This window comes from Fringilla coelebs (assembly GCF_963513975.1).
Source record: "Fringilla coelebs genome assembly, chromosome: 16".
NCBI classification, from domain to species: Eukaryota; Metazoa; Chordata; class Aves; order Passeriformes; family Fringillidae; genus Fringilla; species Fringilla coelebs.
Genome location: NC_140042.1, coordinates 11083725 through 11221588, shown reverse-complemented (window position 1 = coordinate 11221588; position 137864 = coordinate 11083725). Strand labels below are relative to the sequence as shown.

At 43.3% G+C, this 137864-nt stretch overlaps 3 protein-coding genes across 4 annotated transcripts; 2 read left to right on the top strand and 1 right to left on the bottom strand.

Moving 5' to 3' along the window:
* Nucleotides 1–20064: 20064 nt before the first annotated feature.
* Nucleotides 20065–24037, top strand: LITAFD (LITAF domain containing; the record flags this gene model as incomplete). The annotated part of the gene is made up of 4 exons (XM_084216222.1): nucleotides 20065–20164; nucleotides 22197–22262; nucleotides 23298–23457; nucleotides 23929–24037. 4 exons carry the CDS (start codon nucleotides 20065–20067, stop codon nucleotides 24035–24037), a joined length of 435 nt encoding a protein of 144 aa, XP_084072348.1.
* Nucleotides 24038–28817: 4780 nt separating this feature from the next.
* On the bottom strand, nucleotides 28818–96599 carry USP7 (ubiquitin specific peptidase 7). Of its 2 annotated transcripts, XM_084216876.1 has the most exons (32): nucleotides 96465–96599; nucleotides 66387–66491; nucleotides 65963–65995; nucleotides 60492–60690; nucleotides 59478–59616; nucleotides 58692–58780; nucleotides 57887–57995; nucleotides 53521–53651; nucleotides 51074–51128; nucleotides 50451–50531; nucleotides 50267–50357; nucleotides 49397–49479; nucleotides 48354–48463; nucleotides 47328–47484; nucleotides 46325–46469; nucleotides 45213–45343; nucleotides 43995–44129; nucleotides 43691–43792; nucleotides 42908–43013; nucleotides 42480–42572; nucleotides 41606–41673; nucleotides 40570–40670; nucleotides 39077–39230; nucleotides 38656–38723; nucleotides 37501–37609; nucleotides 37330–37407; nucleotides 36887–36987; nucleotides 36214–36313; nucleotides 35246–35365; nucleotides 33929–34000; nucleotides 32905–32995; nucleotides 28818–30201 (listed from the first exon to the last, which is right to left on the bottom strand). In XM_084216876.1, the coding sequence occupies exons 1-32, from the start codon at nucleotides 96544–96546 to the stop codon at nucleotides 30095–30097; spliced, it is 3345 nt and encodes a 1114-aa protein (XP_084073002.1). In that variant the 5' UTR covers nucleotides 96547–96599; the 3' UTR covers nucleotides 28818–30094. The 2 variants fall into 2 exon arrangements, with proteins under 2 accessions (XP_084073002.1, XP_084073001.1); XM_084216875.1 differs by lacking the exon at nucleotides 65963–65995.
* Nucleotides 96545–101682, top strand: LOC311160250 (uncharacterized protein; the record flags this gene model as incomplete). The annotated part of the gene is made up of 2 exons (XM_084216877.1): nucleotides 96545–97129; nucleotides 101554–101682. The coding sequence occupies 2 exons, from the start codon at nucleotides 96545–96547 to the stop codon at nucleotides 101608–101610; spliced, it is 642 nt and encodes a 213-aa protein (XP_084073003.1). The 3' UTR covers nucleotides 101611–101682.
* Nucleotides 101683–137864: the final 36182 nt, after the last annotated feature.

The following is a 137864-nucleotide window of genomic DNA, read 5'->3' as shown; positions in this document are numbered from 1 at the left end:
CACAACTGATGGCATCTTACAAACTGATGGATAGGATGAGCTGATAAAGGTAAGCATGTTTAAATATCATTGTAACATTCTCAGAGAGTACTTTTCTAGATCAGATGAGTGGTAAGAAAATAGTCCTTAGTGTATTGGGTTGGAAATGCATGGGATTATTTTCACTCATCCTCTTGCAGAGCTGCACACTTCTCCATTTAAACTGCTGCATTCCACCTCAGAGGAAATCCCTCCAAACATATAAAGGGGGTTCCAGTACAATGAACCATTTGATCCTGTAAATCAACATTTAGCTGAATGCACAGAAACTGCACAGAGTGGGTAGAGATGTATCACTCTGTATTTTATATTGACAGAAACATTCACCTGTGGTACAGGCAAACATAAACAACCCTTGATGCAAGGAGTTCAATGTACTTTCTGCAAGTCTGTGTGCAAGGAAGGACTAAACGCTGACAATTAAGAAAATGACCAAACACTGACAAAGAAACTGACAATTAAGAAAATGAATAGAAATAGTTCATCTAATTTTGAGTCTTCCTCAGGAGCTCAAATATCAGAACAAGCTGCTCAAAATGTGTGCATGTGGAGGGAGTCAAGGACAGGTCAAACAATCTGTACAAATTTGATGGAGTAAGGGAGTAAATGTATTAAGTCAACAAGTAAATAAGATTTAAAATCTCCAGGCAGCGCCATGTCCATTAGATGGATGAGTATCGAGGCTCCCTGCAGCCATTCTGGGGGAAGGATCTGGAACAAGGGTGCTGCAGCTCCTGCAGGAAACCCCTCTGTGTCCCTGTGACCTTGTTTGTGCAGCCTCCAGAACATTCTGCAGCACAGAGGGTGGTGAGGTGTCCTCAGCTCGGGCTGGCCATGGCTCTGGAGATGTCACACACACACATTTCCCACACTGACCCTGCTCCCATCACCCAGAGGAAACACTTCCCAGCCCTTTTGTTTCAGATAAAGCAAACAGGAAATACTCTGCTACCTCGCTCCCAGTCTTTTGCCATCCCCTTCAGTGCTTCCTGCCTCTATCTGTTTTGGGAGAGAAGTGCTTAAGAAAATTCCTTCTTCCACAGTCCAGGTTTCTCTTGTGGAGGCAGATTGAGCCTTCATTGAGCCTGGGGTTCTCCCTCCCCTGCCCTCAGGGTGGGAAAGGGCAGGAGCAAAAGGAGGATGAATCCAGGAGGGCTCACAACATCTGCTTTTAGTTTTATCCTTCCCTTCCTTTCAGCTGAGGGCTGTTCTCATAGCATGGAGAAATTGTGCACAAAAATTTTCTCTGTAGTGACAGGCTGGGTTCCTTTGGCAGTGGGAACTGGCCACACTGGGGTTTTTTAACTCTTTAAACTGAGAGTTCCAGGTGTTTGATTTCGTCAGTTATTTCAGCAGAGTCAACCACTGGCTCTATATTCTTGAAAAAACAAAAGAAAAACAACGAAAGAATTTAATGCAGCCTAACAATTTCTTGTTATTTTCAGAAAATTCTGAGGCATTAATGCAACATTAAAAAAATGAATTCCTCTTTGTATGGTAAATACAAAGATAGAAGGATTTTATGTTTGCATCACACAAGAGTACCAAGCAGGGGAAGATTGGAAACATAAGAGAGGTGTTTGCACAGAGATGACAGCTTAAAGTGGCTGTCCTTTCAGCTTATGAAGAGCTTCAGTTGTGCAGAAATGTCCCATCTTTGTTGGTTTTTAGGGAATACTGAAGATTATTTTATGCCAACATTATGGCAGCTGACAAGGAGAAAGCCAAAATAAGAGTAGTCTGATCAGGGAATTATTTATATCTACTCTCTTTCCATCAGCTGTATTTCCTGAAGATGCAACAAGTCATTGGAAAATACTAAAATTCCTAGAGACATTGCTTGAATTAAATTATACCTTTAAGAAGAAATCAATATAACACTTCCTACTACTCCATCAGGTCAGTCTGCACCTCATCCTTCTCTCCAGATTTGCAGCTGCAGCGCTCTGTGTGGGTTTCATTCCTTTCTGCTGATCTCTAATTATCTTCTGACCCTAGGAAAGGTTTCCCAGGCAGCCTGTAGAAAGTCACTCCTGTACAGTGCTGTTCAGGAACAATAACCCCAATACATGCTCAGTTTTATATGGGTTAGTGACAGCTTGGGGATGTGTCTCACATCCTTGAACCTTTGGGAAAACAGAGCACACATGAGGCAGAAGCCCTTACCAGCTCTGATTTTTTCAGGATGACATTGAATCAGTATTTGGTTCAATTAAACATTCAGATGATGCCATGACTACCTCCAGTTTCTGCTGAAGTAAGGAGCAGTAAATAGGAATAAAGAGGAATCAACATCCCAGATCATAAACACCAAAGAAAGAAGAGGGCTCCTGTTCTTTAGGGTTTCTCCAGGTATAAACTGTACCCAGTATTGCAGCACTGCTCTTTGTTTCTTTTTACAATTTTCTCCTGTAACCTTGTGCTTTTCCATTAATCCTCCACCTGCACTCTCAAATTCTGGACCAATGCACCAGAATTTCCTGTATAAAGGTTGATTTTATTAATCATATAAATTTTTGTACGTGGTGCAATACTTAACCTGGGCACATAAATGTTTCAGTGAACATGAGAGGAATAAAATCTCCTGACTGACTTGGAAAGAAGTGCTCACTAAATTAATTCTGTGAGCAATGAGGTGATTCCCCATTCTGAGGTTAAATCAGCTGCAAGTCCACCAATGCTATCACTCTACAGCCTCTGGAAATACCACCTCAGTAATAGGTTTAGACAGGGGTTTTTTTGTTTGTTTGTTTGTTTTTTTAATGTCTTAAATGCTGCATCATGGCTGAGATGCTTTATGCCAAATACAATGATCCATTTAGTGCAACATGTATTTTCCAATTCAGCCCATGTTTTGTTTTGAGCTGATTCAGAGTGAAATTGCTTTCAATTTTTCACTTCAGCCAGGCAATCGAAGAAGCAGCCCTGCATCCTCACCACTGTGCTGCCACCAGGTACCCAATTGTTCAGGGATGACTTGCTTTTCTTTTGAAAAAATTGGTCAGCCCCAGATCTCCCTTTTGTCTGAGACATTCGCAATCTATGCATGTGCAAAAGAAAAGAAAAGAAACAAACAAAACAAAACCCAAACAAACAAACCCCCCATTAAAACAAAAATAAAAACCAAATAAAACAAAACAAACAAAAAACCCCAACAAAACAAAACCAAACTGGATATTATCTATATTTTCAAGTTCCTAATGATGTACTCAGGCACTTTCATAACAAAGGAAAATGTACAGATAAAACAGACTTGAAAACAGAGAGATGTAATCTTGTTGAAGTTCAAATACCCCAGCAACACCTGGTTTTTCAAACTAGGGGTCAGCAGGAGCACTCCCTGCTCATGGGTTGCAGCATTCACTCTCTGAATTTTCCATAATTTGATGAAGCATCTGCAGCCCAGCTTTTCAGAGCATCAGGAGCAGGGTCTGAGCAGCAGCCTGCTGAACACACAGCACCCCCTCCCCTCCCATCCCAGGCCACAGCCTGGTGCAGTTTTTCCATCTTCTCAAGCTACCCACATTTCTCAGCTCTTTAAACACTGTGCTATCTCTCAGGCATAAAATCTGGGGGCAGCCACTTGTTTGGCACAGAGGGGAAAAGTGTCAGAGGAAAAAGCACAGAAGCAATGGCCCTTGGACAAAGCAGCCTCACAGCTTTGATGTTTCCTCTCTCTCCTTTTCCCTAATTAACCCCGTGGCTGCTCTCTGCACAGAACCCCAAAAATGCTCTTGCACTGGAGCAATCTTGGTATTATTTTTGGCTTCTCATCCTGCCATATGTGTCCAGTCCATAGCAGTGTTTCACAGCCTGTGGTCTGCAGGGGTAATATGGACTATGTCTCAATTTGGGTGTTGGAATAGGGACTGTTTGAGATACTATGGGCTATTTCTAACACAGATAAGTGCACTATTGTCAGTTATTCCAAATCCATTGTCCCAGGGCCATAAAATCAGCTATTTCCTAGTCACAGGAAGCTGCCAAACCAGGATGTCTCCATTTCTGCCAGTGCTGACACAATTGTCAAGTCTTTAGTAGTCAGCATCACCCTAACAGGCAAATATTTACCCTGCAACTATTGTTCCACCTTCCAAAAATTTAAAACTCCCTAGCAGGCAGTGGATTTTATTTTAAACAATGTGCCTGCCTTGTGGCTCCATTCTTGACTGAGAAATTGCTTGTATTGGTTTTCCCTCAAGGGCCTCACTTACAGTAAACACAATTAGGGCTAAAGATATTATCTATTATAAATCATCATTAGAAACTGCCTGTTGCTTTTAGCTTTGCTTTGGGTGTAGTCTGCTCTAGACACAAGCCATCCCTCAGTGATTAGGATGCTGCAGCTCCACATCTTAAAACCCTTCTTAACTTTAAGGGCTGGGCAGCCTTAGATGCTGCAGTCTCTAAGTAACAGGATAATGATTTTAATAAAAAAAATGCTGCAAAATGTTTTTAAAGCTGGTTATAAATTTAAGCTGGAAAAGCTGTGCTACTGCTGGCTGGAGCACCAAGCTGGCTAAGGAAGGGGAACAGGGTCCAGGGCTCCCAGGAATGTGGAAACACATCTTGGCATTGTCCTTGAGCATCAGCTTTGGTTTTGTGTGAGTGACTGATGAGTGACTCTGTCAGGAGTGTAAGAGGCTTAAATCAACATTTCCTGCCTTTGTCCTGGAAGTGACTTTATTCCCAGAGGATGCCACTGGACAGGGTACTGATAACCAATCCTTCCAGATCAGCTGGGAGGGGCAGAATTTTTCACACTTTTTGTGTGTTTGAGCGTGTGCTGCTTTAGTTCCAGCAATTCCTCTGCAGGAAGCACATCACAGCCAGGCACAGGCCAGGGACACTCCTGCAGCAGATCCTGCTACACCCCTCTCCCTGAGACACTGAGAGCCCAAACCTGAGCTCCCTGACTCTCTGCTGCCCAGGGAATGCCCAGGAGTGTTTCAGAGCAGAGCAGGAAGCTGACAGATCAGGCAGAATGTGACTGCTCAGCCCCTAAAAAGCATTGGTGAGGCAGCTCTGGGTCTTTCTCTGTCATTTGGGTTTTGTCAACTCTGCTGATTAATGCTGTTACAACAATCCAGAGACTTGCAAAGGCAGATGGGAAAGTGTCACAGCTGACAGACAAAAAATGGGAAAAAAAAAGGTATTTCTGAGCTTCTTAATGCACTGGTCTCTCTGACTGCTCCAGGAAACTCAGAGTCCTTTTACCATGAGAGCAACACTCGACCAACAGCACAGCAAGAGAAATATTCCACTTGCTCTGCAGAAAAATTTCTGTATTTCACAGCAGTGCTACTGGCTGATCAATTAGTCAGTGATTTGACCATTTTCTGAGAAATGAAATGAAATGGATGCCAGGAGAAAAGGGGTCAAGGAAAAAGTCTAGGTTCAGCCATGAAAGGTTTTATCATCTTTTAATTTCTTGCTTAATGTCATTGCTCCTAATTGATAGAGGCACCATGAAACAGATGAGTTATAATATATTTCTCTGACCAGTAATTTTGCAAGAGTTAATGAGAGACAGAGCAGTGCAAAGCATATCAAGAGGTACACAATCTAACTCACTCTTGTTTAATTATTATTTTTTTGAGAAGAAACACTTCCCCTCCAAGCAGGGCTGCTCAAGAGAAGCACACTGTGTTCAAATTAATCTGCTCTCTGACCTGTCACTTCCATGAGTTCCTCATGCTCTGAAAGTGAAATGATTTGGTTAGGAGCACCAGTGTGTCTCTTGATCTTTCAGTACATAATCACTGGGCATCTTGCCTGGCAAAATATCTGAGAAGCAAATAGAGCACCTCATGTGCAGCACTGGAATCCTTCTGAAACCAGTGTCCAGTAAAAACCAGCTGACCCAGGTCAGAGTTTTGTGCTGAAGGAGTTCTCTGTGTCTTCTCTTTCAGCCTAACATACTCAAAACCACTTAAAAATTAAAAGTGGCATTACAGAGCTTCAGACACTTTAAAACTAAGCTAAACTCACAACTGAAGCACTCAGCTGGTGCTCAAGGTACCCTGTGCTGGCACAAAGTCATCTTCTCCCTCCCACAGCACCTCCTGACAACACTCACACAAATTAGCTCTGGATGTGCTCTGCTGGAGTTATCTCCATCTTCCTGGGTCAGGATTTAAGAACCTTCCACAAGAACAACCCAAGGAGTTTAGAGCACAATAACTCTGACATATTCTTTTGTCTTACTCTTTTTTCTTTCTGTGCACATAGCTCACACACATAGCCAGGACAATTCCCAGTTCCTGCACTTTTTGGATTTCCCAGCCTGGTCAGCTCCTCAGTGTGCCTAACTTCTGGTCCTTGGAGGGGTTTAATGGTTTTGCTGGCACCAAATCCAGGGATGTTTCATGGCTCACCCAGCAGCTGGAACAGCTGCCATCCAAGTGCAGGACACAGCAGCCCAGGGTGCTGGTACCCACCAGAGTGAACGGGGACAGAGCTTGTCTCCTCAGGCCACAGAAAATGAAGCTGGATCAGTGTGGTTTTCACCTGCCCATGGTGATCACAGCTACCAACATCTGCAGGGCACCTGGCTGCCTTTTCACAGGGCTTGCAGAACAAGGACTGCATTAAAAAGGGTGGGATTTCAGCAGGTTTTTGGGACTGAAACCTGAAATAGCAGAAAATTACTTTAAACCCAGCAGAAGTGACTTGTAAATTAGAAGGGACATACCCCAAGATAAAGATGTGGTTTCACAGCCTGACAGGAGAGCATTAGCAAATTCTACAGTACAGTAAGTACCTTAACAACCATCCTGCTTACAGCTGATTTCAGGATAATTCCCTCCCTGATCTCCTGGACTACTTTTGCACACCTTTAACTCTCTACAAGTCCCTCTTGACATAGTTTCAAGACAGACAAACACAGTGATAAACATTTGGACATTGCTGGACAAGTTTCAGAGAATTGTTCCAGCCACCAGACTAACTTCCTGCTGTGACTTTTGTTTCCACCAAGAAAAGCACTGCACATAAAGTAGAAGGGATCATTTTAATTAGTATGGTTTGATACCTCAGCTGCTGCTCAAGGCTCAGCAGCAGGGTCACTCAGATATGAGAGGACACCTGGAGCAAGTCCAAAAATAACTTTAAAGGTACCTAAACTGTGAGGAAGGGATTATGGAGGACTGCAGGTTCTGGCCCTAACTTCAGCTACAGAAGAAAATCCCATTATCCTGTCCCCCCACAGATCTTTGAGTGGCCTACTTTGAACTCAGTGATGGAAAGGATTCATTGCTTTTAAACTGTAATCTTCATGTAAGAGACGAGATCCTGGGCTACAGACCTTGTGAATGACCATTAATAGGCAATACTATTTTCTTATTTTGTTTTTGATGGAATAGATGATAAAAGATCTAAAGTGGATGGCTCTGGGTTTTTCATTACTTCTGTTTGGTTTTGTAATTCCCTAATTTTCTTAGCTATTCTGTAAAACTACTTGGAAGCAGATATTTTGGGATATCAAATCCGAGTATATCCTCACCTGAGGCTGGTAAAAGCAAGAAGCAGATGGGACAGAGGTGTCCTGGCTGTGTCAGTGCCACAGCCCCGAGCTCGGGAGCTCTGCAGGCTGCAGAGGGCAGCAGGCTCTCACCAACCCAGCAGGGTGAGCTGCACCCCGGACACAGGGCTGGAACCCCCTCCTGCACACCCACTGCCGGGCTGGCCGTGCCATTCCAGCCAGAGCTTTCCATCTTAGTACAATTTGCTAATTGAACAATAATGTGCATTTTAATTTTTGATTTTATGGCATTGCTTTCTATATATCACAGTCACAACCTCACAACTGAAGTTGTGTACAGTTAAATGTGACTTGTGTAAATTGCTCTTCCACCAGCACCATCTTCATCAAGACACCAGGCACACAGAAAAGCTGCTTTGTTCTTTGTGCAGGAGCACAGGGAACGCTGCTCTCCCTAAGTGGAACCTCCTTTCTGGCAGATTGTTTTGTTAAGTGCTCTAGAAGTTCAATCAAGGGAAAGAGGCAAGAAAAGAAATGAGTGTGAACTATAAAAGGGGAATATATGTTCTCTTATAAAATGTCATTCTCTACCTACCAGGCAGGTGAAGCAATCTTCCAAGAAACTCTCAGCATAGAAATTCCAAGAACACTTTGCATTTCCAGGGATTTACTGGCTGGGATTTGTATGGCAGTAATTCAGCCATTAACCTGCCACAACTACCAGCAGCTGTGCTGAGCTCTTTCCATCCTTTCTCTTACAGGAATGATGCTCTAACCAGCTGCTCCTTTCAAATGAGGAAATTGAAGGAAGGTCCAGGTGCTCAAAATTTAAATTTAATTCTTTTGGAAAGAAAAAAAAAAAAAAAAGCATCATTTTCAGATAATTTTGTTTGCTTCCAGAAGCTGACACAGAATAGTGCAGGTTGGAAGTGAACTATGAGGATCATCAAATCCAGCTCTCTGCTCTTCACAGGACTACCTAAAATTAAACTCAGGAATCACAGACCTAAAAAAACCAAATTAAAAAAGTCCATCTAAACTCATAAACTGGATGCTCAAAATAAACAAAAGGGTGCATTTGCCAGTGCAGGGCCCCATGCTGGGACTAAGGTTAATTACTGCCCCAGTTAATTAGAGTAGCTCAGGAGCCTCCCCGGGCTGAGCCTGCCCAGCTCCCTTGGCTCAGCTCCTCCTGGTGCAGGAATTGCAGCCCCTCTGATGAGGGGATCAGGCACTGGATGTCTGGGGTTTTGTGCCTTTTGCATCCTTTGGCCTGGTGGGAGGCAGGAGTGCACTCACCCCTCTGTGCATGGCAGGATTCCCTGGGGGAAGCAGCTTTTAAAACATTTGGATTGCACTTGCAACAAGTCTTTGCAAAGCCTGTGCAAAGTCAGCACAGCCCTATCTTATCTTGGCCTGTTTGAACTGTGCTCAATCTCCTTTCCACTTGTGTAATTAAAATAAAATAGAATTCTAGGGGCAGCTGGGATCCTGAGATACTTATTCCTGTGGTGCACCAAAGTGTGCAATTAGACAATAATTCAGGCCTCTGACCACGCTCTGTTTCTTACATCAGAAACATCCCAGACTTGCAAGCCAGCTCTGCTGATCAGCTCTTTCCAGCATCTCAGTCCTCACCACTGCAGTTAATTAGCTGGATGTGGATAACAAACTTCCCAAATGTCCCTGAGGCTTAAGGGTCCACTGCTCTTCCTTCCCAGATCAGCATGATGATCTACAAGGTGTTTTTGTCATGTGCATCATGTGAGTGGCAATCCTGTTGATTCCCATTGCTAGAAAAATCTGAAATCCCTTTAATTCAAGCAGAAAATGTGGCACCTCCTGGACATGCCAAGCACAGCCCAGCTGTATAATCAGCACTGTCAGCACCACAGTCACGTCAGCAGAGCAGGCTTTGTTCTCCCTGCATGAAATTTCACAATTCCCTTTTTTTTTTTCCAGTCTGTGAGTCTAATCCTTCATGGTTCTGGCTCTAGCAGTTGTTAAGGTGTGATAATAACCAGGAGATGCAATTCCACTGCTGTGGCAGGGTGGCTGCTGGGGCTTTCACACTCCATCACTGCAGGGCTCAGCAGTGACCTCCAGCTCCCACTGCTTCCCTGCAGCTCTGCCTGCCCTGCCCAAACCAAACTGCTCCGGGCTGAAAGCACGGGAATTTCTGTCGGTGGCAGGGGTGGATTTGCAGGAAATTAGAATTTGTTGTGAGTGCAAGGGCTTCTCACCTAACAGAGCAGTCTCCACTTGAAAACCTTTAACAGCCACGGTGGTTAAAACAAGCAAAAATTTTTAGAAATGAATAAATTTTGAAATGTTCTCACTGACTTTTCCCATGTATTGTTTCAAAACTTTTCAAATACCAAGTTAGGGTTGTGGATTTTTTTCAAAATCCAAAATAAAAATAAGAAAACAATAAAATACTTTTCATTAAGGTATTCCTTGCAAATCAAGAGGGGCATTCATTCATTTTCCTTTGATTAAATTATTGATTTTGAATTAAACTGTTAAGTGTTTTCTGCCTCACATAATCAATGAGTAAGACTACATGGATGTATAACCATTTTTCTGACACCAAGCTCAGAGCTTTTAAAACTCTTATTTTAAAAGGAACAAAAAGAAAAGGGAAAACCCAGGACTGTTGTGCTGTTAATAAAAGTGGCTAATGGCTCAGATCAGATAAGTTGCAGGGGGTACAGTGATTTTTCAGATTCCTGCATGATGTGCTGTTGATGCTCTTTCTACATCTTATTTCAGTAAGCAAATTACCAGAAAAAAAACAGTGTCCAATTTGTCATGCTGGAGATCATTTTTCATGTGGAAAGCATTGCACAGCAGTGGTTTCTGCTTTAAGCTGTGTGCCACGTGTCACCCAAATATTTACTTTGCACATTAGAGTGACTCATCTCCAGATCTTATCAGAGGAGAATGGTGGTTCACATCTGAGTCACTCTTACCCTTCTTGTGTAACCAGTGCTCCAAGAAAATGCTGCATTCAGATCCTGGACAGGACAGGTGAGTTTCAGCCAGGGGGAGCTGGGTTCACCTGCAGTGACCTGGCATTTTACCTGCAAAGGAATCCTCTCTCCCTGCACTGTGTTTATGGCAGACAATAGCAGGGATATTCACAGACAGTGAATTTCTTGAATTACAAAACACAGCTCCAGATGCCACTGGCTGCACACAAATACCTGCTGGTGTAAGCAGGGGGAGAATTGCACCATGGCTCTGCTTTCTGTAACTGGAAAAATGGTTCTGATCTTTCTCCAAGCTTTATTAGCCAAGGACCTGTGCCCATTGTTAGTTTTCCAGTAGCAGAGAAGCCATATAAAAATATGAGTTATCTCGAATAAGATCTCAACTCAACTTTATTTTTGTCATGCTTTAACAGAGGTTGCAGTCAGCTGGGCTAGACCTGAACACAAAACAGCAAGAAAGAGGCAATCTCACTTCAAAGAACATCTGAACTATCTAATGGGCTCAAAGAGAGAATGAAATCTCAGTTTCACCCACCTACAAGTCAGGGGCACAGCATGAGCCACTTGTCTGAGGCTCCCCTAAAGTCAATGGAGAGCCACAAAAATCTCCTTTGTGCCCTGTTCCACCTGCACAGGTGGGTGAACAAGCCCTGTCCTCACTGCTCTGATGGGTGCTCTGTCCTGTCCTGGGCCAGGTTCCAAACCTCCCAGAGCTTCCCCAGGGGCACCTTCCCCCACCTGGGTCAGGTAGGGCTTGATATCCAGCAGTGCTCAGCAGAAATGCCAGGTGAGAATGGGCAGTCTTTATCTCACACAAAGATCTTTCTGATCTTAACTGCACAGCTACAACATCCACAGTCAGAAACAGGGCTACCAACTTCATGCAGGAAAAACAAACAAACAAACATAAAAAATCTTGAGTCCAGTTTTCCCATCCTATGAGAAACTGTAAGCAAAAATGGGAACGAAACCACCAATAATGGTGAACAGCTCCTAGATGCAGCAGAGGGGTTTTTTTACAAGGACAGGAAAAGCAGTCATCACTTGATGGACTAATTTATAGTGGTTATTGCACCTTGTTGTCCCTGATAGCATACATGATATTCAGGGGGCTGATAGCATCTCTCTCCTCCCAAGCCTCACGCTGTTTCTCCTAGAGCAAGCACTGTAATTAAGATTGGGAAACAAAGCCAGTGATACACATGTAAAGCAAAGTTTAAAACCACCAACTTCCCCCACGGGCTGGGGGATCACTGGCAGGGCAGCACAGAGGTACAAAAGCAGCTTGGCAGGGGGCAGGAGGATCTTTGCACCCCTCCAGCTCAGCTGCAGCAAGGCTGGAGGTGACAGAGCACCCAGGAGCAGGGACACAGAGCTGGCACTGCCCCTGCACCCAGCACACAGCCCAGGGAGCTGCAGCCACAGCAGGGCCTTGCCCAGGTGCCAGCTGGGCAGCACACCGAGTGAAAAAGCTGCTGGAAGCACTTAAACCATCCTACATCACAGCCAGAATTTCTTGTGCATGAGTACTTCTGGATGCACTCGTGGTTTCATCACTTCTTTTCCTCTGCTGTTCAAGGACAAGGAAAGACAGCCATCCCCTAAGAAATGGCCCCTTTACCCACACTGATTTCCTGATAAATAAATATATAAAAGGACTCTTCTCAAATCCATTTTCTCCTACAGATATTACTTTTGACACTTCTCCCTTTTTTTTTTCCTTCCAGAGTGTTTTTCCTAGACCTTAAGACACCTCTTTAAGAAATAGTACATTGCAGTATGAACATGCAGTGACTTTCCTAAGAAAATAAGAAAATATTGTCAAAATAAAGCCTCTCCACAAAGAGTTTGAGTTTCAATAAAGCAGCATAACATTTCTATTGAAACTGATTTATTACAATCAGTCTATTGTTTTTCTTTATATGAAGACAACACAGAGGGGTGAATCACTTGTCCAATATCACATAAGAAACCTGTGAGAGAGCAAAGATTTGAAAGGCAGAAATGGGATCAGCCACAGTTACTGTCAGCCATCCTTTCATATTCTTAATTTAGCCTGGAGATGTGACTCTTGGGAGGTGAGTCTGCAGCTGCTCTGATGATGTGTGGAGTGCACTGAGTGCTGAGCCTCCACCTTGGCAGAGAAGCAAATCTGAGTAAGTGCCTGTACCTGTCCTTCGTGTCTGGGGGAGAGGCAGGTGATGTGCTGTCACCATCAACGGCATCCAAACCCACCAAAACATCCATTAACAACAACAAAATCATCTGTTTCCAGAGCTTCCAAGTTGTGGTGACAAAAGGGGCAAGAAAACTTGGAGTGCACAGCAGTCCCCTCCCTTCTTCCTTTTCCCGTGGCAGTTTCCCAGCTGTGTTGGGAAATATAAAATTCTATTTTGCTAATTCTTGTGCAATCCTGCCTTTCCAAGCTCAGGGCTTCCTGCACTGCTGAGCCCTTTCTTCAACAAGATTTTGCCCAGGAGCTGAGCCAGCAGCACGTGCTGTGCTGGGGATGTGAGTCTGCCAGACAAACCCAGGGCATCGTGCTCCATCCTTGCAGGGAGCTCTGGGGATGGGCTCCAGGCTGTGCAGGAAGATCTTTGTGCAAAACAGCTTTGCAGGAGGTTCAGATGAAAAAAAACAATTCTTACTGAGAGAGTCACACAGCCTTGTTATACTTAGAGGTGACAGATGTGTGGCGTGTGAGGGAGGTGGTTTTGTCGCTGTTTCTTGCCTTTGAAATGTATTTTAATTAGTAATAAATTGAATTTGTTTTCCCCAAGTCAAGTCTGGTTTGCCTGGGATGGTGATTGGTATGTGACTTCATCTCACCTGAAGAGCAGTTCCATCTTATTTTCACTGTTGAAGAGGAGAACAAGAGCATCTGGGTGGGCATCTGGCAACCCACCACAAGGCATCAATTTAACAAAAACCCAGTTCAGCCACAGACCTGGTTACAGAGAAACCTGGTTACCTGGTTATCCCAGCTAAAATATCAATAGTTACCAGCCTGCACGGAGATCCTTGCTGATCTAAGCACACTTAATTGGTCAGAAATTTAAAGTGATCACTGATCTCAGTAATAAAATATCAGAGCCCCAGATACACCTGTACCTGTGGGTTTCCATCCTACTTTTCTCTTGGAGAAGTTCACACTTGGGTGGGACACACACTTTTCTCTCCCTTCCCTCAAGTTATTTCTGTGCCGCTTCTCATCCCTCCATTAGCTTTCAGCTCAGCACAAAGGAGACTTTCTGGGATATTGGGAATAAACCAAACCAACAAAAACAACCTCTGGCGGAAGCCAGTCCCGCAGCATTCCTGGTGTGACAGAGCAGGTGTGAGCAGAGGCTGGGGCCGTGACAAACCGGGCTAATTACAGCCTGAGCAGGGCTGGCTGTCACGGGCAGGAGCTGGGCCATGTCCCTGCCCAGCTGTGCCCCTGTCCCCACGCACAGCCAGGGCACAGACATGGCTCAGTGAGCACCCTCTGAAGCTCTCCTGCTGCCCGGATCTGCCAGAGCTGCAGCAAGGTAAGAGCTGCCAGGTGGGCTGGGAGCATCGCTGAGAGCGCTCTGGGGAGGAGAGAAGGGAGGGACAGGGATGGGGAGGCACTGGGATCAGGGAGTGGGGCACTTCTGGCTCTCTGCTGTCAGTCCTAGCTTCTCCTGATTAAACTGGCAAGCTCTGAAAATCTGCAAGGCTCTCTCTTGTTCCCAAAATCTGGAGGCAAAGATTTTTCTCAGCATATTGTCTCTTTCTCCTAGAAGAGATCAGAGATGGAAGAGAGGAAAAGGAGATTTCTAAAAGGTGGAAATGAGAGCAGTAATAAGGATAGAAATTCAAACTAATGCACCATAGGAAAGGTCTGAGCTCACACCTAAAAGCAGGGCACACACCTGCTTGCTTTAAGTGGATTTATTCATAATAACTTTGTAAGGGTTGCTAAACCAGCTCCAGATGCTGTAGGACACATTACTTGAGCTGCTCTATCAGCTTTCGTTTGAAGGACAAGATTTTTTAAAGGGTGTAAATGAAATGCTGGCTACCCATGAGTCAATGCTCTTGGTGAGGGAATGTTCATCTAGAAAGGAATTAAATTAAAAGTTGGCAAACATCAATTTTTAAAGTAATGATTAAGTGCTGGAAACAACTGTGTAAGGCTGCCCTCTGTTTTGAAAGCTAAAAGGGAACGTGTGAGACAAAATTGTGTCCATAGAGGACAAAGGCTGGACCTGAACTCAGCATTTCCCATCTTCTGTTTGGTCCAGCTTTAAGGCATAACCAAATGTGACCATGTCACAGCAGAACTGATGTCATATCTCCCCAAAACAGCATTTCTGTCCACAGCAGAGCTGAGGAAAACCAAGATTAATTAACTGTTAAACGTCACTGTGGCAGAACAGGAACTGAGCCCATTTTTTTTCCCCCAGTCCAGGTTAATGCACAAACCACTGGACAATACTTCCCTTTGGTGGTTATTACTTTATTTTTGGAATGGTAATTAGGGAGGGACCAGTTCTAATGCAATCCCAGGGCTCAGCTGTGCTCACCTTTCACAGCAGGTGCCCTTTAAATGTAAATAAAGTTGGTCATCTCAAGGGAACAAGGAATTATACTTCAAATAGTAAACTGGGGAGCAAGGTTTAATAGATAAACCTGGTTTGCATCAAAGGTTAGCAGTGGTGGATCTTATTCAGTATTTTAATTAACAACCTTGGCAGAAATATAGGAGTGGCTAATAAAATGTATGACTTAAGAGACAAATAATGGAAGCAGAAAATCTATTACACGGAATAAGAAAAGTTAGAGACCTGCTGTGGCAGTATTTGTGTGCATTATAATGCAACAAAGCAGCCCACTTAAAAAAACTACACAAAATTTCAGCTGCAAGCTGGGAGTTCATTAGTGCAGAATGACATTGGAGGAGAAAGACCTGCTGCTGGTTAATGACAACTTAAATACAAACCACCAGCGTGAGGTGGCTGGGAAAAGGAAATAAGTGCTGCTGGATTATTCTGCAGACAACTTTTGCATTAAATACAAGATGACATTCATACCATTCCACAGGCTGAGGACAGAGGTCACTGACCATTCATGGATGAGAAGGATGAATTCACTGCACAGAAATGAAAAGGACTCAAAGCTTGCTTAGTCCTGTGGAGGGAAGGCTGCAAGGGACAGGAAGGGTTTTCTGAAGAAGGTTTTCTGTAAAAGCATGATGCTGGCACACAGCAAGAAACTACTATTAATAATTCCAGACTAGAAGGTTTGTGAAAGTTTACAATGGTTTGAATTGCTTTAAGGTGAGAGCAACAGGAGCAGTAAATGTGCTGAATTACAGACCAGGGCTCCTTTCATGAAGGGCTAAGCTAACACAAACATCTGATGTGGGACAGGGCTGGAAAACCCAGGCAGGGCCTGCCTTTCCAGAGCCTTGGGAGTGCACATGGCAGGGAGTGAGCCAAGGCAGTCAGCAGGCAAGAAAAGGGAGCCAGGTGAAGAGTTTGCCACAGGAAATATGGTGCATTTCCACTCAGTCCCCCTCAGCTACATCCTCTCCCTTTGAAGAGCCTGGTAACCTGATTCAGGCTTAAAAGCCAGAATAACTGTGATATTAAAAAATTAATTTCATGAGTAAAGAATGGGGAATTGGCAGAGTGTTCTTCATCTCCTTGAAAAGCTTGTCTACTCCAGATAGAATGAATGCTTTCTAAAGTCCAAATTCTCATTTGCTGCCAGCAGTCCTCTCTTTCAGCTTCTATTTAAGAATGAGAATAGGAAAATACCTGAATCCTGCTCCCCAATTATGTTTGTCTGTATTAGAGCTGGAACTATTCCTTTTTGAACATCTGAAAACCCTCAGCACATTGTGAATGTTACCTGAAATGACCAACTTTGGACTAAAGGGAAAAGATCTCTCCACTGAGGAATTCAGTGTTTCATTGCCAGCCAAAACCTGGAATTAACTGCTTCAATCAAGTGAAACAGGCTCTTGATATTGTTCAAGCCCCGGATGTAACTGCGTGCCAGCAATGGCATTTTATGGCCACTCTTCAAAATATCAGAAATTTAAATTGCCTCATAAACACAGCTGGAAGGGTGAAATACCCAGGAAAATGTTAAACTAATGGTGACAGGAGAACCAGAACACACTGCAGCAAACTGAAAACCTTTGGGCCAGTGTCCTAGAAGCCAAGAGGCCACTGGAGAAAACTGCTATTCCTCCACATGTGCATGAGTGTGGAGATCATTTACTATAATGTTTTAATACTAATCTTCCAAAATACCAAACTCTGGAACGCAGTACCTTATGTTCTTCAAACTACCCAGATCTTAGAGTTTCCTCCCAAATTCCATGTTCCCTTTTTTCTGTCTCTGAGCATTGAAAATCCCACACTGACAGCAGATGAAGCTGGAATGGAGATCAAACACTTGAGATGCCATCCTTGAGAGCCAGGTATGAACCTGGCAGATGTGTGAGTACTGCAGGGAACTTTGGTTTTCAAATGAAATCCCTTTCCAAGCAGAGATGACGTTGAGGGAATCCCACCTGTGGGGTTACTCAGCCAATAGGGGCATTCAGGAGGGATGCAGGTGGGAGCGGGGCTGTGCCCTGGAATTTCGCAGCTCATCAGCTTTGCCTGCCTGCACCAGGCTGCCCTTCACTCCCAAACACGAGATCCTGGAGCAAATCAGAGGAAGATGATGGGAACTGCCTGCCCATCCTTCCCTGGGGTCTCTCCTTCCTGGAGCAGTAAGGAGAGATCGGTGCTTACTGAATTGGCTCTTTGTGCTTATCCCTCGGGGCGTGATTTAAGTCTTGTTTTAAATACTGATTTTCACGGGACTTAAAGTCTTTATTTTCCGGTGCAAACCGGTTTATATCCACGCGTAGACAAGAGTAAAACTTGAGAGAAGACAGGGAACTGTTTCGGTGCCCCTGGACTATGCAGTTCTGCCTGCAAATCAAGCAGTTTGCAGAATTTTGAGTCAATCTGCTTGGACAACCCAGTTCTGCCTGCAAATCAAGCAGTTTGCAGAATTTTGAGTCAATCTGCTTGGACAAACCCAGGCCCAGCCCAGGAGAGCCCCAGGGGCTGCTCTGCCCTTGCTCTGAGGCTGCAGAGAGGGCAGCTCTCATCGCTCCTGGCTGTCCCTGCAGGCCGGTTTGTGGGGCATTTTCCTGCTCTTCCTGATATTTCTCCTTACGAGCTTTTCCTCCGGGGCTCCTCACACTGTTCTCTCCCGAATCTTGCTCTCCAACACCTGGGAAAGAGGGAAATGCCTTGCTCTAATTTATGGCAACAGCAGCTGCAGGTTTGGGAGTCACAGCCCTGGGGCTCTCGGGCACCTCGCACACGGCTGGGACCAGGAGCTGAGTGAGCCGAGTTAAAGGGTCTGCAGAGCTGCATAAAGAGCCCCAGAAAACGCCTTTCCTGGACCCCTGGGCGCTCAGCATTCGTGCCCAGAGGGTACCCGAGCCCCTGGTGCTGTCTCCCCCCCAGGCTGAGGAGCTGAGCCCCCCCAGCCCCGGGGCAGCTCCCTCCCGTTCCGGCTGCTGCAGGCGGGACAAGGCACCGAAAGGAGAGGAGAGAACTCAGGGCTTCATCAGCCACAGCCCCTGTGCTCGGCAGCTCCAAAAGATCCAACACAAACCCGGCATCCCACACCATTCCCCGCTCTGCTGCTGATCCCTTCTGCACCTCGTGTCCCACACATTCTGCCGGGGATGTTATCCCGTCCCTCGCCGGGCGGAGCCAGCGTTAGTCAGCGTGTGCTTGCGCTCAGCAGGATCCCTGACAAGTTCTCACCGTGTTAGCCGTCATTATTCCCTCCCAGCCCTGCCTCTTGCAGGCGCCTGCCTGAGCTTACAGGCGCTGGATGCAATTCAGAAGCTCTTCCCTCTTTTTCCTGTTTCGCAGCGAGATGAATTCCGCAGAAGTGTCACCCAAATGGACACCGCCCAGTATTTAGTGCGCCAAGATAGGAATAAGACAAAAACTTGGAGACTCCCTGTAATTTTCCCCACTAATCCCTGTCCCAGGGGAGCAGCTCTTGGCCAACACCGGCCAATGTAACTTTATCTATCACCGCGCTCCTGAGCCCACGGCACTGCTGACAAACTCCTTTTCTTCTCCCTCGCTTCTCACAGCTTCATCCCACCCAAATTCTCTTGACTCACCTTTTTCCTTCTCGGTGGGATCCTCATGAAGCTTCATCAATAGCCTGTTAACACCTCTGCCATTGCCAATCCCCAGGTTTAGCTCCTTTATAACAATTACACTGAGATGTACCTTTCTCCAGCCATCCTCTCCAATCCATGGATTTGCAATTTCCTTCGGCATCTTTGGCCTTAACGTGGCCAGTGCTGTATTTCTGATTTTTTCTCCACACCATCCTACCTATTCCCCCAATGATTCATTCTGCTACCATTTTTTATTCCACTTGCCGTTCATGCAGGTTTGTGAAAATTGCAGCACATCTTCCCTGGTGATATTTTCAAATCCCTTTTTATTTTTTCTCGCTGAGGGGCTGTTGCTTTAACTCAGCACTACTGCTCTTCCCTCTTTTGTCCTCCCCCTCCAACACCCCTTGCGAACAGACCTGTTGGGACCATCCTGCCTTGCCCAGCCATTCCTCTGCTGCTTTTCTTTGACCTCGCACATCAGGGCAGTTTGTGCATCTGTGCTCCTTTTGCTTCCCCAAAACCTTCCCTTTTCCCCCAGAACACGCTGACCTGTGCAACAAGGCTGTCCCTTTCTTCTGCAAAGGACGATTCCCGTAAATGTTAGTAGGAAATCAACCAGCTTTAACTGCTTGAAGGGGCAGCTAGGAATAATTCTCGCCTTTCCGCTGGCAGGGATACAAGCGCACATCTCTATCCCTGTCCTCTTCCTCCCACCCGGAGGATCAGCCCCTGCTAACACCTGCAAAACACACATTTTGTGGCCTCATCTTGCTCAGAGCCTCAGGCAGCGCAGTCACCCACAATAAGGATGTTTCCCAACAAAAGCCTGTCACCTACCGATGAGACAATAGTTTCACAGGACAAAACTGGTCACGATAACAACGCTGATAAATTTGCACAATAACCCGGAGAAAGACGGGTCCGAATTGCCGCTGATTGCGCGGACTGAATCACACCTGAAGGTTTTTCACGGGGGCTCCAAGTGTGCTCTTCCCTTTTTTTGATTGCTTTGACAACGCATAGAAAAAAACAGGTTAACTTTCCTGCACAGGTAACTCTTTCAGTCCCGAGTTTGAATGGTGTTTTCTGGGGGAACATCTTTAGCTTCCCAGCACAAAGAAACACTGGTATTTCTTTTATTAAGATGGTATTTTCTGCCCCCCACCTTCCTCATCACAAAAGCGTTACGGGAGCTGACTGCTCTCCATCCTACAAAAACCCAGCGTGAGAACTGCTGATATCCTCTAAGCACCCCCGAGTGTGAGAAGCGGGAGCTACAGAAGCACTGGCAAGCCCAGGGCAGGGAGAGCCAGGCAGGGGAGGTTTTATTTTGCCCTTCTTTCGGCAGGTGAGCCGCAGGGATGGCGGCGGAGAAGCAGCGGCCGCAGGTGCCCGTGGTGATGTACGAGCCGCACCCCGAGCGCTACCGGGAGCCCTCGGCCCCGGAGCTGGGCCAGGACGGTGAGCGGGGCTGGGAAGGGCTCCGGGGGCTCCGGGGGCTCGCTGGGCTCGGTTTCATCACTGAGCACATCTGGGGCCCAGCCTTGCCAGGACGTGATGGGTTTAGAAAGCGTCCGTGCCAGCATATAAACCCTGGGGTAGGGATAGGATCCTAACCCCGGGGTTAGGATCTCCTAACAGAAACATCAGTAAAATGTTTCTGTGCCTTTAAAGTTCAAAATTCTCAGCATCAACAGTTCCAACTAATGGCAATAAATATTTTTGTTGGTTTAGTTAATAGCTTTTTTAAACCACGTGCTTTATTGCAGCTTTATCACTACAATAATTTCATATTCTTAACACGCAAATGTTCAGCCAGCAAACTCTGTACGTGGATGGGCCGTGTCCTGCTTAAATTGTCATCTCGTTTTCGGGTTCTGGCCTTTTCCCCGGGGTCCCTGCTGGCCAAGCTGCCCTCCCCAGGCTCCTGCAGGGGTGAAGTGCTGACAATTCAGCTCCAGGGCTGCAGGAGGGCGCCGGGAGCTGCTGCTCTCCTGGGAGAGCTTTTCCTTCCCAACCCAGGCTCTGCTCTCACACCTCCACGAGCACCTCACAACACTCCCCATCCGCAGGGGCTGTACCTGCGTTATCTTCCTGCTGCTGAGGAAATTGCCCTTTACTGGACAGGGCTGGAGGAAAAAATCCGAATGGGAGCTCAGGCAGTAGCTAATAATGCTGGATGTGTCAGCCCTGGGCCTCTAAACCTGACTCATTTTCAGAGCATTTCACTCTGACCAGCTCTCTCTGTAAATATTTTTGTCCTCAAAGATCTCTCTGGCCTCTTTCTAAGCTCAGCAGAGCTTGCAAGAGGCTGTGGAGAAGAAGTTTCACTTGGGGCCACTCAGGCAAGGCACAGGCACTGCCCGCTCCCAGCACTGAGCTGCAGATCCTCCACTAACAACATCAAGTGGGAGCTCACCTGTACTAAGCACATTCCTTTTCTAAATCAGAAGGAAATGATTTCGTTTTAAAATTTTTTACAATTTTTTCCCCTATAAATAACACCCCCTAAAAACCAAACAAAAAAACAAACAGGACTAAAAACTAAACCCCAGCCCACCACCACGAAAGCCAAATGCCATTGCAAATCTCTACCACCTCTGGCAAGACATTCAAGAAAATACTGCTAACATTTTTTTCACCTTTGCCACCATATTTTCTCCCACTCTGGAAAATCCTGGTTTTATTTTCCATTTGTATCCCTGTGAGCTCATTCCCTGGTTGCACCCACATCATTTGTGAAAAGCTTGAGCACAGGCTGGACTCAGGGCTGCTCTGCCTGGGGGTGAGGGTTTCTCCAATGCTGCCCAGGCTTGACCAACCAAGATTTCTCTTAGGGACTGTCCTCCTGTCCCAGAGCAGCCCTGTGGTTGGTACCACATCCATGCCAGCTGGCTGTAAAGCTTTTGACATGGATTTATTTTGAATGTATTCATGAATGTATTTTTAATACAGTCATTTATTTCACCTCAGGTAGGCTGATTGCATTCTTAATTTGAAAGATTAGCAAAAGAACTGAAAAACTTGAGGTGTCTTAGTCACCAGCTTCCCTTCTCCCAAAGCAAAAAGATATTTTCACTTTTTTTTTTTCTTTCTAGAGCAGAGTGTGATGAAATATCTTTGTTGAAAGCTGATAAAGTTTAAACTAGTAAAAAGGCTCTAAACACTGAATAGTAAGGGTAGTTACCACTGAAGTACTGTGGGTCCTTTGTCTGTGAAGTCCTTAAATTGAGTATCATGACAATGTTATGCTGGAATGATGGAGTTGCTGCCTTTCCTAAGAAATTATTTTTTTTTCTCAGCTTTTATAAAAGCAAGGCCAGCCAGCCACTGCAGCTCTTGCGGCTTTGAAACCCCCTGGATCAGTTCTGTGGCTGCTTCTCCCTGGGCTGGGTTTGGCACTCCCTGCAGGCCTCCCTTGTCTCGCCCCACGGGGATTTTGGGAGCCAGGAGCTGTTGGCACTTACACATTTTGCTGTTTTTCCTTGCACAGGGGGCTATGAGTATCCTTCTCCCCCACCCTACTCCTACCGAGAAACCACCATCGTGGAGGAGCCGGGTAAGCCCAGGGGCTGTGCCCTGCCAGCAGGAGTGAAATGGGTTTGGTTTCAACATCCACACAGGGTGGGAGTTTGCTGACCCAACCACAACCTCATAGGCTGGAAAATTTCCACAGAAATGTCAGTAGAAAAACCAATACAAGGAACTCAGACTTGATTGTCCAGCATTAGTCAATCTACACAAGTACCCATTAAAAAAACAAAACAAAAACAAACAAACCAAAAGGGCCAGAAGCCAGGGCTTTCAGAACAAATCATTTTAAGGCCAATGTTCCTGTTCTAGTCACCCTTATGAAGTGGAGAAGCTCAAAGGATTTGCTGAGGAAAGGCTTTGAAGAGCAGTCAGTAACACCTCATGGAGGAGGAAAGGAGACATACACTTTTAAATATCCTAAAACCAGAAGGCACTTGAACTCAGACATGCTCTATCCTATCTGTCTAACACATACCTTCCCACTCCTCAAGTTTTGCCTCAGGCTACAGTGTGAAGTTGTACCCCAAACATGTTTGGGATCCTTAAAATGGTATTTTTTTACTGAAAACATTTCTGAAAAAAATATCTTTCATGTACCTACAAGGGGTGTGCCCCTCAGGGAATATGATAGTCAAGTCTAGACTGCAAAAACATGAGCTAGAGACTAACTGAGGACAGCACCAGTAGCTGTAGCTACAAACACCTACAGCTGTTTTGTAGGTGTAAGAGTAACTGCTTTGATGAATTTCTCATAACTACTGAAAAGTTGATCCAGAAAGTTCCCCAACCTCCTTCCAATCTCTTCTTCAGGGAGAACAAGGCTTTTCATATAATTTTAAATAGCAGAAGACAAACCAGTCAGAGTACATCCAGCAGAGGGTGGTGGGGACTGCCTTGGGACACACAGAATCAGCACAGTTGATACAGATACACCTGAAATCAACAATAATAACATGGATGCCACTTTAAGAGCCCACATTCTCCCACTTTAGGCTTTATAACTTGCAAAATATTTCCTGTGCTTCTAATTTGGCTGCTTCTCCTCTCCTCCTGAACTCAGTTTATTTGGTGCCCCAGCCTCCCATCATCGTGGCAGGGATCTTCTCCAGCAAACCAACATCCACAATCTGTCCTTCCTGCCGCCAGCACATCACCACCCAGGTCACCTACAGACTGGGCAAGCTGTCCTACCTCCTGTGCACCAGCCTGTGCATGGTTGGGTAAGTTTTCATGGGAACTGTGCAGATTCAGCACAGCAGAAGGTTAAAAATGAGTAATTAAAAATCAAAGTTGTAGTTAGTGCCTGTACAGACAGTTTGCCCTTCTCCACTTGATGAGAAGCCATCCTGTCCTTTCTAGATACACTCATCGTGGCTACAGGGGATGCAAACTTGCTAAATTTAACCCAGTATGTTTCACTTTTCATAAGACAAGCAGAAATTAGTACAACACTGTCTACTTCCCAACTGTAATTTAGGATCAGGCTCAGGAACAGACTCATGCATAAGACGTCAGAAGCGAAGAAGATAAATTCCTTGGAAGATACTTTAAACATTAATAGGCTTGGGAAAGAAGTGGATTCACAGAGGGAAAAGGCAGAGAGAACAAGGCAGGGGGAAATCACAGCTGTGGCTAGCAGAAAAGGGAAGGCAGTAATCATTCTGTGCACATCCATCTCCCTTTGGCTCTAGGTGCTGCTTCGGATGCTGCTTCGTCCCTCTCTTCATCAAGATCTTCAAGGATGCAGATCATTACTGCCCATACTGCCAATTTCACATTTATAGATATAAAAGACTATAGAAACAAACTTTATGCAACCAGATGCTGTAAAGCCTCTATTTCCCAATGGCATAAGATTCTGCACATAAAACTACTGCTAGGAAATTCACTGGACTCTGCTTAGGTTCTGCAGCTCCCTTGCTGGTGAACCCACCTGGTAAACTCCAGTTTCCCACCACATGGTTGGACTGGCCATAAAACAAAAAACACTTCAAGACTAATTTGCACTATCAGTTAATTTATGCTCTATTTGATTCACTGCCCTGTGCTGTGAAGCTTCCAGCTGGTGAGTTCTTCAGCTTCTCCCAGATCTCCCACCCAGCTGGGACACAGACTCCTCTGGACCTCTCAGCCCACCACTAACCAAGGTTTGGACATGGATGTTTCAGAGAAGCTCTTACCTTCTCTGCACTGGAACTGACTGGCTGGGATTTCATTTCTCTCTGCTCTTCTCCCTGCAGGATCTACCCCTGCAGGGCTGTGGGTGGTACAGTGTAGCTGATTATTTATTAACAAAGCACTAAGTTATGAGACTGCATTTACTCTGTTATGTATGAGGTAAGAAAATAAACCTGTTATTGTTCACAATACTCGCAAAACGTCTCTGCAGGTCACTGGGACACCCCCTTTACATTAACAAGCTGCAATGCAAAAGGCAAACACACAAAGAAGACAAATCAGCAAACACGGCTTGAAAAAAGTCACCACAACACAAGGCCTTTATTTTACCTCTCAGCCTTCTCACTGCAGTGCATCCTCTCCCAAAGCAAGACTTATTAGACTTTACCTTCACACAGAACTTTACAGTCACTTGTGCAATCAAATATCTGCAATTACAATGCCCAGGAGGTGCCCAGACCCTTCTCAGCACTGACAGCAGCAGCAGCTGCCGCAGGGTATTGCTGGCTGGAAAAGTAAACAGAGGAAGAGAAGAAGCTCATGTGTCTCCATGCTACAACATCATCAGTGCTTCCACACGGGCACATGGATTGCTGAGGGCAGGGGCATGCGGGGCAGCTGCACCGGGGCTGCACTACCGGGCACTTAGAGAGCTGAAAGAGATCCTTATCCAAACCTGGGCTGGTGTGCCACCACGCTCCTGTCCCTGCAGTGACCGGTGTGCTGTGACCAGTGTCCCTGTCCCTGTGCAGTGACCGCTGTCCCTGTTCGGTCACTCACTGACCGGGGCCGCAGCCGCCGTCCCGGGGCACCGCCCGCCACCGCCCCCTGCCGGGCACGGGGCGCACTGCGCGCTCCGCCCGCGGGGACACCGGGACAGCGGAAAGGGACATGGGCAGGGACACCGGGACAGGGACACCGGGAAAGGGTTAGGGACAGGGACACCGGGAAAGGGACAGGGGCAGGGATACTGGGACAGGGACACCGGGAAAGGGACAGGGGCAGGGAAACCGGGACAGGGATACCGGGGAAGGGTCAGGGGCAGGGAACTGGGACAGGGACACCGGGGAAGGGTCAGGGGCAGGGACACCGGAAAGGGTCAGGGACAGGGACAGCGGGAAAGGGTCAGGGACACCGGGTCAGGTCAGAGCGCAGGTCAGAGTCCCCAGCAGCCCCTCCAGCGGCTGGCACAGCGACACAGCAAAGGCAATCCTGGCTTTGGACTCCGCAAAGTTGAAGGCAGCTGTTAGAAACAAACCTCAGGAACGGCGCTGCCACCAGCCCTGTCACCCTAAGCCAGCTGTCACAGTCTGCACCACAAGCTGCCCCTACTGAGCTGATCCCAGTTCAGTTAAGCTAGGCTGGGCATATGCACTGATTTTACTTCAACACCGGCACCACTGCAGCCTTTAGACCACAGAAACCCCAGTCTTCAGGGAGTGGGGCGTGAAAAACCATGATAAATACATGTAAAAACTGTTAACCAACCATTTCCCTAGGCCTACATGAAATGCAGAGCCAACACTCCACAGCCCCCTCAACAGCCAGCCATCCCCAGAGCAGCTGCCCCAGCCTTCACTCTTCTGTACCAAGGTCAGGGACTGTCCCCCCCAGTCACCCAACCTGCTGTGACCTGATGGAACACAAACCCTCAAGGATGAAAGGCACACAGATGGCAGCACAACAGGCTTTACCAATTCACACATTTTTTTAGTATGTTAAGATTTTTCTCTATTTTAAAATCTGGCTGTGAAACCACAAGTGTTGCTGTTAATTAGTGGTAAATAATGCACCAAGTCAGTGACATTAATCAGGAAAGGTGCAAAACCCAAATCCACATGAATATGCACACAGCAAAGAAATGATATAAATATATGACTCGAGATGTGCAAGAGGTATTTAACAGAAGTAGTCAGGACATTTTTACACCACTTTTTATAGGTACAATAGTTTTACACAACTATTTAACAAAAAATAAAGGCTTCCAGCCACAGCAAATTTAATTTCCTGCTGTGCTTGGTATACAGCTAACTTCAACATCACCTGGGACAGAAATTAAATGGAACACAGATTTGGACCCAGATTAGGACATATCACACGTGAACATTTCCCCCTTTTTCTGACCCCAAAGACCAGGCAGGTTTAACAGCCAACAATAAATGACACTTGCTGCTCTCACATCAAACAGCGACACTCTGCACCTCAGTGTTTCAGGAAAAACAAGAGCTCAAAACGCGGAAGCTGACATACAAGTCAAAATTTACATTCTGGTCAGCACACCTTACATTAATAATGCCATTCCTACCACACAATTTAGCCGCAGTTTGTAAACTTCATCTACTCAATCTAGCCAAGATCTCCCTGAGTTCTGAGCGACCCAAGAGCCGTAACTCCCACTCCTCTCCAAAACGAAGAGCCGAGACACCAATGCAGTGCTTACCCTGGGCTATTTTATTTACAGTATGTACAGTTCCTACAGAAAACGATTGCTCACAGAGGATATCACACAGCAACCCCCCGGCGTGGCTCCGATGGGCGCTGCCGCCTGCAGCCAGCGCAGCCCCGCGGCCGGGCGCTCCGAGCTCCGGGGCCGGGCGGGGACGGTGGCACCGGGACGGGACGCTGCACGGGGACGCTGGCACCAGACTGCCGCACCGGGATGCTGCACGGGGACGCTGGCACCGGGACGGGACGCTGGCACGGGGACGCCGGCGGAGCTCGAGGGCAGCAGCTGAGGTAGATCCGGGATGCGGGAGGCACTCGCTCTGCTCGTCCTGCCCGGGTGGCTGTGCCAGCCTGTGCCAGCCTGGGCGGGTGAAGGGGCTGGGGCTGGCTGGCACTCTCTAGTCAGCAACTATCACTGGTGTGATCTGCTCAGATTTCACAGAATGCTTTGGACTCCTTTAGGATAAAAGGCACTATGTAAATCTACAGGAACCACGCTCTGTTTTGGTAGGGGGAATCCAGATGGGTTGTTAACATGTTGCTCTGATGCTGTGTACCATGAAATTACATCCTTATTGCTTAACACTTATATTACCATTACCTTAATTTAATGCATTCACTGTCTAGTATCCAGATAATTCCAAAATCTAAATAAAGAAATGGAAAGCATGGCAGTTTTGAAGATTGTATTCTTGTAAATTTTTTAGTGAACTAAACAAACATATTGCACCTGAGAAACCCTCCTGTCCTCCTCTTCATAGGTGTTTCCACATTTCAGTAACAAGTTATTTGTGCTCCAAAACTTTTTTTTTTTTGAAAATCATTCAGTAATTGAAAACTGCATATGGAATGCCTCAAAGTATGGACATCACCAATCTAGTGTGGGAATAGCATGAATACTGAAGCACATAAAATCCAGTCATCTAAAACCCAGAAGGCACCCAAAATCTACTGTTAGTGGCATTTTCTTCTGAAATAGGAAGGATTGTGTTTCTTAAGATAGCCCCTAAAAGCTGCCACCATCTCATAAATGAATGCGAAAACTTAGTGACATTCAGATACAAGCTCAATTTCATATCAGTCTAAACAACACTAAATATAATTAGGGCTTGCTACTGCTGACCAGAGCCTCTGATTCACAGGAACAGTTTGGAAACAAATCCTGACATTTACTGAAAGCCTGTAGAGACAATCCAAGTATCAGTAAAAGCAGCCCTGGGATGGTGCAGTTCTCACCAGCCTGGTGGAAATGCAAAGCAAAGGAAAGCTTTCTCACTTAAGGCATGCCAGTTAAGCACTTCCCTCTATGCTAACCTACACACACAGACAGCAAAACAAAAGTAAACAACTAGTTTGCCTTGACTGGAACTAAGAGACAGCTAAAAGCACTGCAAGATACAAACTAAAAAGAGAATCAAACATTCCTAGAACTTGCACCTTCTGTTTTGGTTATGAATACAGGGAACACATTACAGAGGGAATCTATTACTCTATGAAGAGACCTTACCTTTAGAGACTCCAGATTTCACTTTACACCATTTATAATATTAAACTTGAGAATCTGGACCACAAAATTTTTTACAGGCAGGCAGAGTCCAGTCTACCACAAAGACTCTTCTACAAGCTTTACAAACAAACTAGTAAAATAATTTTTCCATTTGTCTTTTTTGTACATGGCTCCTTTCCTGGAAAACCTTTTATTTGTTAAGCTCAAATGTGACTAGTTAGGATGTAAAAAAACCAAACCCCGCAAAAACCTCTAAACCCCAAAACTATTAAACAGAAACCCCCACAAAGTTTCCCCAAAACAACAAATGAGGATTATACAATTGTCAACACTTAAGGAAAAAGAAAACCACACCTTTAGCAAAATCTCATGAATGAAAACATTTCCTAAAACTCTATTTCCAAGGAGAGGAGAAATCTTCTTCAATGTCCATGTCATCACTCATCAAAAAAAATTTTATAGAAAATTTTATTCAACATACAACATTTTCCAGCAAAAAAAGGCAATATACAGGAAGAGGAGTTGTACACTGCGGCTACAGAAACAAAATAAAGTACTGGAAAAGAATGTAAAATTAAGTGTGAATTGCTGATTCTATCTTTACTGCACTCAAAACTAGACACGCGGCTGGCATTAGCTCCAAAGAAAAGGAAGCAGTCTGGGGACTGAAATAAAACTACACACAATGAATATCAACATCAGTGAAATTCACTTGCAGACTCACCCAATAAAATTAACCTCCAAGTGTTAAATTGTACATGTTCATTCATTAAATATACAATTGCTTTTTTCAGTTTTTTTTCTTCTTTTTTCGTTTTTTTTTCCTCCTTTTTTATACAAAGTCAACAGCTTACTAAACACTAGTGAGCATGCCCTCTGTGCTAAAAGGCTAGTTCTTGTGTTTTCCCCATCTCTTCCCATGGTAACTAAATTAATGATATTTATAATCTTTTCACTTGCTTTTGCCAACTTTTGAGTGTCATTCTATTTGCCAGAAGATGGCATAATCAATCACAACGGTATTTCTCAGTGGTTGGAAATTTCATAAAAAGACCCAAATATCTCTTTTTAGGACTCGGGGCATCCACTTGGTAAAACGGGATGCAAAGTATTGACTAAATTAAATGAAAACTAGTTTATTAAAAAAGATTCTATGAAGCTGGAGGAGACAAAAATCCCGAATAAGTGCCAACAATGTACACAATAAAGTAGAGATTGCTATTTATTGATGATGTGAGTTTTTCTTTTGCATTTACAAATGCACAAAAATGTCATTTAAAGTATAACTGAAGGAAATAAATCTGATGTGAGTCTAAACATAAGACTTACTAGCTGCAGTGATGGTGAACACCACACGGGAAGGGCAGCCAGTCAGCTTATGCCATCTATAAACGTACTACAGACAAATAATTTTGCCAATGTCAACTGTTCTACTAAACTCTTCCCTCATTATGCTGACAATTGCCTTGCATTACGTTTACCATAAAATAACTCTCATTGGCATCCAAGCTTTTATAAAAACACCTTCATTTTGCTCAAAAAGGGCAGTCAATAGATACAGAGAAGCCAAACTGAACAGCCTCAACAAAATAAAATTAACATCAGCAGCAAATCCTCTTGCTGAAGACTTCAGATATAGTGCACGTGTACCAAAGTTCTACAGTTGTTAAAAAGGTGCACACACACACTTATTTTTGTCCCTTGCCTTGACAATCTGGTTAAGTAAGTCAGTTATGGATTTTAATAGCTTTTTCAAGGTAAGTGTAGCGACTTCTCTTTGGGGCTTTATTGAAATGGTCAAGCCCTAGCCATGGCCTTGGATGAGACATGTTGCCTAGAAAAGAAAAGAGAAAAAAAATAATGAAGTTTTAAGACTAAATTGGAAAAATGTTTCCATTACACAAACTAGTCCTGCGTGCCCTGCCCACAGAGAATCACAGGGAGGGCAGAGGAGGGCAGAGCAGCCCCACAGCCGGAGGGGCAGGGCTTTCCTTCCAGCAGCACATCCCACAGCTCCTTCTGCAGCAGGGACCTGCTTTTCCTCTTCTTCATTCACCTACAGGACTTTGTGAAGGCTGTGCTAAAGCAAGATAAGCACTGTTATGGCCAGAGGCACATCACAGTACCAGCTTTCACCAAAGTGCTGAGCCTGTTCCAAACAGGGAGGATCTGCCATTGAAACATGACAACCAACAGTATTTGCTATAATCTCTGCTACCCCTATCATCTGGTTTAAGTGGAAATATCCGTTTACTTAATGTAAAATACAAATAATGCTTATTAAGAAATCATGACCCTCCTCTTTATTTTATGAAAAAAAGCCCTAGTCACTTAGATTGCAAAGAAAAGATACTTTTTTTTCATTTGTTCAACCCAATATTATTTATTCTACTGCTTGTTTTAATGAAAAAACACAGTCCACATACTTTTTGCAAATGGAAGAAAATCTCTTTTAAGATGTTCACAATGCAGAGCATCCAATGTTCTTTGAAGTGAAATGATAAAGGCAGAAACTAAAGAGGCCCCCAGCAAGGAAAGTACATTCTACATTCAAAGCCATCAGCTGCAACCACTAAAGCATAAAATATGTGACCTTGTTGGTTGCCTGCATCTGCATTTTGTGATATATTTTCTTCAATCAAAATTATTTTAGACTTTTTTTTTCTTGTTTACATAATGGTCAATATCAAACTAAAAGAGAACTGCCAATCTTAGTGGAAGAATTTGAATGTTTCTGAAGAAAGAAATGAGATCCTACATGGTTGGTGCCAGCACAGTCACAGCTATAGTTAGTGTACCTTGGCAACAGCAGAGGGACACTACTGACATCAGCTGTGCCAATCAAACTGTGCAATGCCCCAGCTTTGCTTCCATCAGTCCAGTGTGTGCTAAAATTTGGCATTTGTAGAAATTCACTCTATCAGAGTGTATTTTCTCACAGGGGTGAATTCCATGAACTCTCAAATTAAAACCTTTTGCTGTCACATTCCTTACAGTTCAAGTAAAAACAGTTCAAGTTCTCCCTCCTTCACATCCTGACATGTTCTGTGCCTTTGACCTGGTCACCTGGTTCGTTATTCAAGCTGCTTTGGCACCACTGGCTCTGCTGTGCTCACCAAGCCCAGCAGCTCATTCCAGACTATTGCCTTTCCCTCCCTGGCCCAAGGGGGATGACTCTCTGAATAAAATCAGGACTCTGCCTGCTCTGACCACAGCAGAGAGAGTTTATCTGTCTGTGGAGAAATGTCCACCTCCAAGCTGACCATCCAGAAACCCTCCACAGCAGTGCACAGAGGTCCTGCAGTGACAGGTCCTGGGCTCTGGGGTGACTTGTGCACTCACAGCTCTGGCAAGCAAAAGCCTGCCTGTGCTACACACACAACAAAAGGACTGTTTGCTAGGCTCCTGCAAGTGATAACACAGGTCTAACTCTCTGCAGGTTTTTAAATGAATGGACAATTACAGGATTTCTTTACAGCTGTTACATCAATCCAGAGCACAGCTGGGAAAAACTGGAGAAAGCTCAACCCTAGAAAAACCTACCAATAAAAACCAGAATTACTAATTGTCAGAAAAACAGAACTGCAGAGAGTCAGTGCAACTCACAGAGAGGAACACTCAGCTAAGCAGGGTGAAGAAACCCCAATGAATTCAAGGGTTTCAATGGATCCCTGACTGTGATGCAAAGGTGCCATTCCCAAACAGAACTCTCCAAAAAAAAAAAAAAGGAGAGATTTGGATTTAGAAGCACTGCTGCAGGTTGCCCAGAGGAGCTGCAGCTGTCCCACCCCTGGAAGTGTCCAAGGCCAGGTTTGATGGTGACTGCTCTGGTGTGTAGCATCTGGCAGCAGGGTGGAATGGGATGATCTTTAAGGCACCTCCCAGCCCAACCCATGCTATGGCTATGAAAACACTCCTGTGGTGGAACTCCTGAAGGATTAACCTGGTTTCTCCTATGTGTAAATGTCTAAGACAACAGAGGTTTAAATGTCAGTCAAGTAAACATGGCAGCCCATTCAGAGACAGATTTAGAATGGAGCTGAATTTGTGCCTTGGTGACTCACTTCTTATGGAAAGAATAATCTAAACAGCATCTAACTGACATATTTAATGTTCTTGTTAGAATCTTCAGATTCATTGAGGATATCAAGAATAAACAAGAATTATCTTATCACAAGAATCAAATATGCAAGGGGGTAGAAGGACAATAAAGACAATGTGCAACTGATGCTGTAAAGTGTGTTATACTGACACTGGACCCATTTGGTCATTCACATGCAATCTTTTAACTCAAAAGGAAACAGATTATTTATCTATATGCCTATAAAACACATACTCTTGGACTAACATATTCATATAACACTGCTCAGTGTGCACACTGAGGTATATAAATACTTGCTTGGTCACTACATCTAATGTATGTCACGTAAAAAGAACAAACTCTTTCTGCATCCTCAGTTAGGGATGAACTCATTATAACAACTGGCAGAGCAGCTTCAGCAGGCCAAAAGACAAGGGAGGTTGTCTAAGAACTTACCAGGTTGGGACTCAAAATCTTTCAAGTTCACTTCATATTCATCTTCGTTGAGATACTGGTGTCGGCCCATCATTACAATGGCAAATTTAAACTATGCAAAGAAAAAAAAACCTCAAAAACCAAGTGGTAGGATATGACACTAATATTAAGTCTTCCAGCCTAAGTTCACAGTCTAACTTGCAGCTGGTTGTAAGTAGAAAACTTTTAACTTCAACTCATAACTTTCAACTTCAGGAATTGAAAAAGGCCAATCCTGGTTAAAACCCTCATCAACAACCTGGATAATGGGACAAAATAAATGCTCAGGAAATCATGAACCCACATCTTGGAATACTGTGTCCAGCTTCAAGCCCTCCAGGGAAAAAGGGTAACAAACTGCAGCAAGTGCAGCAACAGTCCAGTGAGACTGTGAGAGGACTGGGGGGAACCTGGCATGCAGGAACCTGTGGGAAAGGGGTTCTGCTCAGCTCAGCAAAGAAGAGGCTGACAGGATATCTATAGTTTTCCACCACCTGAAGGATGGTACAGAGGAGCAGGCTCTTCTCAAAAAACTGCACAGAGGTGACCTCCACAAGTTGCAAAATGAAACATTCTGATTATGTGTAAGGAAAGCAAAGGCTTCCCAGTGATAGTGGAAATACTCTAAAACACAGTGTCCAGAACAGGGCAGAATTCCCACCCTTGGGAGTTTACAAATTGCAACTGAAAAACCCTGCACAACCTGACTGAGTCACGTTCTGCTCTGAAAAGGAATGTGATGTGGGGGTGGCTTCTAAAGGTCCCACACCAGCTACACTTTTCTGGGTTACTTTAATGTTCTGCAGAATATCTCTCTTGATGCAGTACAGAAATACTGATCCTACCCATTCTAACTAATTAGTCCTAGAAAAAGCATTATTTCAGTCAAGCAGCTGTTGTATCATACAAAATCTACACATCCCAAGTCTGGGGTGTTCCAACCTACTACAATAAACTCATGTAAGGTTTACAGTAAGCAATAAAAACTCTCCCAGTTTGAAATTACCTTCTCAAATTCTTTCTCTTGTATGTCCAGCATTGTCTGAATCCGCTTCATAACCTCTCTGAAGTGTTCACCCTAACAATTACAATAAGATTTTTAATGTCAAAAAAATCTAGGAAAAAGAAGGGAAGCTGTTAGTATTTCCTGCTTGAAGCTTCATTGAAATAGATTGCATCAAGTCTCTGTTATTTACAAAATTACACAAGTGTCAACATCATTCTCTACAATATGGAACAACTGCAGGCAACTTGCTCTACATTCAGGAACTTTAAAGTCTTATTGATTTATCATTATGCAAACTGCCCCATAAATTGCCCAGGCACTGCCACTGATATGTGCAAGTTAAGTTAAAGTTAAGCAACAAAATAAAAAAATTAGCAGCAAAATAGGAACTTGTAAAAAAAACCCCATCTTCTTGCTAAGCTTGTTGCTACTTTTTGTAGTATGTTTCTGCTCCCTGTCTATGTAAAGTGCCCAAAAAAGTGACAGATACTGTCAACCTCAAGATGACTAATATATATTAACTGTCGTAACAGGGAAATGCAGAACAAATGGTTTTCACCAAAAATCACCAAATAAGTGTTGTTACTCTTTGATCAAAAATATGGAAACTAGTAAAATTATAATTTTAGAGGTAGAGAAATATGGACACATTTCTCATTCCCAAATTTTTAAAGTAGGTAATTTTCATACAAAGTAACACACATGAACCAGAAAAAGCTTAGAAGGAAATGGCAAACTGCTCCCAGAAATACACTTTGATATTAAGAGAATCAGGGTGACATTCAGCTGGAGCAGCACTACAGGAAAAACTTGAGAATTTAAATTAAGCTTTCAAAATTAGCTTTTGTTCTTGTACCAACTTTCAGCCCTAGAAGATAAAGCACATCAAATTACAGGAGGGATGAAATGCAAAGTCATCTCCGAAAGTGATGGAGAAAGCAACCCCATTTCCATGATCCTGTCTCAGTGAGAGCAACCATGGCAGGGCCACTTCTGCCAACAATTCTGCACTGCAGGTACTCAAGTGCTGTTGGAAAGAGGGTTCTGGTTTGTTGGGGGATTCTGCAGGGGGCAGGGGATGGCAGCTGCTGCCAAGTGACAGCTTTCTAGGTGCTGCACAGGCTCACTGAAACACCGAACAAGCTGGATATGCAAAGGGAAATCACCGAACCATAAAAAGGCAGAGATTGGGCAGAACCTTTGATACAAGAGCTGTATTTTCCTACACACTTCTTACATTAATGCATTTCTTCAACAGTACTTAAAGAAAACATCATCAGTATAATCCCACAGGAGAAAAAGGGAGGCATACTGCACCTGGTGTATCCTCAGCAAGAATGGAATTCCAAATGTCCCGAAAACCTCTTTGTGGAAATGTGCCACTGTGATTAGCATCTCATTTTCTTTATCTATATCTACCTGGTCCAGAGGAATTTCCTAGATCCAGACAGAGAATTGTGACTCCAATCAGCTAAACTGGCACAAAAAGAAACTAATGCTTTGAAGTTATTTTTCTAGTTAAGAAACTGAAAGCATTATTGATGTACTGTTACTGATTTCAAACAATTCTATTCAAAAACAATTAAAAGAGCCATGTTGTTTGACAGAGTCTTTTACCAGAGTCCCTCATCCCTGGCATGACAGCACTTCAGCTTCCCCTACTCAGGAAATATTCTCCTGGCTTCCCTGAATGGCTTTTTTGACAAGAAATCTTCTATCAGTGCAGAACTAGCTGACAGTAACACAGGCCTCTTGCCAGCTCCTCATTACAGTTTACACAGGAAACTTTTTTTTTCATTTCTGATCTTTGAAGCAAGTTAGTAGATCTATATGATGAGATGTTTAGAAAAAAAAAATCACATGTTAAGTATGAAATATGCTTCAAGAACCTCTAGTGTAACAGAAAAGGAAACAAAACCTTCTAGAATATTACAGTACAAAAGTGGGTTCTAAGCATAAACATTTCCATCATGAACTCTCAAACAAACCTTGGAATTACTGCCAAGACATTAAATGTCCTTTGGACAGGCTCTTGCGAAGTCTTCATGTATTGTTATAAAACCATATGTATAAATGAAATAATGAAACCATTGTAGGGAGATGGAACAATGATGGATCTTTTTTAAAGCATTATCTTTAAAAATACATATAATATTATCATGTAATCTTGATACAAACATCACAGAACTTGAAGATCAGCACCCAGAAAAAGATCATTACCAGATGAAAGAGTTTTCTCTCTCCAGGTCAGGTTTTAAAGCTTCTCTAAGACAAGCACAACTTACCTCTATTCGAAACGTTCGACTTGTTGCAGGTGACAAACACTCTAACAGCTCATCCTCCTGATGGACACCAATTATTTTGTAACTTACAATTTCTAGCAGCCTTAAAGATAAACAGGAAAAGCATTTTTAACAAGTGAATAAAAAAAAATTCAATGCAACATTTCTTTCTCAAATCTTGAGAGAGATTAGTGTAGAATGTACACTGATGCTGCTATTGTATTTCTAAATTCAATCTTAAGAAAAAATTAAACAGTAAAGCCATAAGAGGCAACTTATCTCTAGCTCATGCAAAAAGCCAAGCAGCTCCATTACAGAATATAGGTTTTTTGTGATTATTTTACACATCCTCTTTAAATGACCTCACTTTTAGACCCTGTAACTCCTGAGAAGTGAATAGCATGAAATGCTTGGATTTGAAACAATTAATAAGTCATGACTAACAAATGCAATTGATGAAACTCGAGGATGAAACTTTATTAAATACAAAATAAATGTGTAAAAATTATATTTATAGTTACGAAGAACACTTAACAGTGTCAATCTGAAAGATTTTAACACAATATTATATTTCAACTGTTAATAATGGTATCTACAGTATTTTAAATTCTACAGATACTTTGCTACATTAAATTTACATGATCACATAGAAGAAATCAGAGTCTTCCACCTTTACCTTAATTTCCCTGAACCTTTTTCAGAGAGTTCTACAACTTTTTTACATTCTTCTAACAGGTCCCGCACACACCCATGCTTATCTGGATATACTGTTATTTCCTGTGGAATTTGAAACACAAAAATAATTAGAAAATCTGAAAAAGTAAACAACCACATCAAAGCACAGAACACACTGGATTCTTCCCCTCAACCACCCATCTTGAAAAGATAAGTCAACACCTATGTCACCTTCAACATTTTTGTTAAGAGATCTGATTTTTTTTTTTTTTTTTTACATTTTTTGTGCTCTGGGGTTTTTTTGCTGTTGTTTTGTTAGGTTTTTTTTTACATCATGTACAGCTTTGTTCTAATTCTCAGGGGTTATTCAGGGGGAGATCCATAACCACAGCCATACCAGCTCTGACACAGAAACAACAGCAAGTGTGTAATGGCTTCACTCACCTCTTCCCTAAACTGGCTATTTAGCCATATGCATTTAAAACTTCTTCTGTTTTCAAAATCAGTTATCTTCATTTTGAGCTTAAGAAAGAAAAGAAAAACACTTTAGGCATACTTTGAATAGGGCAGAATTATTTTTTAAAACTCACCCCAATAAAAAGAAAAGACTCTTACCTGTTGATAGTAGAGTTTTTTTGGTTGCCTAGGCTTGAAGAACTGCAGAAGATCTCTTAAAGTACCTTCATAATTATGTCTAAGAGGATTACCAGGGCCATCCCTATAACTACAGAAGGAAAGAAAACATGTTCTTAAAATCAATCTCTTCAAAATCCATTACTGCTCAGCAAACTGAAGCACCAAGAACATTTTTATTACTGGCTTCGAGTTTCACATAATTGTTAACACAGCCTAAGCAGCACAAGACACAGAACTTTAGTGATTTTTACACACAGCTGGGCTGTGGGAACAGAAAACCATTCAGGGTGTGTGTTAACTCTCCTGGATGTTTACAGGCTCACTGATGTCAGTGCTGCAGGCTGGCAGACCTACATTCCGCTGAAATTACTGGCATAGCAGCACATGCTTTAGATTGTGAAAGGCTAATTTGTGCAGCCATATGACACAGCAAATTCCACAGTCACCACAGCACTGCAAACTACAAAGAGCTACTCAAATTCTCACTGATGATGAAGGGAGATAGCCTCAGGTAACTAAAGAGTATCTACACTTCCATGAATACAGAGAGCTGTAAGTTTTGTGCGTGCATTATTCCTGAAGCACATACACAGAGCTATAATACACTACTTTCTGCTCTAGTTTTATACAGATTCAAGTCTAGTTTTACACAAACATGTGTAAAACCACCACTTTAACCAGAAATATCCCTTTGAGCACATGAGAACTTGTTAGATTGTTGTCATCTTCATAAAACCTCATTTGAGGGAGGAGGGGAGAATTCAGTGAAGTAACTCCTGCATTTAAACTTGTAAAATCAGCAAAATGCTTTTATGTGCATTTGTTTCTGCTCTCCTCCATTCTAGAAGTCTCCATTCACTGAAACAGCACTTGAACTAACCTAGCAATTTATCCCACAGCATCAGGCTTTGAAGTAATTAATGATTTTTTAAATGACATTTACTAGAACTCTTCTAAAACATGCAATTCTTTGAGGCTCTAGAGACAGACATTGCAATACTTCAACTGTCAAAGCAACCTGCTGTGCTTGCGAGAAAGGTAACATCTTACTGGTAGAGAATTAGTTAATGACCTGGAAAAGGCTAATTTTTTGAGGAGCAGCTTAGACACAGAATACTAAGGAATTCGTCTTACCCTTGGGACTTGAAAAATTGTAATAGCATTGGATCCGTGTTAAGTCTCTGAGCGACTGTCTTTGCAACCTGAAAATAAATTTTTGGTAAGTTCTGAATTGTTTCACTGAGTTATGACATTGCTCTACAATCATACAGTCATTATTTCCTGAGAATATAATTTCCCTGACAGAGCAGAATGGTCTACAAAGAAAGAATCCAATTATCAAATAACTCCTTATTAATAAGGGGGATTTATGGTATTTTTTTCTCACAAGACTTAGTGGCTTCTTTAAATTTTTCATTTAAAATGAAATCTACACAATGCAAAAAATATACAGGGACAGTTTAAGAACTTTGCTAAAAGTATGTATAATGCATTTGTGAGCTAGTGCAAAAGTTACTTTCCAGACAGGGAAACAAAAGAGAAGCAGAACACATGCCTGAAAGTAATTCATCCTATTGGATAAAGTAACAACAAAGCCTGGGTCATTTGGGATGGTTTTGTCACAGAAAATGACATCCACACGGTGATAGAGGTCTCGGAAGTATTCCTTAGCTGTGGGGAGCTCGCTGTTATCATTTTCTGGGTCATCCCTACAAGAGCAAACAAACGGTGGTACCATTACACATCACATTGTTACACTCACAGGCAGGTGGGGCTTTAAAAACATGTTCTACAGTGAGTCAGCAACAGTGGAGAGATACAGAGATGAAGTTTAGAAACCTTTGGCAAGAGCCACCACTGGCACACAGTAGGACTGGTGCAGTCAGCAGGGACCCAGAGCCCACCGTGGCTGTGTGCTGCAGCCCTCGCCTGCTCTGCTGCTCCCCTGGCAGCCTGGCCCTGCTGGGCTCCTGGGGGCTCACAGCACCACTGCAGCAGGAGCTGTCCCTCCCTCCCACCCTGGCACATCCCTGTGTGTCTGTACTAATGCTGCACAGCTTTCCATGAGCCCCTGGATCAATCACTTTGCACAGAGGACAGATGGACGGCATTCCTTGGCACAGAGAAGCAGAACAGTGGGCACAGGGGCTGGTTTGGGTCACTCCTGACTGGTACCCCAACTTCTCTGCAGAGAAATAGCACCAGGGTACAAGCTGTGCACTTACCCAGGAGTCAGCAGCCAGCCAAGGGTGCATAACACCAACTGGGTCAACTGGGAATGCGAGTTCCAAGGCATGACATGAGAAATACATTCATCTCACATAATCTGGGGTAAGAGTGCTGAAGATAGACTAGCTGGCTTCCACCCACTGTCAGCCCATGGAGAGAAACAGAGCAACACAGTTGGGTGTGACCATCAGGAGTGAGAGCATAGAAATGCTGATTTATAGCCCTGCCAAGCTTATGAAAGATCCCTTCATTGGATACAAGATGCAGGAGCTCCCCTTTTGCCTTGGAGAAATCTCCAGCTGAAGCACCAGTGGCACGAGTGGCACGTGCTCAGGCAAACTAGGAGCATCCCATCACTGCAGACCAGTAAGGACCTGACTGTGAGCACAAGGGAGAGGCAAAAAGGGAAAGCAGTTCAGTGTAATTCTGGGCTGAAAGAGCTCCAAGAGCCTTGTCCAGTGGCCAGGGTATCTGAAATGCTGCAAGGCTCTTCGGTGTCTGTGTTACAGTGGCTCCAGTACAAAGCTGCACAAATCAGATGCATTGCTGAACACACTCTGGTAATATTATGAGCAATTTTAGGTTATTGGTTTTCTAAACTAGGAGAACACCTTTTCCTTAAGTAATGTGGCACATGATACTCAAATAGCACTAATATTTGTTCATTTCCCCTTTGAATAAACAAATAAGAACTGCAGAGAACACATCTACTATTGGAATGCAATACTTAGCTATTGATAAAAAAGCTTAAAGGAAGTTCAGCTTTCAAAGTGAACCAGGTGATATTATTGCAATAGGGTGCCCCCTTAAAATACATACTTCTGAAACACTATGATGTCACCATCCATGAGTTCATCGAGAGCTTTATCAAGAGACACATCATAGTCTTGAATCCTTTCTGTTAAATTGGGTTTAACTTCCTGCAACAAAACCCAAAAATTATTGATCACAAAATAAAAGACAAAAATAAAGATCACAAATAAGTGATCTAGGGAAGAAATCACCAGATAAGGTAACCTGTACAATCCTGCAACTGAAACAAAGGGATAGATTTGTATCTATTCCAATCCAATGCATTAAATATTATTAAAATGTATATTAAATTTATTATTGAATATATATATACATATTACATATTTATAATTGTAGGCTGACCTCTGGGCTGACCCAGGGATAAAAGCACCTGTGTAAACAAACTGGAATGGCACTGTAACCCAGGCCAGAGCAAGGAATACAGCTTTGTTTTTTAGGATGGCAGTGTGTGTGCTGCCCTGGAACCACCAGAGAGAGCAGCAGGACTGCTACCAGAAATTGCAACAAAAACCCAATTCCTTCTTCTACTCTAGCAAGGACTTGGCCTTGGCAAGATCTGCATCATCAGCACTCAATAAATGTAGCAGTTATGAAGATTCACTGCTTGTGTATTTGGGCAGAAACAGCCTAGCAGATTTTGTTTGCTGACTTTGGCCTGGGGAAGGAAGGAAAAGATGCAACATTTTCTCAAGTTTACCAAGGTAGACACTGAAAACACAATGGCAAATAATATCAGCAGCATCAGCTCCTCTAACTCAGCCACACAGGTTTAGCACAACAAAGCTGGTCATATAGGACCCTCATGGAGACAGTTTTTTGGTTTTAAAGCTTTACACTTTTATCTGTTTAATATAAAATCTGTTTTGAAGTTAATTCTCTTCTCCTACTCTTTTGCAGAACTGTAGACTTCAAAGTCACAGATTACAGTGCTGATAATTTATAAATTACCATTGTTATGAACAACTTTTTAAATTAATAAATATTTTTTCCTTTACAGCATGCAAAAGACAAAAAAATTACAAAAAAGTCTATCAATCCAAACCTCATAGAGGATAAGGTTAGTTTCTTGTGGAAATCCTGCTCTCTCACACATAACTGGAAGCAAGTCACCTGTTGGAGAAAAAAGAAGGAATGTGAAATGTGTTGCACTGATTGCTAGTGAGACCAACCACAGAAAGGAGAGAATCCCTTTCTTTACCCTAGGTAGATGGTTCTACAATGCCTAAGAAAGAGCCTTCCTTAAGTTTCCCTTGTTTTAAGTTTCCCTTGTTGACATTCAACCAGACACACATTTATGCTTCCTTTCCACTTCATCTGAACAACAATATGTGCAAGTTCACTGAAAATCCAAGAGATTAAATAGCACTGCTACTTCCCCAGAAAAAAGGTTTAGTATCTTAAAAAAAAAAATAAAGACAGCTAAAATACAAAAGTAGAAAATATGTATAAGCTAACAAAATGAGACATTCAAAACAAGAAACTAAAATATTTTTAGTCACTGGGTATTTGCTGAATTCCTTAAATGGACCCCATATGAAAATCAAGGCTCACAGGTAATTCAGGCTGAGCAGCTGCTCAGGCTGCTATAGTGGAAGGTTGTAGAAGAGTTACATGAAAAGCTATTGTGAGGGAAGTATCACATCCCAAAGCTTTACAACATGTCTGAATCAGCTGCAACACCTGGTGAGTACAGCAACAATGAAGTGACCACCTGTGGGGATTTGAGGCTCAGACCCACAGAAAATGTCACTGACACCACATGGGGAAGAAAACTCAGGTGCTGGGTGAAATAAGAAATTTGCTTCTGTGGTGTAACTTTGGTTTCAGTGATGGAATTATTTTTATTAAAGGAAAAGTATGTGCAATCTATTTCAAAAACTTCAACGATTACAAAGAAATTGAAATTCAGAACTCACGTATTTTACAGGATATAGGGGTGTAGATATGTCCACAATAATTCAAACTCCGAGTTTTCGGATCATACATTTTCAAAAACAACATTACATCATCTACAAAGTAAAGAACAAGATTTAATTTTAAGTAAGGCTTGGGGAGGGGTGCTAGATGTTTTTATTTATATAATAAGAAATATGTGTCTCTCTTAACTCAGTGTCCTTAAAATATAGAGAGAAATTTATTCAGTGAATCTAAAAACATGCAAAGCATGCCTTCCACTTCAAGAGAAATGAAGGAGAAACTGCATAAGAAAAACTAATCTCAGCACTGTAGTAGTTTGATGGATACATCAACAACATCATTGAAAAAAGGAGTGCACAGTGTTTTTGGAGATACACCCAACATGAAAGCAGTTTGTCCTTCAGAAATGTTTAGCCCATATGCTTACGATCTTTATCAAATTTGGGTAATGTTGCTCCAGTAGCAGCCATCTCTGGATCTACTGTTTCCAAAAATATTGTCCATGGATTCTCATTGTCACTGAGCTCAATCATCTATGTAGAAAGATGTAAGAAAAGAAAAAAAAAGTCTCTGAAGAAAAGAACTTAATACAACTTGGTAGCAGCATTTTAATCAGATACAAGAACTTATGACATTGTACAAATGGGAGAGTTTTTTTTTTTAATTGTGTTAAAGGAAGTTTATGAAATCTATTAAAACAAACAAATACGGATATAAAACCACCAAAAACTTTGATGAAGCAGTAACAGGTTTTACTTAAAATGAACCCACTTCTTTATCTTTCACAAGTTTACCTACAGCTATCTTTATATTGGCAAGGACATGACTTAATTTTAGAATAAAAGGAGGGTGAAAGCATCCTATGGTATTTAGACATATTTTACATTTTAAGCAACAGAATTCCTTAAATCCAGAGGGTTTGCCCCTTTTGTCAAAGGGACATTTCTGTTTTAATCAAACATAAGAAATCATGATTACACCTTTTTTCCACAGCAAAAAAATCATGCACCAATCACACTCCTGCTTCCTATCCAAACTAATCCACTAAACACCAAGTCTTCCCCAAGTATCAAACATCACCAGATACAATGAAATTAATTTTAAATTAAAAGCCTGGAAAATCTTATGTCTCGAAGTTAGATATTCTTCAAGAGAACTAAGAATCACAGGAGATGTACAGAAGTAATATCATCTCTCAGTGACTGCTTACCGTTTTATTGCCATCTGCTTCATTATCTAACATTGCAGGTCTTTTTGTTCCATTACTTCTAGCTTGCATTGGCCATAATCTGATTTGATCCTGGGGAAATCCCTAAAATAAATAAAAATTGTGTCAGGAAACTAAATCAAATCGAGGGAAAAAACAGGCTAAGATCTTTTCAGTAAACTCAGATATTTTGTGTTAAAAGTTCTAAATTATGATTGCTGTCAATATGTGGAGAAGGTAAGGGCTGTAAAACAGCCATAATGTAACAAAATAAATACATGCAGGTATTCAGCTACAGAAAACTCACCATTGTTTGAGAGAGGTTTTGAACAAATTCTGTAAGTGTGGAGTTTTTTAATACTTTGAAAACAGTGTATTTCACTTTTTCTTCATCATACATATCATTGCCTTGGTGACCACAGAACTGATCCTCTGCCACTATCTGAAAAATGACATTTAAAGGTTACTTTTCAGATTAGCTCAGGTAACACCTTCTCAGGATGCTTTACTATGCAACCTCACTGGCCCTCTGGCACAGTGCTAACACTATTCATGTTCTCAGGGAGCAAATTTGCAAGAACACAGATTACAATGAAATTAAAAAATCGTGATTGATAATCTCATCAGTGCAAGTAATTAAAATATATTAATTCTTACAAATCCCGAGCAATTAAAAACCAGTTGTGCTTAGATCCCAAGTCTTGGAACGTGCTCTAACAATCTTGGCACTTGGAGAAAATAAAAAGGCTACATAATTCTGTGACTGGTGCAATGCAAGGAGGCCACTGAACCCTTTCCCTGTATTTCCCACAGCTCCCCTGCACTCTTTGGTAACAGAAGCACAAACAGTGCATTGCTGCCAGTGTCCCACTGAAAACTCAGTGCAGAACAAGCTGGACTTGACCAGTATCTCTGCTTATCAACACCAGAGAGAACAGGCAAGGAAACATGGAGGCACATGGAAAATGGGTTCTATTTCCCTGTGCCAGATGGGCTCTGGAAAGAGCCATAAACAGGGTTCCTTAAGGCAATTCATAACAATCTAGTCCATCTGGCTTTTCCAAAAAGATAATTGCAAATATAAGCACTCTCTCCTTCTGCTCCTACTTGATGAGCTCTGTTTGGCAATAGTCCAGACCTGCAGCCTATGGCTAGATACATTCTAATTTTAGAAAATAATTCCTGAAGGAGATAAAAGTACAGTGGCAGGGCAGCCATTTGAAATAACCTGGTCCTTTTCCCTTTCACCTGAACTTACTATTTTTACTCACAAGCACAATAAATTCTAAAAAAACCATAAATGTTTATAAGATACAGTACTGTATGTTTTATTAAATTCGTTGCATATGTAAATATACCTGAAAACACTAAAATTATAATTTCTCTTCAAACACTACTTCAGAAGAAAAATTAAAAAAAAAAAAAAAAAAGAAAAAAAGAAAATCAAGGTTTGCCTCCAAGGTGGTTCAATATTCTAAATTTTCATGGTAAAGTAGCTGTAAGTTAATCTGTTTCAAAAGCTGACCTGCACTTGCATATAGAGGTGAGCTTCCTGCCTCTCCTTCCTCTTCTGAGCTTCTATCCTCTTCTCTTCTTGTAGCCTTTCTACAAGTTGTTGAGGAATATCATGGTCGGTGACAGGCTGCAAAACTTCACCTATAAACCAGATTTTATGATGTTATTTCAAGATTTACATCAAACAGTTTCTTTTTCATACACACTTGACTTCCCTCTGATTTGAAGTCAAAACCAACTTTCTTCATCTTTCACTTAAAAACATGGTTTGATACCATCATGCTTTGGCAAAAGAAGCACTTCCACGACAAGGCAAAATGCACTACTCCCATGAAATATGTATCATAGACTTTTGAATGAAATATTCAGTTCAGAATTAAAAAAATATTTGCCACCCCTCCCTTTTTAAAGCATATATGTATCTACACGTTTACATTCCATTTGATTTAATTCCATTATTGCAAATCAAAGGCGACTCTGACAAAGGGGGGAGAATGATGCATCTGACTCCATCATCAGAAGGCTTATTTATTACTTTATTATACTATACTATATACATTTCATCTAAACTGCCAATCATTCTCTCTGCACACAACTCCTCACACTGCACAGAATCTCGTGACTGTCAGCCGACAGTCCCAACACACACACAGTTGGCCCTGATAGGCCAAGGAAACAGAACATCCTCACTTTGGATAAACCATCTCCATATTGCATTCTACTTTTGGCACAACACAGGCACAGCAAATGAGGTAAGAATTGTGTTTCCTTTTCTCTGAGGTTCGGAGAACGTGAATCTCAGAAATCTTTGGGAAGAATTGTGCCTTACTTTTCTCTGTGAAGAGAAATGTGGCAACATTCCATTACCCAGGTCAGTTCACTACGCCTTCCATCCTATAAAGCAGCCAAGGTTGAAGCACTTTGCAGGTGCCTTACTGAGCTCAAAGGCGGCCCAGAGCAGCACACACTCTCCAGAAGTGAGAGAACGGCTGGTTGATCCTGTGGGATCGCTACCTTCCCACTGTAAATAAGGCAGCCCTGTTGTGCAGGAGCACAGCCATCAATTCAGAGGTTAAAGCAGCCCTGCCTGCCAGGCCCTTTGAGCACAGGGAGGACACGTACTGAGCTTGGACTCCCTGATGTACACCAGCATGTAGGCGTTGGTGCAGTGCCGCACGGACAGGTCGTCGTCGTGCCCGCCGTAGTTGTGCTCGATGGCCTCCTCCTTCGTGCACCTCGACACAACGTCGTCATCGAATTTACACCACTGGGGAGGAAATTTTACAGAGAGGTTATTTTACACGTAAAAACATGCTCCTGAATCATAAATTAATCCTATTTCTGGCATGTCTTTCAGCTCTTTGAAGTAACTAAAATTACCTTCAAGCGGCACGACTTTTAAAAGGAAATCTAGTTCAGTATAATTTGTGCTACCTGCTACTTGTGCTCAGCATAAGGAAGCCCATAAATACCAAGTCTTTACTGAACATACTGCAGTGAGTACCAAGCACAATAATTATTTCAATAAGCTTTTCTTAAGACTTAAAATATCTAATATTTCTGTAGGAAACAGAAAATTAACTTTATTTGTTGTAAAATGAAATAAAAAGCAGTGATGCACAAGACGCCTAGTATTTCTTTGTACATTTAGAGCAATATACATCAAATTTTAAATTAAAACAATAAAGCCAATTAAGAATAAATTACAAATAGCAACAAATTCACAGTAAAATTCGATTTCTACTCTTACTGTGAACAATCATGTACACACAAACTCAAGGGAAGAGGCACCTGACCTATAAATGTCTGATCCAATCAAGTCACCTAAACCTGGACCAGTGGGACATACACAAACATGCTGAACTTCTGAGTCACAGAAACACTGGTAGTGCTCATATTTGCTTCAGCAAAGTCAGCCTCAAAAAAATGCTGGATAAAATCTGATTCCAGACCTTTAATACATACAAGAGAAGGGATTTCCTCAGTTAAAAAGTCTTTTGTTAAAAGCCAAGTGTGTATGCACTCTTCTTTTAGGGAAAGAAAATTCTGAAGATTTGCCCATTATAAAAACTGCAAGTATGCACTTACAACACACAAATACTTTTAGGTGCTTTTCAATACTCACTTTGCCATCGCCCTTTGGATTTAAGTAAACAACATAATGTCCACCATGGTTATCTCCACTGTGTACTAGAACTGCATGGAGAATGTAATTCGCAGGATCTTTAGGATCTGTTTTTTGCAAAAATTCATCTAGTGGCAACTGTTCAGGAAATTCAAACCTAGTTTCAAAAAGAATGAAGACAATTGTATTTGTAGTTAAGATAGACACAGATTCTTAGGCACTTTTATGGAACACTATGTGTACTCCTAAAGCAAAGAACAAAAATTGAACATGTTACTGTTACAATGCCACTTCTAACCAGGACGTGCTGCATACAGTGGCAGAATTTATACTGTTTAAATATGGAATAAAAATAAACTTTTCAAGCAGCTCAGGAAATCATGCCCTCAGTAACAAGGGCAAGAGCACTTCAACTGAATTAGGGCTGGTTTGGATTCACTGCATCAAGGCAAAAGCTTTAAAATCTGTTATTTTCTAGCAGACAAATGCAGCTTCCCTAGCACAGGTACCACTGGACTGGAACATTACTCTGAAATATCTCACCCTGGTGAGAATGAGATAATTGCAATAAACATTTAGTTTACAACCAACCATGTATCTCCTAGAGAAATTATCAGCCTCTGCTTACAGTGAGTGGGCAAATGGCTCTCCCTCCATCCATGGAAACAGATGGAGGGCAAGCAGGTAACTCCTTACTCATCCTGCTTACTCTGGTGGCAGCCTCGCCACACACTGCACAAAGGATGCTACACAAGCCATTAAAAGATGCAGGCACCTGTCCATGGTCAAAACAATCACTATGGATTAGCAAACATTCAATTTGTCATTCTGAACTTCAACATTCAACCTGTGCAACTTGTGCACCTTTAGGGGACCTCCACTGTGAGTGACTGCACATGCCTGCCTCAGAGCTTAGTCAAAACCAGGATTTTGGGAAGCTATTTTTTGCTAAAACACATCTAAATTCTACAGATCTAAATTCTACAAAGAACCCAACCCACACACTAAACCAACCAACTCACTTACCTATCATTTATCTTGATGTTTTGGTCAGTCTGAGGATCATACATAAACCTCATGAGCTGTAGGTGTAATACTGGTGGCAGTGTTAGGAACTTCACACCTTTCTCTGCCTCCTAGACATTTTAAAGGAAATAGAGGGTTGAAATTGCAGGATTTTTAGCAACTCAAAATACTTGTTGGTTGTAGATACTCTTCACATGGACTTTTATAGAGTTGACAACACAATGTGCAACAGAATGGTTCAAAATTTGGGTGTAATTTGAGTATCCTAATGCTGCACTAACCTCCCATGAGCTACTCCAGTAACACAAAAACTCAAATTAAATTTAGGCCACTCCTACAAGGACATGTGGACACCTCACTGCATTAAGAGCAAGTCACCTCCATAAATAAAACTGGGAGAATATGGAGGCAAAAGCTCATTTTTGATTAATTAAGAATTTCATGTTCGTTGCATCCTGCCAACAAGGTTTTGGCTACTGTGCTATACCTTCCTAAGAACAGCTAAAGAATATGTAGAACATTACTGACAAAACCTGGTATGTCAAAGCTGCAGAAATAAGCTTTAGTAAAACATTATTTATAAAGGACTTCAGTTTACTCCAGTGGGCGCAGCAAAGTGCAACTGAAGAGCTCAGAAACACGTGCACACACATAAAAGTTTAATTTCCATGGGTTCACTTGGTGTTCTTCCTGAGAATACAAACATGAGCTGTCCAAAGTTACTTTTAGAGCTATGCTGCGTTTTTACTTGACACATGGAAAAACAGACTACTCATAGAGGAAGAACTTCTCAGTCTTGAGATTGGTGGAAAAGCAAACCATTCTAGCAATGGAAGACTCAGACCTATAAAACTCACTACAAATTAAATTGCTATAAAATCTGAGCTCCATTTTAAGAAACCTAACACCAAATAAGAAGAGCTTGTCTAAGAAGAAACATCACCAAAAATCACTTGATAAAATCTAGAATGGGTTTTGCAACACTGTTATTCTATCAAAGATAAAGAAATAAGACTTAAAACCTGGTTAAAAAAAAATAATACCTGCAAGCCATGTTCTCCTGCATCATACTTGTTATCACCATCCAACTGCTCCACTGCAACGTAGTCAATGAAGGACTCAAAAACTGAATGAAAAAAGATTGGGAAATTGTACAGAAGAAGGAAAAAATGTAAGTTTACTCTAGCCTGCAACACATTAATCAAATGGAATATTAGGACAGGGGAGTCTGTGTTTTGAGTACTTCTCTCCTTACTTTAAGTATAATTTTACATTGCTTAAGAATATCAAGAAATGCACCATATTGCAGAGGCATAGCTAAGAATACCAGCAGATTTTTAAATCACACAGTTACAGCTGTCTGCCACAACTCCTCAGTTCACAACTGTTAAGCATCAAGCCAGTGCCTCTGTTTGCTGGACTCTTACATGTCCTTTCCAGTGCCTTGTACCCCAGGTGCTCAAGAGATGTAAAGAGATGACAAGGGACCTCTGTTATGCTGCTCTGAGTAGTTCATTCTTTTTTTTTCTTATTACTATGTCCAGGTCTAAATAAGAATCTATTTCATCCAAGTTCATTTTATATATAAATTATAACTACTGTGACAACCATGTGGTCACCATGTCACAGTTTAATCACACCAGAAAACTCCTGAAGTTCTTAGAGTTTTATGAAGATACCAGTGAGAGACTTAGGGGGGAAGGAGCAGGGAAAGGAAATGGAATAAGGAAAAAAAAATAAATGTAATGCATGCAAAAGCATACTCTGCATTGAAAATGTTTTCAATAAGGTGTCCTAAAGCACAGCTTTCTAATCACTGTGCACCAACAAACCCATTTGAAAACAACAGGCACTGAATTTGTCCAACATGCTGAAGTACTGGATGGGTGCATATCACAATGTATCTTACTTACTATTTTTCTTTCCCTTTATACTTAGCTGGATGTCATAATAATCTTCTATTCGTTCAGATCGATAGTCTACGTGCTTGCATTGGATATAAGACTGGAAACAAAACCAAAACAACACAGAAGTTCAGTTTTACAAAAGTAACAAGACTAATTTAAGTTATTTTTGAGAAAGGTATAAAATACATACCACCATCTTCCCTCTGAACAATTTAGGGATAGTGCCTTCTACACATGTGCCTTTCATTTTATTTTCCACATTATCAAGCAGCTGTAAGAAACATCAGTTTTTACACAAGATAAACTTGCAGTTTTTAAATTTATTCATCACACACATATGACTACTTAACTGATTAGATGCTAAGTCACTTGGATAAAAATGAAATGTTGGTCTATTTGTACTGGTATCTCCTTTGTAGTCCTTTAAATCCTCCTCTTTCCCCTAAACTGAGGGCTACTCCAGCTACTCCATTCCTTTGAGTCTAGAAGCCCCCACAGATATAACAATGCATTTCATCTTCAAAACTGCACTTCTCTCCATGGCTACAAAAGTAACACTGGCACGTGTTCCAGCAACTTTCAAGCTTCACTACTCTTTAAAAATTCCTCACCCACAAAAGGCCACAAGCAATCCCATTCTTAAAGAGAAACCAAGGCAAAAACTCTGCCTTTGAGACCTAATTTAAATTAATCAGGGCCACTATTACTCTAGTAGTTCGTGAATTATATTTTATATACATTATATATACACACACACAGAATATCAAGAGAAATTTATACATCACAGACCAGCAAGAAATAGTATAAACATACCACTCGACATAATTCCTGGACATCATGTTGCATGAAGCTGTCTAAAGTTTCCCACCTTTGTAAGGCAAATGAATAAAAAATTACTAATTAGGAAAAAAAACACTTCAGAGGACACTTTTTGATTTCTTTGCAGATCAAGAATGTAATACACAGCAAGCTGTATAGACTAAGATTTAGGACTGGCTGATGCACAGATTCTCTAGCTGTGTAGGAAGAAGGGGCAGTGAACTTGTGGGAGATTGTGCAGTTGTTCTGAGCCCACCCCACTTCCCCTGTGTGGGACTGGAGGAGGGACAGCAAAGGCTCTGGCTGAGGAGGCCACAGCCAGGCTGTTACTCTTCCAGTCTACAACCCAGTCTCAGTTCATGCCAAAAAACCTCTTAAATAAAGCCTTTGGAGCAATTCAATGCCATCAGTTTCCACAGCAGGTTTCCAGCTGCCTCTCTTCTGAGAGCCCTTCAGGTGCAGTCAAGTGGTGTTCAGGGATTATTTCAGCACAGGAAAGGAAGCAAATGGATTTATAGGAAAGACTGGCTCCTTTGTGCTCATCTAAACAGTTAATCCTGGGCATGCAGTAACTCCAAGGAAGCATTCAGCTTTCTGAGCTGTCCATGTGCAAACACACGGTGTGAAAGCAGGGGTGAGGGCAGCAGGATCTAAATGCCTCAAAGCCAGCATGGCACACTACGAGGGCGTTCAGCACTCCTGCCTTCAATAAAACAAGAAGCACAAAGTGTTTCTAGTTCCAGTACTAAATACACCTGTAAGAACTGTAACTTCAACTCAAGAAAGCTTTTTAAGTTCTAAGTCTCTGACATCTTTTTTTGCAGCAGTCACCACTCCCAACTGTATAAAGTAAACTCTGCTGACTGTAGGCTCCAGGTTCAGTGTGATGCTTCACCCCGGCCCTGGAACCAGCAGCAGGGTGATCAGGAGCAGTGCTGACTTTATCCTCCCTCCCACTCTCTTCTCAGTGACTCACCCCCACTGTCACATGGCAGCAAACTAATCTCCAAAGTGTGCCAACAACTGTGTGGGGTCCACATTAAATAAGCTGAATCAAGTGGCCTGTCAGATAATTAAGAATAGAAAATAATGCCCTGACTCTCTAGGCTTTAAACACTAGCCAGCTCATAGGACAAACCAAAGAAAAAGGTCACACACTAAAATTAGGATAAAGAAGGCATGGCATCATGTTCTACTTAAAGAAGTCAAACCTAGAAATTCACAACACTCAGTAAAAAGTAATACCCTAGTAATGCCTGAGCACCTAGGGCTCACAAGGCCAAAAACCCCTCTCTGATTCAATGATGAGGGAAGGGGGAAACCTAAATCTTCAAACACATTCTAAAATTCTTTTCCAAGAACAAAAGCAGGCGTGAACACATTTTTAAACCCCTGCTGTTGGATACAAAATTAAGCATCTGCAACACCCTTGGGAAAGGCCTCTTCAAGCTACTGAATATGACACAGTTGGGATCTTAACTGGAGATGAAATATTTACTCTATCACCAACTCCTGTCCTGTGACAGGACAGCAGGAGCACTTATAAACCAAATATACAGTGTGCTATATGGCCAGAGGTTATGGCCAGATAAACAGACAACACTGAGGCTACTGATTTCCTCCTAAGATTCCACTAAAGGGGAAGGGTCAAGATTGCCAAGACACAAGTTTGCAAAGAGGTTGTTTTAGGACAGAGCATGACTGCAGGCTGTAGAAGCAGATGCAGGATGAACACGAGGACAACCGTATGAAAAAGATGATATAAAGTGTGCTTTGATATAAGATGTGCTCCTAATGTGTTTTGAAATAAAACAGTGCTTGTCAGTATTACCACAAGACTAGCTTATAAATACAGTGAGACAAAGTAATACTAAAGAAAGTATTTTAGAATGGATTTTAATCAAATCCTACCCCACACTTAGAAGACATGCAAAGAGAAGACTTGTACAGGTTATACTCATGTTAATCTTTCTGTTCTAACTCGTGTCTTCAGTATGTTGTAGGAAAACGTTACAGCAGCCATCAATGTTCAACAACATGGACATGCAAATTACTGCTATTGCACTAAATCTAAAACAGATTCCATTTTTTAAAGACATTAACAACACATGAACTGCAGTTTCAATGACTATTTTCTTCTGAATTTTACTTAAGTCAAATGCATCACACAATGTTCAGGTAAATTATAACCCTGCTTTTAACAGCTCTGTTTCTGTACCATCCCCCTTCCCAAAAAATCTGACTTTTGGATCAGCTGTCTTTAGTACTGGCTACAAATAAAAACCTATGCAAGTAGACTACATAAAGTTAACAATTAACACCATATTGCATTAACACTTCTCTGCACCTCTCTAAAAGTAACCTTATTAAAATAGTATCTTTTTAAAGAAAAGCTTTATGAAGCCTGAGTGCAATGAACAGTCCAAGTTTCTGAAACTTACCCAAATGATTTTGTTAACTTTTTTGTTCCAACTGGTTTGTCACTATGTTGCAGCTCATAAAACACTCTTTGCAATGCTAAAGGAACACTTTTGGATGAATCATCTCCTTCTGTGGGCATCATGTACACAGCCTGAAAAAGCATTTAGTTCAATTAGTATCAGAAAAGTTTATTGCTCATCCTGTTTAATGCATTCTTTCCTCTTCAGTGACTTCCTTCATAGAACTCAATTTAATCAACACTTCAAAAAAAGTCTGAAAAAAATCTTGTAGTGTAGTGTAAAAACGTTAATTGTCTGGAACAACTCTTCTTAGAGCACAGTGGTTAGAAAAATGTTAACAACAGATTCCATTCATAGTTATTTTATCTAAGTAGCTCCCTTATTCCAGCCCAGAACAGTAAATGCACTAAAGCATTTAACACCTTCAAATACCTTCTCATGCCCAGTATGTCTCTGCAATCATCACAGTAGGACCAGATACAGCAGTCAATACTACAGACTTGAAAATAACTGGTTTTGTGAAAAAGCAACCACATGAAACCTAAAAGGGCAACAAGTGAACAAAACCAGAAATGGTCCACATGGAGAAAGACATCAGAGGAAGCTCTGAGGGTGCCTGATTCATTCATTCCTACTTAACATCATCACTGTCCAGCAAATAAACAGCTTAACAATTCAATTCAGTGATTATACTGATCTGGGAAGGATTGGGAACAAAGAAATTACACAAACAGACCAAACAGGGATTAGGAGAGTTCAATAGTCACTGAGATGAGATTTACTTTTTAAAAAGTGTACATCAATACACCTAGGGGAAAGGAAGAGCAAACAAAAGGGAGATGTTCATTTGAGAAGCGTAAATATAAAAAGGAACAGACAGCCCTGGAAGGAGATTAGGCAACAAATGAAACTAAAAAAGACTCCAATATTAAGCAGCATATGAGAAAATAACCTGCTAAAAACAGAGAAATTGCCATCTGAATTTCTGCCTGTGACCAGACCAAGTCATCACCTTGAAGAGTCAACTTTAAACTTCTTCCTGTACCTGGTTGTGAACCTTTTTAAGAGTGGGTGTCACTGGCTAAAGGTAGAAACAGAAGTAGTTGAATGACCAAGTCTCAGATCTTCCAAAACTCTACCATCAATCCCTATTAAATTTTTTGAACATTTTATAAATGCTTCTTAAAAAACAAATATATAGATACTTGCTATGTTTAAACAAATAGAAAAAAGGTATAAAAATCAAGTAATGAAAAAGTCCAAATATAGTCAGTGTGGATATATTCAAAAATAAATACTAATATGCTAAACCTACAGCAGGCTAAAAACCAATCTTGTGATTGACTCTTCCTTCAAAAATGCATAAACTGGAGTTCAGAATACCTTGATAATTAATCAAAATCAAATCCTTTGCCTTTAGTTCCCATTGTTTAAAATGTTTTTCTCATACACCATCTGGGCAATTAATTCTCTTCCTATATCTCTCAAGTAATACTCAAATAATAATTTACAATTTACTTATAATTACTACATTCCAGCTGTCATTGAATAAAAACACCAGTTTTATTTCTTTGGAAATTCTACATGTGTTATGACAAAGCAGAGATTTAACACAGCCTTTCTTGGCTCTTCATTCTGTTTCTGTATTTAGGTAATATTGGGGCTCATTTCTCTAAGTTCAAGTGTTGCTCCACGCTACCACTTTTTAAATATTACCCTCTTCAAACCTTTATTTTTTTGTCTTACCCTCCCAGATTCTGAAAGCTTGACCTCATGATAAAGGAGTGAGGCATTCTGATCCATGTAAAAAAGCAGGGTCTCTTATTTAACACCTGAGAGATTCCCTCAGGAAATGAACACTAAAGAGGGATAGGGACATGTACAGGCATACTGAGAGGTATGAGAAAAATTTTAGATATTTATATAATAATAGAATGCTACAGGTAACTTTGAACACATTGCTTAAAAACAGGAATTACTTAAAGAAGGGAAATAAATACTGTGCATGGAATTCCAAGGTTAGGTAAAATATATTGGATTAACTTGAGAAGAGCCAGATCAGGGAGAAATGGACCAGCATTTATTATTTTAAAGTATTTATATAAACATTCTGTAATGCTGCAGGGACTTTTACAAGGAACCAGCAGAAAGTTCCAGAATGGACTGAATGCAGCCACAGGCACTAAAGAGTCCAGGTAACAGAGCCCAGGGTCAGACCTGGAGCCCTCTGGGAAGTCACCCCTGCCCCTTGCCTACTGGACTGTGGTTAAGCACACATTTATCACTCCCAAAGAACAAATAACAATATGCTCTAATGTCAAAGTTCCTTTCTTTATTCCCTACCACTGAAGCCACCTCTTGTTGCTTAAAAGGGAGGTCTCATTTCAACCAGAGCCTCCCATGTGCTATGTGGAAGCAGAGCAGAGAAGAAAGGACCTCTCCATCAATCCTCACCCACGCTTCCCCAGGGCCTGACTTGCCACAGGTATGTGCCTGCCTTTGCTATTGTTCATTGCTTCCCCAGCTCTGCTCCTGACAGCAGCTTCTCTGTGAACAAAGCTCCAAGTAACAGCAACAGAAAGAATTGTTTCTTCCAAGAAAGGAGGATTCACTGAAATTATGGAAATGGTGAAAAGCAAACCAAGGATACTGCACGTTTTGTTTTATTTTACTTTGGTTTACGAAGAACAAGTTTGGTCAAAGTGAAAACAAAAGTGCATCCTGATCTGTACCAATGGCAGGTAAGTGCTAAAGCTGTCTAAAACTGCCACTGTTTTTTTTCATCTGTTCTGTTTGGAGGGGCTCTGAAAGCCTGGGGAATGACCAATGAATTGAACATTCCAGCTGATGCCCAGGAACACTTCCATAAAGGAAGCTGCAGCTACCAACTCTATAAATTAAGTTCTCTCACATGGTCACTAACCAGATATTAAGAGATGCTAAAAGTTGCTTTTATTTTGGGGCAGGGGAATGCCTGGTAAGATTAGTTCAGTTGAAACCAATCTGTACTTCAAAAAGAATTTCTTTACATACTGATTTAGTGGCTACAAGACAGCCTTGAACAAACTACTCAATTGCATTAGATGGAGCTATTACAAAACCACTTTTTTTCTCTCCAAAGCAAAGTGAGCTATCCAAAAGAATAAAATGCACAAACACTGAGTGCTGAGCAAAAAGAACAGGCATTACAATGAGTGATAAACTGAATGAGTAAATTATACCTCCTGCAAAAAAGGAACAGGTGCATCAAGTAAAACAAGTCAAGTTGTCCATGGCATTAGGAAGATCTCAGTTACATTCCTATTGGAGTTTGAGGTGTTTTTTGGGTTTTTTTGCAGTGCTTCAGAGTAAACAGCATTGCAAAGAGAAAAAAGAAATGCCAACTGGGACACTTACCACAGGGATATAAAAAGTAAGATGGTGGAAAATTACAAACAGTGGAAAGCAGGTACATCAAAAAGGGAAAAGAAAGCTTAACTGAACTGCAAGTAGTCTACATAAGAGAAAGTTCAAGTTAGAAGAGTTAATTTTCCCTAAGAGACAGACAGCAAGTGCAGAAATGCACAGAAGGATGAATGAGGATCAATACACTGAATAGTGCCAAGTGTTTTTTTTATCCAAGTACATCCCCCCTTCTAAATAGCCACCTCCAATATCTAGTCATTACTTCTGTTTTCAATCCCAGTAAGGGTACTTCACCATTTTAAAATTATACATTTTCTAGTATATTTTATCCTGGATTTAGATGAGATATTTATTAAAAAGGTATTTAAAGATGTTCTTTCCGGCAAAGAAATAACATCTACAGTAAACAAAAAATACTACTGAAGTAAATATATAATTATGTTGTTCAAACTATGAAAACACAATGTTTTCTATCACTACAGAATGGCAACCATAATAGCAAAAAAAATTCTTCTGCATAATAGCAATTTCAAGATGGAGCAAATGTGTATCTTTGTGCATTGTTTATGGGCTGAGAAGCCATAATTCCCTATTTTAACTATTTCAGAAAAGGGAAATTGCTTTCATCTCTTATCTGCAAGAATAAACTGCTTTCCCTGCCTCTAGCAATTCCCAGCAATATTAACATATAATACAGAATACAAAAACACCCCCCAAGCTCAGGTGTTCTTCTCCAGGTGCTCTGCCTGCTTCCACAGAAGACAAAAGCTTGTGTTCCACAAACTACAAAAGGGAGCTTCCTGTACTCTGCCTGCAGTAAGACAGGCATCACCATGTAAGTCACAACTCCTCTGAAAGGATAAAGGAGGCAAAGGATCACATAGGTCTGTTTTGAAGCATTTATAAATGCTAATTAAAACAGCCAATGTTATAATCTCATGTTCTTTCATGTATTACTTACCTTTCGTAGCTGATTTGTGAAAAATAAAGTCTGTAACAAGCTGTTCATGTAACAAGTTGCTCCCTGGTTCTTTAAGCCAACATATCCTGTGTGCTTCTTTGAATCCCACCTAGAAAATAGTTTGTGGTTAAAAACAAGGAAGTTCTGCATTCCAGTAATAAAGAGTGTTTGTTGTAAGGTAGTGCTGCTGGTAGGTATCAGCTGCTCTCCACTGCTACTGAAGGTTCAAATAAACTCCACTCCACTGCTGCCTGCCAGTAACAACAGCCTTTGCAATTAGATGCTTAGTGGTTTTATTAACTTTTTTTAAAAAATATGTTCTGTATGGCAGAAAAATTATGTCCTGAAGCTCAGAGCTGTACTTTTAAGGGCAAGTCTGCACCTCTGTACAACCCCATTGTTTACAAGTGCCATGAAGGAGAACAACTGAGATGAAGCAGTTTTACAATTGTAAATCAAGGCACGTTAGCCAGCACTTGGCTGCACCTGAAACCCCATCAGCTCTCACACCACAGATGCTCAGGCCAGAACTGCAGAGGTGTCCAATCACAAACCAACTCAGAAGCTGAGGCTCCACAGCATTTTGCTGACTGATGCAAACAGAAATTTAGGCTATACAAAATCTCTATGTGACTATGAAAATACTGCCATGGGAGAATTCATCAACTAGTAGTGACAAAGTGAGAATGCCTGATGGGAGCTAGAAATGACAATAACACAGAATACCTGAATGATCACAAGCAACATAAAAATACTAGAATTAAGAATTTTTAAGACTGCTTTGTTTTTGATCAAAGATACTTACGCTACTCCGTGTGGAGCATCTGCTTGAACATAGACTTCAAAAGTAACTTTGTCCTCTTCTATAAAGCCTTTTTCAGGATCAGTAACTTCCTGTAAAACACCAATGACATAGGAACATGAAAAGTGGAATATGCAACATGACTGCAGTGAAGCATCCTGTTGGACACTGCTTTCTAATTTCCACACCTGAGCTATCAGTAGTAGTAAACTGAAGAAGAAAAACAGAAGAACACCAAAGCAGTTGTTTTTCAGCTTACTAGATTTTAATTATTTTTTTTGTGTCTCAGTGCAGGAAATTTGTTCCTGCCTTTTAAGATTTTGCAGTAGTTTTTTGGTTTTCAATGATGTAAGAGTTGGTAATCAAATGGTCTGCTTTTTCTGGACAATATTCCAAAACCTTTGCAAATGCTTAAAAAGCTCTCACAATTCAAGAGAAACCTTAGTAGTATCATTAGGGCATTAAATATACATGTACATATACACAAAGAACATATGGAAATGCAACCAAATTTATGGTGCTTCGGAATGTCAGTGACTATCACTCAGTGATACCAAAACACAAGCAGTCGGGCAGAAAACAGTAATGAGGGAATATTTAAATTGCAACATAAGTAAAGGCACTCTAAAAAAATCAAATTAACAGAGTAAGAAATTGAAAAGAAATCTACAGCGATGACAGAAAAAAACCCAACAGCTTGGGGAAATAAACCCCTTTCCTATCAGCATCTAGGACAGGTACAAAACTGCTCCTACCTAGCAATAGATTAATACATGTCCAATTACTTACACTCCAGGCCATGAAGTTAGAAAAGCCCCAGTCATTCTCCTTATGAAAGAACAAGTGACTAATACGACGACTGAATGATTTTTCATCATCCTTGTAGTTTATTATCTTGAGAACTGCTTGTGCATGACAGGACCATGACCTATAAATACAGAAGAAACACTTGAAACACTTTCAAAACCAAGCTTTTTATAGTCGTTACATAATTTTTTTTGTTAGGGATTTTTGGTACATTACTTTCACACGTTCGATTTTTTTTTCCTTATTAGATGTTAATTATTATTGAGGGCATGAACTTCTGGGGCTTTCTGAAGCCACATTATGAACCTGGAATGGAGATTTTCTTATGGCAACAGTGTTGACAAGAAAGCGCGTCAGTGGCTTGCAGGTTGTTTAAGAAGCTGACGGCTCCCCCAGGTGAGTTAGTTCTGGAGATTTGTAGTTATCTTTTACTTTGTATGCTCCAGAAATTTGTAGTTATCTTTTAAAATTTTTCTATTATTTACAAAAGGGGTCAAAGGTAGTCAATGTTGATTAGCATGCAGGATCCCAAGAACACACACATGTTCAGATCTTTCTGGATGAGTGATGGACTCCACTTAGGGAGAGCACTCATGCCCTGCTCTGCCTGCACTGGTAGCAGTTACCTGCTCACACGCTTCACAGGGCAGCATTTATAGCTTGGCATGGTTAGAGAAGCTCCATTTTCATTTGAAATAAACCCAGAACTTTTTCCATGCCAAGAAAACTGTCAGTCAAGGGCTTCTCCTTCAGCAAGCATATATCTAAATTCTACCACACACTTCTAGTCACACAAGCTGATTTTAGTTCATCCTGAAGAGGGGATTATTCTTATGCTTTAAGATTTTGAAAGGTGGGGGGTAAAGGGCACTCAAACCCTCGCAAGAATTCTCTCCTCTTGCAGAAAGCAAGGGTTTTTTTGTAGATGTTTGTATTTCTTGCAATAGATTAACCAGTATCAAGTGAGGACCTGTACAATAATTAAAAGGCTCTTACGTGGAATCAGACTCAGCATTGCACTGAAGGAAGAATCCTACACTCTTTTGGTGTGGTCTGTCCGGGTAGAGCCGAGGCATCACCATGATCTTCCATGGCAAATTCCGAACGAAGCACGGAGGGCTGAGCACTGACTCACTCAACCTGTTGAAGCGTTCCACTGTAAACTGAAATGTTGCTTCTGATCGCCAACTTGTATCTGTAACACACACACACACACACCATTGCTTGAAACACCTCACCTTCTTCACTCCAAAATGACCAACATCATGTAACACGAGCATGTTTCATGTAGCGGAATATTGGCAGCATCAAAAACATCCCCATCCCAGAGAGACAGTGAACTACTTAATTACTGACATCTCACTTTTTTCATTTTGAATAACACTGCAACTCCATTGAGGCAAACGTGGCACTGCAAGACACATTCCTTCTGTACACTATTTCCTTAAATGCTTCTTTAGGATTTGTTACCACTCCAGCTTCTTCTAAAGCAGCTGGTGCAGTAAGACAGAGATATCAAATGCTCTACAACTAAATCCCAGCCCACTCTAACTCTTCTTGTTGTGTAGCATCTCCACAGCCCAGTTTAAGTCACTTCTCTGTGTGAACCCATATGCACAATGGAGTTTCACAATCTGTTCAAATGCCCTGTTGATATCATGTCACCATTTAGTTGGTTTTGGCTTGCAATAGTAGATTTTAAAACAGATGAATGCCAGAGGATGGTCGTTGGATTTCTGTAAAATTGTATCAGTTTGCTGAAAATCAGCTCAAGAGTAGGGTCCTGCTTTCTTTGTGCTACGCAAAGACTTTAGAGATTTTTAGTGGTCTAGCACTAAATTAAATGAGACTATTTTTTTTCAAAGAGCTTATTTTGACACACACAATTAAAGTAAGTTTGCCTTCTTCCCACATACCCAGTTCTTCACCTACCACAATCTGTTCTACTTCTGTCGTACACAGCTATAACAGGGTGCTGGAGACTGTGACAGCTTCAGCAAGGCGCAAGGCCAGGCTCTATTTACTGTGACACGCCTCATATTGCGCTCAGAGAAAAAACCTGCAACTTATCCCAACAACTTGACAGGCCAGAGATGCACAAGACACTCCCAGGGATGCACAAGACACTCCCATGGTTCCAGTCTGACACTGGTGTAACACAGAATCCTCCTGGCTCTAAGGAGGTTGGATGAGCACACAGGGCAGCAGGCAGCACCCATGGTCACCCTGCTGCTCTCACTGCACCCACAGGGGATGCACAATCAAAGTGTGTCACACATGCAGTGACACTGAAATCAAAGAGCACTGAGGGACAGCACCACAGAGGCAGAAGTCAGAGTGTGAATTGTGACAAGGCACACACTACAACAAAGGTGTCCCTGCCATACAGGGACATCAGTGGTTTACTCAGCTTGGCACAGCATCAGACACAGCGCTGAATCATTCTTCCAAAACACAGGTGAGTCCTGATTACTACTTTACTTTAAAAATGGAACACTCTTGATTACAACATGCAACAGGGTAAAGATTATACATTTCATACAGAAAATTACCAAGTTTTAGCCACAACTGCCAGGGAACTATGACAGATTTCATTCTTCTCCCTTTGAAGCAGTTTTCAAGCAGTTGTCCTACTCCTGAACTGCAACACAGAATATTTTTTTTGTGTATGGTCTGACAGCCCTAAGCATTCCATTTATCTCTTGGAGGTACTACAGCCCAAATCTGCTTCCTGTCCCCTCCACTCCTGCAAAGACCTTCGTGTTGCCCTGTGCTGTCAGCTTCCTCAGTAACACAAGAGTTCAAAGGCTTACTTTCTCCTTTTTCCCTGCCTGGAAGTGCAGCTAACTAGCAGTCTGTCACCTACTTAAAAAATGCTCTTCCCAGTTTCACTACTCATTGCCCATTGACAGAGTGAAGAACTAATCTTCTACACCTAAGAACCTGACAGGCTGCAGACAGAGGAGCTCTAACTGAATTTGCAGCCAGGATAAAACAAAACTGTAACCCACTTAACAATTTAGAATCAGTCTTGTATCACACGTGTATCGCAAACCAACTTGAGGCCACCTCCCTACTCACAATCATGATATCAGTGCTTCTGGGCTCAGTTTGAGCTTCCAAAAAACGAGCCAAGTTTGCTTTCTGCCTCCTTTGATGGAGCTTTCAAAGCACTTCAGCACAAGGATGCAGCAGTGCTGCTACAGTGTCAGCTAAAAAATGCAGCCCACGCAGCATCTGCAGATGCTTCAGAGAAAGTTTGCCTGTATTTCTTGATTTCTTTTCAGGAAAGCCTGTGCATGAGAGCTCACCAGGGAATGGAAACTCTTCTCTGTAAAATATTTGAGCAAGCACTAGTAACTGCTCCATAAAAATCCAGCCTTGTAACACAGGTCAACCTTAAAATAGAAGTTTCTTTAAAAATAACAACCTTCCTTTCCTTCAGTAAGCCTGTTTTTTCTTAGGAAGTATAATGGATTAAAGGACGAATTTTATTAGAAAAAGAAGTTTACATAGCAAATGTGAAAATTATTTTGAGTACACCAATAAATAAAGCCTTTTCTACTATCATGAAACATGTCCTCCAGATGCCAGGAAAGACTGCAACTGGCAGCAGGATAATTTAGTAGTGACTGGGAAGTGAGACTTTTATAAATCCCAGAACTACAAACTGAACACAAGGTCAAAAGGACTGATCCAGCTGACAATACTTGGAGAAATTACATGCAATGGACTGTCTTTGCTACATGGAGAAACATTTTTTCATTGATGTGATGAATGTCTCATTCAGCATCTTCAAAGAAGAAAGATCCTTCAAATCAGAGATCCAAATACTGAATAGGATCCATTTTAAGGCTGAAACACATATTTAAATGTTGATACTTTGGGGAAAAGCAGATTTCTTTATTCTCTTAGTAAATGTTGCTACCTTAAAAGTGCACTGGAGTTATTAAAATATTCTGAACCTGAATTATTAATGGAGAAACTGGCTGAATATTCTATGAATATTTTAATAATGATCCAAATACAGCATCCAATACCAGCATATGGCTAAGACTGATGCTTCTGAAAGCCGTCTTGCCGCTGCAATTCTTCACAGAAATGAGACTTCAGGAGGCAATGGCAAAGCTGTGAGCTTATGTTCAGCTAGGGACCTTCTGTTTGAACTTTAACTTCTAAGAGAATTTACTCAATGTGTTGCTTTGAATACTGATGCACTTGCAAACAAGTTTTGATCAGAGCCTTGTTTTTAACATTCTTTACTTTATTTGCAGAGGCTGCTATTCCAGCTTTTAAAGTCTGGTTCATTTAAGTCCTTCTCCATACAAAGCACAGCACAGTCCTTCAGTTGTTTTTTTTTAATTGCTAAGACTTCACACAGAGCAGCAACAGGTACTGGTCACAGCCTTGAGAGAATACAGCCTTATCTGAAAGTCCTGTTGCAGGTCCACTGCTGTTCCCATTCCCTGTGCCTCACAATGCCTGCAGCCTGTTGCCTAGCAAAGAGGATGAGAGCTGCACTTTTTTGTCCCCCCCAATCTTATCAGTCATTTCTTTATGTGCTAAGCTGGAAGTACAAAACCAGCTCAAAGTTTCTTGAACTCAGAAAATCACCAGAAAGCCGATTTCTATGATCCAGCTGGAAGCATCAACCTTTCATCTTACTGTTCACCTCTCTCACAGGAACCATTAAACTCATTAATTTCACTGAAGAGGTATCTAAATTCTCCTCATGCATTCTGTATCAGCTCAGATTGCTGTTACTCATAGCAAGGGGCATCAAAGGAAAACTGCATGTTTATCAGAGAAGCCTCCATCTCCCATATTCCCTGTCTTTGGAATCTCTGAGCTGTCCATTACCCATGCAAGTCATACTGCAAACCAGGTTAGCAAGAGCACAAACAGCAAGAGAACAATTGCACTGATGTGTAAATAATGCAACAGCAAGCAATTAATCTGATTTAGAAGACTTGGAAAAGAGGCATCATCCACTTATGTGATGCAAGTCTTCAGGAATGTTTTTGCAACTCTAACATTTTGCAATAACACTCTTCTCTATCTGTGTCAATGAACAGCTGTAGCAGCACCAACATGTAGCCAGACACTCCTTATTCAAATATAATGAGGAACTATTAAGAGTGTTGCTTAATAATCACACTTGAACCCTGAAGGATGTCCCACTGCAGATGGGCCCAAGTTCCTGACCATGCTGGAAGTCCATAAAGGCACGAGAAGCTTCCACAAATCTTCTGTCAAATGCCTTCAGATACTTTTTCTCCCTAGTTGCAACACTTTCAACGCCCAGTTCTGAGAGGAGTCAAACAGCTGGGAATTGATACAAACAGGTTCACTGCAGTGTTTTGGCTAAAGGGTCAAAGTTATTCTGGATGAAGAGGTGAATATCTGATTACTTGCCAGCACTGATACAGCCTCGATTTCCTCAGCTATTTCTGCAGTTTAAGTCCCTATTTTGGCTAATTTCTACAAGTATATACAGACCAACTAATGGACAAATGATTTTTCTAATTCACCAAAGTGTTATGCACTGTTTATTATCAACAGCAAACACTATCAGGTTTTCTACATATAAACATCCCTACCAAGAACAGACTTTTAACAGATCTGTTCTAGCCAGTTGGTGTCAACCCATGTGCCACCCTCTAAATACCATGGCCTGACAAACATTTAACATCTTTTATAACAGCTTTTGATAAGAAAAGACTCTGAGCAATAAATCAAAACCCTCTGAATGAGATTAGGTAATCCCACAAATAAAATTCATAGGCAAAGCAGACTATATTTTTCTTTTATTGCAAGACTCTGGTCATAGAAAACTTTATCTTTGCCAATGATACAGAGGTGATTCAACCATGATGTGCTTTTGTTCTGAATTTAAACCCTATTCTCTTCATGGAACATTACTATTTTCTATAGTATTCTACATTCTTGAGCACATTAAAATAAGAATTTTTTTGACCTTTAACTTCAGACTCTGATTTTTCTGAAAAAAATCACTCAACATTTTTGCACAAATGTAACTAAATGTTTAAGCCTAGTCCTAAATGTACTCTCACAAGACAGCACAAAATATGGAACAAATCCCACTCATATGATGTTTCCCTTCTCCCAACTCAATTTTACTTCATTCTTCAAAATGAGCAGTCCCTGCCCATATCCTTTCACAAGAAAAGAAATATCACTGCACATTTTCCTCACTAAACAGAACAGATTTAGAAACTTGTTACCTTTCTTTACATATACCCAGAGTTATAATTATTTGATCCTCTGCAACAAACTGTACACCCTCATTTTCATTTAATGGACCAAGAAAAAGGCTTCAAAAACACACATCCCGTTTTATTAACAGGACATTAATACATAATTTTTCTTTGCTTTTGCAAGTAAAATCAGGTGTTAAAACTGAGAACAAAAGATGCTCATCAACAGAATAGTTACCACTGACTTACCACACAAAGACAAAACCAGATCACAGCTGCCACCTGACAAGAGAGCGGGACAGATAAAGATTCTAAACACCCTGAAGGAATTTCATAACTGATAAAATTATTATTCAGCAAAGCCCAGCTGCAGCACCTTTAAAGGGCTGTATCACAAAACTAACAATGGACAGTAGCACTTTCAGCAATTTTTAAATGGGTACCTAGAAAGAGTACAAGAAAAAAATCCCAAGCCTTCAGAAGTCTAATCTTATTGTACAGCTATGTCAAAAGGATATCTACACAGAAAAGCAGCAGCCATAACTACAGAGAGATTCATTTTTTTAATGAGCTGCAGATCACAGGACACAGGTAAGAGATGGACTATTTTCTCTCAAAATCATAAAACTAAAGAAGACAAAAAACCCCATGTGTTTATCAAATATTTACTTACCATCTTCCATGTCTTCCTCAGTGTTGTTATGTCCGTCGGCCATCGCTACATTCCCATTAATGACAGGATTTTGAGTAATTCTTGGAGGATCATCTGTATCTCCAGCTAAGACAAAAAAAAAAGGCATGTAAAAATTAAACATGTAATTAATAATCAGAAATTAACTTTTTTGTCTCATGTAGTGTTTATGAGACAGACACAGAACAGTTTTTATTTAAGTTATTGCTCAGAAGTTGTACTGGTATGTGTCTAAAAAAATTCTCCATTTAGGTGAATATTTATGGACGAAGAAAAAGTCCACATTAAAGATGAATATAGACACAAATAACATAAACTGACTTTTAAGTTTTCAGATTGCCATGCAATCAGTATCTCATAATCTAGTCCCATTAAATAAGAACTTTTTATTTACTTTCCCTTGCATTCTTAGAATGCAAGAAATTTTACACAAGTTCAAGTTTCTAATAGCAGACTTTCTAAACGAACAAGTTACTTTAAGCCTTCTTTAGTGTTACTGTTTTAAGAAAGAACCTGAACCTCTAATCAAATGTAACAGTAAGATTTAAATCTTACTTGTGGAAAATTGGAAAGGAAATCTCTTAGGATTAAGGAATATTTTAGATATAACATTTTCCAGTTTCTAGCCAACACTGCCTTTAAGTTTTGCTCCAGTGACCATTACACATGTAAATGCCACTAAACCAAGAGATATGAGACAACGTGATGAACTGGAACCCCACTATTTCCAAGTTGCATTGCCTTGACTGAACAAGCACCTTCCTGAATCCTCCAACAACTGAACAATACCTCCTTCCACTGCTTCCACACCAAAAGCCAGCAGACAGTTTCAGCATGACTCCAGAAAAGTGGGTATGTTCTTGGATGAACTAAACTGGCTTGTATCATCAAACTGTAAAACCTATAAGCCCTTGCAACCATCTCAAGGACAAGCACTACTTAAAAGACACTCTAATTTAAAAGGTCTGATGAGTTTCTCACTGCTGTACAAGTCATGCTATAAACTTTATACATTCTACTACCCCTCAAAAGCCCCAAGGTCACTGATTTGTGTAACCAGGAGCAGTTTTATACCTAAAAGCTCCACACAAGTTACTGACCATGTGCACTGCTGGGGAAGCAGGCAAGCTGTGCCACAGGATGGAAACCGTCCCCAAACGACACGGCACGATCCCAGCTGCAGCACAGCAGGCTGGCCGTGCCCTCGCCCGTCAGCACCCTGGACAGAGCTGCCCTCGCCACCGGCCCTGCCGAGCGCCCAGGCGGCTCCGTGCTCCACACGGGCACGCAGGGGTGCCCAAGGACCGGGGTGCCCACGGGCCGGGCTGCCCGGCTGTTTGCAAGAACTGCCAACTAGCCCAGACACTCGCCTTCTACCAGACCGCAGCTGAGTTTCTCCTGGGCAAAAGAGATGAGCAAAAGTGACAACAAAAACCGCCGTGTGGTCGTCTCCCGAGTCTTTTAAAAGCCAGCGAGCTCCCACCGAAGGCAGGATAAGGCACGGGAGAAGCGCAGCAGCCTCAGTCACCAGGAGCTTCGGAGCGCTCCCTCTCCTCAGAGCACGCACCATGCTTCTGCAGCCTCATTCCAATTCACAGCACACAGGAAGATACTTTCACACCCAGCACTTCTATTTTGATTGTTTACTCTCCCAGTAAATCCGCACAAGTAGTAACCTCTGCCCTCAGCACGACAGAAACAGCTCAGGTTAGAGACTTACTCCTGGATTAGAGCTACGCTAGATCAGGAACTTAATGTTCACCCATGGCTTTTGGACACTTATTAGGGCACAGCAGATCTCACTGAGTACCAGTGAAAGGGGTGCTGTGAAAAACACACTGCAGCAGCAACACATGCACTTTTCTAAATTCTCAGCTTTTAGAAGAAAAGCAAAATCAGGTATGACTTGAAGTTTTGACTGTAACTAAAAGGTTTGCAGAAGATTGGCTCGCATGTGGTAGAGCCTCAGGGGCCCCCTCAGCATCAATCGGCACTGGCAATGCTGCAGCAGAACAGCAAGTTAAAGCTTTATTGCAACAAAATTATGGGGGGACAGGTTTGAACTCCTGCAACTTAAGAGCAGGAAAAATGACAAAAATCAAGAGTGAGAAGGAAAGTTCTCCAATTTCATTTCAACATTCTGCCTTCTCCCCTGCTTTTTTAACCTTTTAACAGCACGTGCTGGTCTAAACAGAAAGCTGTCCTCTGGGTCACTGCATTCTAGAAGCATACAGCATGTTCTCAAAATGCAACAATTGTTTACACTAAATTAATACTAACTTTTTAAAAAATTATTTTTCTTCCTGAACTTATCATCAGTGCAACTTAGTATCTGGAAACAAACTGAAGCAAACACCTGAGGAATAGTTCTGTTCTTCACTAAAAGCATACCCGATATTATCTTTAAACAGGGAATTTAAATAGTGACACCATGATTCCTAGGGAAGAAATGATGTTAATTAAGAAAATAAAAAGCTTTCTATGAGATACTGCTCTACATTCTCTGTAAGTATGAGGAGTAAGAGCTCATAGCAACAGCAATCAACTTAAACAGAGACAGCTTCTTCAATACTGTTTAGTGATAAGACAAATGAACCATGATGAATGCCCCTGCTGCTTCTTCTGACATAGATGGACACAAAGTTTGTGATACAGCTTTCAGATATGGAAACCAGATAACACCAATCAATGTTTCTGGCTACTGTGAACAAAGGAAATGTTTTAACTGCTAATAAAAGTCAACTAATCCTTTACAGAAACAAAACACAATCCCTCTTCAACAGATGTACCAGCAAGCAGTATAACAAAATACATATTCTAGTAGAGCACTGAAAACATGTAATTTGTGTTTTTCTCTCTTGTCCTTAAGAACTCATAGGAAAGAACTGTAAAATCATACCATGGTTTAATTAAGAAACATGTTTTCCTTTGCCTCAAGCAGAGGCAATGCCAAAGACTTATTCAAATTATACATTACAGGATTAAGAAGAAGAAAAAATACCTGTCCACACTGGCCAGGAAAACCTTCCTACCAAACATACTACTTAATACACTGCTGTCTTTCATGCAGCTTAAACCAGTGTGTCAACATCACTCCAATCATGTCATCTGTCCATTCCCACATCAGAATACCCAGTTTTAATGATAGCCCTGGAATAAATTTGAGATGCAGTCTATGAATCAACTGAAAGTTAACACAAACCACATCAATTATGGAAGTATCACAACAAAGTGACGTTAGGAATAGGAAATGTTTTTAACTCTTTAAATACATTATTGCAATGTTCAATGAATACAGTTTCAATAACAAAATTGTAGACACTATAAAAGACTGTTTTGTAAGCATTTATTTTTCACCTCCTCAAAATGCAACACATAAACCTCTGTAGATATTCTTTCGCTACAAAAAGGAATGCAAGGCAACACTAAAAATAGTGATGACAATTTCTTCTGAAACATTTAACATCACATACCTTTTTCCCTCTGCCTATGGCACTGTGTTTCAAATGAAAAATACTTCTTGAAGAGTTTACAGGGGGTCTCTGAGTTTGGAGACTAAGACAACTTCCAAGAAGAGTTGCCTTAGAGTTAGTGCATGAAAAAGAGCTTTCACTTGGTTACTGAAATAACATGAATGCTGCAATAAGTTTAAACACTGAGATGTGCAACTGGAACAAAACTGGAGCATGGTGCCAGTTTGGGAAGATGGTAAGAAACGTCAGTCATCTTACACAAACAAATGACTGGATTATATATAAGTGAATTTGCAGGTGCACACTTCTCATCACTCATTGACCAAGTCTGTCACTGAAGTGCTGAGATGAAAGCCTGAAAGCAAAACGGTTGTGGCAATTGCTGCAGGGGAAAGAGGGAGAGAGAAGGAAAAAAACCAACTATAAACCTGTCATATAATGGCAGACCCTACAGAAAGTATATGAAAAAAAATCTGCTTGCTATGGACTATGAGATCAGTATTATTATATTCAAATACTCACACTTTTAAGCAATCAGAATTAAAAAAGCATCACTGATTTTTAAAATGATCCCTGTATTAAAAAAAAAAAAGCTTTTCTGACAGATTCAGCCAGTTTAATAATATGGACTCAAGTGTCACAGTAAGATACATGGCTCTGTTGTTCTACTGTTCCCAACAATTCAAATCTACAAGGAAGGAATCTCAGTTTGCCATATTTTTTTCCTATTTTTTTCCTGATGAGAAAGTGGAAAAAAAATTTGTCACATTCATGTGGCTTCTGGCATAACTTAAATGCAGTTCTAAGAGAGGAGCAGTGCAGAGTGCTCTGTCCCTAAGCTGCAGGACACGTTGCTCAGCATAAACACGTGTTTGCAGTCACGTGTGGCCAAAAGCTACAGAATGACTGCACAAGCACAGCAATTCCACTACAGCAGAAACTGCCTCTATTGAACAATGATGACAGCAAGCTATAACTTCACTGAGCTTTTGGTCATGACTCACATCACAGCCACAGTCAAAGTCTGAAAGCTTATCCATAATGTTTGTCATTAGCTTTGGGAGCTGGCAGCCACAGAGGAGAAACTGAAGCAGTCTCGGCAGCAGGTTATGAAACATTTGTTTCCTTTTGAGGTTAAGAAGACCACAGCGGAGGAGTAATAGTGATACTAAAAACTTGGTTACAGTTATCACACACATCCGCCTCACGCTGGAAATCTCTGGGACTGAGGCTTTTACAGTCCCTGCACAGCTTGCACAGCTCTCCATGCAGCAGTGCCACAGCAATCCCCAAACCAGCAGGGAGTTGTACCAAGGGCATCTTCAGCAGCCTGAAGGGAGTCAGCCATTCACTGCTGGCAGCAGCTTGGAGAATACCATGAACTTCCACATCCAGGGTCTTGCTTTTAGTGGGGGAAGGCAGAAAACTACACAAATTTATCCTCTTCTGCTGGACTAAATGGACATTCCAGAATCAAAGCCTTCATGAAACTTTTAAAAGGGCATTTTTCTTTTTTAGTAAAAATACAACACTATATACAGATATGATAAGGAGGGGGGGGGGTGAATTCCAGTGGATGAGCGAATTTGCAGTAAACATTGGGAAATGGACTTACTGAGCAAAAATATCAGGTGGCAGGAGATAAGAACAAAGTCAGAGAAAGCAAATGAGCAAAATCCATGCTGTAGCAGTCAACCTACATCAAGGATATCCACTGCATGCTCCACACACAGTCCATGTCTAGCTTTGCATCTCAGTGTCAGGACCCAAAGCTGTCACACCTCCTCAGGGCAGCCCAGCAGAGCCATGGTCCTCTGCACTCACAACAGAAAATCTATTGTGGAACAAACCATAATATCTTCAAAAGTTTCTAACAATTATTATTTTAAAATGCAGCAGTATTTTATATAAATCAACATCTAAAAGTTTACTTTAGTGCTTAGTTTAAAATACCAGCCTAACATGAATAATAGAAGTAAAAAAAGAAAAAAAAATTAAGAAATCATCCCTACTAGAAATCATAATGAATAAACATTCTGTGATTTCAAGTGCTATAATAAATATCATCTCTTCAACCACCAAATTGATCCTTGCTATTGTAGCTATTGGGCAGCATATCAAAATACATAATTGAGAAACTCCTAAAGCAAGCAGTAAATGCCACACTTTCCAAAGCAGTTACTGAACTGCGGTGATACAAAAGGACGCTCAAGAGACTCAAACAGAACGCAAGAATATTACTTCTTGAAAGCAAACAAGAAAGTTTGAAAAATGTGAAGATGATGAACAAATACCTGCCTAGAGCTGGAAGTAACAATGCCAACAGGTTACTTCACCACTCTGGAGCACAGACTGCCCAGACCATGCTGTAAGGCGGCTGCAGGCACTCCTGTGGAATTGGTTTCCATATGGCTGTAACAGCTCACAGGAAAACTTCTGGGCTCCAGCAGCTTGCTTCTCCCAAAGTCTGGAAACCACTGCTCTGAAAGCCAGATGAATAGACTGGCTCCCAGGAGGGCAGGGTTTAAAAAGAACAATCAAAACCAAACAAACAAAAAACCAAATACCCAAGCCAAAAAATAAAACCAAAACAACTGCACATACCAAAATTAGCCAAACAAGCTTCCAACTCCATGATCTGAATGGAATTCATTTACAGTAGTCAATCTTTCAACTACTAGAAGTGTTCTGACCAAAAATTTCCCCTCACTTGCTCTGAAAGAACTCAGCTTTTCCAAAGTAAGAGAAACTATTCGGCCTCTAATCCCTACCTGCAGTTAGAATACAAACACCACTTATTGCACAAAGGGACTCGAGAGAAAAGGAATTAAATGAAAAGCATTCCACACAGTTTCATTTTCACAAGACAGTCCTAGGTTGCTATAATGAAAAATCTGAAGAGGAATCGAGCAATTTCTGTACTGTGGCTGCCTTTCAAAAGGCATCCAAAAATAAAGCAATTTACCTGAAACATTTCAAACATATCGAACAGTAACAGAGATTGAGATTAGTTTGGCCAGAAGAATGGGAAGAGGGAAAATGGAAGTACAGAAAGCCCCATGATCCTATGGATCAAGATGTAGATAACTGCTGCCATGGATGTTTCCATTATTTGTAAATATTATTCATCATTTGTCTTAGTTAAAAGTTAATTCTCCCATTAACAAAGGTGGGGGAAATTTGCTTTGGTTTCATTTATTATTTTTCTTTTTTCATAGTTCATTACTTGATCCAGTGAAAAGGTGTATCTAGAAATGTATGTAACCTAACAAGAAAGTTATGAAGGACAATGACTAAGTCTTAAAAGCTTCTAGAGAAGCATCAGGAGGCAGAGCCAAGCTTACAGACTAAGGGAAAAAGGTATTAGGGGCATAGGAAGAGAGGAGACTTCCAGCTAGGGAAATAAGGTTTAAAGATCTTCGATCCTTTCAAAATTTGCTCTATTACATTTAGAAAGAAAGGAGAAAAGACATTTATTTACTAAAGAACAAGTAGCCAACATTACGTCTTAAAAAAAAACACAAACCAAAACAAAAAATGAAGCAGCATTATACGGAAGTCTCTTGCTCTCTAATTGTCATCTGAAACAAGTAATAATTGCCTTATTGACTGGGAATTACAAGTCTCCCACAGAAGAAGATGATGTTACACAAGACAGCAAATGAAGAACTGGGATGGGACAACTTCCTGGAAGCAGACTCATCTCTGCCATGCCCACAGAATATGTAGCAATGACTAGACAGACAGTAACAACACTGCAGCCACCACTTATTATCACACTGATCAATCATTATGTTGCTGCTGCCTTGCATTCCCATCACTGGGTCTGCCTGGCCAAAGAGGACATTTTGACAAAGCACAGGATGGCCAGACTGGTTTCTAACTGTGACAATGTAACTAATGAATGGGAACAAAATTGTATTAATAGAGTACATCATTATTCTATTCTCAGATAAAACAAAGCAGTTACACTCTAAGAAGCCCCTGAACACTGAACAACACGCATGAACATCAGTCTGTAAGGTAAATAGTATCAGAAGCTTCATCCCACTGATACAGTTATCTCCATGGGAAAATAAATGGGAGGTACAATGTAACTTTGTGGACAGGAAAATAGCCGAGAACAAATAGCCTACGCAGGACCTGCTCTTTAACCAAGCAGTTTGCTGCATCAACTTATTATCTGCTGGTCTTCAAAGACAGGAGCAGTCTGATGGCACTTTACAAAACAAAACTCTTAAAATGTCTTAAAAATGTGATTAACTTCCTAATAACACATAAAAAGCATTTAAGGTATTATCAATACAACTACTTAGTGGACTTTAAGCTACCATTGAAGAAGTCACCCCAAAAATTTACTGATACCAAGAGTGACTAAATTACCTGCTTTCAGCAGTTTAACCCTTTGTTTTACGAATAATTCAGTGTCACATGAAAGACTGCATGAACCAGAGCTCAGTTTGGACACTAACAACACACCCATAATTATCCAACAAAATTACAACTTTATACTCTTGGTGAAGAGTGTGTATTGGCAGCCTTCACATTTCAAGGGATCTTTCAAAAGCTTTTTAAGCCCCAGGTGTTTAATAACTGGGGTAGACAGCAGCACTGGCATGAGTTTTTCTTCAGTACAGTGAAATTATTCAGCAGAAGATACCAACCTGCCTGTCTCATTATCCTGGCTTTATGCACTCTACAGTGTCACAACCTCTTGGCAGTCATCAGGGCAAGAGAAGGCCGGCTGAAAAATCTTTCACAGTTCCTTTTCTCAGTCTGAAGAGCTTTTTTAGCTTAGGCTATGCTTCTAGAAAACTATCAGATCAGGAAGAAAGGCAGGAAGACTGCTTCTGGCTACTCTGTAATACTCAAAAATGTAACTAGAACAGTTGACAAGATAAATTATTTTCTTCCATGATCAGGAAAGGCCGAAACATCAGAAGTGTCATGACCTATTATGGCAGCAGCTCCTGGACTTGCACTACCTTCTCCTTGCTGTATCTAGAGCAGCAAGGCTACAGAAGCAACTTCCCCAACTCGTCAGGTCTTGTCTCTGCACATTCCAGAGATGGCAGTGTGATTACATCTCTGCTGCGGGTCGGGCACTCAGTCCCAACCTCTGAACACACCCTGAACAATGTGTTTTTCCAGTATCACACCCCTCTTCATGTTTTACTGCTCTACTAAGTAGCCTTCTCTAGCGCAACAACAAAGGCTGCTATCTGTGGCATCACTAGAGAGGCTGCAAAACTATTCACAGAAAAAATGAAGTTCTGAAAGAGGGAAGAAAAGGATGCAGCCTCAGCTGGAGCCTGGGCAGTCCAAGGGACACAGAGTATTTACATTTTTGTGACACTATACCCAGCATGCTACAGTGCTGTGGACATGTTTTTGGTGTGTTTAAGATAGACAATTAAAAAACAATTAAAATGGGTATATCTGGATAATAATATAAGCGCATTATGCAATTAGTGATTGTGCTCCCATTAGCACCTCCTTTCCTTGTGGAAGTCCAGAAAAGCACACACCTCCACTGCCTGGACCAGCATGATTTTTATTACTCAGATACATAAATTTTTTCAGAACTCACTTCTGTATCATTTTGGATGAGTGCAACCCACAGTCTCAGAGAGTCTTGGGGTACATCTATATAATTAAATACAATAACTGAACACTCACCATATGCTTAAAGAGCAAAAAGGTTTTGCACGTTTACCAGTAGCACAAAACATTGCCTTACATGGGTATGATCACACACACCACTTGCCCAAACCAGCTCTGAAGGTACATTGCTTCTGCGCAGTAACTTTGCTACAGAGTCAAAATATTATTCATCACAATTCAGATTCTGTAACTCTGTTTTGAGACCAGATTCATCCTCACAGCAAATGCTAATTGCACTGCTCACTCCTGAACTCAGCCTTGGAGCATGCTGAGTTTTGCTCACACTAGCAGTAGCACAGGAAGGTAGCTTGACTGTATTTTCCTAATAGTGCTGTGATTTTTTAACTGTTGAAACGCTGTTGACCTGTCCAGGTTGGAGTTTAAAAGCAGAATTAATTTCCTAGTAGAGAACAACACTGGATAACAATATGGATTTGCACTGGAGTTAATATTATAGCCACTAGGAGCAAAAAAATATAAATCACCTACTTTAACCCCATCTTTTAATTTCTCTATTAACAGAAAAGATCACTCCAAGCCACAGGAACTATGCAATGGGCCCAAAACCCTCACATTTAGGGATCTAACACCTCCAACACTTCCTGTTGTTTTCAGTAATGCTTTTAAAGGTCTTCCTTTATCATTGGGAGATTTGCTAATACTGTTCTTGTTTTCCCTCTTCTTCCTTATGCTCCCAGCTGTGCAGAGAAATTGATAGATACATAAGGTATTCCAGGCTCACAGAATCTGACCCAGTGGTAGCAAGTAGCTGGTAGTTCTAGACTAAGCTTTGCTGAGAAGAGGGAAAGGCAAATAAGTCAGATTCAGGAAAATAACATTAAAAACTAAATAAAACTGTGAAAAAGCAGGCAAGCACAGTTAATCATATTTCCTTCTCACCTGACAACACAAAAAAGCTTAAATCCAGGCTTCTTTGCTGCATAGTAAAGGAGTCAACATCAAATACTCTCACAAGAAAGTATTCCTTTGAGGATAACTATGGAACATGTTTCAGAGCTGGCTGTTACAGCAAAGCAGCCTGAAATCCCTGGCCAAAGCCTCTCCAAAGTTCATCATTTAGTCCCATGGCTAATCCAGAAAAATGCAAACACTGTGTCCCTGAGGACACAAGGAGTGGTGATCTCTGCCATGCCACTGCACGCGTACACTGCCCAGTTGGGAGGCACAGCTAGAAAATCTCAGTAGCACAGTACCTTTTACATTTTCCTGGAGGTGGTGGCTTCTGCAACCAAGAGCCACTACAGGCTCTACTTAGCACAGTGCACTGAGTACTAGAGCAATCTGAAATGCAATATGGAACCAGAAAGGTATTGTTTATACATAAGAACTGTAAATCAAGACTGTCATGTGTGCTGGTTTGGCTTCATGAGTAGAGGGGGATATGGGATTTTCTACTACTTATAATACACAAGGGATCTCATACTAAATTACCACAATGCAAGTTTAAAGAAACAATCTGCTCTCCAGACTTTTAGCACATCTTTCCAGGACCCTTCCTAGTCTACTCAAATAATACACCCCTAAACAGCCACTTGATACCTTGTACCATCTTTATTTCCCTTGTTGTAACTTCTTTACTTCTCCTATATCTTTTCAAGATGGAGGAGGGAAGCAAGCTGTTAACCAGGCCGCACTCAGTGCTCGAAATGCAGCAGAGTGAACTTACACAAAGCTTTTATTATTCCCAGTTCACTTCCAAAGGCGATGCAGTGAATGGAAGAAGATTCTATGAGGAGCAGTGAAAAGGTACAGAGGCAGTGTGGCCAGGCTCAGACACCCTCGGGGTGTGCACAGCAGAGAAGGAACTCGCCATCCCTCCCCTGCACTCATGGTTAACATCAGCACCTGCCACTCACACACCTCAACACATCAGGTTAAACAATTTTTGCTCAATCCAGGCTGGCAAATATTCAGGGTTTCTATAAGGAACTTTAGAACATTCATACCAAAAAAAAACTGTTAGCCTGAAGTATTAAAAAAACCCCTAAAAATCTTGACTGAGAACAGTTTTGCAGAATCTATAAAACTTTGGCAATAGGCATTTCTTTTCTACAGTAAAGTGTTTGGCACTTTTAATTCAAAACAAAGAGCAGGCCCGAGTCATACTTCTCTTCCACTTCAGGAAAACCATTCCCAGTTGTGGAGAAGCATCCAGGCAGTGTGGGGCTGGGAGCAGGATCAGCCCCACACACGCAGGTGTGTTTCCTCCGGTTTGAGCAGGGAACTGCTCTGAGCAGCTGTGCTCTGAAGAAGCACCTCAGCAGCGAAGTGCAGAGCTGAACCAATTAGTGTGGGGTGCCCGGTGCTGATAAATCCTAACCTCACATCAGGGTCGCTTTTACAAGTGTAGATTAACCGTGGGGAAAACGACAACAACAATTAAACCATTCAGGGCCTGAGGTTTGAGGTTGCTTTGTTAAGTCCTTTATGTGAACTGATACACATGCACACGTGCACAGCCTGGTAACACAGGAACATTTACTGCTTCCTGCCAGCCTTACAGGGAGCACTGCTGACAAAAATCATTCTTTTCTACTGGAATTCCATTTTCACTGTGCTTAGTAACAGATGCATTTCAAGTATAATAGTAAACCATGACTTTAAGAGATTCCTACTACAAAAAAAAAATCTACACTTTAGGTTAATTTTTACGTTTGTTTTCAATGTAATTAACAAGAAGTAATTATGCTCTCATCTAAAATTAACAAGTGCAAAATAAGCAAAACAAAAAATGTTCCTTTTTTCAAATGGGATGATCTGGAAAAGAAGTTGCCTTCTTATTCTCTAAAACATAGATTTCAGAGCTCTATTCTCCCCTTGTTTCCCAAATTCCTAAAAGACACGTTTCCCAGGAGCTTTTGAGGCTGCCCCTTAACAAGCTCAATTTTCCAGCCTCGCCTGTTAGTGCTGTGCCACATCCTACAAAAGCTCCCCTGACAGAAGAGGACAAACACAGAATGACTGGGCATGGAAGGGGTGCCCAGCTGGGATGGGAGATTTGGTGATGTCCCTGCCTTGAACACAAAACGTGCTCAGGGCTAGTGCCCCAGGGAGCAGAGACTGTGGGGTGGTTTACCCCAGCCTGCTCCCATTTGGAAATCCCCTTCCCTCAATCACTGTCCCCGTTTTGACTGGAGTCTCCATGAAGATTTTTGGGGTCTAGACACTCCCAAAAAACCCCAACCATTAAATTTCTGGCCAGCCTTAATCTACTGAATCATCTGCCATGTGGCTGCTTTCTTCTACTTTGTAGCATGAACACTAGCAATCATTAAAACAATTTTAGAAGCCTTAACAGAGCATTGATTCAAGAGTTTTCCTCAGTCTCTAACACAGAACCATTAAATCCCAAAGCAGTTTACACTTTCTTCAGCATTCGTTTTAACTAAGATTTAACCTTTATTTTCCCTTTCCATTCTGAGAGAAACCTTTCTACCCCCAAGTGTTATTGGAAGAAAATTATTACTTAGGCTCTAAGAAAGAGCTGATTATTGTTGTAAAATGTTCTGAAGATCAGCTTCACTTCACTGCTTTGAAGATGAAAGTTACTGTACTGAAAACATCCAAATGTTAGCAGACACCAAAATTAGCACTAAACAGTGTTAATTATTTAATACTGCCTACATGGAGAACAACTTTCCTCAAACAAATAACACAGCTGAAAAACTGTTTTGTATGGAATCTTGGGTGTCAGTCTCCACTATTTACCATGGAATTCTTAAAAGAATGCAGAACAGGAACTTTATAATCCTCAGTTAAGCACTCCACTGACAATTTTATCACTTTTTCTTTGTCAGCAATTTTAAGTCGCATTCTTTTCTTACTGAAAACAAAAGAAAACTTTTAAGCGACTGAGAAAGCTTTTCCTGTTTAACTATTCAGTGTTAAATAGCCAACCAGCTGTTCTGGTGCCAAACAGGCTGCCATGGGACCTCAGAACCAAGCCCCTGCTTCCCCAGGCCTATTAGTTAAGCAATCACAATCAGGAATGAAGTTATACTCTGTATGCTAGAGAAAACAGCATACAGACCCAGTCATATACAGATTTTGAGGCTAACTTGCTTTTCCAAATCCTAACACAAACACACTGAAATCCACGAGGCAAAGAAACTGCTGTGTACTCCACAGGCACATTAGCTGTGAACAGCCAAATTCAGATCTGCAAAACTGAGCAACTTGTAATACAAACAAGAATAAAGAAGAAGCTACTGATATTCACTGGAACACCTCTAAACCAGCAATCTTTAGAACCTCATCACAGACAGAGCTACTTGAACCCTGTACCTCATACAGTAACATTTGAAGTTTGCAGCTGCAAACTTCAAAACTACACGGTTTATGCAAACAACTATTTCAGAAACAGAAATTTGAGAGATGCCTTCAAGAAGGAAGAGCTCACACCTATGTAATTTTATTTTCATTTCATTTTAAAGAGCAACTAAATGGCAGGAGTGGAGGGATAATGATGCTTCTGATGGAGTTTATTGTACATGGTGTGGCTCTTGGATATTTTAGTGCCCTCAGTAATATCCTGATGTGTCACCATCCCAAATAATCACCCAAATTAGTTTTCCCTTGTAAAGAGAGACAGAACAAGTTGGTCAAAATTCTTCTCCTTTTTCTTTGGAAAACCAAGTTACTTCACATGTGGCAGCAATTATAATTAGCACAATTTCATCAGAAATACATTCTGAAGAGGAAATTGTATTTCACTGCTCACATGTTTGTTGCATATTTACTTTCTTACTACATACTGCATTTATTTTTTGTTTTATGAGCCAAATCCTCAGACAGTATTTCAATAGCTTTCTGGTCAACTATTCTTAGAACATAAAGACGACAAAACAGACTTGAAAACACATTTTAGGACAGTTGGCTACTGCGTGTCACGCCGTGAATTACACCTTTCTTACGCTTTGCAGATCACCCCAATTCCAGAAACACACTCCCAATCTCAATGCTCTATTCTTTCTGGCAAATCTTCCCAACTACTTCTATTTTCACTCCACTGCTAGTGCCACTCATCTGAAGCAAACTTTGAGGACTTCCAAAATTAATTACTGCCTTCCTGCTTCGCCTCTGGCTAGAAGCTGGTATAAACACCATCACTGAATTAAGCTGTATCTCAAATTCCTTATTCCGTTGATGATGAATGATTCTTCCTTTGTCTCAGGACAACACAAAGTCCCTTAAGTTTACTCCACACCCTGAATTTTTCTCTCTTAATAATGCAGTGTTTTGTGGTCTGTGTCATCATTAGCCACTACAACCTCACACACAGCTGGGACAGAAACCCTCACTACCCACACTTCTGCTCCATTCACATTTCCTGCTACAACTCTCACCCCACAAATGCTCTCACTATTTGGAATATATCTTTGGAGCATACAAAAGCAGATTGTTTTTGGTCAGTCCTCCCCACTACTGGATCCTCATTGCCCCTCTTTTTCCTGGACTACTTTTCAATTACTTTAAAACTGTGAACAGTTTTCCTTGGAGGGGTGTGAGCACGGGATAGTGCATGGCAGTGGATCACAGGGGAGAAGAGAAAAATAAACCCAAACACAGAGGTACACCACAAACTGTCTAGTATGTAATTCCTGGCACTTCCATAGCTCCAGACCTTTTTCACCAAAAAAATTCAATTAAGAAACCATAACGATGCTCCTTCTTTCAGAAGAAGAGGGGACTTGATGCAAGAGATCTTGCTGAAGAAACAGAATTACATATAAAAAAAAAAATATCTGCAATTAATGTGCATTATTTGCAAGTTTTTCCACTGAAAAGTGACTAATTTTTTTTATTCAATAAACTAACTGAATTGAAGCAGAGAGCTCCAATTTAAATGCCATTGCAGTCAGGTCTGACCCAAACCTCAAACAAGCTCCAGATGTTACTGGTCAAAATCAGAATTAGAGCAGGATTTAAGAATTACTGAGACAGTAATAATTTAACTGCAACTGTTATCCCTTCCGGAGGGGGAAACTTTTTCTCTGAAAGAAAGGAAGAGACGCACTGTGCCTTTGCAATAAAGAATAAGAAGATTAGATATAAAAGACAATTTTAAAAAAGGAGAAGATAAAATAGACAGGGATTGAAAAGAGAATGGTTACTTTAGTGGCTATTTTGCTGGAGGTTATCAGGGAGGAGAAGCTGCTCTCCGGGACACAGCTCTCAGACCAGCAAAAGAACCAAAGCAACCTTTTCAAAGAATATTCAGTTATTTTCCCTACAGAAGCCAGGTGGCTACAAGTGGCAGTGCTGTGTTTATCTGGGTGTAACACAACACTGGCATACTTCAAACAGCCAAGCTACACAACAGGAAATTTATCTGTGCACATGTAACAGGAGAGTCTTTACCTGTTTAAGCTTGTTCATAAACCCCATCAGACACAACACAATTGTCTAGATTTTTACCTAGGAGACGTACCTTTTCCCCCCCATTACATCCTTTGACCATAAAAATGTTAAAATAAATATACACTGTTCATTCATATGGCCAAGTTCAGGTATTTTAATGTCCCTGCGGATGTTTTATTATTGATGCATTTTCAAGAAGTTTTAAGATCAAACAAACCCCACAAGACCAAAAAGAGAGAAACACAGACAAGAGGACAGGGTGAGTACATCTCTGGCTCACTTTGAATTGGACAATCTGGGTAAACAAAACATTTCACTAAACATCTAGATGATAATCTGTGGGATGCTAGAGATCTCATGGGATGCTAGAGATCTCTGGGATTTTATCAGAAAACTTCTATTAAGCTGTAGGATCTCCCCATCCTGCCCTCCTTAAGGCAGGGCCCTGGGATTTAAGCCACTTGCAGCTGAATTACAGGAGAGGAAATGCACCCCAAGGACCAGGCTGCACACACAGGAAAATACCACATCCACTACTGCTGGGCTGCACAATGAAAGATAAAAAGGTGCTCCTTCTGCACAATGAAAGATAAAAGGTGCTCCTTCAGTGTTCAAAACACTGCAAATGACACTTTCTCTTCTTTGAAAATTAAAATATTTACTTCAAAGTGCTGACACAGAATAAATGACCCCTGAACAAAGAGAAACACCTTTCAATTAACTTAGGGGCATCTGGTTTTAACTTTTGCTATTGCCATGATTCCTAACACATGCAAGTGTTCACAGCCAAATTTGGGTTTATAATTGGGGGGAAGAGTATTTTCATTATTTTCTGCAAATCCTATTAGCAATCAACTCCAAGAATTTCTCAAGCAAACAGAAAAGCTACAAATGTAAGGATTTCAATGCAAATAATGCTTATTCTCTGCCTTAATATAACCCAGCACCCCTGAAGTCTGACCACACTCCCAATCCCTGCAAGCTTCCTTCTCAGGAACAATGCTGAACTCTCCCTGCTGAGCTGTACAGGGAAACTCCACTTGAATGCTGAGCTCCAGCTACTGGGGAAGAGGAAAGATTATTCCACATCTACCAATAAATGCATCATTTGCAAACATGCAGACAAACTCAAGACACTGGTCCTAAGTGCTCCATCAGAATCCTGGCATCCCTCTGCAGCTGAGGTTAAGAACCAGCATGGAGTGACAAACTCCTGCTACACAACAGCACTGCCTGCACTGCATTAACTGCATGTTACAACTGCTGTTCCAGCAACAACTATGACCTTTTTTTTTAGAAGAAAAGTCTGCTGGACTTGCAGAATTTCCATGAGATTTTTGTTATCACTTTTAACAACTATGCAATCAGATTGGCTTAACAAGATACAGCTTTCACAGTTTCTGTTCTGTGAGGACTAAATCAGAAACAGCAGTATTGAAATTATTTATAGAATTTAGCATTATTTTAGTATTACTGGCACTATTATTGCAATACTTGATTTACATAAATATCTGAGATCAAAGGAATGACCCTGCCTTTTATTTCATATACTAATGTACTTGGTCTGGCCAGATCTTGAACAGGATCAGCAATCCAAGTGCCAGCAATACAGTTTCTCAATATCCAACAATCAGACTCTGTGCTTACAAAGCTCCATAACCTCCATAATGCTTTATCTTCAGGGGGAAACAGAAAGGAAAGTAGCAGCTCTAGGGCATTAAGGGGTTTCAGTTTTTGAGTTTTGTTCAGAAATACAGAGAGGATGAGTGAAAACCTCAGCAGGTACATGATGCACAGAGATGTCAGGTACATAATGTGCACACAAGAGCTGTTCCTGTCACTGCTGGCTCCTGCTATCTCACTGGGGCTCCATAAACTCTTTAAAATGGTAACAAGCACTTCAATATAGCTCCAACAACTTAACTGTAATCCTTTCATTTATCGTTTCTTGAAAAAACACATCTCGAAGAGCTGGAAAGGAGAAGGTATTTCTCACCACTACAAGTGACATATCTACAGTAATTTGTATTTTCCCTCAAATCTTACAACACAGAAAGAGATTAAGGCATCTGGGGAGGCCATAAATCAAATTATTCAGCTATATTCAGGTGATGGACTACCATTAAAACAGCACCTTAAAATAGCTTTTGATACTGCTGAAGATTACAGAGACAGTAGAAGTTTCCCTGCAGATCAAGGAGGTAGCTGCATACATTTAACCACTACAGGACTTACAGATCTTGGTGAGTGAATCAACATGGGAAAGAAAAACACTGTGGTGAGGAAAGCATTCCAGCTCCCAGAAAAATTAAGGCCACTCAACACAGCCAAGTATACAGCTATCTTCAGCTATCTTATGAATATAAGCTGAACTTCTGAAGTGAACATATATACCACTAAAAATTCTATGTGAGCAGAGTGCTGGCAGCACTCCCTGCCTGGCAGGCAGCTAACACACCATCTTCTTTCTCTGTGGCAGCAGGAAAGAGGAGCAGGTATCCCTGCAGCCTCTCCTCTGCTCAGACCCAAGGAGCACCTAGACCAGGCTGCAGCCAAGAACAAGGCACTCTTCCCAGCTGCCCCCTTCTCCAGGTGCCCTTCTGAACTGGACCAGGAGGTAGGCACAGCTTTTCTTTTGGAAGCAGTTACATCTTTTCAAAGCTTCTCCTCCCAAGGCAGCCCTTCCTCTACCTTTGGTGCACCCTCACCTGGGAAACACAGGGGCACAGAGCAGCAGTCATCCCAACAAGTCCCCAGCTGGGAGATGGCTCCCCAGGAAGGAAGCACTGTCAGGAACAGGACTGCTATGGGCTGCAGTACAACCCCACTGCAGAAGCAAGTTACCAAATTATTAACCCCTCCCCCTCAAATTTCTGAGCATGATGTAGAAATCAAATTGCACGCTACCAGCAGTAGGTTTACAACACCAAGGGTTTAACCCTAGCTTCTCACAGAAGGCAACAGTGCATATTTAGGGGAGAAATCAACCATAATTGCTCAACAACTCCACTTACTTTAAAAATTTCTTACTCCAGAAAACACAAATATCTGTTTACAAAACTGTATGCTGCCAAAAAGTTAAATACTTCTATTGTACACCCGTCCTTTGATTTAATAAAGCATGCATCTGAAGTGGTTAATGTGCATTTCAAGGTATATTAAAAATGAGAGATCAAAAATTAGCATTAGCCCAGGTAATCTCTGCCAACATTTTGCTCCAGCTATGCTAACTAGACCCTGTCTAGCATTAAGCTCATCAGTTCTGAGCCACTTTTACCTTCTTAGGTCTAACCTGTGAATGTGATGCTAATAGCAATAGGCACACTTTAAGCTGAATTCAAAATGACAGAAATTTCACGCATCTTCTTCTGCAAACTTTCCAGATCAGGAAGCAGGTTAACTCTGAAACTCTCTGCTTCTAACACACTTGCTAAAAACCTTTATTATCCAACCATCTTCCAGAAATCGGTGTCTTCTGTTTAAATTAGTACCATTACACTGGCCAGAAACCTTGGCTGATCAAACAGCTGCAGTAAACACCAACTCCAGGTCTGAATGCAAACTGGAAATTTTCATCCCACACAAAAAGACAACTTGGAGACTAAAACCCCCACAAATACATTTAGATAATAATTTAATTTATAATTTAAATTAGGTTACTGTTTAACATTTTAATATGTACTTGAATCAGAAAATAGTAGCCCACTTTGTACAGGTGAAAAAACTGAAGACCCTTCAGATATATCTCCAAGCTGGAAAATGCAAGAAACTGTATTAAGTGACAAGGAATACCCATGTGGGGGAAAAAAAAAAAAAAGTAAAAGAAATTAAAAACATGCAAAAGCAGACCTGTAAGAGGAACAACTTCTTCCCCAGAAGTGGTTTGCATCTGAACAACATTCAACTTTTATAATGGTAAAACCATGTGTCTGCACCAAGAGCTCTGTAAACTTGTATTTTATACCTTTGGAACTTTGCTACAGCCCTGCAACACATTTCTTGGGGGAGACAGGCCCAGGTGCCTGATAAAGGGTCTTGGATAAGTTTGTAAAACAAATTCTAGAAGCCATTAATGGCTTAAGAGCTCCTGCCTCTCCAGTACAGTTGACCCACTTGTCTGTGGGGCCAAACAATAAAGCAGACCAGTGAACTGAACTAGGTTAAAAATAAACACAAAATAAGGAAGTTATTTTAAATTCAGATCTCTTCATTCATCTCCTTATGAGCAAGGAGGCAAAAGGAAAGCACAGAGGTCAAAAACCCTGCTCCAGAAGACAACCTCTTCTCTGTAGACACGCTGCAGTGAATTAGACAACTCTTCCCCTGTCTCTCAGCAGCATGTTTAAGTCATCTGATATCATGAAGTCTTGGTGCCCAGACCAAAATCAAGGACCTTGTGTGCAGCTTGTGCTCAATTTTGGATTAAGTTCCTCTTTCTTGCAGGCATTATTCTCAGCTGGACTGCTGAACAGCCACCTGACACTGTACCAGCCAAGAGACTCCTTGGGTGGGGGAGATGTTTGAAGCCTCTGGCTCCACAGAGGTCAAGCACACACACCTGCTAAGTGGGCTTCTGCTGGGCTAATTTAAACAAAAGCCAGGTGACAAAAATAATAATCTTGAACAAAATGGGCCTTCAAGATGCAGTGTGTGTTGAATTCAGTGCTACTGGTACAACTTCAGCAGCAAAAGCAAGTGTTTACACATTAGGATAAGTAAGGCTCCCATGGCTCATGTTCAGATCTTGAGTAAGCCTTACTTCAAGCAATCACATACTATTCTTGGAACTGACCTCAGTTTTGTTCTTAAAAGGTGGCATAAAGTATCTAAATTTTTATTCATCTTAATTATTAGCTGAAATAGAGATTTACACAAACACTGCTGGGGTATGTATGATCTGAAAGACAACAAACAGATAAACATACTGAGGAGAACCACTTGAGGCATGGGCTCACACTGCACTCAGTTCATTGTAACTGCAGGATGCTCAAAGGTCTTTTAGAATTAGTTGGAATGTTTTCTTAATCCAGCAAGAGAGGTCACTGACCAATAAAGCTGAAGTGTTTTTATCCCGAGTTGAAAAGCCTGAAGACAGATGCTGAGGCTGCACACACCCTTCTTCAGTTGCAATGCCAACAGTCCCACCTCCACACTCCAACATGCCCCAGAGCCAGCTCAGCCCCTGCTCAGCTGCAGGGACTGAAGAACCCCTGGGTCTGACTCCTGATCTCCAGCCCAGCACAGGGGACACAGCAGCCACGGCTTATCAACAGGCAACTGACACAGGCACAACGAGATCCATTCTTGTGCAACTTTCTAATTACTTTCCCATTAATTAGTGCTATTATCAAAATCAAGAGGGTTTCCCCAGCAGAGCTCTGCTGATAAGCAAAGGAGCTGCACAGCTTTCCCTCCTTCAGAGGGAAGCCACAAGAATCCTTTTGAGTCAGGACCACATCCTTCCCACAGCAGCCCTCTCTCCTGCTTTGGGTAATACACTCCAGGGCACAGGTACTAGGTCAAAGCATGAGCCTGATTAACAAAGTAAGTTGAAAAAACAAGACAAATCTGCTGCAGATAAGGAAATACTTTAAAATCAATATGGAACTGAAGCAGTTCCATATTTGAGGGAAAAAACCAATTATTATAAAATTCTGTGGTTAAGTTTTCTGAACTAACTACTTTTAAAAGAAATTATTAGTCAGTTTTTAGTTCTGGCAGATTTGGAGTTGATTTTACTGCTACTTATTCTTAATTCTTCAGCCATAAGGACACTTTTAGGAAGAAAAAAAAAAAAAAGAAAAAAACCCCAACACTTAAGCTTATGGTTACCTTTGTGGCATGACAGAAATACTACAAAGCGTTATATTAGTTTTCAAGGGGACTGTTTTTTTGATGCAGAGTGCAAGAATATTTGAAGCAGTCAGACTGAAACAGAGGCGGTGAAAGCCACACAGGAAGAATGAGAGGAAAGCAGATGAAAACTGAAATACCACCACTCTAATTGCTATTAGCAGGGAGAGTTTTGCATGTGCCTTGTGACCCACTATTTAATTCATATCATATACAGACACATTTGAGTTATCTCTGTGTTCAACTTCTAATAGTTTCTCCTGTTCTCTAGAATTAGGTTCATCCCTTAATATTATTAAGCAACTAACACTTAACCAGGTGAAAAATTCTTTAGAAGAGGTCAGTTCCTTGCTATTCCCAAGGGAGAAGGAAATCTAACTAATCCTTAGCTTGATTTAATGAAAAATAAAAGGTTCACACAGACTCTACTTAAGCAAATTTCCTTTTACAACAAGTACACCTCACACTGTCTTAGGACCTGAATGAAGCCTGTACCCCCACACAGCAGCGTGTGAATGTCCAGTCAGCTCCATCTGTAACAGAAGCAAATTAATCATTTATCCAACAGGAAGAATTAAGATACTCTCTGAAGGAAAACTTGCACCTAAAAATTGTTACCTGATTGCAGTTACCTGAAATATCTGGTGATAAGTAACTGAGACACATTTCACAACTACTGAGCAGCAAAGAGGCAGCTGCATCAAGAGAACTGTCTGGATTTGAGAGTAGGAAGGGAGAATCTAAGTTCTGCCCCACCTCCAAATGAAGTGATCTCAGGTCTTGAAAACAACTAAAGATGATGCAGAAATCACTATGGCCCTGTACCAGGATTCAGAATTCCACCTTGACTAAGACAATATGCATTTTCAGGTGGGAGGGGAAGGAAAAAAATAATAGAAATAAAAGAAAATGTTCACTCCCCAAACATTTCCTAATCTCTTCACTCTTTTCCAGCAATCAGAGACTGACAAGACTAAAAAATGCAACAAGTTACTCTCCAAAAGCAGCATACTGCTAAAAAGCAGTCATGCAGGGGGCTGAGGCAGTCTGGTAGGACCGGATCCATAATGGTCCCTTATCACAGCTGATAGGCAAAACAGCAATGAACAGAAACACAGATCCCAGGCACAGGGTGGCCACCTTTAGACCCTAACACCTGCACACTGGAACACAACATTGCTGGTATACACGTCTCTGCCATTGCCACAAGCATGTCCAGCACAGTGGGAGAACTGCAGAACATGGGCAACTTCAAAGCACCTCCTCTGCTGCACACAGGAGCAACAAGAGGGGGTGGCACAGCTGCCCCAGTGCCTGGACAGGGTGGCTTCCTCCCACAACAATGTGTTGGTTGCATATTGAGAAATCTGTTTCTCTACTTAAAAATGTAATTTCTCCCTTCTTAAGTGTTATATATTAAAATAAATAATATCATTTATTACCTTATCTACTAAAGATAGATGTAACATCTGTACATTTTTAATTCACTGTCTAGGCATTTTACGAAATTAATTTACACCACTAATGTCTGATCTATTTAGCAGAAAGAACATTAACCTCCTAAGTCGTATTTGCAGTTTAAAACCATCACCAAGTTTTAATGGACTCTCACACTTCATCAAAATCTCCACCAAAGTTCTGCTGAACAGTATCAGGAATATTAGAAAACTCACTGAAATGCATGGGGAAGAAAATCTCTGTTGTGGAAATACAGAACCACTCCTTTTTTCAAACATGGCAGAAATTGTTGTCCTAGGGAAGATCACATTTAGAACCTAAACCAGAACAGTCCTTAGACCTTTACCAAAACACACATGCACAGCTGGAGATGCCATACTCTTAAAAACATCCTTACATTGCACCTTGTGAAATCATCAGATGATCAAGATTAGAGCTCAGTGAACACCAATGATACTCCTACACATCCTTTGCTATTTACACTAGGAAAAGGGAAATTATGAAAAGTGACCTTAATAATTTTCACAGATTCCTGCATTTAAATCAAGTTCTACTGGAATGCATTAAACCACTTAACACGCAACATATAAAGCTCCAAGTTCTGTTTTCCAGCAATTTTATGTTTCATATCAAAGAGATGTGACTATATTCAAAAAACTCATCACCTCTCCTAGGCTCCAAAATACTGCAGTACTGCTAAAAAAAAAATCTATTTTGAACTTTCTCCTCGTACGACATCCCAGCTCACTATCCACATCATCTTCCTCTGGCTTGCAATATGCTTTGGAGTGCCAGCTGAGGGGCTGGTTCTGCTGCAGAGAAACTGATGGTGCTCAGGACACCTGGAAGACTGTCTAGATCCACACACCAGCACATATGCAAGAAAAGTTAAGTAGGATGCTCCTGGCACACCTTCTCTGAGTGGCATCACTCTGGAGCTCACTTTACAGCTGCAGTCAGGGAGAACTCAGGTTTGCAGACAGTGAACATCCTGTTCTCCTAAGACATTTGATGCTACAGAGCATGATGGTTTTGTTTAAATCTTCACTGTTATATGGGTCAAGAATTACTTATTTTGGTAATGTTTCAAACAGCTGCCAAACAACAATTAAAAACACTAACTGAGCTATGCTGTATTGATTACAGCATAGAATTTAAATTTTCTCAAAATTTATCACTTAATCTCCATATTTTTAATACATTTTGCCTACCAAATATGCCCATGCTGTTATACTGGACAATCAAACTGTGATAATCTAGATCACATCAAGTCCAATATAAAACAGTTTTCAAATGTATTTTTAAGTATTGAAGAGAATCCCCAAGATTCTTAGACACTACAGTAAGAGTAACAGTGTCTTCCCCAAACTGGAAATAGTCACACAAAATCCATCTACTAATTTCCAGAAGCCTAATTATTTCTAGTGGAGAAAATCTCAGCCTTCTAGAGAATCTAGGCAAATCAAAGTCAGAATAAGACACTATTTCCAAGCTGACCATTCTTCATTTTGCTGGCAAGTCACAAAAACCCTATTCAATGTTTCTAAACTTATAGAAATAGTTTTACTACAATCAGCAAGGCAAGATGAAATATAAATAATTAGCAGAAATGTTAAAATGTTGCAGTCTAAGCCTGCAACAATATGCACAGATTATGCTACAGCCATTGCCACTGATTAGGTGCACTTTCAATCTTTTTGCTACTATATGAAATTAAAATGCTATCACCACTGCAGCAAAATACATTAGAGTGACCAATGGAAATGTTTCAGGAAACAACACTATATATTAATAACCTGACAAATAAGATAGCCCATCTCCAGCCCCCCTTCTACTTGTCAGAACACTTTTTAATAACTGTTAACCCTGTTGCTGGTAATGTCAAATCAGTATGTAGCAGATTTTGAATACATTAGTACACATATGCATTTCAGGGGAAAAAGCATACTTGCTATGGATTACTAATAACTTGTATTGGAAGCCATCCAGTATTTTACTCCTTCACAATCCACAGCCCTAAGCCCTACAGCCCCAAGATACAAAGTCAAACTAAAGCAACTGATCTGAGGCACCTCAAAGCAAACAATGCCCTATTTTAAATTTATTATCATTCAAGAAGAATTGGATGCTTCACAAGCTTTAAACCAGTTCACTTTCACCCTTACCCCAAATATCAAATGATGTCATGCAAGATGTACTGGCTAAACTGGTTTAACTGCTACAGGCTGGATGCACTGTTTAGATTTTCTTGTGATAAATTACTTTGCAGCAATGAAAGTGATTCAGTTAGTTTTAAACAACTATCTTCACCTGCTTTTTAAAAGTAGTTTGGGCTTTTATTGCTTCTCCTCACACAACTCGACAGCTTGCTACTTTACTTTGTTTAACTCCCTAGGAACAACAGGGAGCAGTTTTCACCACTTCTGAATTCAGTCAACAGCATGGAACAACTGGAGTGCTGTAAGGAAGTCTGAGATACACAGCTCATCCTGAGGAGTGTGGGACCTGCACTTCCCTCTGCAGCTTGCACACATTTTCCACTATTCCACTATTTCCACTTCTTCCCAGAAAGTTTACTAAATCTGACAACTTACTGAGAACCCACAGAGGAGATTTATGGAGGATGCACAGAAGGAACTCCAGACATAGCTTGTACTCTTCAGAAGCCACCAAGGCTGTTCTCCTGGTTGGCATGAAGAGGCTACTTGAGAACGATCCAATCCACATCTTCTCTCAAGGCTAAGCAAGCTGTTTCCAGAGCTACCAAACACAATCATTATTGCAAGTAAGAGGCCAGGCCTGGTTCTTTGCTCTAGGTATAACCCCAGAATTAACCTAATTTTGCTCGTTGTCCACTGCATCAGCATTTTTATATTCACTCGCTTGACCATCATCTCTTTCATGGAAAACGCTGGAGAGGGGAAGGGGCAAGAAGCACACATAAACAAGCAGATACCTACAGCTGTATAATTAGTCTGCATATTCTCCTCTCAAATACACAGCCCCATTTTATCACCACCTGGCTAAAGGCAACATAGAAGACAGCAAAGGAACACAGGGAAAAAAAGGGATATGGGCCTGCAGGAGGAAGGCGTAGAAGCAAGCAGAAAAAGAAGTGAACACTGGGTTATGTATGCAAATGATATTAAATTGCCAGGAATTGAGAATACTAATGAGGACAAAATATGAGAGGGAAGCAAGCATTCAGAAGTCAGGCAAAAGTAAGTGAAGTATTTGAGACCAGTATTCCACAGTGGGTCTGAAATCTAGCAAATTCTGTCAGTAATGAGCAAAACAGGAATGAGCAAGGAGCACAAACTTTCAGCTGCATAGAAACAACAAAATAGTGTGATTTTAAACTTCACATACACACAGACATTTTGGGTTTTTCCCGTTTTTTTTTTGTACATATGTTGCATCATTTCGCCTGCAATTCAAGTCTCAATTTTAAATTCTCCAAACGAAGGGGAAACTTAAAAGATGGCATTGCCTGAGAAGCTGCAGAGCTGACACAAGGACAGAACACAAGTGTACAACCTGAACTACCAGTCACTGCATGTTCCCTGCCTGTGACACTGTGTTGCTAAGCCTGCACTGGCTACTTCAGGAAAGAAACTTCCCTAATGAGAAACACACGTACCTACGGAACTATGGGCAGAGGCTGAACCTACAAAAAAAAACAGATTCAAATTATAAACAAGGGAAACTTACAGTTATTAAGCTGCAAATGAGACTTTTCATGAAAGAACTCTATGCAACATGTAACTGTAGATTTGTATTAAGCCGAGTTCTTTGAAGCTCAGGCATTTGTGAAAAGATGTTACAGAGGAAGCATATATAAAGTATCAGACTTGGATTCAATTACACTTTATAGAGCAACTCACTAGCAACGCTAGAGACCTAATTCTTTGCATGATAAAGCAAACTACACACCCTACTTACAGTACAGAAAAAACTATCATTTATTTCTTCCACTAAATTTATTTAGCATACAAATAAACTCTTCAAAATTTCCACAGGATAATTTACTAATCACCACCCCAAACTGTTAATTTATCTAACACCCAGGCACCAACGGCTCATCTGCACACTCCCACTCTGTTTCGGCCCAAAGGCAGCCAGAATCACATGCTCTTGTGCAGAAGGGAATAAATGAGGGGTGCACACAGAATGCAGGACCAGTGACAGAATTTGGCCAGGTAACTGCCAGCACCTGCACTACCTCAAGCTGCCCTTCTTGTTTGTCCCCTCCTGCCCCAATGCCCTCACCACATTCACACAGCACTAAAAGGGACTGCAAGGTGAACTCAATTAACAACCTGAACTGCATCTTAACCCCTCACTTTATGTTTGTAATAGACCCAGGGAGGTGCAGTAGCCCAACTGCTGGTGTGTCACATGAGGGGACAGCCAGAAGCAGCAAACACTGTGCTGTCCAAGTGTCCCCTCAGCTTTGGGAGTAGCTGCCTTCAGCTAGAGGGACAAAACCCCCACTGAGCTCTGAAATGTGAAGTTTCTCAGTCCACATATCACTACTGCCTAGCCCCAGCAAGGCTAAAGCTGATTACTGACACCCATGGGTAACAGGACTGAATACACAGGGGGTGACAGGTGACACACAGCATTGCAGGCAGTACTGCAAGCAGGTGAGGCTGCATCCATCCCCCTGGTGCTGCTGAGTGTGTACCTGGCCCTTACCGTGGCTGGCACTGCTGCTTTCCTCCCTCATGCAGAGATTAAGTTTCCTTTCTAAAGCAAATGTCTTCATCCCTTGAGAAGTCCAAAAGCCCTGTCCAGTAGTATTTTCACTTACACAGAGTGTCCATAAGGTCATCAAGGAAGAGTAAATTAGTCATAAAAGAAAGGGGAGAGGAAAAAATAGGGACATGAGAGCAAACACTCAAAATATCATATCTGATTCAACCCTGAAGAGTTTAATTCCACGCTTTGATTACTACATCTAAAATTGTTATTTCACTCTTTAAAAATTGTTCATCTAGTGTAGCTGTACACAGACTAAGCAAACCTCCAAGTAATTTCAAATCAAGATGTGCAATTTTCCACTGTGCATTCTTCACATGCCTCCTAAATCTAATGTGATCACTCACTGAAGAATGGCATCCAATACTGCTCTGTGCATGTTAAAATTAAGCTAACTACATGTTATTAAGCCTTTTCCTCACTGCTTGAAAACATCTCTAAAGAAAGCACTAACACCCATATATTAAGATGACAAACATTGTTTTACACATTAAATTATTATATACCTATGATGTCAACTTTTAATAAAAGTTAGCAATAAACTGATCTCTGCAGTCCAGTAAAATTAACATGTTTCTCTAAGAAAAATCAAGTATGGGGAAAAAACCTCCACAGGCTAAACTTTTCTGGTTTTGTTTTTATATAAATGGATAGTAAAGTCTCAAAAATTACCAAGTTTGTCACATCAGTTGGAATCAGCTGTGTGTGGTCTAATAGATTACAAATAGATTTCTGAGACAATGATGTATTCTTAGTGTCACCATGCTGACATGTGCCGAGACTCTTTCCTCCAATGGAAGTGGTCCTCAGCATGATTTTCACAACCATCAGTGATTTCTGCATGTATTTTGGACTCCTGTATTCCCCGTGGCAGAAGGGGTGCAATCCAGAGAAGTTCAGGACACCCTTAAACTGCATAAAAATGTCCAGCATGTCACAGAGAGCCCAGCATGGCAGAGCATCCAGCCAGCAAAATTAAAAATAAACACAGTAAATACAGTCAATATTCTAAAGGACTTAAAAATGACACTGAGAAAATGCAGATTACTAGTGACTGTCAATCTCCTAGAAACTGTAAGCCACAAGACACTAATACTTGTATGTATACAAACAGGAGGTATATTTTGAATCAACTCCTTTTAAGTATTTGTCCAATTGTATAGAAACATCACTCTGGAGATTTTACTAAAAGAGAACTGAAGAGTAACTTAGATAGTAAATAAGTTGTAGCCATTATTGTATGAAACAGACACCTATGTTTTAAAAAGCCAGGTTTTATGTAATGACCTTCTAATATTGAAATGTAATCTCACAGTCACTGTGACAAACTTCCACTGAAACACCTTCACTCCTCCCAATTTCAGTGGTCGTTATTTAGCAGAAAGGTACATGTGCTAAGGCGATTGTCCCGTTTTCAAGCAAAAGATCTTGTGCTAGTGGGTATTTATGTCAGTCTTGACTAAAACAGCAGTATGAGAATTGTCATCTTCACAGCTAGGCGTTCTAAACGATATTTAGGTAGTTGGTGATTTTGACCTCCAAGTCAATCGGTACAAGTAGCTAGCTCACTGTGGCCGTCCTTCCTTTGGGAACCAAACACCGCCGTACGTTTGCCCAAAATAATTTTACAGCGTTGAATTCAGATGGAAGGTGTTGTTCCGAGGAGGGGAGGGCGTGTAAAAACAACACCACCATGCAAAAAAGAGAAAGAAAAAAAAAAAAAAAGGCCCCGCTAAAGGCACCACTGGAGACTACACCGGACGGGGGTAGGGAACATGCAAACGTAGTGCCTCCTTTATGGAACCAGCGCAACTGCATGACGGTGCAGGATGCGGGCCGCGGGCTGTGCAGGCGCTACACATGGCCAGCGCTGCCCGCCGACCCGCGCAGGCCCGGCCGGCAGCGGGTTCTGTAAATAACCCTCGGAGGAGGGTTAATTAAAAATGGCGAGCAGCGTAGCTGCCTGCATACAATGAGCGGCCGGGCAGGGCAGGGCTGCAGCCCCCCGCCCGCCCCGCGACAGCCGCGTCCCCTTCTCCCGCCCCAGGCAAAACCCAGCCCCGGAATCGCGGCAACTACTTTGACCGGACCCCCCGTGCCCCCCGGCTCGCCCCACGCCCGGCGGGAGGCTCCGAGGGTCCGGGGGCGCGGGGATCCTTTTGTAGCGGCGCTTCCCCCGCGCCCTCCCCCTCCCGCGGTGCAAATTCCTGCGGAGCCCCCCGGGCCGTCTCCCCCCCGGCCGCGCACCGCAACTTTCCCCGGCGTCCCCCCGCAGCCCCGCCGAGCAGCGCTCCCCGCGCCCCGGAGGTGCCGGGGCCAGCAGGAGCGGCCCGGGCAGAGCGTGTTTACCGCGGAGAGCGGCCCAGGATCCCCGAGGGGACGCGGCGGTTGGGGAGCCCCGGGAGCGGGGCAGAGGGGCGAGGGGGAAACTCTCCGCGGAGTTGAGGGCGCGGGCCCTGGCTGACTTTACCTTCCATCTCCATGTCCTCGGGCTCGCTCAGCTGCTGCTCCCCGGGCTTCTGGTGCTGCTGCTGCTGCTGATGGTGGTTCATGTCGGGCTGGGGCTGGGGCTCGGCGGCGGCGGGCTGGGCCTTTCCCGCGGGGGGCTGCGGGCCTGTGTCGGGAGGGGAAGGGGCGGAGGAGCGGCGGGGCCTCGGCAGCGGCCGGGACTGGGCGCCCGGCTCGGGGGGCTGCGGCGGGGCTCCGCCGAGTAGGGAGCGGGGCGCCGGCGGAGGCAGCGAGACGCGCACGTATTTACTCGCTATTCGCCCAATCTCGGCGGCGGCACCCGGTCGGGGAAAAGGGGCTGGGAGGAGGGTCCGGCCGGGGGCGGCGGCTTCCCCGGGGGCCGGAGGGGAGGGGACCGGGAGGGGGGGACGGGAGACCCGGAGTCAGGGCCCGGCGGCGCCCGGCGCTTCCCCTTCCCCCGGCGAGGTGTCCGCGGCGCTGCGAAGTCGGGGAGGCGCCGCGGGGCCCCTGCCGTGCCCTCCCGCCCCCCCCGGCGCCCCGGCACCGCCGCTGGCCGACGCCCGGCTCGCCGCTCCCGGCCCGCGGGCCGCCCCCGTCGCCCGAGCCCCGGCGCGCTGCTGCCGCTCCGCCGCCGCCAGCGCTCTGTGCCTCAAAATGGCGGCTGCGGTAACGCCGTGAAATGTCACATCCGCATGAGGGGGAACAGCCCGCAGCCGGGGAGGGAGGGAGCGAGCGAGAGAGGGAGGGAACAGCGCCGCGGCCGCCGCCGCCGCCCCAGGAGGCCGGAGGGGCGGGGATATGGGCCGGGCGCCGCTGCCGCCGCGGCCTCCCCGCAGGGCCGCTGCCACCTGCGCGGGGAGCGATGCGGCCGCGGCTCTGTGCTGCCCGCCGGGCCCTTCGCGGCCGCTGCGCCGGGCGGAGACCCCGCTGCTCGCCCCGGCTCTGGCTGGCGGGGGCTGCGCCCCGTGCTCGCCGTGCGGGCCCGGGCGGGGAGCGGAGGGAGCCCCGCACGGCCGCGCACCGACACCGGCCGCCTCGCGCGGGACCCGCGGGGCTCCGGCGGGGCCCCGTGGGCTCCGTCGCCTCTTGCGCCCGGGCCCGCGGGTGTGTGACTGTGCGGGGCTCATGGCGGAGCCTGCCCAGCACGGGGCTGCAGCCGGAGCCGGGGCTGGCCGGGCCGGGGGCTCTGGGCCGGGGTGGGCCTTGCGCGGGGCTCGGCCCGTCCTCGGCATGCAGCCAGTGCCGCTGGTGCGGCATGGGCCGGCGGGTAAAGGACGGGTTTGTGTCGTGTGTGGGAAGGGGAAAATCTGCTGTAAACAAGACCTTTCCTCGCCTGCATGCCACTGTTTTTTCATGGGCCTTGTCCGGAGGATGTAGTGGCTCCCAGGGAAGAGACCTGTCTGTTTTCCCAGGATGGATGGAGAAGGCAGGAGTGCGAGTGAATAAATAATATCTGGTTGGTCCAGGCTGCGGTTAGAGCAATGAAGGAAGCAACTTCATTTAAGGATGAAAAGTGTAGTTGGAAGGCAGAGTTCCATTAAACAGTCCAGTGTTTACTTCAGGATCCTGGGAAACAGGCAGCAAGATAGGCTGAGGAAGGACTCAGAACATGCAAAACTGGGACTACTGAAGGGACTGAAAATGTACCTAAGCAGACAGTGCTGGTCTGCCTGCAAGTAGTTAAATAAATTTTTTAAAATTACTTGTTTTTCTAGTTTATAAAATGAGCAAAGCAAAACCAATCTGAGGGAAAAATTCAACATGTCTGGCTTCTCAGCAGCACAGGAATCTACAGGGGTGGGCAGGGGAGGAAAATAATTTCCAACTGTGGTGTGTGAAGCCCTGCCTTAAGAAGTAAGTTCCAGGTCTAGAAAATGGAAAAATAAGTGAAGATGAGTATAGTAGTGGGAGGATCAGGTTTTACAAGCACTTAATTTGATAGTTTGCTTCTTGAAAAGTATATTCTGATTTTCCCTGTTCCTCTGAATTTTCAAAAGCTTTTTAAAGGAAAATTAATTACAGATCTGGAAATTATTTGTTGGTATTGAACTAGGTAAAAACATGACAAATCTGCCAAATCTGGGTTTACACGGTGTCAGCAAAAGAGGGAGATTAGGACAGATGTTCAGACAGAGATTGATGCACGTATCTTTCGTCTCGTCATGTCCTAAACTTTGAATTCCCCACTGCCAGTCTTTCCCTATAATTACCTCTCAGAACAATTACTCTTTCCTAACAACTTCCATTCCAACCTCCTAAATCATACACAGGTTTAAACTCATCCCTTCCAAGTGATCCCCAATACAGGATGAACCAGTATGTCACAACTGGAAGGTGGCTACAGGTTATTTGATTTCTCAGCCATGGATACTGGGCTTGTGGGCAAGAATGAGTCCCTAAAATTAACTGTGGGCTGATGTTATCATAAGCCTTAAAATCATAATTTTGTATGCAAAAACTCTTCTGAGCTTTGGTTCTTCTAAGGTAGATAATTTTCCAAAATTGTTGAAATAATGTTCCAAAAATCCTACTGTTTTAGGGGAGTAAAAATTGTGCAAATTCATCTGTACAAATGCTTTACTGTGGAGAAGTGTAAAATGTAGTATTGAAGAGAGAGGCAGGAATTTTCCTGTCATTAGCTGCTTGTGGGAACAATACATCATCAGTTTGTGAAAGCAAAATATCAAAATCCAGCACTTGACTGTATATTCCTAATTTAAGTCAACTTTATCTTTTGCGAGTCCAGCTACAATAAGGTCTAAAGTACCTTAAAATGTTTTGGAAAGACATATGAAAATGTGTCATTTATATTGTGCAAAAATAGCAAAATTCTATTAAGAATCAATTCAAGTATTTATATTTAAGAGGGAATAAATTTTGAGTATATAGTAATATTAAATGCATTTATGAAATAATTAAATAGGCATTTTATACCATCAGCCAGTGATTGTAGCAGTGTGATTTGATTGTTTCTAAGCAGGAAATAGAAATCTTACTAACTGTTGAGCCTAAGGTGAAGTCCAGATCTCAACATATGCTAACATTTTGTCCTAAATGCATGAATAATACATCTGCTGAATGTTCCTGACCCTTCAGCACTCCCTCCTGAAATTTTCTGCTCTCCAGCACAGGACACGAAGGCTCTGTCCTTTGAAGGAAAGGATGGTCACCTTTGTACAACCACCTGACCATGTCAATGCTGCCAGCACTTCACCCTGCCTCCATTCCAGCACTGATTCCAAATCACTTACTCATCCACCTGATCCAGAAATGCCTCCTATTTTCTTACAAATCTGTTTCTGCACTGCACACCACATCCTCCAGTGACTCCTGTCCACTGTAGTTCTGATGGCAAATTCCTTGTGCAGGAAAGTTGGGCAAATCTCTCACATGGCTTAGTGATACTTAAACTAAATACCATTGGCAGAAACACTGTGATTAGAGTCTAGGCATCAATTCCTTTCATTCTTGTCCTTGATTTTTCACTCCTTCCTTTCGTTTCTTACACCCACTAACAGAATCTTCTCTAAAGTTTGGCCTCTATCCTGTCTCCCAGCTCTGTTCCTCTTGGCCTGGTGCCCCTGCTGAGCACTGGAAGCTGCACCTGAGCACAGGATTTCATCTCTCCCATCCAGGCATGGGGCAGCAGGCAAAGGGGATCCCCTGTGTGTGCCCGGGTCAGGAGCGCTGGGGCTGGCTGCAGCCTCTCCACATTCCCTCCCCATTAGTCATCCTAATGAGATGGACTTAGAGGTGCTAGCCTCTTCAAAATGCCATTGAAGAGATGGGCTTTGTTTTGGGAGGCTGACCTGCTCCCCAGCCTCCCTGAAATGTAAAAATAAACCCAAGTCGGGCTGTTTATTTTTAAAACGCTCACAAGCCCATGTCTGTGTGCCCGGCTGAGCCTTCAGGACCCAGAGGGAGCCCCATGTCTCCCTGTGCCTCTGCCCTCCAGGAGAGAGACCCTGACCGTGGCAGAGCCAGAGGTTCATCCTGTCCTGCTCTGGGGTACCCCCATCTTCAGCAGGGCCTGATGGCCACGGCTTGGAAAACTGTGGGAGGGAACTGCAGAAAACTGGAGGAAAGGAGGAGGGTGCTCAGCCCATCCTGTGTCCCATAGCAGAATCAGGCAGACCAGGCGAGTTTCTGCCAGCCTGCTTGTTTCCTCCCTGCTGCAGGAAATCTTGCTTCCCACTTGGCTCCACTTGCTGCCCTGGCTCCAGCCTAGAGATGGCCTCTCCTGGCCAGTGCAGAGCTCATTTCCAGCGCCACGGATGGTGCTGCATGATGTGTGCAGGTGGCCGTGTCTGTAATTAAGAAGATGTATAGCCATTTAATGACAGAAGGGCAATTACACCAGCGCACACCCTTAATACAGATGCACTAAACCAGCAGAACTGGGGTTGCTGCTTGTGCAGCTTATTCTGCTATGTTTGTGGATGAATATCCATTAATGCAGACGTGCCTCTGTGTCAGCAGGCGCTGACACACGCTCATGCCACTGAGTGTGCCCCACTTAGTCTTAGTTTTTCTTCTCCATCTCACATATGCACAATCAGACACTTGCTGCCACAGTGATAAAAGTAGTTTGAATTATCTCATGGTGGCCAGAAGCCCCCTCCCCCATTCCGTTGCTCAGGTACTTCTAATGCTTTGTCCCGCTGCCTGGGTTGCTTTGTACCTGGAAAGAGTAAAAGGAACCTTTATTTAGGGACCCAAAGAATCATATCCATTGTCCCAGGTGCTCTAGATCAACATAACTGCAAACCAGAGACTTTCCAGCTGAAGCAGGTGATCAGTGGCTCTTGCAAACATCTTCAAGCTGAGTGTGGGGAAAGAAAATCACAAGCCTCCTGTAGCGCATGAGACAGTAAGCCAACAGGCAAAAGCCATAAAATGCTGTTAAAGGTTCAAAACAAGCTGGGAAAACTAGGTTATTTGTTTGACTGCAGTGTATGGATTTAGCTATAGCAACTTGTTCCACAAGTAGTGGGATGGATGGAGTTTCATGCCCTGTAAATGTATTTTCTACATTTTGTAGCACTCAATATCCTGCAATAACCTCAGTCTTTTATGGCTTTTCTTTCCAGGGGCAAATGGCTCCGAGTAACCCCAGTCTTTCTCTGAGCAAGGGCTGGACTCAGTGACCTCTGAAAGTTGCTCCAAGCTGCAATAATTCCATGGTTCTTTAATGTGCCAGCAATTTCCACAAAGTATGCAGGTATTTCCAAGTTCAGTTTATTGCCCCTTTACTGATTGGTGGTTTTTTTTGAGACTGATGGACAGGCAGACAGTGCAATAACCTAAGATTTGTTTCCTCAGAAAACTAGGGTAAAATACATAATTACAGCATTTTCAGGGATGTTCTCAATACAGTGATCTTTGGTTTGATGATTTCTCTTTGATCCCACAAACAATATATTTTAAGGAGAGATATAAATCTTTATTCCTTAGTAATAAAAGGTGGTGAACCCATTACAACTGAATACACCATAATTCAAAGATTTACTTGAATTAAAGTATATTTCCTAGTAGTTTTTCCAAGCCAAAATTTTTATATGGCTTTCACAGGCAATTGAGACATCTAATGTCATAGCTATTAAAAAAAAAAGAAATTTTAAACTTTAATTCTCACAATAAAACCAGGACTGTTTTGCTGAAAACTTGAATGTTTACACTTAAGCTGGTAGGTGGTGATCAGGTCTCTGTTTACCATCTTTGAAAAGTCCAATTATTCTTTTTTCTCATCATATTTTATTCAACACTGTAAAGTATAAAGTCAAGTATTACAGCAATAGACATCCAAAGTAAAAAGGGAATGGAAGGTACTTTACCAGTCCAGAATGTGAGTTGTGTGTATATTAAAGTGAGTTAGTAGCCTTTTTAGAAAAAATAATGGTTTGTATGTTCTGTCCCTCCCTGTATTGCACACTCCAAGAGAGTAGTGGTATCAAAATCAGGTGAATTCTTCATTTAGCATAGCAATTGATCACCCTGCTGTTAAAAACTTTTAATTTTTAATTTTTTTTTTTTAACTTTAAAAGCAAGGGTCACCTGTAATGGCATTTGGCAACTTTTCTGTTCAACTGAGAATACCAAAGAATTTCTGTGCATTTTGCCCAGGGAGTTCTTGAACACAACAAGAACAGAAACTTTCCAGTTAAGGTACCACACTGAGACTTAAGAGATGGTGCTTCAGTTCTTGTCTTTGTCACACCTGTGTCACACCTGTGACACCTGCTCTGCCAACCACCAAACTGCTGACCCAGAAGACCACAGTAGACATTTAAGTTGGCCTTGCCATCTAGAGGCATTAGTTGTGTGTCCACAAATGTATTTCTCTGCTTTGCAGGAAAGGGACACTCTGCTAAACAAAATGCAATTTTTTCTGCCAGGTGTTAAGTGCTGCTAGGCAAAGTATCAAGGAAACTACTGTATTAAAACGAAAATTAATATTAAATAAAACATGAAAAATCTGATTTTTTAAAATTTGAGCCATTTCTTCTCCCTGAAATGACCTCCCTTTGCCTGACTGCAAGGATGCTGAGTTTAGCTTTTGTGTACTGTGAAGCTTTTGTGTACTGGCAGCCCAGGCATCAGCCTGAGACTCACCCTGCCTATCTAACTTATCTCCTTCCCGTGCATTATTCCTCAGAAGAAAAACCTGCCTTCACAAATCCCTTCCTACTTTCAAGGCTCCACATTAATGATTACCTCCTCTCTGACTCTGGTTCCTCTTCACCCTGGTCTCCACTTCATGCCCACACTTTAACAAACCAACACAGGTCAAGGACAGCGTAACCAGGGGATGCCATGGCTACATCCAGTCTGTATCTGTCATATTAGAATAATCTGTTGTACACTGAGGGGTAGATTTGATTTCTTTTCCAATGTGTTATTTACAATCTGGCAGAGTTCAGTACAAATGGAGGAACTGATCCTGCAATTTGATCAGCCCCGGCAGTCCCGGTGAAGTCAGTGGAGTCTGCGTGGATGGATCGGATTCCAGTATTGAAGATTATTCTTGTAAACTGTTTCACAAGCAAACCTCAGAAAATCTGTAGTCACAGAATGACTAAATAAACAAGGCAAGTGACATCTGTAGTTGGCATTTTTACTTCATATGAGTGTCACAGCATTGGCTGAATTGATCCATTTTTAAGTGGCAGAGAAAAGACCCTAGAGAGAATAAAACAGAAGAAGTGAAACTAGTAACAGAGAGAAACTTTTAAAAGATAAGCTTGGGAAGACACACCTTTTGCTTTGAAGTGAATAAAACTAGGTTCTAGAAGACAGAACTCTCTTTATATCACTTTCAAATGAGCTGTGATCCAGCAGGGAGCTCTGGGCAGGAAGATCCAAGAATCAATGCAGTGTCCTTCAGAGTCTTAAGTTTGTATTTCAGGTCAGAAATTCCCAGTAAAATGAACAAAAGTATTTTCCTTTTTTCTTTTTTTTTTAAATCAGAGTTATGAACCTTCATAATTCCTACAAGAAACTCATGAAGTAAAAGCCCTTTGGCTTTTGATAAAGATGTGACTGCTGAATTTAGTCAGAGTAAGTTCTCCTATTATTAAGAATTAGAGTTCAGTAGGAGAAAGAAGTAGATTGATTAGAACCCCCTGCTCTCTGATTGTTCAGATATCAGCCATATTGCCATTGTCACCCTCCTGTTTTTCCTATGCTATCTGCCAGCCAGCAAAGCTGGAGATCTCAAAGTGCAAGCCAGCCAAAAACCCAGAACAGAATAAAAAATTGTATATTTAGTCTTCAGTCATAAAGGCCTTGAGAAACAAATGAGATTTTTTTGCCACCACCTCCTTAAGGTAATATTCAGAGGTAAATGCTACAGACATTTGAGCAGGAACTGAGTACTAATTCCTAGAAAACTGCTCCTGATGTGTTTTTTGAGGAGGAGTTTCTCACTCCAGCAATGCCTGGGTTTTGCAGCATGTTGCAGAGAGGAGGAAGATACCAATTAGAGTAATAGAGAGAGCAGGGCTTGGAGCACAGAGATAAACATCTGGAGAGCGCCTTCAGGCAATTGCATTTGAAGACTTGAAAATAGGAGGAATTCATTTAACTGGGATTCTGAAATGGAACTGAAACTGGAGTTGTTTGCTGGTGGAATCACATAATTGTACTTCTTCCTACAGTCAGTGGCAGTTTACATTCAGAGGAGTTTGGGAAGTTAGACTTTCAAGAACAAAGAAGGAGAACTGACAATTGTGTGGGAAACAAGAATTCAGCATTAATTAACATTTCCAGGTGGTGAAGTCAAAGCCAACTGTGGCATCTGACTACCTTTATTTGTCCTCAATATTTAGCCATGAATATGAATTTTATTTAAGCAAACTGGTTTGTTATCTGACTAGGAGACATTCAGCTGATGCTGACATCACAGGCAGGAACCTGCTTGGACACTTGATTTCCCTGGCTGCTCTGGAGGCTGCTCTGGTGTTTTGGCAGACTGGTGGTGCTCATTATAACCCTTGCCTCAATGCTCAGAGTGCATTGATGCTTCAAAAAGTTTTTCTTTAATATCTTAACAATCAGAATCTTCTACAAAAGCCTCCATGTGGTACTTCTAAAGGCTCAGTAGCACAGCTTTTTCATGTTTTGGTCCATAGGCCAGATAAACTCACCATCAAACTGGATGTTTCTGACAAGGGTTTACTCACAGAGTCATCTGAATGCTCAGGGACAGGGGTTCTTATTTATTAATAGGAGTTTATACTTCTGAGTAGCTTCAAGGAAATCAGTCTAAGGGATCCTCCACAGCAGAAGCTGAAGGAGCAAAAGCCATCTTTCAGTACAGCCCAAGCCCCAGGAGGCTGGGATATTTAAAGTTCTTGTCTGCAGCTTTCTATCTTTTGCCTCTGCCCTCTTGATCAGAATGAGGAGAAGATTTTTGAGTGGTGATCAGCTGGGTTTCGAACTTGGGAAGACTGTAGCTGCAAGTGAAGAAGAACTGGTGCTCTCATTTGATGATTCCTAGGTGATTTAGCCCATCACAGCACAAAGTTAAGGCACTGGCCTTCTCCAGTGCATGTGGGAAGCTGTACATCCAGGCAGTCTGGCTCCTTGATTTAAAAATGCCAACAACTTTTTCCTGAACTGAATTACTCAAAGGTAGACTCTTAAGACTTGTTGTGAGTTCATATGGCAATGGGTAATTTTGAAACCTCCTACACAAAGCTCTGTTCTAGGGTCTTTATGAGGGTCTGCTGTTGCTGACTTCCTTGGATCCAGTCATTGTCTGGTTTCTCAAAGAGTTTTTTGCTGACAGCAAGTGAGTTTCATGCATAAGCCACTTCTTTATCATCTTTCAGATTTTAAATGGTAGAGTGCTGCAGAGAACTCATCTGAGAGTCCCTGCAAAGAGGAGACTTGAGACACTTTGGCATTTTTACCCTGAATCTTATAGTGAAGCCCTGTTCTAAATCTTAACAGCCAGAGGTGAAGTTGTAAAGGCCACTGAAGGTGAGCTATGTGGACTTTCTCTCTACAAAACCATTATGCTTTAGATTTGGTCTACAGCAAGAAATCCTATTTTGGTCATCCAGTGCTTTGGAAATTGTTTCTGATATTATAGAAATCAAGCTTTTCAAGCCAGTAGAAACTTCATCTGTTTCAGGATAACATTCCTTAGCTCTGAGTTGCTTTTGTTGTAGCCTTGCATACATCTTTCAGAGACTGCAATGCTATGATGGAAAACTCTCTGAGTTACCACACCTTTTGTTTCAAATATTACTTGGCTTCTCTATCCATCCCTTTCTCCCAATAATTCCATCCTGACATGGTTTTTCTCATAGTTGTAGCTTCTTTTTTGTCACCTCCTGATACTCCAAGGTTAAGAGTCCAGGCAGCCCTCAGGAAAGGGCAGCCACTCTCTAGAGCTGAGCTCCCTGAAGAGACTCTTCACTCCTTTAGCAACAGGAGAGCCTGATAAGATACTGATTTTGTAACTTCTGTATTGTTCTGTCAGGCTTCCTTCCCACTCTCATCCTCTTTTTTTTTTTTGCCCTCTGATTTATTTCTCTGGTAGAACATTGACTCCTGCTCAAACTGGGAGCTGCATGGGGCAGCTGATCCAGTTGTGGAGGCCATCAGTTTGTGCTTGGCACTAGTACCCAGCCACCACCTCTCTGGCTTCTAAAGATTTGTGTTTATCTCATCCTGAGAAATCAAGATATAGAACTGAGAATCTTCACTGAAATGAGGATCTGAATGTTCTCCTCCAACAGTGAGCTTTTTTTAAAGGAGTTGATATTCCACAGTCAATACTGTTTGGGTGTTGCTAGTGCACTATGAGATCTCACTAGGCATTCACAGCGCTAACACTTAACCAGAATTACCAACAATTAGGAAAAACCATGCATACATAAAAATTGGTTATTATTTGTTCTGGGAATTTGAGTAAAGGTAAGAGAGGAGAAAGGATATTTTCAAAAACTTTAGACTGAGTATATGAAAAATGCCTTATTAGTGCTAGGTAGTAAATCATGGACATACCTTTCCAAGAAAAAGGTGGAAGCCTGTGTCTAAAGGGCTTTAAAATAGTAGGAAGCAGTCCTGCACAGGGTACTCAGACACTCAGGACCTGAGGAAGGCAGACAATGCCTCAGCCAGCACAGGTACAGATGGAAGAGGGTGAGCCCTGATGCCCTCAGGCTCACACAGCTTTCCAAAGGGGATACTCCTGTGCATAACTTCACACATGGCCATTTGCAGACCTGCAAATCTACTGCAATTGATTTCTTCCTCTCTGTAGCCTATTATTTGAAAGCTGAAAATTACTTATAGTAGAGGGAATGCTGTCTAAATGTGAGAGCAAATTGATGTGTAAATAGGTTGGTTTTCAAAGGTTCTTCCAGCTTGCTACTGATCATCTCCCAGTCCAACAGCTCAGCACTGTTTTCAAGGGAGTAGGACACTTTTCCCAGTCCAGTGTCCTCATTTCCTGGGTGTCTGCATAATAATTTATAGCAGTGTCACACAATCCCAGAAATATTACATTGCCAAGGTCAGTATGTTTAAGTGTGTCTGTGCTCACCTTTCCCATCCTCTTGCAAGCTGTCACTGCCCTCAAAACAAGGACAACTTTTTGTGAGTCAGCACTGGGGCTGCTGCAATTCTGTATTAAGGCCAATCCAGGCTGGAGTTATTTTCCTTCTGTGTATTGGGCTGACAGTGGCAATCTAGGACCTGCTTCCCCAGAGGGTCAGATATCTCTGCCTTGGAGAGGAGCGAGGCTGAAGGCGGTGTAACCTCAGACTGCTGCTTTCATCTGCTGGCCCAAGCATGCTGGAGCCTGGTTCAGCATCAGATGGTGGCAGTGATGGAGAGGTTCTGGACAATGTGGCAGGGACTAGAGGCCAGGTAGATTGTTGGTCTCTTTGGCTGGTTGTGGAGAGCCATTTTTGAACCCTGCCAGGCAAAAGCTTGAGGAGTGGCTGTCTGGAAATCCATGGGACACCCTCAGTCTCCTACCCTAATGGAGAGACAGAAGAGTGAAGTAGAAACACACAGCAGCAGGGCAGCAAGGAAACGTGGAGGAGTCACAGCTGGAAGGACTCCAGCTGACTCTTGAGGACTTGTAGGAGCAGCTGTGATTTTGGGAATTGGTGGCTGAGCAGGGGGAGCTGCATCTTGGTGTGGAGGTGGAAGGAGGCAGGAGTGGAAGCCCAGGCCTGAAGGGAAGAGAATCTCCAAGGTTAGGCTGAGGTCCTGCTGTGGATGGGCTCCTGAGAGCAGGGCAGCTCAGACATGCCCAGGGGCTGTGCCAGGGTGCAGCTCCAGGAGGGATCTGTCTGTCTGTCTGTCTGTCTGTCTGTCATGTCCCTCCTGTGGCCGTTGGGCAGTGTGTACCCAGCCTTGGCTCTCTGCCTCTGGTGGGGCTGGGCACTGCCAGGGAGCTCCACAGGGACACCTGTGCCAGCACATGTGCTCTGTGCACTGCCACAGTCACCTTCTCCTCTTTCTCTGTTGTGTAAAATTCAGGCTCATTACTTTTCTTTCCCTGTTATTTTGGTCAAAGGTCACTTTTTTGGGTAAAAAAACCACAACGTGTTGTAACTGTCAGGGAAGCCGAAACTTTTCAAAGCTTAACTCTTCAGAGCACTTCAGAAATTCCCACCAGAAAACATCATATGAGGCAACTGGAGGGAACCAAGACTGGTTTGGGAGTCATTTCTTGGACTTCAAGGAAAACAAAATAGCAATAACCTCTGAGAAGGACAAAGGCCTATTGTTCCTCCTGTTCTGGCTCTATCAGCTCTCTGTTCCTGCCCACAGGAGCTTCCTCGTTTTTTCACTGTTATTTTTCAATCCACTTCTTTCCATTTCCAAAAGACAGAATGTGAAGTGTATCTATTAAAAAATAACAAATCTCAGGTTTCCTAACACCAAGCAAATACTGCCAGAGCCCATCTGACAATGCCCAGAACTGGAGGATCCCTTTGGGAACACCAGCTGGCACCAGAGGGGAGCAGGAGATGACCAGACCCAGCAGCAGCAAGGCTGTCTCCCCTTTAAACTGAGAGAATTAAGTCTTTTTACAAAACTTTGTGGAGAGAATCTTATTTTCATTTGTTTTCCTAGATTGATGGTGTGTGATTTATTTATGGAGAGATGATTTAGCCTGCTTTATTTATGGAGAGATGATTTAGCCACATCATTAACTAACAGAACAACCAATTACACACATATTGTAGTAATTGTGTGTTTGCATACAGAAAACTCACCATGGAAATTACATGAAACAGGCTCATGTCAGTGAAAAGGAGGGAGACTGGCTGTTAGAGCAGGAAGAGTGTGGATCACATCCTCCCATACAGACCTGTCACCTTGCTTTACTTGAGCACTCATGGAGATTCTTTTCCCAAAACCACTTTAGGTGACATTTTAAACCCCCTGCAGTTTAATAGATGCTCCCATTTGACATTTATGGTGTCGGACAGTGACTCACAAACTCCTTGTGGCCTGTGCTCATTGCTGAGTGTTTTCACTGTGCAAAAGACACTTGGATGGGGATGTTACAAATGGGAGGTGTTTGTGTGGTGGCTTGCAGCCAGCAGAGCCAGTGTGACCCCTGCTGCTTGGGACACTTCCTTAACCCTTACACTGGAAATAAATAAATACACACTGGTATTGCAGAGGCCCTGTAGATCAGCTGCTCCTAAGAAATACAAGATTTGAATATGAATGACATCCCTGATAGGAAATTTGAGTCATTCCTTGAAGGATTGGATAGCTTAATGGTTGAATACAGGAAGCAGAAAAATAGGTTAAGTGAGTGAAAGAAGCACAAAATGATAGCAGTAACCTGTAGGCAATCTCAGTTTGTCCCAGAGGAATATTGTCACAGAAAGGCAAAGTGGTTATGAGATATATCTGGAATTAAAAATTCACAAATTCAGACTACCTACACCCACTCCCAGATTAATTTGCTATAAAGTTTGTCATCATCTCAGCACACTGATGGTGAGCCAGGAGAAATGCCAGCTAATTCATGAACAGAGGAGACTGGGCAGCAGCGTAAAGAAAATTAAGAGTTCTGTGATTTGTATCTCACTCTAATGAAAAAGACCAACACAAAAATAGGAGTTCTAAGTCTAATTTTTCTTTATGGATTTAAACTCATTGTTGTACACCAAGAAGGCAAATACATCTGTATATCTACAGTATTCCTGTCAGTGATACTGAGAGAAGGAAAGGCATTTGTTACAGTCACCAGAAATATAAATGTATAATTAAAGCTAAAGATGGATGCAGAAAACTGATAAAGGAAACCAATAAAATTACTAGAGCATGTCCTCTGAATATCCTGGTCTTTCACAGAGAGCACAGGCTGGAGCAGCAGAGCAGAGGATCACACAGCAGCTCACCCTCCAGCAGCAGCTCATCCTGTGGGAAGAGCCCAGGACAGCCATGGGTGGCACAGTCCCCCTGCCAGGAGCTACAGGAGACTGATAACAAAACAAATGCAAAGCTCACATAGCTAACATGCTATGGGCTGTGCAAGAGACATCCTCAAGTTCTATAGCAGGAGCAGTCCAGCACAGCCCATCCATGAATTCAGTGCACTGGAGGCTTTGGGGCTGTTACACACCCCTGGGTGCAACTTGCAAATCTTGGTGACCCCACATTCCTGGAGAAGCACAGTAAAGGGGAAAACAATGTGCCATACACCACGGTCATGTTCAGCCACCAGCCTCAGGTGGCTTTTCATGCAGCCTTTACAACAGCCATGAAGCAGGGCTGTGTCACCCACCCTGCTGTGGGCACCTGTGGGCACCTTCCCTGCAGAGCCAGCCCTGCCCAGTGGGTGTTTATTTGCATTCTCAGGTGTGATCTGTTCACTGGGAGCTTTACCAGGGTAAGTGCTGGGGTGCTCACTGGGTGACCTGGGTGTTCTCAGTGTGGGATGAGCCAGGAGTGCTGGGAAGGGCTCCCTGCTTCCCTGGCCATGCGTGCCCTGCGTGGTTGGAAAGGGCCGTGGGAAACCTGTTAGAGAAAAGCTTCCTGTTTGCCCTGTAAAAGCACAGGTGAGCCCCATGTTGGACACGTGGTGTCACTTGTTATTGCCTGGGACCAAGGTCAGGTGTGCCACCCTCTTGCAGCAGTGAGGAAGAGCCCTCTGTGCTGGTCCTCAGTGTGTCTGTGAGGGGTCAGGCTGTGCCCTATATATTTGTCATTTTTTCCAAAAGCAGCAAGGAGATTAGCTCCCAAATGAATCCATCCAGAGTGCTCCATGTGTCACTCCAGCAGTGTGCTGTGCAGGGGAGAAACCCACCATGCCTCCCCAACGGTAAAAGCTGCAAGGAGAGCACAACTGTGCTAACAGACCTCAAAGAATCTGATCTGCACAGGACAGCGTGCAGAAACCATGTCTCATTTCTGGTGTTCCTAGAGCATTGTTTATAAGCAACATTTCTCCCTTTTGTAGAGCCCTTAGACATAATTGACTGTATTTTATCAAGTTTCTTGTCTGTCTTCCCTTGTTTCTCAATGGGTTGCCATGCTGAGAGCATAGGAAACAGCCTCCTCCATTCCTTTCCCTCCTGCTCCCCTGGGGATCTTTCCCTCCCCAAATTGCAAGCAGATTGAGACGTCTGGCATCCAGAGAAGTGGGAAAACAAACGACTCTCTCACAGTCCCCATTCCACTCCCCATGAGCCCAGCTGGGCCGTGTGTGCTGGCTGTGCACAGGCCATGAGCTGCTGCCGCCAGCCAGCCCTGCAGGGCCATGGGGAGCTTTGTCCCAGTGCTCCTGTGAGAGACACGTGCTTTGACACTCATTCTGGACCCTGTGAGAGAGGTTAGACTCCTGAAAAACTGCCTACCTTAACTTTACTACTTTTTCTTTTTTCCTGTTCAACAGGCTGCAGCATAGTGGATTAAACATCCAGAAAAAGGTGCCGTTGGAATTTTTTGCAGCTTTCAGTGGTTCAGATGAGACAAGCAATCAAAGGGCAAAGCAGAGGCATGGCTTTTCATTGCTGCTATAAACAATCAAACTCAGACTTTGCACTATGTAGAAGGCTGTGTTATAAACAAGCACGGCTGCTATCATATTACCATCCCCAGGCTGATTTATATAAACTGCCTTCTGAGCTCTGATTAGCTTCAAACACACATGCTGTATAGGCAGAGCAGATTGCTGGAATAAAATTTTCAGTAAGACTTCTAATTATTCAGGTGCCTACTAGTGAGAAATTTCTCTTCCAGGGAAGTTGCATGCAGTTCCTGAAGTGTTTTAGGGGGAAGGTAGTTAAGCAAATGAAGATGGACTGGTATTTCTCTCTGAGGAGGCTGTATCTCTGTGCTGTTCAGGCTGTACACAAGTCAGGAGCAGTAATTGTTCTGTAGATTGCTGGAGGGGCAAATAAATGCCTTGTAAAGTTAAGGTAGAATGCAAACATCTGCATCAGTCCCTTTTAATTTATTCTATGAAAGGAATATTTACAGCTAGTGAAATCCAAGGAGTTTCCAGGCATTTGTTCAGAGGTCATGATCGGGACTGCTGTAAGTGAACATGCACAGCTCAAACCCTACTGCAAAAAGACTTTCTGTCAAGGCATGCCATAGAAAGACACTCAATAGTTCAGAATAGTTCAGAAATTACACAAGCCCTTGATTATAGACTTATAGCCCACGACACAAACTCCTCTTCTCCAAAAAGATTTCTGAGGCCAAGACTCACTCTGTTTTCATTTGCAGAGCTGGATCTACCTATGGCTGAGAATATATCAACTCCTGCCTGTTCAAAGGGCAGTGCAGTGAGCCTGGGGGCACAAGAATTAAGCATTTTAGAGGGGCAGCTGCTTAGAAAAGTGCTGCAAATGGCTAGGAAAGAGCTGTCCCGAAATAAACTCGGGAAGGTGCAGTGCAGCGCTGCAGCCGAGCCCTGCATTACCAGGGCAGCGCGCAAATGTGCGAAATGGGCGAGCCTTTATCAGGCAGAAGTCCCCGCTGGCCTGGATTCCCCTGCAATTGAAAGCAGAGTCATCTGCAACAATGGGAGCTTTATTTATCCCGCACAATTGCTGCCAAAGCAGTCCTGGGACGTCCATGAGACTGCTATGAATATGTTTGGAGCGGGATGGATCTGGCAGCGCGCTGCGAAACTGCTGCATCACCAGTCTCAGGTCTGCCGGCTGGCTGCACTGAGTGGCAGCTTTTGGGCAGGGTTGCTAAGGAAATTTTAAAGCTTTTAGGAGCCTGAAATGGCACAGTTCAGCCTGCCTGCCCCTGTGGAGACTCATGATTGCTCTACCCTCTAGAGGCGGTGGCGAGGATGCGATCGCTGCTGTTCTGGGAGCTGATGGAGCCGGGCAGTCGGGGCTGGGGATGCGCCCGGCCCGCATCCCCAGCCGCTCCCAGCTCCCGCTCTGCTGGGGTGTCGAGCAGTAATGCAGAGAGACAAGTCAAGGGGAAAATGGGAGTCGTTTGACATCCTTTGTCTGAGGGCACCCCACCGTGAGATTGCCCGGTTTTGCTCTTTATTCGAGGTAGAAGTAGGTATGTAGCAAAGGAAGGAGTATTTAAGTTTTTCCTTTGTCAGGGATGTTTGGCACTCCTGATGCCTGCGCGGTGTTTGCCAGCAGGGCAGAAATCCGTGGCCATCTGAGCGTCCTACTGAACTGTGCTTAATCCTGTTAGCCTCACTAATACGACCTACTTCTTCCCAGGACTAAGAGTCATCCGGGTTTCATGGGAAACAATCATGAAACTAAATCTGCTTCCAGCATGTAGGACTCCTGAAAGAACAGTCTGACTTACTGACAAGCCAGGACTCGACACCAGAGAGGCAGCAGGACTGATAAGTTCACACCAGCGAGCAGCTCAGCAGGTTGGAAGACTTTTCACTGGACATTATTACCAAGCTTGCAGGGCCTAGGGAGCAGTGAGAATTTGGGAGCATCAAACTGATAACTTATCTGAGAGACCACTGATTGCATCAGGAAAGATGGAGCCCTTGCAGCAGAAGGACTTAATGTTCTACAAGAGTTTGGGAAGAGACTTCGGAAAATACTTCACTGTCTCGTGGCCAGGGTCTTTCTGTAGGAGAATTTTCAAATCTTAACTGAAAATAAAATAAGAGAAAGAATTTTAAGGGGAATAATCTTTCCTGCTTTGTGAATGTGCCTTTTCTTTATGCAGTCTTGGTGGCTCCTCACTACATGAATCCTCCAGGTGTGAGGGCTGAGGCAAAGCTCAGACAAGATCAGGATGGCTTTTGGTGAACAAAAAGAAGTAGGGGACAGCAAAACAGCATGACAGGTACTCTCTGAGGTGATGCTGACCTTATTTCCTAATGGGCTGAAAAGAGAGAGGCAATAAGCAAATATAAAAGGATAAAAGGAAATTTTGTATTAACTGTCTACTTGATCTCTTCCCAGAGTGAAGGTGAGAACCTTCTTGGCAGCTTCCAAGTACCCGGGGTTCTGCTCCTGGGTAAATGTAAATGATGCATTGTGGAAAAGCCACTCAATTTCAAGGTTTGAATTTGGTTAATTAGAGGAAGCCTGTTTCTTAACATGTGACCCTTCCCATGAGAGAGGCACACTCAGAACTGGTACACCAGAGCTAATGTAGATGGCAGGTACAGCCTGAACCTGAGAACCAGAGTCTCCAGTGGCTGGTTACCCTAAGAGAAAGGCTTCTACTCTGCACTGCAGCCCAAGCTCTGCCAGGTGGGGGACAGAAAGGCAAACTTGGAGATGCACTGCCCGAGCACGAGGAGCTGGGACAGACCCAGAATTAAAGCCCAGAGTGTTGCAGTGGCTAGCCCCTAACATGCCAAATGTCACACACCTCTCAGCCATGCTCAGAGATGTCACCAAAGTTTCTGTGCTATGTTCAGTTGTCATTTCTCTCTGGTGACATGCAGGAGAGCACTGTCACAGCCTGCACACCACCAATGTGAGCTGGGCAGTGCATGGGAGACCACGGAAGAGTCTCCCTCGTTATCAGAGGCTTGAGAAAGTCTTTGTCATCCTGATACCAAGAGCAATAAGGTGATAAATCAATGGAAAGCAGAGCTTGTAGGTTGACAGTGGCTCAAAAAATATTTGGCAGCCCCTAAAGTGTTCATCTCCCCCTCCCATCATCACCTCCAGTTTGCTTAGTGCTATTTGCTTCTCATTTTGGTTTAACCTTCCATTAGCTCTGGCATAGTGGCAAACTGTGAGAACATTCCAAACCAACATGCTTACCTCTCACCTGGGCTCCTAAATCCCAAACTGTGAGACATCTTGCAGGGGGAAGAACAAAATGTGCTGCTTTATTAGGAGACTGTAGGGATCCACAGTGCTCCAGGGAAAAAATGAGAGGCAAAGCTCAGCAGTGGAGGAGGGTGGAAGGGCAGGAGTTTGTGGGAAAGCTCAATAGCAGAGAGCAGAGCCCATCTCTTCTCCCTTGTTTTAGGCAAATGTGTGATGCAGGGCTGTCCTGAGCAGCTCAGTTTGTTACAGGCAGCTGTGAAAAAACACTCAAATATCCAGGGTGACAACACAGCTCAGTGGTGGAAGATGCTCAGCGGGGAATGGATTTGTGGAGGGAATGGCAGGGGAGATAAAAGGTCGTGAATGCTGGACTAGAAATGTTGCCATTGGTATGCAAAAGTATATAAACCAATCTCTTAGTATGAAAACATGGTAAAATAATGTAATTTTCATTGAGCAAAGTAACACAGGGACCTATTTGGAACCTCTCTTCAGTCCTTCCAGATTCAGAAGTATTAGACAAGTACTTTTCTGTCACAGCTCATTATGAGAGGTCATGGCATGTTCCTGTACCCTCTCTGGTTCTAAGATTGGTCTTTATCTCATAATGTTCTGTATGTGAAAGTATCCTGATCTTTGATCAGCATTAGACCTACACAAATAAAGTTAGAGCAATTTCACTGGACGTTATCTCCAGAGAAGGCAGGATTAGGAACAAAAGATCAATTTAAGGTGCATTGACAGTGCTGGATGCTGAGCTGTGTCTGAGTGTTCTCTGAACTCTGAACAAGAGCAACACATGGCTTCTGTGCTGTTTTCCAGCTGGTTCTGCTCTGCCTGGTGACTAATGTTACACTGATCTGGTGGGATAACATCAAGGATCATATGAGAATAGTCCTTTAAGTACAGTTTGCTACCAATCAAGTGGCAAATGGGGTGAAAAGCTTGAAAGAAACATTGACTCACCGAGCCAAAGCAGTTTGGTCTTTGCCCAAAAGCTCCTTTAAAAACAAAAACTGCTTGGAGTCCTCAAATCTCTGACAGTGTGCCCCAAATTAAGACAGCATGCAGAGTGATACAGACTCTGCTGTAGCAGGATTTCTTGTGTGTGTGTGTGTGATACTGCTGCCCAGCAGCCAGCTTGGCTCTGCTCCTCCAGAGGCTGCCCCTGTGCTCCTCTCCCACCCTACCCTGGATCAGGGATGCTGCCCAGTGCCTCAGAGGCTGCTGTCAGGGACTGGTGAGATAAGTGGGATGAGTCATTCCTCTGCTCTGTTCAAGAGGGATGTAAATATTATACAGCTTCTCTCGAGTTTAAAAGAAATAAAAGGAGATTTTATGGGGTTTCTGAGCACAGCACATGGCAGAGCCACAGGCAGACTGCCTTACATCCCTGTGAACTCACAGATTCACTTCTATTTTATGGGAGATATCTCTCATTTCTTCCACCAAGTCAGGGGAGAATCATCTTCCTGTCCACCTCCCATTCAGTCCTCCTCCCATTCTGTCCTCCACAAAAATATTTCACTAGAACTTTTCTGATGGTGCCAAAACCTGATAAATGGCCCATAAAATGCAGCACTATCAAAATATGAATCAGTCACGAAGGACCTCACTCATGGTGAGGTGACACAGATTAAAAACCAGGCTGGGAAATTCCTGATGGATTTTCTGGAGCTTCATCTGGAGCTTCAGACTTCTTTTACTGTTATGCAAAGAATAGAACAAAGACTATCTTTATTTGTGGAACATATCAACTTGCTAAAAACAATGCAAGCAAATGAAAACACAGCACTGCCTCCTTTTTTTAGTAAGTTTGCAAACCAGCATGGTCTAGCCATTCATCCAAGAAAATTCAGAGGAATTTGAAACCCATTCCCTTGGCAGCAGGATGGAGGACTGAATTAAATGAGAAAGGCAGCTCTTGACAGCAGAGAAGATCCATTCTGGTCTGAGACATTAAGTTCACATCCTCAGCAGCTGAAACAGAGGTTTATACCACACCAGGAACTGTGTCTCTTCCTCAGGTTGACTCCAAAAGTGAAGATGAAACAAAATAGGAACCAAGACACAAATATTGTTATTTAAGCACTGACCTGTGGCTGATTTGGATGAATAAACTCCTGTCACCAACTGTCCTGGTGTGTGAAGGTGCCATGTGCCAGTGAGAGGCCGCTGGCTTTGGGCTGGAGCTGTTTGTACCCAGAGGCACCAGAAGGCACCAAGAGACCCTGGGCACCCATACCCAGAGCCTTTGGTCCCTCCTGCAGGGGCCAGGGGACACTGTGGGCAGGAGGGAGCTGTTCTCCCTGCCAGGGAATCCCTGGCTGTGTGCAGCCTGGCAGGACAGGCTGGCCAGGCACTCACCGTGCACTGGGGTCCCTGCAGCAGCCTGGGGCAGGGGGGACAGCCAGGCACTGGTGCCACCCCCCCCAGCCACACCTCACTGGGGGAACCAGGCTGGAGTGTCTGAGCAGACTGGGAGGGTGGGGCTCCACCTCAGCCTCCTTCCAGTCCCCTCTTCTCTCCAAAATCTCATCCAGAGGTGACCCAGGGCATGGCAGCCATCAGAATCCTTATTCACCCCTGTGCAGTTAGAAGCTGATTGATTTCCATCTGGTGATTTCAGAAGTGGCTGCCATACCCAGATTGCCTCAGGTCATACATTTTGTTATTTACATCCTTGCAAAGGGGAAATAAATACAGGTAGATGACATGGGAAAGGGCCCTGAACCAAGGAGAAAGCTTTGGTGATAGCAGTTTTATCATGTCTAATGATAATATTGCAGAAAATGCTAAAAGGGAGAAGAAATGAAAACAATTTGTATCTTTGTGGATGAACTGTAAACTGCAACACCAGGGCAGCTCTATCCAGAGAACAAAACCCCAGCCCCCTCACTGGTTTCTGTTACTCTCAATGGTTAAAAGGGATGCTGGTGGGTAAATCTGGCTGCAGACAGAATAAAGCATGGCCCAGCTGCAGTGCAGAGCTTGTTTCCCTGTCTGTGTGTGCACAGCAGGGCACTCTCTGTAATGAAGGATAATTGTGTCAGTACATAATTAGAGATAAAAAAACGGGAGGGTGAGATGCCAGTGATGAGATCAGCATGGCAATCCTCCTAAAGAGATAGATATCTACCTGCCACGTGGTTTGGGGGCAGCACTGGGACTCTCAAGGAACTACATCTCTGTCTAGGCTGCTGATGAACCTGAGGGGAACATCTAACTTTTCCTTGTCCCCTTTCCCACGTGGTGTTCAAATGAAAGCTGATTGTTGAAATGAATGTCACCTCTCTGCAGAGGACCCATGAAAAATTCAGGCAATATTTGAATCATTTAAAGGTTTTTTCCAAGATGCACTGGAGCAAAGTTTAGAGAGCAGTTCAAAGGCTGGAAGACTTGCAAAAGGAGTTTAAAGGGATTATTTATGACTTGGCTAAGCGTTGATTAATGGACAGTGAGTCTGGAGGCAGCCAGGATCCATGTCTGCAGGGGAAGAGGGAATGGGCAGTAGTGAAAGCATCAGTTATCTTCTCATAGGTCAGGCTCTTGACACAATGACTGGGAGAAGTCTAAGCTGCTCTGTAAATTGAGGTACCGAACACAAGGCCTTATTCTAGACACACAGTGTCAGAAGGGTTAAGGGTGGGAGAGAGATTTGGGAAGAAAAGGGGTTTGCAGAAGAGGATTAGATGGGAGAAAGGGGAAAGAGGCAGTAAGAGTCAGACAGCAGGGGCAGAGTTGGTAGAGGCTCTCCCTGGCCATCAAGGACAGCAGAAATCTCTTCAGCCATGCCTGGGAGGTGGTGGGACCTCAGAAGTGAGACCCCAGCAGGGCTGGGCTGTTCCCTCCTCTCCCTCCTCTGTGACTGCAGTGAGCATTAAACACTTGGTCTGGGCAGCACCTGGGTCTAAACTCCAATATCCTGTTGGAAACGGGCCAGGCAAGGACCATCAGTGCTAGAGCCCCAGATAAAGGGGATTTTGCAGGGCAGGTGTTCTCATGGTCAGTGCCATGACTGGGAGGGGCCCTGATGGGCAGCATTGCTCTGACTTGTGAGGAGTGCTCAGCTGAGTGCAGACTGAGCACTTGTTAAAACCACTTCTTTGTGGGACATTCCTTTTTTTAAAGGCCATTCATTTAATCTGGAACAAGAATGGGAAATGCCTTGTCTCGGCTTCCTGTTGTCAGAGCAGAAAATGATCCAATATCCTCCAATATCCTGGGCTGGCCTGGGCCCAGAGCTGGGCTGGGGCTGCTCCTCCTGCCCATGGGCACCGTGCCTCCTCCTCCAGCTCATATTTCATTTTTAATTCAGCTACTCAGAGGGATGCAGAGAGGAAGAGGCGGGTGCTGCCCTGGGTGGAAGTCCAAGAGCATTGTTTTCTCATTATGAGCATTGTGTTGCCATCATGGATAATTATAATCTTACATCTCCTTTCTTTTTTTTCTTTTAAACCACACAAAAGCACCGAAGCCAAAAACTTCTTGGTGACAACCTAGGAGATGTCTGTTGTTCTTCCTGACTGTATTTTATCTTATGGGGATTTGAGGGTATTGCTGTGGAAATGCCAGATATTAAAACCTCATTATACTTCTGTTTGCAAAACAGATCTTAATCGCTCGCCATCCTAAACAATTACCCTGGCAGGCAAATTCTGGAAAAATTAACAGCCAAGAAGGATGAAAAATCTTTTCTTTTTTCTTTGTTGAAACAGCAAAATCTGCATGCAAATTCACTTAATCAGCCAAAACGCCCTGCTAATGCAGCCCTATTCCCAAGGAGGCACTTTTCCAATTTTCTAAAGTGGAGCTACTTGTGTTTCCTAAACCTTGTTCCAGCTATTGCTGTAAAATAAAGTTCAATGTTTTTCTGCAACCTGTCCCAGCATATGGAGCCGTGCTATGAGGCAGAGGGATGCACTCCATCCTTGCCCTCCCTGCCTTTCCTGTGTAGCTCCCAGGAGAAGAGGGAAGTGCCCCACTGGCCCCAGTGCTCAGCCCTGCAGGTCAACAACCCTGGCACTGAGGTTTGGCAGGGCAGCACTGGTGATTTCTGCTCGCTCCTTGTCCAACAGCCAAAAATCTCATGCACTTTTGCTGAGGCTCCTGAGTGATTCCCACTTCCAAAGATGATGTGGTAGGACTGCCATGGATTCACTGAGAAATAAGTAGGGAAGTGTAATAGGATTGTCTTGGTCTCATGGGGATTCCAGTCCTGGAATTCCTGTCCTTGTGTTTGACTGAGTTCCCCGTGGTCTCTGTTACCCCTTGGGGTCTCAGTTACATCAGCCACAGGTCTCCTAATTGTCAGTTCAGGCTGTGCTTAAAGCAAAACCACTCTCACGAGGTTCAGAGGGCATTGCTTTAATGGCAGCCATTTCACTAAGTGATGAATTTTATTTGAATGCTTCCTTGCCTCGCAGAAGATTAATCTCTTTTGCTGTGCCCCCCCTGTAGAGAGTTGCCATTCCTCCACTGTGGAGATCTGATTTCTAAAAAGTTGGAGTGCATGGTCTGAGTGCTGCTGCTCCAAGGCAGGGCTGGGGCACCAGGCAATTGCTGGGTCCCCTCCAGGTGACCTCACCCAGCATCTCTGAGCCCTGGCTGCAGGGCTGGCCAGCCTGCCCTGCTCACAGCCCCTCCCTGGGGCTCAGGCAGAGCTCACCCCCTTTTTGGGGGGCTCCGAGGGAGCCTGGGGTGCCCTGCAGCCCCCGAGGGGAGGGCACAGTGTGCTCCCACTGCCCATCCGGCAGGATTCTGCAATAAATTACACACACTTCTGGAATCCCTGAGAACTGAGAGCGCAGGACCCCGTGGGAGGGATGAGGGGCAAGGGCTGGCTTGGGCTGGCTTTGGTTCAGCTGCACCTTGAGGCTGATGAGGGGATGACAGAGGGGGTGATGTGGGGATGATGGGGGGGGATGTAGGGGTGACAGAGGGGGTGATGTAGGGATGACAGAGGGGGTGATGTAGGGGTGACAGAGGGGGGGATGTAGGGATGACAGAGGGGGGGATGTAGGGATGACAGAGGGGGTGATGTGGGGATGACAGAGGGGGTGATGTAGGTATGATGGGGGTGGGATGTAGGGGTGACAGAGGGGGGGATGTAGGGGTGACAGAGGGGGTGATGTAGGGATGACAGAGGGGTGATGTAGGGATGACAGAGGGGTGATGTAGGGATGACAGAGCGGGTGATGTAACTCCTCTGTCAGACCCTTCTCGCCTTGTCAAGGCTGCACTTCAGCACGGCACTGACCGTGGGGGTTAGGGAATTTCTGAGATCACTCTGCTTTAGGGGCTGTAACTATTGAAAAATGCCAAAAGATAAATGGACATTACGAATTGTGGAACTTGATGTTTCATGTCTCAGCTCCCGGTGTCCAACATTCATTTATTTCATGACAGTTTAGTAGCACCTGGATGGGAAACTGAGGGCAGGTGTGAGTGTTCCAAGCACAGAGGCAGGACCCCTGTGACTGCTGAAGGCTCCGGGGGGAGCTGGGAGCAGGGAGCTGGGAGCAGAGAGCTGGATGCTGGGAGCAGGGCACAGGGAGCTGGATGCTGGGCTCTGGGGGCAGGGAGCTGGGCGCAGATACCTCCCCGCCCCGCTCTGAGCTCCGGGCGCTGCTCAGGGCGGTGATTTAATGCTAATTTGAGCTGATGGCCGCGATTTCCAAAGCACTCAGCGTTATTGTGCACACCTTTTCAGCCTTCTCCCTTCGCTCAACCCACGGGCTGCGGTTTGCACTGGCTCCCAGCTAATCCCGCCGCCCCTGGAGGGGCAGGCAGTGCTCAGGAGGCTGGGCGAGGAGCAGGGGCAGGGGCAGGAGCAGGAGCCGAGCCGGGCCAGCTCATCCATCCCCTCCCTCCGCTCTCCCTGCACCCTGACCTCCTCCCTGCCTCAGCAGGTGCTGTTCCCCTGAACAGGTGTTAGACAGAGGTTCTATGTGAAATAGCAGCATGAAGGTCCCTGAAAATTATTTCTTCCCAGGAAGCAACACATCCACCGGTTATCCTGGGAATGTCTGCTCTTGAAGCATTTACAATGACATTAGTCATTCAGGGTCTGGTTTGGTTTTCTTGTTTCGTTAGAAAGACAGGGCTGTAAAGCTGCACAATGTAAAACCCCAAACCAAACCCAATTAGGACCATAAGGTGTTCCATTTGAATTTGGGATGTTGCTGCACAGGGACAGAAGCACCAAAGACAGAGAGATAATGCAACACCTAAAGTCAAAGACACTGGTGAGTGTTTCTGGTGAGAAGGTGCCTGTTGAGACCTTTCACGCTTCTCTAAAGGCAGAGTGCTCCTGTGTGAGGTACCCAGCCCAGCCTGTGCTCGGTCCCTGCCGGTGCCGCTGCCTCGGGAGCCCAGCAGCCGAGCAGCACTCCCGGGACAGACCCGGCTCCCCCCGCTGCCGCAGCCTGCCATCACACACCTCGCTGGCACGGATTTTCTGCGCTGCCGTGTCCATCAGGAGCTGGCTTTTGTCGAAACATCACATTAACCCTGCTACCTTCAACCTGCTCCCCAGGGATGTGGGTGACAGCCACGGCGAGCTGCTCCCGGCGCCAGGGCTCTTCCCTTCCTCTGCCTGCGGGACAGGACCAGCTCCCTCCTGCCCTGAGCCCCGCAGCTGTGCCAGCGCTCACTGCCAAGCAGCCCCTGGCTGCCCTCCCCCGACCCCCACCCTAAAACTTCAATTCTGCAGAGATACTTCCAAGGTGAGAGCAGTGATGCAGGGACTCCTCAGACATGCTGAATGCATCTTAAATCTGCGGATCCCTCTCTGATGTTAGTCAGAGACGAGCTCACAGAGGGGCATCTCTGCTCCCACTTCTGGAGAAAAGGAAATTTCATTGTTTTGCCCACGGGCGATGGCACTGACACAAACATTTAGTGTGCACAATGACAAATACTCTGTATCTGAGCACATGCATACTTCAAGAGTCACCAAGAGGGATTTAAGCGCATCTGAGCGCTCAGCAGGAACGGGAAGGACAGAAGATTGTGCTTAAAACTTTGCAGCCTTGCCTTAACAAGAATTTCCTTCAGTTAGAGTCAGCCTACAAGGAGCTCCTGCCAGGTGTTGTATGAGAGTCCCCCTTGCTGCAGGAGGATTTTAGCAAAAAAACAAAAAAGAATGTCCCTTTATATCAAGCGAGTGGATGCTGCCAGTCCGAGCAGAAGGACGAGGCACAGCGCGGGCACAGGGACGCAATCTCAGGAGCGAGTAATCCGTCTTGGTGGAAGCTAAAAACAATGCAGAGCTAAATCTCTGTAAAGGCTGCAAGTCCGAGGGGAGCTTTGGGGCTGAAAAGGTGAATTTTGTGTGGGAAGGGCACCGGGGGGAGGGCAGCTGCTGGCCCAACCCCCAGCCAGGATGGATAGGAGATGTCTGCTTAACAGCCCACATTCCTGGCTCTGCCAGCTCCCCTAATCTCCCGATTTTAACAACAATCAACTATTTGTCCCTAAAGTGGCTGGCAGGGGACAGAAAAGGCCTTTCAGGTACACAGATTCCTGCGGTGTCGCTAACTCTCAATTATTATATGGGGTATTTAGCAATATTTGTGTAATTGTTTGCCTTTTTTTTTTTTTAAGCTTCACACACTGGAATTGTATCAACGTGAGAATTTCAGCCCAGGTTTTAGATATTTTTTTTCATAACCCGCATCTTGCTCTTTCCGAGGCAGGCGATTTGGGAACCTTTGTGCTTTTGGAGGCAGTTCCCGACGAAAGTGCTCCTAATCACGGCCTGAGCTCGGGATCAGCCCCATCAGCCCGAAGAGCAACTTCCCTAAAAGCCGGGAATCGGAGGGATGAGGTGGGCAGACACAGCACGGTACCTGACAGAGACAGGAGGGAAAAGCGCTGCAGCTTGCCCTGCATCCTGCAGGATGGAGGATGGGGAGCCGAGCCGGGCAAGGACGGGCAGCCAGCCCGGGCTGTGCAGGCGGCTGCTGGGCTGGGCAGAGCCCTCCCGAGCAAAACGTGTCCCCCCCGAAAGGACAGCAGCCCGCTAAATCTGTCATGTACGGAATGAGTGAGTGAGTGCTGGCAGGAGTGCGATCTTCCTTCCACCCAGAGGAAGGTATTTGGAAAAACTGTTTTGGCACCATGGCATAGAAAAGGCGCTGCCCGCGCATCTTCCAGCGTGAGGAGCCAAAGGTGCCGCAGCAGCGCCTGGAACGAGAGAAGGGGCCGCAGCACTTTGAAATGATGCAACAGAACCCGTGCTAAGATCTGCTCCCAGCTGCAAATCCCAGGGAGCGAGGGGCTGCTGGCGATGCCTGCGGACCCTGAGGGACTGTCCCTCCGCCCCACCGCCACAGGCGCTAACGATGCCAATCAAGCGCTAAAGCGCAGCCCGTCCGCTCTGTGCCCCGCACAAAAGCCGCTGACCTTCCCTCATTAACAGCTGAGTGGGGTTGGATGGCCCTACGAGTAACCTGGAGCAGTGAGTGATGCTCCGGGATTTCACTCTGAAGTATTTCTTTAAGTCACTCCGTACACAACTCGTTATTTTAACTCCAAAAGGCTTTTCTTTCCTGGAAACAAACACTCTTAAACAGGTTCCCGAAGTTAGAGCTGCGTTAGTGTTTAATAATCTTTGAGGGTAAATTAAATTCCCCCTCTTAAAGCAGCAGGGAGAGTTTAATCTGATGGTTTCTATTAAAGGAAAAGGTTCCCTGTGAAATTTTGCCGATGCGTTCAGTGGAGTCACATTTCTGGTTAGTTATTCGTGTTTTCACTTTGAAGCGTAGGGTGATGGTGTGGCAAACCCGCAGCGCTGGGAAGCCTTTATTTTGGAGCAGAAGTTATTTGTTGGAATTTCTAAATATATTGGGGGTAGTTCCTAAAATAATTGACCCGCCCTGGAAGGTCAGTAGGTGGAAGCCTGCGGGGAAGCGTGGCCATCCTTCTCCTGCCCCGGAGGGGGGCGTTAAGCTAAAGAAAGGAGGAAACGTTGCTTAGACTGAAGTTACATGAAATAATTTCGACGTCACCAGAGGAACGCTCTTCTCACAGGCAGCGTGCGGCTTCGGGGACAGAGCTCCCCGCTGCCATCCCTGCGAGCTGGGGAAGCGCTGGGCAGCGGCCGTCACCGGGCTGGGACACGGGCAGGGGACAGCAGGGGACAATAGCGAGGGACTGGAGCGACGGGCAGGGGACAGCAGCGACAGACAGGACCCGGCAGCAGCGGGAAGGGGACAACAGGGGCAGTAGGGGACAGCAGTGATGGGCAGGGGACAGCAGGGGACAGCAGCGGGCTGCAGGGGACAACAGGGACAGCAGGGGACAGCAGTGACGGGCAGGGGACAGCAGCGGGCAGCAGGGGACAGCAGAGGACAGCCAGTGCCCTGCCATTCACCTTCCCAGATCTCTTTCCGTGGGTTGCGTGGGCACAGTCGGCATTCCCGGCCTTCCCTCCCCTCCTCCCCGCTGGGCGCTCCGGTTCCCGGGGGAGCTCCGCTCGCTCATGCTTTACCCACCCAGGAATCCGCCTCTGAGCGCTGAACATCAGTCGGCAGTTTCTAAACTGGCCGAATAATGATTTATCGCCGGTTCCCCCGGAGCGCTGCGGGCCCGGAGGGAGCAGGACAGGAGGGCCCGGGGGTGCCACACTCGCCGCGGTCACGGCTGTGTCCTGGGGGACACTGAGGTGCAACATAACGATTCCCATGTGCCAGCTGTTCCAGCCCCGGGTGTGCCAGCCCCGGGTGTGCCAGCCCCAGGTGTGCCAGCCCCAGGTGTGCCAGGTGTGCCAGCCCCAGGTGTGCCAGGTGTGCCAGCCCCAGGTGTGCCAGCCCCAGGTGTGCCCCTGGAGCTCGGAGCGCTGTCCGGGCTGGCAGCAGCGCCCTGCCCGTGCCCGGGTTGCAGGGACACAGCCCGGGGAGCCTCCGCCGTCCCCCAGCCCGGGACTGGCACCGGAGCACTCCCTGATTGTTAAATAGGTCGGGTAATCCTCGAGCACCGCGTGTCACATCAGACCTTCCCGGGCAGGAGATTTGTTTATAGCTGGAGACACGGGTACAGAGATGCAGACTGCGCCTTCCACCGGGAGTGGCTGCTCCTCCTTAGACCCTTGGACCCAATTTCCTCCAGGATGTGTCATCTCAAAGCGTTGCCAGAGATTTATGGATTGTATCCAGATAGAAGGTGACAAGCGCTATACAACCAAATTATCAAATGAATCAAGCCGGTTGTTATTTGAAAGAAAAAATGCTTCTCCCAGAGCTCATAATTTATTAAAATCTGAAATCAAGAGCTGAATATTTATAGTTTACTTTTGTTGCTCTTTCTGGAGCTCTCTAGACAGACATTTTGTTAAGTTGGCCTAAAAAATTAGATCTGTGCTCAGAATGAAGAAATCTGAAGTGTTCACACAGATTTCTTTCCTTCTGGAAGATATTAAGAGTTTTGCCCATGATTTTTCCATTTAACAAACCTTCTGGCCTTTAGTGACTTTGGCCATGGTTTTTGACAATGGAAGCACAGCTCACAATGTCATGCCATAACTGCTTTAAATTGCAGTGGTAAAAAGAATAATTATTTCTAGATTACCACCTAAATTGGCATCTGCCTAAGAAATGGGCTTATTTGTTTAAAAATCTCTTTCAGGAGTTTTTTTCCCAAATCACAAAGAATAATTCAACATCCACTATAGAAACAGATCACCTATTATCATAAGTACATCTGGGCTTATTACTAAAGGCTGATTATTCAAATTATGCTCACAAGCAGTTCCTTAAGGAAATGGACTGAAACTAAATCCAGGTAAGATAGCTATAGCAATCCAAACTTCTTGTCTTTGTGCTATATTAAAGCTTAAACACTAGCAAATCCCCTCCAAAGTCAGCTTGTGTCCAAGGGTGGGCAGCAGCTTTACTCCTTCCATCCCAGTGAAATCCCTGCTGAGGAATGAAGCAGATTACATTGAATCCAGGGACTTTATACTCACATTCAAATTAATGGACATAAACATTTACATGGACAAAATGAACCCCATCCTAATTTTTAACCCTGAGTTGAGGGCTTTGAATACATGGGGGGAGACACGCACACAGCCCTGGCTCTGCAGAGGAACAGCAAACTCAAAAGGTGAGGAGGAAGCTTTGATAAAACTGGTATGATATGGGGCAAAAGGCCAAATCAGTAGGAGTTCATCTCCTAAGCACAGGCTGGTGCTTGGAACAGGTCCTACAGATGTTCTTTAACAGTAAATATTTTATGTATTTTGGTGCATGCCAAAGGCTCCTGACACAGCTGGAAAGTTTAAACCAGAAGAACCCTCTGTAAAGGCACCTGCTCAGAAGAAAAAAACTGGCAAAAATGACAGCTGAACCAGTCCCTCTCTGCACTGCTGCAGTTCAGGAATTCTAGTGCAAACATTGGAAAAAAGCTGTTCTATTGACACAGACAGAAGGGCACAGCCCTGGCTGGAGCTGTGTCTGGTGTCCTCAGGAGCAGGACACCAGGGAGGCCACCAGCCCTGTAGGCAGAGGTGGCAGAGGGAGAGGCGAGCACAGCAGGATCCTGGCTCTTGTGTGAGATCCAGTGCCCAGTTTTCCCACTGCTGGACATGCTTGTTTGGTAGGGTTTAGTGACAGCTGAGAGTCATCCTTCCAGCTGGACATGTGAGGAGTACAGGGCTGACAAAAAGGACTGCACTCCTTCTCTGGGACACAGACACCTCCAGTGGCAAGCTCTCCATCCCGATGGAGACACACTCAAAGTACGGTGTTTTCTCCCTGCTGCTGAGATTCTTGCTGACTTGGACAGACTTTTCCCTGCTTAAGTAATATCTTCAAGACAGAAGACAGCACTAGGAAAAGCTGCTTAGCACTCAGCAGCAAACTTCCACCCCCGAGTTTTACACAAGGAAGCATGAACTGCCCAGAAATGCAGAGGATCCACACTTACGCTCCAGGGTAACTGGATTTTCCTCCCAGCACTGAAATGCTCATTTGCCCGTGGGTTATTCAGCAGGGAGGCAGCCATAGGCTCCCTGCAGCCTCTGCAATTATCCACCAGAGCAGAGCTGTGCAATTACACAGCCTCTGCCATTCAAATGCCGCAAATCATTTTGCAAGCACTCATTAAATAACTTGCACAACAACCTTGCTGATAAAGTACACATGCTAATCATGCCTGAGCATCGAAGGCTGAGGCACAGAGGATTCAAGGACTTGCTCAGGGTCACACTTTGAGGATCAATAGAAGTCACTGGTGACTTCCCTCTCATTACCCAATGCCAGTTCTTATATGCAACATCCTCCATTTGGATTTTAAATACAGATGACTGATGCCTTCTTTCTATTCCTGCTGAAAGGAATCCACGTGTCAAATCTGAGTGTAAAAATACCATATTTTGATACAAACATATGCCATAAAAGGAGATCATGCTAGTAGAGCTTGCAAATTCATAGCTCTTTAAGTCCTGAAGCATCTCAAAGAGCTCTTCCTGAGTATTTATGTGATTTTCACTTTACCACCTCTCAAGTGGAACATAACATTCCCTTAATAGCACACAGCAATACCCAGCATAGGAAGTGAAGAACCACATCCAAGGATAGGTCTGAAAATGAGGAGGGATTTGAACCCAGAAGAAAAGTAGTGCTTCAACAAAAAGCTTGATCTAGAATTCCAATTTGTTTTCTTACCAGAAACTCTATTATGAAAATCTGATTTTCTGCATGTGACAGAGCAGAGGATCTCAGCCAGAAAGTTTCAGACCAGGGGAGTGTCACATGTGCTGAAGGGTGGGGTCCACATACTCATACCTTGGTACCACAGCATCCTTCTGCATCATCAAATTGCATTCACTCCTGGGTAAAACAGAAGGAAAAAAGGCTGCTTACAGTCTGGTTTGGTGAAAATGGTCCCATAATATATAACTTCCCAACAGTTGTGTTTTTATTTATAAAGGGGCAGATGAGCATTATTATCATTGGAAGTGGATGGAGCCATGGACTCAGGTAGTCCATAAACCATTGCTGTGGGAGTGTGCACCAGGGAAGAGCTGCTCTGTACTTGCCTCACTGCTGGAGATGGTTGCCAGATTCCTGCAGGCTTTGTCGTGGGAACTTGGGGAATCCCTAAGTCAGAAGCATCCAGACCACTGCGATGCTGGTAATGAATCCATTAATTTCTTTAACCCCTTTATTTTGTTTCTCTTGATGAGACCCCTGGCAGTTTCCACCTCCCCTGACTGCAGGAGCAGCCTTTCCCAGTGCAGCACTCCCAGTCCAAGGGGAGCTGTGGCTCCACAGGGCAGGGCAGCCCCACGGGCTGGGAGTGGGTGCTGCTGCTCTGCTGGTGCCAGGCTCACTGCCCAGCTGCTGCCCCCTGTGCATGCCAGGGAATTCCAGCACTGTCTGGTGGGTAGGGGTGAAGGGTATGGACACTGAGGTGATGGGAGGATCAGGAAAGGTGAGAGAGAACATCTGGAGGGAACACCTGGAGATCCAACTGTTCTGCAGCTGCCAGCCTTGCACAGAGCTCAAATCATAGTTCTCAAATCTATTTGAGAGAGAGAAAATGAGTTCAAAGCTGGTTCAGAAGCAGTGCAGAAACAACCCCTGCTGTCAGTGACAGTGAGGAGCCATTTACTGTCAGCTGTGTGACTTGCACCATGCAAAGCAAGGACACAGCCCTGCACAGAGCAGGGGTGAGGCCCCATCACACGCAGGGCTGAGCCCTCTGTCAGTGCCTGAGGCTCTGCAGGAGCAGCCTCTCTGCCTTCCATTCCCTTCTCCCCCTCAGATGTCCTTTCCCAACACTTCTGCCTTCCTGGCCTCTCTGATGAGCAACATCCTCCACAGATAGGCTTTAGGGGTGGAAGGGAGCTGCCTACAGACAGAGATCTTCCCCCTCGGAGCTTCTTGTCACTATGATATTTTATAAAAAATCCATTTGCCAGGATTTCTTCTCCTGGGAAGCTGGGAAGCTTCAGCTTCTCCCTGTTTGGCTGCTTTGAAATGTGATTTGGAGAACTGTTTATCAAGCATGTGAATTGTTTTAATTTAATGACCAGTCATAGCCAGCTGTGTCAGACTCTCCGGTCAGTCACGGGTTTTTATTATTCATTCTTTTCTAGCCTTCTGTCTGTATCCTTTTTCTATAGTTTAGTATAGTTTTAGTATATCATATCATAGCATATCATAATATAATATACCAGCCTTCTGAGAACTTGGAGTCAAATTCTCATCTCTCACCTCATCCTAGACACCTCCCAACACCACAGCTTCTCCTGCCATGCAAAGCCTTGGTGTGCTCCCTGCTCCAGGAGTGCAGCTCAGGGGGAGGAGGCACCACTGCTCCCTTCTCCCTCCCACACAGCCTTTGTGTACATGGGGAGTTTCTGTTCTGTTTTTTTAATCTGGTGTCCTCCTGTGAATGCCACTGGGAGTAGAAATTCAGGAAACCAAGTTTTAAATGTTTGGATGTTCAGATCCTGTTAATCAAGGCTGGAGTTTCTTAATGAAGGAAAAAAACCCAGCACATTCATTTCGTTTTCATTTCTGTGCAGAGAAGAGGGCTCCAGAAATTAAGTGATAATTTCATTAAATTATTATCCATAGAAATACACCCAGATTAGTGTGATAACTCAGTTAATGGCTTCTGTAATTATTTGATTACACATGCTGAATTATGGATCTATGAATATTAAATATATTAGACACTAATAAAAAGCCAAGGGATAATCTAACTGTCATGAATTCAGATAAAACAGTTGTAAAAAGCATATGTGCAGTATTAAGCCCCCCAAATGAAAACCAGCAGTACATCCCTTTCCAACTCTAACTCAATGTGATGCTTCTGGGCTATTTAGAGAAACATATTGCTTTTTAAAACAGAATAATTATCTTTTCCCCCAAATATTTGAACATCTGTGCACTGGCACACACCTTCTCCTCCATCCTCAGCCCCAATATCCCTTGAACTGCCAGCTGTGGCACAACTTGAGCCAAGACACCGAGTCTGCTCCACAGAAGAATATGTTAATACATATCCCATATGTATTTTTACAATCTGTTTCCACTGATTCAGAGGGAAGGGCCTGGCACACTGACCTTAAGTTGACAGAAATAAATACAAATGAAGCTTTTGAAAGGGATATATGATGATATATGATGGTCGCTCCCCCCGAAATGGAGAAAACATTATGTAGAAGACATGATGTGCCATGTGGACTAGACCAATTCAGTTTTGAAAAAAACTAACAGAACAACAGAAGAGGTGGCAGCAGGAAAGCAGAACTTCAGAGGAAGACTAGTAAGAATTCCTGGGAAAAAGGGAAATGTATCAAATAGCTGATCTCATTGCTGTGCTCTGCGGCAGCTGTTGGGTTTTGGGTACAGGGAAACCCCAGACCTAAAAACACTTTATAAAATATCCAACAAGACCCATCTGCTGTTCCTGAAAACACATCTCAGATACCTTGCAGCCAGGTAAAACTCACTGTACTCCTTGTAAAGGTACCAAAAGTGCTCTGCTCTGAGTGGGCAAGTTCAGTCTCTTCAAAAACCTGCGGCAGGCTTGAGGCAGCACAGGAAACCAACCCAGTGCTCCAAACGATGATACAGCCCAGAACTTTCCAGCCTGAGCAGGTCCCACAGGCTCTTGTCCCCCTGGCACCCAGCACCCACCCACAGACAGCACCCTCTGCCTGGCTGAGGGTGCTTTATTCCAGATAAACCACCTGGATGGATGGCACCATCACCCCTGGGCTGGCAGGGCTCCAGCTGACACAGCCTGCTAAAGCCAGTGTGTGCCAGTGGGGGCACAGGGAATTTAAAACAAATTTCAGCTGACTTTTAGAATGCCTTATTTGTTCTACAAGTTGTACTGGGGTTATTGATGACTTTTCCTCACCATTTCAGCAGACATTTTTACCTCAGGGAAGGCCAATGTTTAAAAAACTCTCCTTCCCTTAGCTTATTCCTTCTTCTTTCCTCCCAAAAGACAAGCTAAAGGTGAAGGGATTTGGCAGCTAATATTTCACCTGCAGAAGAGAACAATGACTTAGAACACAGTATTTAGCAGCTGTTGCTTGATGAGTTTACATTGATTCATGTCTGCTCTGTCCCTGTAATGTCTCAGCAGCTTCATACTGTGTGAGGCCAATGACCAGCTTGAGGAACCAATCTGACTAAAAACTAGTCCTTCTACAAACACAGTAAGATGAAAAAAATGCCTTCAATCTGATTTGTTTTGACATGTGATGGACAATTGGGAATGCTGACATAAAAGAAATGGAGGGAAGCTTCTGGCTGAGAACATTTTGGTGAGTGCCTGTACTTTGTCCCTGTTTGGCTGACGCTGCCCACAATGAAATGGGGTGAGCTGGAACACCAAAAGTAGGCAGAGATGATCAAAATTTGCAAGGCCAGAACAAGAACTTCAGATCTGGAGTAAAAGGCAAAGAGAATATAAGGAAAAAAAAGAAGTTTTTAGAGAAAGCACACCCCATTTCCATGTTTATTGGGTTTTAGGGTTTGTTTCTTTCTGTTCCCAGGAGTAAAATACAGGAAGAGTTATAGAACATTTGTTGACAACAACTGACTATAGCAATGGGGAGAGAAAAATGTGCTTTGGAGTAAGTGCTTCAGCATCCTCATAAATCTGCACTGGAATAGACTCTGGCCATTGTATTTCTGAGGCTGTTACAACAGAGCACAGCGTGGTGGTTGCTCTCACCATGGCAACCCAGAAAACTGCCCCATCACAGAAGGTTTGCACTCTGCAACACCCATCTCTGCCTGCCCCTGCTTCTCAAAGGAGCCTGATGCATTCAGGACTTGAAGTAGCACTTGAAGCCCGAGGCCCAGCTCCAGTGGCACTTAAAGTCTCCTGCACTCCATCCAACAGCAGCCACTGGGAACAGGAGTGGCAGCTCTCTCATCTGCAGAGAGCTATTGAAAAATGGGGTCAAACCGGGGAAAGAGTATTTCAATTTCTTCAATACACAGCAACCTTTTGGGGCCCAGCACTCACGCTTTGTGGAGAGTATTGGAGAGGTTTAACGACCTGAGCTGAGGTTCTGGTTGGGTTCCTCACAACATTGCCCTCTACTACTGCACCACTACCCAACTCTGAAGAAGGGGGCTCAGGTCATGGCCTGAGCCCTGGGGGAAATGATTTTAGACTGCTCTGGGGCAGCTGGTGCTGGGGCTCCTGCCACCTCCTGCCACCCCTGCCACAGCCCTGCCACCTCTGCTGTCCTGGCTGAGGCTTCTGGCAAACGCCAGCCAGGCAGCCAGAGGTGATAATGTCACATTACATCTGCAAACTAGAATTTGTCTGTTAAACTCTGTGTTCTTTAGTATTTCCATTGTGTTTAATTTGCAACATTTTATTAACACCTCATAGCAAAAACCTTATGCAGTCTGCCTGGTGAGACAAGGTATTTCATTAAGCACTTCTGGAGTCAGTAGGACAACACCCTCTTTTTCCCTCAGCTAGAAAACCAGCCACTGCAGCAGAGAAATCACATACATTATCCACTGAGATTGAATGACTCCACTACCTTCCCCAGCTCATGTTCTGCTTGCTCAGGACAAATTGTTAAGACGATTTTCAAGAACTGACACTACGGGGATCCCTGAAGTGCAGCCATTATTCCATGCTTTTGATGGAATAGAAGTGAATTATCTTCTCTATATAGGTGGAGAATTGAGCAGAGAAGCTAGAGGACTGATTTTGGGAAGTTTTATGCATCCTACTCCCACACAAACTAAATGAAGTCTTCCCTGGCCAGGGTCCCAAGAGATTACTGGTATTCCAACTGCTCTTGAATCCTCCAATAGCTGAGCTGCAGGACTGCAAATAATATATTTAGCACTTCAAATTCTTTAAACTTGAGCAGTCAGTCATTATACACACAACAACATGGGAGTAGGTGGTTTGGATTTTTCCTACTCAATTGATTAGAAGAGTGTGGGGAGAGATGCACTTTTGGAAAGAAATAATTTGGTGAAGAACTGAAAGGGCATTGAAGCTGGTATCCAAAATCCAATGTCTAACCTCTGTTCATATTACTGCCCACAACTGTGCACAATATATCTACTTGCTCTTTTAAAGAAAACCTTCATATTCATTTGTCCTTGAGCAAGCAAAATGTTCAGTAGCTTCAGTGGGGGTTCTGCTGAGCCTCAGAGGCTGGATCAGGGAGCTGGCTGTCACAGCTTACTCAGACATCTAATCCTGCTCAAATCACTCCCTACAGAGCTCCAGGGCTACAAGTGAATCAGAGCCTGCAGCACTCCTGTTGGTGTGTGTCTAGGCCAGTGTGGAAGAGGTTTTACAGGGACTTCTCAGAGCTAGAGAGAAGTTTGATAAGAGGATCCATGTTTACTCCTGAAAGATCTTAGAAGTGTTGTTACTGAGGTGTTCCCAGGAAATTGCAGGAATGATGCAAATGCTGTTGATACATCTTTTATTTAAAGTTATCAACATTTTAAAATCCAAACAGCATACAACTAACCTTTTTGCAGTGCTTACCAAGTTTTATTTTTTCAGAGCAAACCATTACCTAGGAGCACATATTAGAAAAGAAATCCTTTAATCCTATTTCCTTCCTTTTCTACTTCCCTGACTCAAAACCAGGAGAACATGAGGCTCTTGCAACAATAAGGAACCCTCATACTTTGATGCTCTCAACCTTTGTCAATTGGTTTCTGTTTCAGACTGATCAAGTGTTTGCACTAAGGGTGCTCTACCATCACATTTTTCGGTTGGGAACAGCAGTAACAGCCAGCAGACATAAACACCTCATCTGAGCACATCAGGAGCAGCTTAGACTTTGCAGCTGAGTATCCACCTTCCCTGCTGACCTGCTTTTCTGGAGGACAGCATACTGAGTCTGATCCCAAAGGACAAAATGGTGAAGAGAAATGAAAATATTGTCACTCAGATGTTTTTTCCTTTGGTGAAATGAATACCTACTCCCTTCAGTTCCTCCTCATAAAATATCATGAAAGTTCTCTTATTCAAGTGTCCAAGTTTGGCTGCAGCACTGTGAAAACATTCCCATGTCTGTATTCAGGCATCTACACATTCAGATAATTTAAAATGTTAGTGTTCACTTTCGATAGAGTGTATTATCAATAAACCTTTTTCTTCCCCCATTCCATGTTTTCATATCTAAAAAAATGTTTTCCCTTATTTATCAATAAATTCAACTCCCAGTAAGAGTCTGCAGAAGGGAATAAAATAAGTCTTCAGAGCCTTCTACAATTAGCATATTCTCATCATGCTCTAGTAATTATCTCCCTTGATACTTCAGTTGGGATGCCACACTGCTCTCATCACTACGGCATTCCCATGGGGGAAATTAAGAGGCAAAACACTAAGATTACTCAGATTCTACATTTGCCATGTGCACACCAGTGCCCTCACGGTCTTTGTGCATCTGACTCTCCTGCAAATCCCTCACCAGTGACCAAAACCAGCACAGTTGTGCTTGTGCCAGGCCACTGACAGAGGGTCAAAAGCACAAAACTTTTTCTTTATTTCTGGGGAGAAAAGAATCTTTAGTGAATCAGTGCTGCTCCGAGCTGCTTTGGAGGTGTCAGGGAGAAGAGTGTTTGGGTGTGTTAAAGGGTTTTGTGCACAGTGCTTTTGTTTGTTTTTCTTCTCTCCTTTGCTGCCTCCTCCACAAATAACCTCAAAAAGTCAATCAATATTGTCTTCATTCTCCACTTAATTCTCCTTGTCTACCTGCAGGACTCATTTGGTACATTATTCTTCTAGTCCCAGAAAGTGCTTGGCTCCTTTCCCAAGGCCCTAACACCCTTTATATCTTCAGGTGGCATAAGGAAGTCTGTAGATCAAGTTAAATTTCTTTATTCTACAAAAAATGACATTTTTCTAATTTCAAAATTCAGTATCCCTATGTTCTCAGTTAAGCCTCTCTCTGTTACTATCCCAGAGATCACCAATGGCCAAAATATGAACAATTTATACAACTCCAACATTATACGCCCCACCTGGTGTAAGGTGTGAAAAGAAAACGACCCTTAGAAGCCCAGCATTTTCTATCAACTGTAGCTACTCCTGAGAACAGTGTGCAGCCAGGTTTGTCTAAATTAAAGCAGGAAATTTTGGTGCTAAGCTTTTACCCAGGATTGCCCAGAGATGCATTACCACTCCCTGTTTGATTTGCACTGAACAGGCATCAGGCTTAGCCAAATTTCAGGACAATCTGCCTGATAAATCACAACTGACACTACATTGTATTGCAGGAATGAGCTGTTTATTTCACAGCTGCCAACATTATGCAACTCTTTAGAAATAGTCAGAAAACCAGATGTGTGGTACACAAAGTACAAAAAGCCATGTCTCCTCCTCTTCCATCAAGCTCTCTGCCCTAACTTCTGATCTCAGAGAGCATCTGCAAAGCCCATGAAAGCTGACAGGAAATTCTGCTGTTTCTGATGAGGGAGATGAATTTCAGTACTTGATTTATTGGAAAATACTAGAACGCAATCCCATCACACATTCTTGTGTGATGCTTTACAGTATTTCAACAATTTAAGAGTATAAGGAATGAGTATTTCTGAGTTGTAGGTACCTTACAAGAAATCCTATTCAGTAGATAAAATCTCTTCTGTTCTTTGCTTTTCTTAAACCAGTTGCACAGGAGAAAAATCCATGTTGCACCACAATATGTACTTAGTGCCCTTCTGAGCCATGGATGATTTACAAAGCCAGTTTGGCTGAAGTTCATCATCTTGAACAAGAATTGTACAGAGCCTTACCTAGAAAGGAAGGGAATATCCATGCCTTTGTGTTTCTGCATTAGTGTCACATATCTGAGATATGCATATTAAAAGCCAGCACCACAATTTCAGTTTAAGGAGACATGCACAAAGTTATGGGTGCTCTTACCCCTTCTAATCCCATGGCGTGCCAAGGCATAACCCGCAAGTAGGAGGCCCTTAGTAATTAGTCTTAATGGTTTAGGAAATACAATAGCTGCAGAGATAAAAAACCCCAACCCATCAGTTCCAACTACACCCTCATACCACTTCTTTCCCCACTATATATGATTTAGGCTTGAATTCCTTAATGTTTTATGAAGTTGCATGAACATCCAAGTTCAAAAAGGGAACAAGCGTGGACTGGATAAAGCAGCCTGTTGGAGGAGGGAGCAGCCCATAGAGCGGGTGAGTGCTTCTCCCATGGGCTGGGACGGGCACAGCAGGCTGCCCTGGGCTGGGGTGGGCACAGCAGGCTGCCCTGGGCTGGGACGGGCACAGCAGGCTGCTCTGGTCGGGGATGGGCACAGCAGGCTGCCCTGAGCTGGGGTGGGCACAGCAGGCTGCTCTGGTCGGGGATGGGCACAGCAGGCTGCCCTGAGCTGGGACGGGCACAGCAGGCTGCCCTGAGCTGGGGTGGGCACAGCAGGCTGCCCTGGGCTGGGACGGGCACAGCAGGCTCCCCTGGGCTGGGGTGGGCACAGCAGGCTGCCCTGGGCTGACGGGCACAGCGGGCTGCCCTGAGCTGGGACGGGCACAGCAGGCTGCCCTGGGCTGGGGTGGGCACAGCAGGCTGCCCTGGGCTGGGGTGGGCACAGCAGGCTGCTCTGGGCTGGGGTGGGCACAGCAGGCTGCCCTGGGCTGGGACGGGCACAGCAGGCTGCTCTGGGCTGGGGTGGG

Coding starts and splice junctions, on each gene's coding strand:
- USP7 (XM_084216876.1), bottom strand. CDS start 96,546: ATGAACCACCATCAGCAGCAGCAGCAGCACCAGAAGCCCGGGGAGCAG. Junction 46,470..47,327: donor ATCCAAAGGGCGATGGCAAA/GTGAGTATTGAA, acceptor TTTCCTCCCCAG/TGGTGTAAATTCGATGACGA. Junction 44,130..45,212: donor ACCTCTATATGCAAGTGCAG/GTCAGCTTTTGA, acceptor GTCATTTTTCAG/ATAGTGGCAGAGGATCAGTT.